Source organism: Tachyglossus aculeatus, chromosome 19, assembly GCF_015852505.1.
Source record: "Tachyglossus aculeatus isolate mTacAcu1 chromosome 19, mTacAcu1.pri, whole genome shotgun sequence".
In the NCBI taxonomy this organism is placed as follows: Eukaryota; Metazoa; Chordata; class Mammalia; order Monotremata; family Tachyglossidae; genus Tachyglossus; species Tachyglossus aculeatus.
Window position 1 is genome coordinate 30,369,094 of NC_052084.1, and position 132,185 is coordinate 30,501,278.

General features: G+C 41.4%; 2 protein-coding genes across 4 annotated transcripts; one reads left to right on the forward strand and one right to left on the reverse strand.

Annotated features, from left to right (window-relative positions):
* The first annotated feature begins 12,000 nt into the window (after window positions 1–12,000).
* Window positions 12,001–19,396, forward strand: PRSS35 (serine protease 35). The gene is made up of 2 exons (XM_038761264.1): window positions 12,001–12,031; window positions 17,189–19,396. The coding sequence occupies exon 2, from the start codon at window positions 17,204–17,206 to the stop codon at window positions 18,446–18,448; it is 1,245 nt and encodes a 414-aa protein (XP_038617192.1). The 5' UTR covers window positions 12,001–12,031; window positions 17,189–17,203; the 3' UTR covers window positions 18,449–19,396.
* Window positions 19,397–27,162: 7,766 nt separating this feature from the next.
* On the reverse strand, window positions 27,163–109,556 carry SNAP91 (synaptosome associated protein 91). Of its 3 annotated transcripts, none has more exons than XM_038760985.1 (30): window positions 109,435–109,555; window positions 107,924–108,093; window positions 85,682–85,824; window positions 84,066–84,141; window positions 81,953–82,055; window positions 79,949–80,042; window positions 78,315–78,426; window positions 76,475–76,581; window positions 74,265–74,306; window positions 72,082–72,152; window positions 71,280–71,285; window positions 67,053–67,080; window positions 64,155–64,264; window positions 63,116–63,222; window positions 59,265–59,279; window positions 58,940–59,110; window positions 53,683–53,790; window positions 52,777–53,040; window positions 52,434–52,511; window positions 52,206–52,277; window positions 51,279–51,362; window positions 48,414–48,497; window positions 42,181–42,315; window positions 40,452–40,601; window positions 37,664–37,694; window positions 36,153–36,264; window positions 33,019–33,102; window positions 32,820–32,927; window positions 30,332–30,434; window positions 27,163–27,250 (listed from the first exon to the last, which is right to left on the reverse strand). In XM_038760985.1, the coding sequence occupies exons 2-29, from the start codon at window positions 108,051–108,053 to the stop codon at window positions 30,342–30,344; spliced, it is 2,718 nt and encodes a 905-aa protein (XP_038616913.1). In that variant the 5' UTR covers window positions 108,054–108,093; window positions 109,435–109,555; the 3' UTR covers window positions 27,163–27,250; window positions 30,332–30,341. The 3 variants fall into 3 exon arrangements, with proteins under 3 accessions (XP_038616913.1, XP_038616914.1, XP_038616915.1); XM_038760986.1 differs by lacking the exon at window positions 109,435–109,555 and adding an exon at window positions 109,111–109,153; XM_038760987.1 differs by lacking the exon at window positions 71,280–71,285 and having other exon boundaries at window positions 109,435–109,556.
* Window positions 109,557–132,185: the final 22,629 nt, after the last annotated feature.

Consider the following 132,185-nt stretch of genomic DNA (forward strand, 5'->3'; position numbering starts at 1 on the left):
GCTCAGTGGAAAGAGCCCAGGCCTTGGAGTCAGAGGTTATGGGTTCAAATCCCAGTTCTGCCAATTGTCAGCTGTGTGACTTTGGGCAAGTCACTTCACTTCTCTGGGCCTCGGTTACCTCATCTGTAAAATGAGCCCCCCCCCCCCCCCCCCCCCCCCCCCCGTGGGACAACCTGATCACTTTGTAACCTCCCCAGCACATAGAACAGTGCTTTGCACATAGTAAGTGCTTAATAAGTGCCATTATTATTATTGTATTATAATAATTATAATCATAGTGGTATTTGTTAAGCACTTACAATGTGTCAAGCACCATTCTATGCGCAGGGGGTAGATACAAGATAATCAGTCTAAGAATCAATGGCAGAGTCCCTCTATGGGGTCATTAGTTATGGCCATTTTTAATCCAAAGGAAAACAAGTCTGAATATTCAAGAGCTGCTTTCTGCTGTCCTCTTATGGTTCCAGGAGCTTCACACAGCTCATTAGTATAGCCTTGCGGACAGTTCACCAGGGCAGAAACCAGAACATTGCCTAAGTTTACAGCCCTGCCACTGAGCTGTGTGGCTTTCAGCATGTCACCTAACCTCTCTGTCCCAGTTCCCTTGTCTGCTCAATCAGGAGCACAATACGGATCTGGCTTGCAGAGGCCTGCACTGCAGGCAAAAGACTTACGATGTAAAGCACTGTGAAAATTATGCCCTTCACAATTTGCTCTATTGCAGTACACTACAAGCTTGAGTGGCATAGAAGAGATCTGTAGATTACCCACAGAGGAGACTGAAAGTAAACTTTTCACTGAAACGGGATTGAAAATGTCCCTTCGAATGTTACATTCCCTCAGAAATGGAGTCAACCTCTCAAGGTTTTCTAACTTCTCATTTTATAATTCTTAGAAGTTAAATCAACTAACTTTTGTCTCCATCAGCAGAAGGGCCCAGATTACCACATGTTTCCAACTATTTTTTTTGGCCATGTAGTTTTCACTTGCACTGAGAAATGTTTTAACTCTTGGAAGGGTGACGTTAGTGGAAGCAAACCCTAATTAGTGGTATCTGCTCCCTTCCCACTGATTGACTGATTCCCATAAACACCACCTTGCCATCATCACTTTTCCTCAAAAAAAAAAAATGGTTTGGATTAAAATTTTCCATGCTTGACTTCTATCCATGAGTTGGGTTCTTAAATCTCATCCCATATTTCAGGAAATGTATTCTAAGCATTAAGGTAAAAATTAAACCTGCAAATTCTAAGAAATTGAAAATAGGCTTCTCTTGTGCATGCACTCCATACAATTTCACGATGGCTGAGGTTTAGGATATCATTTCTCTATCTATGAAACTCCACAAACATCGTTTGCTCTGAGACTGGGTTGCTGTTTGGTTTTAATTGGCCTCTGCCTAAAATGACCGTCCCTTGAAATGTTCCAAACTTTCACTAATGATAAAGCCAATATATAACAAATAGCTTGATAGACATACCTTTGTGAAGGAACAATTCCTCCAAGAGGACTAAACCCTCATTTTCCCTATTTCCTCTTCTCCCGCCTCCTTCTGTGTCATTCTTCAACTTGGATTTGTACCCTTTTTTCCCTCCTTCAACCCCACAGCACTTTCATCCATATCTGATATTTGTTTATATTAATATCTGTCTTCCCCTCTAGGCTGTAAGCTCGTGATGGGCAGGGAACATATCTACCTTCTGTTATATCATACTGTCCCAAGCGCATAGTACAATGTCCTGCTCACAGTAAGCGCTTAATAAATACCATTGATCGATACCTCAGACTGAAAGTCAAATTCCTGGAGAAGGTAGATATCTGGAAAAAGCTTGAAACTCTACGATAACCTCAAAGCAGTTCTTCCAGGGCAAAAAATCCATGGGCCTCTACTAATGCAATGAACAAATGGGTGTCGCCGAGATACTCAGTGAAAAGAGCACGGGCTTGGGAGTCAGAGGTCATGGGTTCAAATCCTAGCTCTGCCAGTTGTCAGCTGTGTGACTTTACGCAAGTCACTTAACTTCTCTGTGCCTCAGTTACCTCATCTGTAAAATGGGGATTAAGACTGTGAGCCCAACATGGGACAACCTGATCACCTTGTATCCTTCCCAGCACTTAGAACAGTGCTTTGCACATAGGAAGCACTTAAATGCCATTATTATTATTATTATTATTTGGTGCTTAGAACAGTGCTTTGCACATAGTAAATGCTTAATAAATACCATTATAAAAAAATCTATGCATTTGAGTCCTCACTCCCTAAACACTAAAACACTCACCTGTCTCTTTTCCACTCCCCTCACAGCACTTATCTACATATTTACACATTCAGCTGCTTCTCCGTACCCATAATTCTTTTTTTGTCTCTCTAGCTTAACAAATACCACAGTTATTATTATTAATTTGCACAGGTGGAAGTGACGAGCCAATTTAGGGGTTTTGAAAAGGGTGTAGCAAATTGGACAATTACCATCCTTAATGAGGAAGGGACCCATTCCAAGGTAGGCTGGCGGGGAGTGAGAAAAGAAAAACATTTGCTAGTGCCCCAAAGTGGGTTAAGTTGGCTGCCTGCCCAGGATGTGCTCCCTCCATGAGATCACAGAAAGGGGCTGAGGGAAAAGGGGTGGGAAACAGACCTCTCCTGCTCCATCGGGAGAAAAAGCATCAGTGGGAGATGCCAAGTGAGAGAACAAGCGATGGGCTGTAGCCTTGCCTTGGCAGTGCCCTTCACCTGGTTCTCAGCACAACTGCTCATTGTTCCTGGAAAGGCTTTCTTCTTGTCTTTAGAATGCACCTTTCTGTTTTTCCTTCTGGCTTTTTTGCCATCTTTGAATGGAGCTCACTGTGGGCAGGTAATGGGTCTGTTGATTGTTACATTCTCTCCAAGCACTTACTACGGTCCTTTGCCCACAAGTGCTCAATAAATACAATTGAATGAATAACTGAATGAGGGATGTTAGGTGATGAGGAGAACTCTATTCCTTTTGTGTGCATAAATTAACCAATGTCATGCCCAAATGCTTTGAAATCTACCAGGATGTAGCCCTTGGCTCCCTGATGAGTAGGCTTTTGAAATATATTCTTTTTAAATGCCACAAAGAGTAATAGTTTGTCAATATAATGATGCAGCACCCATAAATGCAGTCGCGGGCAAGAAGAGGGATTTCTGCTTCAAATATCAGCTGGAGATTAGCTATGGCCTTTTCTAGTGATCTGGTGAGGAGTGAGCACTCTCCCTGCCATGGCTGGCGTTCGATTCCTGGTCAGGGAAGTTTAATTTGTACATTCATCTCTTGTTTTTTTAGAGAAGCAGCGTGGTTCAGTGGAAAGAGCACGGGCTTGGGAGCCAGAGGTCATGGGTTCTAATCCCTGTTCTGCCACTTGTCAGCTGTGTGGCTTTGGGCAAGTTACTTTGCTTCTCTGTGCCTCAGTTACCTCATCTGTAAAATGGGGATAAAGACTGTGAGCCTGACGTGGGACAACCTGATTACTTTGTATCCACCCCAGTGCTTAGAACAGTGCTTTGCTCATAGTAAATGCTTAACAAATACAATCATTATTATAACTGTCAACATGCTACAGAAAGAGATAATTATTGACAACCTCAGCCTCACAATCTGATAGTTTTACCTCTGCCCCTCTAGGTTGCAAGTTCCCTAGAAATTCAAAGAAAAAAACCTTTGGCAGACAATCCCTTTGGGCACAGGAAGTTCAAAAGAGGCAGGCAGCATGGCCTAGTGGAAAGAGCACAGGCCTAGGAGTCAGAGGACCTGGGACCTAACCCTGGCTCTACCACTTGTCTCCTGTGTGTCCTTGGGCAAGTCACTTAACTTCTCTGTGCTTCAGTTACTTCATCTGTAAAGTGGGGATTAAAACTGTGAGTCTTATGTGGGCCAGGGACTATGTCCAATCTGATTATGTAGTATCTACCCTAGCACTTAGTACAGTGCCTGGCACTTAGTAGGCACTTAACCAATACCATTAAAAAAAGAGAGAGGATTGGGTGCACTTAGCTCCATTCCTGTAATAGAGTAATTTACTTTTTCAAGACCACCTTGCTAACTTTTTCCTAATTAGCAGCCATCGTTGCAGCTGGATACTTGAACAACACTTCTTGATAGGAAATATTGGAGATTAAATATTTTGTCAGAAAAGAGGTGTGGTTATGTGTGCCTATTGTCTTTGATCACCGTGTTACTGGGGTTTTGAAAGTTCTGTCAAGCATTCCAACCTAAGGTCCCCAGATGCACATTCTGTGGTGTAGAAAGTACCCCTGAGGGAAGAATAGGTGATTCTGAAGGAGGAAAGGTCAAATCTGGAAACTGTTTATCTTCAGCTCTTGAAGCTGGAAATTTTACTTGATGATAGTAATGATGATATCTACAAAGTGCCCATGTGCCAAGCATTGGGCTAAATGCTGGGGTAGATACAAGATAATCAGATTGGACAGAGTCCCTGTCCCACATGATGCTCACAGTCTAAGAGGAGGGGACTGCCACAAGGCTGTTAACAGATAAAGGGAGGGGCAGAAAGACAAGGTGGTAATGAGGGGAAGAGAGGAGGAAATAATAAGGGAAAGGAAGGAAGAAGTAGTGAAAAGAGGAAAACCCAGAAAAGAGATAGGAGAATACGTGGGGGAAGTGGGACAGATGGGGTGACACACTGAGGCACTCACCATTGCTGCCACATGCTGCAAACTTCTTCTTCCTCTTCTGCCACTGCCTGGACCCAGAAGATCTCAGTCCCAGGCTACAAATGATGAAACTACAACAGAATTGAAAGAGGGAGGTCAACAGGCAGAGTTGATCTTCGGTATCTAGATGGTTACAAGTGAGGAAATCAGATAGGAATGATAATAATTATGATAACACAATAGTTTTAGCAATGATATTTATTTAACCCCTATTGGATGGAATATACCATGTAAAGCACTTTGGGAAGAACAACAGAAGCACAAGACATTTGCCTGCCCACAAGGAGTTTCCAACCCCAGTGGAATTTTTTAAGCAGAGTTTAAAAACTTGGAGTACTTTACCCCCACTTTTTCATTCCCTCTGAGAGTAGCTCTGTGAAGTAGGAAGAGATCAGGTATCACAACACTCATTTTACATGTAGGGAAACAGATGCAGAGAGCACCTTAGGTCAAATGAGAGAGCAGGCCCTGATACAGTGTTCTGCAAGCAAGAGGGCGGCAATAAAAGCAGCATGGCCTAGTGGAAAGAACATGGGCCCAGGAGTCAGAGGACCTGAGTTCTAATCTCAGTTCTGCCAATTGCTGGCTGGGTGACCTTGGGCAAGCCATTTAATATCTCTGTGCCTCAGTTTCTTCACTGTAAAATGGGGATTCAATCCTCTTCCCTCCTACTTAGGACTATGAGTCCCATGTGGTACAGGGACTGTGTCCAACCAGATAAACTTGCATCTAACCCTGCACTTAGAACAGTGCTTAACACACAGTAAGTGCTAAACAAAAATAATAAAAAATAGATAAATACTGTTGTTGATGATAAAACCACTCACCTAAGCTACCATTGCCTTTGATTTGCAATTGAGTTGGGCCTGAACCCTAGACTTCCCGCTCTTTGACTACACTGAACTAGAGAACAGTAGACATTTAGACACTTTCCCCCACCAATCCAGTCCTTTCCCATTGTAGAGATTCCCTGGAACTTTGACACTATCACCAGCAATTTTTACTACTGAAAGGAGAAAACTTGCAGAATTTTCAGAATTCCCAAATCTGATTTTCTTCAGATACAACTGGGCCAGGTTTTTAATGTTTCAGTTTGGAGAGTCTAACCTCATTTGGGGGTGTACATTTAGTTCAATGTAGAATAATTAGGAAAGTTTCTGGTTCAGGATGGGCATTGCTTTATTTTTCAACTCCTACCATGTCAACACATCTATATGTTCATGTAAATGTTTTTTGGAGTAATTGCCCTTTGTCAATTATACAGATATTTGACCGCCTTAAAAAATTGACTATGAGAAAGAACAAAACTGTAAGGGAATGTGTTTGTTATACTGCTGTCGTACTCTCCCAAACACTTAGTACAGTACCCTGCATACAGTAAGTGCTCAATAAATACGACTGATTGATCCACGTGATTACCCACATCATAGGCACTGCCCTTCATCTGCTCCCTACAAATGGGATTGGCCAAACAGTTTTATTTGGCCCTACAAATCTAAGGCTAGAAATTAACTTTGTGAAAGGCAGCTTATCAGTTTGTAATGAGAATTCTATTTTGGGAAGCTGGTAAAATACCAGAAGGAGTCACTGATTTTCACAGTGGATTAAATTACTTCTGAAGGATAAAATTAGGACCCTTGGAAGCATTACATACCTAAATTTGCCACACTGAATCTAACAGTGAATATTCCATTGAATACTGACTTACATCACACACCCTCCTGTTTAAGGGGAATATTGGGAAACGGGTTAATGTCATGTTTACTCAACCAATCAATTCTCAACTATTCATTTTTGAGAACAGTTTCTGATTAACAAATTAAATTATAAAATGGATTCGAGGAAAGGGCCATTCTTTTAATAATACTGCATTCCCTCCCTCCTCCTCAAATGTAAAATGAATGTGGTGATTTATAATTTCATTATTTAAATGGTCAATTTCAAATGAAGCTTCACTCAGATGTTAAAAAAAAATCTAAAAGGAATAAAAACCAGGTACTGTTCATTACATTTAAAAGCACATAATTTTTTTTCCTAAAGTGACACAGGAAATGACACTTTAGTTTGACTTCTCATTCTTCCTAACCACTTTAAGTAATCATTTTACACCGCCAGAACTCTCAGTGCCTGATCCTGCTGTAAGGGTTTGCAGGACTTCTAGAATTGACTATGAGGAAAAAATGATTTAACCTTTGAACTGTGGAGGGTCAACAACACACAAATGACACTATACATAGATCAATAAATAATCAACCCATAGAGCCATCTTTTTCCCATCTTCTTAAAGGAAAAAATGATTTAACCTTTGAACTGTGGAGGGTCAACAACACACAAATGACACTATACATAGATCAATAAATAATCAACCCATAGAGCCATCTTTTTCCCATCTTCTTAAAGGAAAAAATGATTTAACCTTTGAACTGTGGAGGGTCAACAACACACAAATGACACTATACATAGATCAATAATCAACCCATGGAGCCATCTTTTTCCCATCTTCTTAAAAATTTAAATATAAAAATATTTATTTATTAAAATAAAAATATTCTTCTTAAAAGAATATTAAAATCTTCTTAAAATATTATTATGTTAATAATAATAGAACAATTCCAGAGCATGATTAGTGACAGATATTCTGCCCCAGTTTGAAAGGGGTCAGCAGACTAATAAGTGAACCAATAATGTTTATGTAGACCGTAAGCTCCTTGAGAACAGGGATCATGTCTATTACCTCTTATTCTCCCAAACGTCTAGTACAGTGCTTAGCACAGAGTAAGCATTCAATACTATTGATCACTTTGACTGGTGGGTCCCACGATTTTGAGCTAAGACATTAGTGTTCAAGTATACCCTATAAATAGAATGGGTTCTGGGGATTTAGAGCACATATCTCCTCTATAGAAACTGTGAGATTGTTGAATATCATCATTATTATCAACAGAATCATCATCATTCTCATCAGTAAAATGGCTGCCCTGGGACCAAGAAGCTCTTCTTCCCCTTTGGCAAGCATTTCCAGGAGGGGAGCACTTGAGGTTATTTTGCTGCTGTCTTCCCTCTGTCTCCTGACAAAAATTTGCACTCCTTGAATTCCATTATTCATCATGAAAGCTGGGAGGAGCTCCGCAAAGCTTGCCAACTGGGAAAGTAATTCTCCGGCCAAAATAACTGCCCACCCCTGCTCTGAAACCAGGCGTCCTTGGAATAAGTAACTGTTCTGGCTCTTGGGGACTGTGGGGGAAGACTAAACTCCTCAGAAAAGGCCCACTTTATCTCTAAGGAAATGGGAGAGAGAAGAAAAAAACACCGGAGGGGAGGAGCTTTGGATGAGACTTACCCATATGGAAAAATTCAGCTGTACAAACTTGTCATCCTCTTGTGGTGTGATTTTTGTCTGTTAAAGCCACTCGAACTCCAGATGATCATCGTCATCAATCGTATTTATTGAGCGCTTACTGTGTGCAGAGCACTGTACTAAGCGCTTGGGAAGTGCAAGTTGGCAACATATAGAGACAGTCCCTACCCAACAGTGGGCTCACGGGCTCTGAGCATTTTAAACCTATGCACAGTATAGACTGCTTAAATATTTAATCGCACTGGGTTTTTTGTTGGTGGTGGTGGTGGTGGGTTTTTTTAGCCGAAAACAAAGACCTCAATCCTTTCTACAGCCAGGAAAGAACTCAGTATTGGCTCAAGTAGGTGAGAGCGGGTCTGTGGCTTCCTTAGTATCTCTCAGATGCTTCCAGGTCTTTCCCATGAGCCAGACCTTAGGTTACACGGGGACCAGGTCAGGAAATGCCAGTGGCTCAGGGCAACACATCCTCACTCGTGGAAAAAAACCAGATCCAGGTGTGCCCTGCTGAGGGAAGACTACCACACCCTTCTTCTAAATGAAATGCAGCTGCAGCACCTGCTGATAACTTTCCTAGAAGCAGCGTGGCTCAGTGGAAAGACTAGGGGCTTTGGAGTCAGAGGTCATGGGTTCAAATCCCCTCTCCGCCAATTATCAGCTGTGTGACTTTGGGCAAGTCACTTAACTTCTCTGGGCCTCAGTTCCCTCCTCTGTAAAATGGGGATTAAGATTGTGAGCCCCACGTGGGACAACCTGATCGCCTTGTATTCCCCCCAGCGCTTAGAAAAGTGCTGTGCACATAATAAGTGCTTAATACCATCATCATTATTATTAATACCAGTGATAATAATAATAATGGTATTTGTTAAGTGCTTACTATGTGCCAAGCACTGGGGTAGATAGAAGGTAATTAGGTTGGACAGAGTCCATGTCCCTTACGGGGCTCACAATCTTGATCCCCATTTTACAGATGAGATAACTGAGGCACAGAGAATTTAAATGACTTGACCAAGGTAACACAGCAGACATATGGCAGAGGTGAGAATAGAACTGTATGCTCTCAAGGGTTTAGTACAGTACTTGGCAGACACTAAACGTTCAGTACAATTGATTGGTTGGACAACCCTACTTATGAACACCTTACTCACCCGCTTTGGGGAACAGGAAAGATGTCTGGGGGGAAGTGGCTACTACGCATCCACAATGCCCGGGACGGAGGCCTTCCCGGCAGCAGCGAAGCCCGATGGGAGAGAGTGAGGGCTGGCTGACATGTGTGTGAACAGGTCCTGAATATACTTTGGGGACCCCCCTCCCTGGGACAGCAGTGATGTTTAATAATAATAATAATAATATTTGTTAAGCACTCACTACAGGCCAAGCACTGTTCTAAGCACTGAGGTAGATACAAGGGAATCAGGTTGTCCCACGTGGGGTTTATAGTCTTAATCTCCATTTTCCAGATGAGGTAAGTGAGGCACAGAGAAGTGAAGTGATTTACCCAAGTTCACACAGCAGACAAATGGTTGAGTCAGAATTAGAACCCAGGTCCTCTGACTCACAAACCGTGGTCTTTCCACGCTGCTTCTCACACTGCTCAGGAGGTGGGCCGCAGCTCCATATGGCCGGGGTCTCCCAGGAAGGCTGAAGCCCCAGTTTTAATGCCAGGGTGGAGGGGAGCCAGAAAGACTTCCATCCCCAGCCTTTCCCCAGGCCCAACCGGTGGGGGGTGTCATAATAATAATGATTAATAATAATAATGGTATTTGTTAAGCACTTACTATGTGCCAAGTACTGTTCTAAGCGCTGGGGGAGATACAAGGTAATCAGGTTGTCCCACGTGGGGCTCACAGTCTTAATCCCCATTTTACAGATGTGGGAACTAAGGCCCAGAGAAGTGACTCACCCAAAGCCGGCAGAGCCGGGATTAGAATCCACGACCTCTGACTCCCAAATCCGGGCTCTTTCCACTGGATCACGCTGCTTCTCTTCGCCAGGCCTTTTCCCCCGAGGCCAATCGCGCAGGGACAAGTCGGTGGGGGGCGTTATAGAAGGTGAGAAGGCCTCTTCCCGAGGCCTTTTTCCCCAAGACCAACCGTGCACTGACAAGCCGGTGGGGGAGCGTTAATACAAGTTAGAAACCCCTTCCCTCTCCACGTGTTCTGGTTCCTCGTGCTTCCCACTTAAAGATGATCATTGCCTGCACGTGGGGGAGGGTCGTTCATTCATTCACTCATTCATTCATTCAATCGTATCTATTGAGTGCTTACTGTGTGCAGAGCACTGTATGAAACGCTTGGAAAGTACAATTCAGCGGTAGAGAGACAATCCCTGCCCACACCGGGTTTACAATCTAGTAGGGGGAAGACAGACTGAGCCCACCATGGAGAAGCAGCATGGCTCAGTGGAAGGAGCCCGGGCTTTGGAGTCAGAGGTCACTGGTTCAAATCCCGCTGTGTGACTTTGGGCAAGTCACTTAACTTCTCTGTGCCTCAGTTACCTCATCTGGAAAATGGGGATTAAGACTGTGAGCCCCCCATGGGACAAACTGCTCACCTTGTAACCTCCCCAGCATTTAGAACAGTGCTTTGCACATAGTAAGCACTTAATAAATGCCATTATTATTATCTTCCCCACTCCCTCCCTCCCTCTGCCCTTCATTCATTCATTCAATCGTATTTATTGAGTGCTTACTGTGTGCAGAGCACTGTACTAAGCACTTGGGAAGTACAAGTTAGCAACATATAGAGACAGTCCCTGCCCAACAGCAGGCTCTCCCCACAGTGCAGCACAGCACAGCACTTGTGTATATTTGTACATATTTATTACTCTATTTTGTTAATGATGTGTAGATAGCTATAATTCTATTTATTCTGATGGTATTGACGCCTGCCTACTTGTTTTGTTCTGTTGTCTGTTTCCCCCTTCTAGATTGGGAGCCCTTTGTTGGGTAGGGACCGCCTCTACCAGTTGCCAATTTGTACTTCCCAAGCGCTTAGAGCAGTGCTCTGCACACAGTAAACGCTCAATAAATACGATTGAATGAATGAATGAGTGGTGAGCGCTCAATAAATACGACTGAATGAACTACAATGGAATGAAGGGGGACAGGGAGAAGGAAGAGGAGAGGGCAGGTCTGTCTATTGTTGCAATGTCCTCTCCCAAGCGCTTAGTACAGTGCTCCGCACACGGTAAGCGCTCAATAAATACGACTGAATGAAATACAAAGGAATGAAGGGGGGCAGGGGAGAAGGAAGAGGAGAGGGCAGGTCTGTCTACTGTTGCAATGTCCTCACCCAAGCGCTTAGTACAGTGCTCCGCACACGGTAAGCGCTCAATAAATACGACTGAATGAAATACAATGGAATGAAGGGGGACAGGGGAGAAGGGAGAGGAGAGGGCAGGTCTGTCTACTGTTGCAATGTCCTCTCCCAAGCGCTTAGTACACGGTAAGCGCTCAATAAATACGACTGAATGAAATACAATGGAATGAAGGGGGACAGGGGAGAAGGAAGAGGAGAGGGCAGGTCTGTCTATTGTTGCAATGTCCTCTCCCAAGCGCTTAGTACACGGTAAGCGCTCAATAAATACGACTGAATGAAGGGGGGCAATGGGGAGGGGGGAGTGGGTGGGAACGGGTCTGTTTATGGTTGCATTGTCCTCTCCCCCGCGCTTAGCACAGTGCTCCTCACCCAGTAAGCGCCCAATAAGTACGGTTGAATGAATGACTGATGGCGGAGCTGATCTCCCCCCGCCCCTCTGCCCTCCCCCCCAACGGGCTCCTCCTTCCAGCCCTGCCCTCTCTCCGCCCCCTCCCCAGGGTCGCCCCCCAAGGCCACCAGCCCCAGCTCGCAGACGCCTCCAGGCTCCTCGGCCCGGCTGGTGGCCCCCCACCCCCGCCCCATGGCCCCGGCCTTCCCCAGGGGACCCCAGACCCCCAGCCTGCCCGGAGGGGTCGCTTAGGATCCCGGCCATCGCCGGAGCAGGTAAGGGGGGGCCCGGGACCCCGAGCTGGGAGGGGAGTGGGTGGGCTGGGGCAGGTCTTGGTGGGATTCCCCTGCAGGCTTTGAGTGGGGGGGCTAGGGCAGGTCCTGCTGGGATCCCCATGCAGGCTTTAAGGGAGTGAGTGGGCTCCATAGGTCCTGCTGGGGTCCCCCTGCAGACTTTAAGGGAGTGGGCTAAGGCAAGTTCTGGTGGGATCCCCCAGAAGACTTTAAGGGAGTGGGTGGGCTAGACGGGTCCTGCTGGGATCCCCCTGCAGACTTTAAGGGAGTGGGTGGGCTAAGGCAGGTCCTGGTGGGATCCCCCTGCAGACTTTAAGGGAGTGGGTGGGCTAAGGTAGGTCCTGGTGGGACCCCCCCTGCAGACTTTAAGGGAGTGGGTGGGCTAGACGGGTCCTGCTGGGATCACCCTGCAGACTTAAAGGGAGTGGGTGGGCTAGACGGGTCCTGCTGGGATCCCCCTGCAGACTTTAGGGGAGTGGGTGGGCTAAGGCAAGCTCTGGTGGGATCCCCCAGAAGACTTTAAGGGAGTGAGTGGGCTAGACAGGTCCTGGTGGGATTCCCCCTGCAGACTTAAAGGGAGTGGGTGGGCTAGACGGGTCCTGCTGGGATCCCCCTGCAGACTTTAAGGGAGTGGGTGGGCTAAGGCAGGTCCTGGTGGGATCCCCCTGCAGACTTTAAGGGAGTGGGTGGGCTAAGGCAGGTCCTGGTGGGACCCCCCTGCAGACTTTAAGGGAGTGGATGGGCTAGACAGGTCCTGGTGGGATTCCCCTTGCAGACTTTAAGGGAGTGAGTGGCTAGATAGGTCCTGGTGGGATGCCCTTGCAGACTTTAAGGGAGTAGTGGGCTAGACAGGTCCTGGTGGGATCCCCCTGCAGACTTTAAGGGAGTGGGTGGGCCTAGACGAGTCCTGGTGGGATCCCCCTGCAGACGCCCTTCTTTCTCTTCCACTTTAAGGGAGAGGGGTGAGGGAGGGTAGTGCGTGGGGAGAAAGAGAGGGACCCCACTGGATTTACTTTTCTTCAAGCAACCTGCGGGGCAGAGGGGCTTAAAGGGCTCTTTCCTTGCCCCTCTCCCTCCTCCTCTGAGATGCTTTATGGGGCGGGGGTGGGGGGGGGGGGGGGCTAAGAGGACTCAGTGTCCACCTAGAGCTTGGAGCACTGGTTTCCCTGTGGTTCACATAGACAGCCCCCCCAAAGCATCTTCCGAAAGAGCTGAGACCGGCTCGCCTCCATCCTCCAGTCTGGGGAGGATGGGGATGGCTGTCTGGGCTTATCCTCCTCTCCATCCTCTGCTTCCAGAGAAGCAGCATGGCTCAGTGCAAAGAGCCCGGGCTTTGGAGTCAGAGGTCATGGGTTCAATTTCCAGCTCTGCCAATTGTCAGCTGTGTGACTTTGGGCAAGTCACTTCACTTCTCTGTGCCTCAGTTCCCTCATCTGTAAAATGGGGATTGACCGTGAGTCCCCTGTGGGACAACCTGATCACCTTGTAACTTCCCCAGCGCTTAGAACAGTGCTTTGCACATAGTAAGCACTTACCATCCTCTGGCACAGATTTCAATCTTTGGTCGCTTAGTGCAAAAATCCTCTGTTTCTCAAGGTGCAAGCTTTGTTCTTGAAGCTAATCAAGCGTGAGGAAGAATGGGGTCCAAATGGGATGCTTAGTCTGGAAAGAAATGAGCAAGTGGCTTCAGGACTTTCTTTTAGGTTGAATCTCTCTGGCACACTGGATTAATAATAATAATAATAGTAATGATGGCATTTTTTAAGTGCTTACTATGTGCAAAGCACTGTTCTAAGAACTGGGGAGGTTACAAGGTGATCAGGTTGTCCCACGGGGGGCTCACAGTCTTAATCCCCATTTTATAGATGAGGTAACTGAGGCACAGAGAAGTTAAGTGACTTGTCCAAAGTCATACAGCTGACAATTGGTGGAGCTGGGATTTGAACCCCTGACCTCTGACTCCAAAGCCCGGGCTCTTTCCACTGAGCCACGCTGCTTCTCAGGATTCTGTTCGGGATTGAAGGGTCTGTGGTTTGCTAACTGGCTTGCTTAAACATTTTCTTCTGGGGGTCCAGGTCAGTAAAAGTGTAACATCAATAATCAGAGCATCAAATTCGTCCCTAGCTAGCATTCAAATTTGTCCCTAGGTAGCTAGAATAAAAAAAATTCTATTTTTATATAAACTGAATGAATCAATTACCTCCACTAACTCTGGCCTCGGTAGGCACAGCACGCCCATTGCATTCAAACCCAGAGAGAGATTGTGCCCCAGGGAGAAATTACTATATTAGAAAGTTTAAATTCCACCCTCTAAGTCTGAAACACTGATTACCAACAGCTGACCAAAAGAATACTGATTATAAAGAATTGAGACGGCTTTAGAGATTAGCATTCCTGAGAAAGCTGGAAAAGCAATAGAAAAAGGAAGTTTTAATGACTCATTTAGATGGGTGACTTTTCCATCCCTCACTGAGAGGATCAATGCAAAAGTTTAGCACCTATGACTTTGTTCTCGTCCTGAAGGTAAATTTGAAAATAATGGCAACAGGATTTTTGCATGAGTTCGAATCAGATACTCTACCACGTTTTTTGTAGCAAGAAAGGTGGTGTCCGTAAATGCAAAGTATTATTGTTGCAGTTCTATTTACAGTAATTGTGTGTGAAATGACATCCTATGAGAGTTTGGGTAGAAAGAGCTGTTGGCAAAAATCCAACTAATCTGCAGAAGTCAGTAAATTGTCCGTGGGCAGGGAATGTGTCTACTAACTGTTATACTGTACTCTCCCAAATGCTCAGTACAGTGTTGCATGCAGTAAGCACTCAATAAATACCACTGATTGCCAGTAATGAGCAGAAATCAATCAGTCACTGGTATTTGAGTGCTTACTGTGTGCAGAACATTGTACTAAGACTTGGGAAAATTCGACAGAGCTGGCAGACACATTCCCTGCCCACCAGGAACTTAAAATCTAGAGGGGGTGACAGATCTTTACAATAAATTACGGATATTGTACTTAGTGCTGTGGGGCTAAGGCTGGGGGGAATGTAAAGTGCTTAAAGGGTAGATCTTTCCCATTTTGTTTTATCATCAGGCTATGGATTCGTTGGAAAATAGTACAAACAGCATGAACAAGGCTGTAGGTCAGTCAGGACTGAAGGACATCGGCAAGCTTGGGCTACAGAAAACCACCTGCCAAAAATCATCTGTAGACAGAATCAGCATCCAGTTCAACAGGTTCTACATCTGTAGACCATAGGGTGGCTTTTAAAAATGTAATTAACCCACCTTGTGATAGTCCTGTAGTGGGAGATTAACCGGTTAACTATTGCTGCGCATAATCTGCCACGGGTCTGACAATGAATGACAATTCTCCACTGAATTTAAACACCGCCAAATGTTTCTCCAGTGGAAAAGAAATAGGGGATGGTTGATCCAGCCATGCCATCTAGTGGTCTCATAACATACGCTTGAGAGAAGCAGCGTGGCCTAGGGAAAACATCACGGGTTTGGGAGTCAGGGGTTGTAGGTTCTAATCCTGCCTCCGCCAGTTGTCAGCTGTGTGACTTTGAGCAGGTCACTTAACTTCTCTGTGCCTCAGTTACTTCATCTGTAAAAGGGGGATGAAGACTGTGAGCCCCACGTGGGACAACCTGATTGCCTTGTATCTACCCCAGCGCTTAGAATAATGCTTGGCACATAGTAAGTGCTTAACAAATACCATTATTATTATTATTATTATTATATGGTGTACCTCTGTCTGCAATCTGGAGGATTAGGAATTGAAGAACGGTTAACCAGCAGCACACGTATAGTGGAGGGTGGGAAACTGGTGTTGTTTCTTCCTGATGGTAAAGTAATGAGGGAATGTCAGAGAAGCCCTAGAAAAAGAAGGAAAGGTTTGGTAGTTCCCTTTCTCTTCTAAAGCGGTTTTCAGCAGCTTCCTACCCTGTTCAAATTCTCCCTCCTACCCCACGACCCCAAATTTATATTCCATCTTTCCCTTAACCCTGAGGTTAATACAAAAGAGGAGCACTGCTCTGAGAAGCAGGAGACATAGGTTCTAAATTCAGTGCTCTCAGAGCTGCCTATAATATTCTTCTTTCCTTAACACTCTTAAGAACAATAACAACAATAGTCTGGGAAGGCCTCTTGGAGGCCTCATCTCTCTCATCTTCCCACTCCCTTATGTGTCACTCTGACTTGCTCCCCTGGCTCTTCCCCATCCTTCAGCACTTATGTATATATCTGTAATTTTATTTGTATTGATGTCCGTTCCCCTCCCACCCCCGCCCCCTGCCAGACTGTGAGCTCGTTGTGGGCAGGGAATGTCACTAATTATTGTTGTATTATACTTTCCCAAATGCTTAGTAGCGCTTAATACAATTGTATGTATGAACGATAGTGGTATTTAAGTGCTAAATCTCAAGCATTGTACTAAGCTCTAGGGTAGATGCAAGTGAATCAGGTTGGACACAGTCACTGCTCACAGTGGGGCTCAGAGTCTAAGTAGGAGGGAAACAGGTATTTAGTCCCCATTTTACAGTTAAGGAATATGAAGCCCAGAGGAATTCTGTGATTTGTCCAAGTAGGCGAAAGGATTAGAACCTGACTCTGCCTCAGTTCCCACACTCTTCACTAGGTCAAACTTGCTTCTACATTGTTTTACACTGCTGTCTAGATTGTTTTACTCTTTTGTTTTTCCAATATTACTGTTCCCTGGGTCTGATCACCCCCTTTTAATTCATAAGCACTTGATTTCCTGTGGGAAACCATTTTTTTCTTCAGTTCTTTAGCTTCACACTCATTTTTATGGAACTAATTAAGGGTATTAAGCAGTTTTTTGAAGGTACATTGTAGAGGCTTAGTACAGTGCTCTGCACAGAGTAAGCACTCAATAAATACATTGAATGAATGAATGAGGCCCATACCAGACTGATGTGTACATTTCACTCTAACAACGTTAAAGAATACTCTCAGATTCTCTGACAAAAAGTCACTAGCACTGATGAAAGGTCCTTGGGATACTATTTACTGCTTACCTTCATGAGCTTTGGAGTGTCTAATAAGTTATTGTATGTCATTCGGGAAATGGACCTTTTCTCAGAAAATATTCTAAAACTGATTTCTTCTTCCTCAAGGGCAGGTTGCCGGTCATGGGGACCATGGAATACTTCCTGCTCTGGCTGATATTTACCATCCAGGCACTGACCTTAATCAGCGGAACAGAAACAGAGCGGGATTTTAACTGGCACGTACGGAAAGTACCCCAGATTGTGAGCGAGCGGACTTTTCATCTTCCGAGCCCCAAATTCGAGGCAGAGGCCAGGCTGGTGTTAAGCGGAGTGTGCGGGATTGAATGTCAAAAGGAACTGCCAAGGCCCAGCCTTTTGGAACTGGAGGAAGCCCTCTCCTTTGAAACGGTCTTCGAGAATGGCACCCGCACCTGGACCAGAGTGAACGTCCAGGGCCTGGCCCTGGCGTCGAACACCACTGGAAGAGAAGCACCCAGCAGGAGGAAGCGGCAAGTGTACGGCACAGACAGCAGGTTCAGCATCACCGACAAACGTTTCTTAAGCCACTTCCCTTTCAACACCGCTGTCAAGCTCTCCACGGGCTGCAGCGGCATTCTCATCTCCCCCAGCCACGTGCTGACCGCCGCTCACTGTGTTCACGACGGAAAGGATTACCTCCGAGGAGGCCGCAAACTGAGGGTGGGTGTGCTGAGGATGCGTTCTAAAGGTGCGGGGAGAGGGCGCGGGCGACCTGAGAGAAACAGGAGGGAAGCTCGCAGGAAGAGCCAGAGGCAAGGGACCAAAGAGGAGCGGAAGGGGAGGGCCAGAGGAGGAAGGGGGAAGAAAGACTCCAGACGAGGTCAGAGAGCGGCGGCCGGGAAACGGTCCTTCCAATGGACCAGGGTCAAGAGCACCCAAATTCCAAAAGGCTGGGTCAGAGAAGCAACCGGGGATGTGGTCTTGGATTACGACTACGCAGTCCTTGAACTGAAACGTCCCCACAAAAAGCAGTACATGGAACTGGGCATCAGCCCAACCGTCAAGAAGATGCCCGGAAGCCTGATCCATTTCTCGGGGTTTGACGACGACCGAGCCGAGCAACTGGTCTACCGGTTCTGCAGCGTGTCTGACGAGTCCAGCGATCTCTTCTACCAATATTGCGATGCCGCCCCAGGATCCGCCGGCTCTGGGATCTATCTGCGCCTGAAGGAGCCAGACCAGAGGAAGTGGAAGCGGAAGATCATCGCCGTTTACTCCGGCCACCAGTGGGTGGACGTCGGAGGCGTCCAGAAGGATTATAACGTAGCTGTGCGTATCACACCTCTGAAATATGCCCAGATTTGCCTCTGGATACACGGGAATGATGCTGACTGTACTTACGGCTGATGAGAACCTGAAACTAGAGCAGTGAGCACCTAGTCACAACACAGAATTTAAAGCAATTACTGGATTTTGCAACCTAGGCAGTACGCTGTCTTCCTACACTACCAAGAGCAACAGTTGCAATAGGTACTGAAAAGAAAAAAAATCACCTCCTCGGGTTAAACCTGAAAAATGATGTTACAAAGGGTTCTTATGGTGGGATTAGTCGAATTTTGTGATTCTTCTAAAAAAATGCTTAAATATATATAGCGGACTAGGCAGGCACTTCTACTTGTGTTTAAATTGGGGTAAATTGAATATGAAATGTTTATATCTTTTGCTTTTTTGACAAACTCTGAATCCTCAAACTTTTATTATTGTGTGATTTCTCAATAGACTTCTTCTCAGGGTTCTACTGTAATATTTAATGTACACACTGCACGTAAACAGTGCCACAGTGTCGCCAGAAGCCAGCAAATTGAGAGCCTGGCTGACTTGCAGAACAATTCAGTTTTCTTTCGGAGGTATACATATCCAGCTCAAATGCTAAATCTGCACCAGGCAACCCCAACACTAATTTGAAAGGTATTTGTAAAATCCATGTTTCTTAATGGCCTTAATCAAATCTGCCTCAACCAGTTGGTGACTTGTTACTAGAACTGTCACTGTTTAGAACCAAAGGATTGGAGTACAGTAGGCTGAGGTTGGTTGAAGAGGATCTTTCCCTTTGTGTTTACTTTGGAATTAAACTTGGAAGTATAGCTGCCACTTAAAATTACCTTGTGCTTGTCCACCTAGATGTGCTCTGGCAACATCTACTCTCCCCATCCTTCCAGAAGCTGGAATGGGGTCAGGGGAAGGGAAAACCTTTAATGGTTTATCAGTCAAGCTACTGTGCTAATATAATTGTTGCATTTATGTGCTTAGTATGGGCAAGCACTGGGGTAAATAGATACTAGATAATCAGGTCACACCCAGTCCCTGTCCCACTTGGGGCTCACAGTCTAAGTAGGAGGGAGAAAGGGTATTTAATCCCCATTTTACAGATGAGGGAATTGAGGCACAGAGATGTTATGTGACTGGCCCAAAGTTACACAGCAGGCAAGTGGCAGAGCCGGATTTGGAATCCAGGTTCTGTGAATCCTAGCCCCAGGCCCTTTCGCTTAGGGCACACTGTTTCTCTACCATGACTGTAGGTGCCAGGTTTGAGGAGAGACTTGGTAGGCCTCAAAACACCAGTCTTGATTATCTTATGTAAGTCATGTTGATGGAGGAATGCTCCACTAGAACATTTCTTTCTTCCCCTTATGCCTGGTTCCACGCAGACATAACCACTCGAGAGCTTTATAAATGTGTGCCTTCATAGCAACTAGATGACAATGGACCTAGCACACTGAAAATCACAAACTGCCCTTCACTGCTTTCTACAATATAGCCTCAAGAATAATGAAGAAGTAGTTCCCTTACTGGGAACAGGGATGAGGAGTAGCATTCATGCTATCAAACACACCTAGTTTGAGAAATAGAAGATGAGAAATGTTAAGGATGCATGTTTTCCTTGAGTATTATACTGAAGTAGATTTTGCTTGTGTATTAGTCAAACGCACCTTTGGCAGCAACAACTATAGAGAAGCCATAGGGCTCTGCTATGTACCAGCTGCTGTCTCTGCCAGGCTATAAATTCCATTCGTTACTATTATTATCAAGAAATAGGCATTTTTCTGATAATTCTTCTTCTAATGTTGCTACAGGCAATATATTTTTGGTGCTAAGGCCTGGGCAACTTTTGTAATTCCTCTTGGTAACACATTCCATTTTCTGAAAATGGAGCGTTCATCTAGTGGGTTACTATAATGAACCGGGTTCTGCTATCAATTCGGGACCTCTTCTACTCAGAGGAAGGCACTTTGAATCTTTCCACGTCACCTACTGAATGGTGCAGAAACAGAATGCATGGTATTAGGTTGAAACGATTTAGTAAATGGTTGTTTCTGAAGCACGTTTCTTTTAAGTGAGCTTACTTGTTGAATAATACTTTGTGTTCAAATTTTATTGATTAGTGTGGTGTTTTATCATTGGTGCTAAATTGAGTGTGACACTCAATGTAAAAAATGAAAAGATTCAGGGTATAATTTAATAATGTAATGATGAAAATGAATAGGTCAGGTTCACGGTTCTAGTTTAAATTGTTCAGTGTTCCAGTTACTGCAGTAATTTATGTACAATTGCTTAAGTGTGCATTATGAATTGGAAGAAAATGTAATTTTAAAGGTTTTTTGTTTTCTGCATTGCAAAATAAATCAGAAATGTTTAAGGAGTTCATTTAAATCCACAGTGCCACCTGATTTAAAAAATCTAATTTAACTCTTGATTTGCAGGGCTTTTGTTCTTGTCCCCTTTTTAGGCAAAATATGAACCTTTAAGGGGATGGCTTCCATACAAACCAACCTCAGCCCCTCAGTACTGCATTTTATTCAGCTGAAGGATTCTTACTCAAAATAAGAGTATCATTTCCCTCTCAGTGAAGTTTAATGCTGTTCTAACGACCAATTCGTGTCGTTTCCCCCTTTCTGTCAGGTCTCCAAAGCTGATTTCTCATTTCAAATACTGGACACATGCCACTTCCACTTGGCTTAATGATCTTCTGACAGATGAGTTTCACCCACCCAAGTGGCTGTGGGGGACCCGTGGCCTCAATGATGCTTCTACAGTTTTGGGGAGAAGTGGACAGGCAATATCAAGAGCAGCAGCAGAGACATGGGAGCAGAAGTGTGAGGGAAACCAGATTCCATATGTCTGGGTTTGCCTCCCTTTGAGGACCGGCTGAATATTTTTCCCGATGCTTAGTGAAGGAGGAAGAGCTTGAACCTGTAGGGAGAAGACCCAACTAGCCGTGTAGAGAACAGTCACTCCATGTGGTCTCAGCTGCTGTTGGCCACATTGACTCTTTTCTCTCATTTCATGGAATTCCCCATGCCAGACTGGATAAGATGCCTAATCCTGAATGGCCACGGTGGTTTCTGATTAAACATTTTTACCACCCTAAAACATCGCCCCACATTCGTTAGAAACAGCTTATGACACACGATGTATTGTCCATCTTTAAAGCTTTGAAAAGGGAGCAGGAAGCTCACCCAATCCGTTGAGAAGGTTACTGGCCAACTACATTTATTCACCACTATCCTGTGCAATCTTTTACGACAGGTGGTAGACAATAGGTCTGGTATAAATGTTAAATGAATGTAGTCCAACTCTGAAGAAGCGCTGTGGGTAATTTGAGTTAATTCCTATTTTGAAAACAACTCTACAATGAAGATTTAAAAACCTGGTTAGATAAAACATTAGAAGTATTGTTGGCGAGCAGGTGTTAACAGCATCCGCACAATACATGCTCAATAAATACGAATGAATGAATCCAAAGTTGTGTATAAACAATTGCTCATGACTTTTAGATTGAATTCTCCATTAGAGGACACCGTGCACCATAAAAGTTGACAGTCATTTATGCCATTTTAAACAAAACAAGAGATTTAACCATTTAACCCTTCATTTCGAACTCGGAGGGCATGCCAGATCTGCACTTCCTTCTACGTAAGAATGTAGGTTTACTTCATATCCCTAAAGTGCAGAACTTTAACTGAGGGAGCACTTTAAATTAGACAGGTGTGAGAGCTGGCTGCCATTGTTATTCCGTGGTGGAAGACCATTTACACAGAGCACCCATACAGGTTCCTCCTCACACCCCAGAGAGAGATTAGATTATTCACATTGCCATTATTCCACCAAGTAGAGCATCCAACACACACACACACACACTCTCTCTCTCTCTCTCTCTCTCTCTCTCTCTCTCTCTCTCTCTCTCTCTCTCTCCCCCCCCCCCTCCCCACCCTGTAGAGGAAGACCTAGGCCTTAAAATTTAAGGAAGACGGTCAGAAAGTGTACCCAGTGAAATAAATTGTGTCATCTGTCTGTCATCTAACTTGACTGGCATCACTGAGTTCCTGTTATCGTGGTGACAGTTTTCATGGCCTCTTTTATGGTTTTCTTTCCACCAGTTCCTTTCATCTAGTGGCCTATGTCTGTTAAAATTTAAAGCTCACTTTATTTCTTCTCTTTTGAGGATCTCGCTAGAGTAACCTTGTGATGAATTACCATCAGTGTTTCAACTTTAGATGCTCAATTATCTCCTAACAGTACAATCAAATCATATGCCCCAGGTGACTCCTTTATTTTCCTATACTAAGAAACCATGACCCATTCCACCCTAAACATCACTCATAATTTGGTGCTCAATTTATTTTTTTTTAGGAAGTACCTGGGAAGTTAAATTCTTTGCCCTCTTTCTCCCCTGCCCACCCCATAGGTTGCCTTAAAGTCTTATTCATGTTTGATAACAGATTCTACTAAGACAATTGCCTTTATTCTTTTCACCTCTCACCTTAAAGTCGAGCACTTCTACCTGTTGCCTTCCTTTCTGGGTATCTGAACATGTGTCAAAATCCTGTCACTACAAAGCCATTTCCTTTATTTTCCTGCCTGTCTGTTCAGAACAATCTGGATCTTTCTTCCCCATCCTTCTAGTTTAAGTGTTAATCCACTGTATGTCTGTTTTTCCCATTATACGGTAATTGCGATTCTAACCTAAGGCTTCTATTTCATCCCTGTTTGTTTTCCATGCTCCTGCCCTTCATTTATATTAAAAAAAAACCAGGGAGGTTTATCCCTTATGATTTCCTCATGTTTCTTACCTAGAATTTTCTAGTATGGTCTAGATTTCAGGTGTCCCTAAAGGGAGACCCTGGCATTAAACACACCCCCATAAAGCACAAGGAACAGGAAAAGGACAGACTCAAGATTGAAGAAACTTTGCACTGAGGCTCAACATTAATTTGCAAAGTCATAATGCTTCCTGTACAAGGAAAGTTATAATCACTGTTGTAAAAACCCCATCCTTCAAAGTGGTGGTATTTCACTGTTATTGCTTATGTTATCTTTTGACAAAGCCAGTGGTATTTTATTGTTTCTGTTCATTTTAAGAGAGGGGCATATAGCTTTTCATTTCTCTTTGTTTGCTAAGTGGAGTGAGACTTTAGGCAACGCTCTGAAATGCTATGTGGATCTAGATACAAAGTAGTATCAGTGGTTTTCAAAAGGATAATTATGTTCCATGTCAGAATTATTATCATTCTGTGGTTTTTGTTTTGCAACAGTTTAGAATTTTGCATAATTATCCCATCCTTTAACTGATCTTCCCTCTCAATACCTTGTGGTCACATTACTATAAAATTCAATAAGGCGACAAGCCACTCTGCAGCCGAAGTGCACTATCTCCCCAAGGAAACCACAGCTGCAGTCATTAAACGTGGTAACTGCATTAAACATCTTGATTGAGGGCGTGTTTTGCCATTTGTCATATTGTACTGAATCAGCAGCCACTCATTTTTCTCTGTCAAAAATACAGATGTTTGAAAAGCCGTCTGAAACTCGTGTCCCTAACTTAGACGTTACTTTCTTACACAGTCTGGACTAAAATATTACTCAACGGTAATATGACCTAATTTGTTTTTAGAGGTCATTTGTCACCTTTGGCCAAGTCGCATCAATTCCAGTATTGGAGAGATCTGCTGAGCCCACAACTTGAATCTAACTGGCCACTTCCCTAAAGACTTGGTACCCTGTTGAAGTGGCCAGGTGAATGAAGGAGAGGGCCTAGAGAACCCCTTGGGAAAGGAGGTGACAAGGCATTAGTTGCACTGTACAAGACAAATGGAGGATTTATTCTGCTTAAGGAATGTGACAAGGCCCTGTGCTTATATCTAACCCAGGGCTTAGTGCAGTGCATGGCCCATAGTAAGTGCCCAATGAATACCACAGTTATTATTTCTACAAGATAATCAGGTTGAGCACAGACCTCATCTCACATACAGCTCACGGTCTAAGTGGAAGGGAGAACGGAGATAGGGCTTGAAATCAGAGACAGTGCTCTGAAATCAGAGACAGGGCCCTGAGTGAGACAAACCCCCATTAACCACAGCCAGGACCTACCCGTGTAAGGGCAAACAATGTGGCATGGCCGGTTTTCACACATCCATCTCATCAGCCGGTTGTGCTCTGAAAATGGAGGACGACTCCAAGGATGGTAGGACGTTGCAGGCATGGGCTGTGCGAGGGCACCATATGGGTGGACATGTGAAAGTGGGGGGTGAAAGATTTTAGAGGTCAAAACTAATTCACCGGGCCACTCTACATTGTCATCCTAAAAAAGAGACCAGGAGAGAAAGTGCTGAGCTGTTGAAGTGCACACTGATTTAATACTATTTGTTGGGGCCAAATATTCAACAGGTGATGAGCACAATTAAATTGAACATTGGAAATTAATCACAGACAAAATTACATCGACTTACCATAAATCCATCTGTCTAATTTAATTCAAAATTAGCCTCAGAGGGAGAGGGAATTAACAGTATGATTCTAAGACATCGCAGGACACCACTCGGTTTAATTTTTACTTAACAGCCCTAGGAATATAAGGAAAGACAAAGTGATATACCGGGTATTTATGTCTGGGTTTTTAAAAATTGTATTAACACAATAATCTCATCTGAAAATGGCAGCCAGGAAGAGCGCTATAGCTTATTTGAAACAATTATTCTGAGTTTATATCATGAGAATTCATCATTTAATTGGTCTTTTATTTCATGCATGGCCACATAAATGTGAGGGAAGCCTTCAATAATGTGCTCCTTAAAAGGCCATTTAGATTTATCATCATAGGCAGGGAGCTAGTAAGCTCAAAAGCACATATAAAGTCATAAACAATTACCAAAAATATCAGTAAAAATATCAAGTACCTAAACTCACCATGTTTCTGGCCTCAGGCTTTACTTTGTTTCAATTTATAAAGAAAAAAAGAATTACTTTTTAAGAAGGTTATTTTATATATATAAGATCTCATCTACTAAGACCTATATCAAAATGTCACTCTAGCCTGTACTCTTGTACTCATTCAAATGTATTCTTAAAAAAGCAAGCCAGAAGCCATGGGTTACTTTGGTGGCTGGCATATAGAACTAGAAATGAGAACATGAACCACCCTGTCTGAAACTGGATCCATGTATGATCTAGTATCATAATGCAGTCTGCAGGCAGTAGAGGCATTCTCAAATTCTCCAGAAAGAGGCAGCCCTACAATATTTTGCTGTAGAAATTTCAAAGCTAAAGGGACTGTTTATAAGCTTATAAATATACACAGAATTTTGTTAAATCCATTATGTGGATCTACTTATTTTTCTATAACCGGTGCATTTTTCAAACCCAACGCAACAATCTAGTACATAATTCTCAATTTCAAAATTAAAAGACAAAGTGTCATGTTTGCATTTTCTTTGTTCAAGGTGTTTATTGCATCTCGGAGGGCATATACATGCACTGGGTTTTTAAACCGAAATACAAAGAAAAGCCATTTTGAAATTAGCTTTAGGTAATTTTCCCCCTTACAGTGTAAGTCATCCCCACAGTAAACTCAGATACAACCACTTTTAAATGGTACCATACATCGATTAAATAATTTGAAAGACTTAGGCCAACATCTTTCCAACCCAGTATGCTTTTACAAAGAGCTGCCAAGCCACTTGTAACACTGATCAACAGTGACCTCATTAATGCGTCAAAATCTTAAGCCAAGCCATCAGCACAAACAGGATGAGAACAAACTAAAAATTAAAGGAACACAGTACGTACAGTAAAGGGTGTGGGTTTTCAGGATTGGTATGAATTCTAATCACAATGGTACAAAAAAACCCCCAAAAAACAAACCCAAAACCCTACTCAGCTCAGATAAGGAATGGAGAAACACTAATCTACAATACATACACACACACACACACACACACACACACAGCACTAAATAAACTGATGTACATAAAAGCTAAAGTAAAAATGAAACTTTTGCAGAAATGCTTTGACTCCAAGTGAGTGATTTTGTCATAATCTGAAATCCCTTGTAAGATAGCACCACTCTGGTTGCTCATTTAACTAAATAAATAAAACAGACCCTTTACTTACTTTCAGTGCAATCAATAGGAATGGATAAATAAGCCAATTTAGATGCAAAAACCTGTTAAATATAATTAAAATACATATCTTAAAATAAAGGGTGACAAATACAATATCCTTCCAGACATGATTTTTCCATCTGGGTAAGGTAGTCTGAAAGAAGTATCATGGAAGGTTACCTTTATATTACTTTAAATAATATTTCTTAACATATATAGTGCCACAAAAATAAACATTTCCCACAATAATTGAAATTCCTGTGACTGGAAAAAATGTACTCCACACCAAAAAAGGTTTGTATATTAACAGCGTTTTCCTTACTATCTGGTTTCATCAGGCATAGGATTTGAAACAGATATCCAGAGGGAAACAGAACTCAGGGGGAAGATTTTTAGGGTTTGTCCAAAAGTTATATACATCAAACCTTCAAAAACACAGACACATCGCTCCAAATGGCTTCACCACACAATAGCTGCATATTCTGTCCTGTGAATTAGGTCCAGAAAAGCACTAAAGGCATCAGAAACATACATCCATTGTTTAAGTTGTAAAACACACAAATAACCCATATACACCAAAATTTAGAGAATAGGGATAATAGCTAAAGTAGTACACATTCCTAATGTTCACTTTCACAGCTGTGCTACACATTTTTGGGAAAGTATGAATAAGCATTGGGTTTGGTACTGGTGGCTCACTTTGAAACTCTGAGCATCAATCTTATACGTAGTCTCCAAACTCACTTTTTCTATCCAGTCACAAAAACTGCAGCTGTGGGGAAAAAAAATACCCAAGTTAGAATACCTATCTAGAATACAGATTGTCTGATTCTCTTCGAATCTGTGTCCTCAAAATTATTTCAAGGCTCCTGGAAGACCAAACTGCAATTAATGAAATTTCAGTCCCAGATGTTACAATTCAAGACACATATAACACATGCAATTCAAAACCTGGGCCCTGGCAAAACTGCTTTCCTTTCATGGGTTGAACATACAAACAATTTTGATACACTGTTTCAAATTTATAAGAATGGGCCAAAAGTTACTGACAAGTGATCCCAAAAGATAACTTGAAAACTTTCAAAACACCCGGTTATTTTACTTAACCCAACTCTATCTCATCTAAAACATGCAAAAACATTTTCAAGAGACTCCAGTTATTTATGGTTCACAATGCTTTGAACCATAAAAATTGTACGTTTAGCTTTAAAAAAGTGATTTAAAAAAGCAGGTTCTAAAGTCCATTTGATCTTTCCATTTAATTATATCCTGGATTGGGGTTACCAACTGGTGCGACAGTACAGGAGTGGGAAAAATTAATTTCCAGGACTTACTTTTCAGCATTACCCGCAAGACCGCTCTCCCGTTAAGGTAACCTCTTCAGAGGTTTATAACTCTAGGCTCCTTCGGTCTCCCATCCCACAAGTGATCTATGCAATTTTCCTGCCCTTAAAACTCAGCATGCCTCCGCCTTCCCCTCCCCAGTTCCTCTATATTCAATATCTATGCTTTTAACTGGTTCGTTTTAATGCGTAACCTGATGGAAGCCCATGGTGAACCTCACTGATGTTGCAATTGTCTTCTGGGGTTGCAAGGCCAAGGGGCTAGGGCTGGATCAGGGTCGGATGAGGTGAGAGTTTATTAGCAGCAGTGGAGGAGGCGGCGTGCAAAAATCCCTCCAGCGGCTCCCCTCTTTTACCTCCTTCACTTGCTCTTCAATCCAAGGCTAGCATCAGTGTGCACCCTCAGAGGGAGAGGTTGGTGGGGCAGCTTCCTAACTCTGTAACCATTTTCTACCCAGAATTTCTGAAGCATGCAATACCGAGATCCATTATGACATACTGGATACAGCACAGGCCTGGGAGTCGGAAGGTCGTGAGTTCTAATCCCAACTTCGCCACACGCCTACTGTGTGACACCGGGTAAGTCACTTCACTTCTCTGTGCCTCAGTTACCTCAACTGTAAAATGGGGACTGAGACTGTGAGCCCCAGGTGGGATAGGGCCTGTGTCCAACCCAATCTGTTTGCATCGACCCCAGTGCTTAGTAGGGTGCTTGGCAAATAGTAAGCGCTTAATATCACAATTATTATTATTAATCTCATTTCGCTAGGCTGTATGTTGGCATAAGCACTGAGGGCTGTGGGTGGCAGAGGGAATCACCCTAAGGAGGTGTGGATCATTTTTTTCCAACTTCAGGGCAGTCAGACATCTGAAGGTGGCCCTATTCCCATGCCACCACATCCCCTGGCTTTGTAGCTCCCAGAAGTTGGGGACGGTAAGCCGGAGGAGAGTGAGCGACAGGAATGTCCTGTGAGAATCCAGGAGCTCTGAAGCTATTACATAAAGTCAATTAAATCAATAGAGCAGGTGTGCGGGTTACCAGGGGACCAGAAAGCCTTGGGATCTGGGGAGGGTTAGGGCAGGGAGTGGGGTTACTTCCCTGACAAATCAGCAAAGTGGAAACCCAAGCAGCCTGACCTGGAGAAGTGACTTCTGCCAGGCTGATGTGGAATCTTCCCAGGAGCATTAGTGGTGAAAAAGGACATGAGTCATGATGAGGGAAGAAGGCTGAACAGGCCTTGAGAGCCATCACCAATTGGTGGCATGCTCTCTTACAGCATCACATCATGAAGAGGAAGCTAGTCAGTTTGGGAAGTTTTCCAGGGCTGGGGAGGGTCTGGGCTTGTGGATAGCTAATGCTGGGGGGCTATCATGTCATCATTAGAGGACCCCTTGGGGAGATACGAGAGGATCTAGAGCCATCAGAAAATGTGTTTGGGGTGGGGGGTTACAATTCTGTAGAACCATAGTGACCCAGGCCCCTCAGAACCATGGCCCAGATGCTAGGGTGGGAGGTCAGAAGTGACCACTCCTCTGGAGGTACTCAAGTTTGGAGGTTTTTCAGGCCACGGCCAAGTGCCTAATGGAACCCTAAACTGGCTCAGGACCAAGGGGTTAAGGCAGAGCCATACTTGACCGGGAATCACAAAGAGCAAACCGTCAAGCTGACTTTATTGGGTCACTCCAGGATGTAACCCTCTGATCTGGTCACATGCCCACCTCATTTCATCCACAGCAAAACAGAAAAAGGAAAGAAAGTGATGCATAGGGATTTAGCCCCCTCTACGGAACATAGAGTACCTTAGCATTGTTTACACAACACATTGATGACCTAGAAATAGGGCACACTTCAAATACAGAAGACAAATGACAGGTTTTTTTGTTTTAAACTGTTCTTTTTCTTGAACAAATAACTGCTACCACAATGGGGGCTAGTGGAAACCCAAAAACCTTGAAATTACTACCAATGGTTTTCAAATAAAGCTTTCTTCAGAGTAGGGGTCAATGGTGAGTCTTTTTCCTAAACTGATTTTTAAAATCAGATGCACCGTTAATGAAAGGATTAACGGAATGACAATTCAATCTACAATTCATGTAATAATATAATGATTAAGTGCTTACTATGTGCCAAGCACTGTTTTAAGCACTGGGGTAGATACAAGGTAACCAGGCTGGCCCACGTGGGACTCAAACTCTTAATTACTCTGTGCTTCAGTTACCTCATCTGTAAAATGGGGATTAAGTGATTTACCCAAAGTCACACAGCTGATAAGTGGTGGAGGTGGGATTAGAACCCACAACCTGTGACTCCCAAGCCTGTGCTCTTTCCACTAAGCCATGTTGCTTCTCATCTGCTAAACAAAAATGCTGCTAGTGGTCTTCCGTTACCAAATAAACTTTCAGCTACTACGCTTTTACTTCATTTCTAAACAGGTAGATAATAAAGTGGTAGGCATCTGTTGTAAACAAGCTCGTTACAAAGGTCAAACTCAATGTCAGGCTCAGAGTACCTTAAATTGTCTACAAGAAATCCTTGATGTTTAGATCCGCTAATGGGTCCTTTGTTGGAGGTTTCTTGGGACTCTGAGTGGCAGGTGTAGGGCTTGGAGAAAGCTAACAGAAGAAAGGCCAGCCAAGGAAAGCAGGAAAAGAAAAACAGGGACACACAAGTATTAGGCAGAACACATACTACAGCTAACAGACAAGCTAAAGATTAGATGCCTAGGTTTACAAAACAGTGCCATACTCAGTGAAAATGCTACATTACACCCTGGATCGGGACAGTATATTTTAGATGATGCTTGATTCCATTTCAAACATTATAATACTTTTGAGCTGAGGGAGAGTTTAGCAATGCCAACTTGCCTCATTGTGCAGATATTTCAATTCCTTCTGACTTAATACAACCCAGGGACATCCGATATGTAGCCTAAACCAATCTCACTAAAAAACCAATAAAAATTACGCTGAATTATTAGTAGAGTTAAGAAAGCATTTGACAATCACATGGTCATATTTATGGAAACAATATGAGAGGAAATAATTTTCAGGAAGGAGCTTAATTAGTTTTCAGGGACCAGTAAAATATTCTAGATCATATAAATCAGAGAATCAAAACAACACTAATGGTTGAGAAGGTCAGCTCTGAGGAGCAGTCCCCCTTGATTTCAACACCATGCCTCTCTCTATTTTATGATCTGGTAAGGATACCTATGCTTTTTCCTCATTCCTCGTAAAACCAAATTTTCATTTTCACTTACCTGTAGTTTAACATCTACATCTAATGTTAGTACATTAACATAGTATTTTTACGAATACAATATTAAGACACTGAATCATTTTAAATTAAATTCTGGAACAACCAGAGGGCCTCCTCTTCTATGACAAGGCTCTGTCAAACTCCTGTCACACACAAACATAACATGTCCCATCAAGACATGCCATAGTCAAAAGATGCTATTAAAGTTTATAAATGCAGTTTGAATCAAACATCATACTTTCTTCATCTTCTTTACTAGTCTCTCATCAAGTTGTAAACAACCAGGACATAATGTTAACAATATGCCAGAGTGACAGATGGCATTTGTGGAAGGGTAGCTTCAAACTCAAAAATATTCTGCCTTCTAGCCAGGGTTATCTAACTTCTACCGGCTGTAACTCTAACCAATCTAAATCCTGCCAAATGGAGAAAGATGAGTTTTGAGGAGCTTAAAAATTCATAACTGTCCAAATTCATAAGAGAATTTGGGGAATTCTCAATAATGTGCAAATCTAAAAAAAGGAAGAATTAACACCATGCCATTCACAGTCATATATTTATGTTCAGTGTTACATACATTGGGTGAGGGCGGGTGTTTCGGTGTAATCAAAGCTGTGGGAAGGGATATTTCTGGAAAATATGTCTATGGACCACCACTGCTCCCAGGTTTATCCTCTTGGGGAAGGATACAGTGATTTTGTGTGACACTAACGCTAGTGAATATTACATTACAATGATAATGCCGATGATGTTGATGATGATGATGATGATATATAGTCCTGATTTGAAAAAGCGAGGATGAACGCCCTCAAGGAGGTTCATTGACTTAATCTCATTCCCAAGCAAAGGGCAGTAGTGGCCAGGAAAAGTGTTGGAAATTTCCTGAAGGAAACAGTGATGCCTGGACCTCCCTCTTTGCCCTCGCTCACCCAGCTGCCCCTGGTTTCCAGCCAAGTCCTTCCACTTCTGGCAGGGGGTGGTCCACAGAGTAGGCTCTGAATGAGGCCGCTGTTTTATTCCAAGTCTTTTCCATGTTAACCACATTATGTGAGCCCTACTGAGAGCTCACCTCCTCCAAGAGGCCTTCCCAGACTGAGCCCCCCTTTTCCTCTCCTCTTTTCCATCCCCCCCACCCTACCTCCTTCCCCTCCCCACAGCACCTGTATATGTTTGTACAGATTTATTACTCTAACTTGTACATATTTACTATTCTATTTATTTTGTTAATTATGTGCATTTAGCTTTAATTCTATTTGTTCTGATGACTTGACACCTGCCCATATGTTTTGTTGTCTGTCTCCCCCTTCTAGACAGTGAGCCTGTTGTTGAGTAGGAACTATGTTGACAACTTGTACTTCCCAAGTGCTTAGTACAGTGCTCTGCACACAGTAGGTGCTCAATAAATATGATTGAATGAATATAATGATAATAATAGTAATGATGGCATTTATTAAGCACTTACTATGTGCAAAGCAATGTTCTAAGCACTGGGGAGGTTACAAGGTGATCAGGTTGTCCCCCAGGGGGCTCACAGTCTTAATCCCCATTTTACAGATGAGGTAACCGAGGCCCAGAGAAGTTAAGTGACTTGCCCAAAGTTACACAGCTGACAATTGGCAGAGCCGGGATTTGAACCCCTGACCTCCGACTCCAATGCCCGTGCTCTTTCCACTGAGCCACACTGCTTCCCCCTTACTGAATGTCCTTACTGTTTCAGTTTTAACTTAGGGAACACTTACTTGTGCACCTGGACCAGAGGCGGCTCCAAACGGTGGCCTCATCATGGGCTGTGCAAACATAACAGGCTGCTGGGGCATCAGGGGTACACCGGTGCCAGCGGCAGGAGGCTGAGGAATGATTACAAAAGTGGGGGAGGGTGGTCAGGGCCCTGAGCGCCATCACTGCAGTGGACTATTCGGTAAAGGAGAGTGCACTCACCATTCCAAATCCTGCTCCTGGCTGGGCTCCGGATGGTGCTCCAGTTCCTGGGGGAACTGAACTGGCTGGAGGTACAGTTCCTGGCTACAAACACACACACACAAATTCAAAATTTGAACCCCCTATTATGGAGTGTAAAAAATAAATCTTCCCACCCCGGATCAAAGATGTCCCATTTGCTCATCTAAACATCTTGCCTAACATGGCCCAAGGAGTTTGCGGTCCATCTGTGCACTTCATCTGTGATCATGTTGTAGCTTTCCCCCGCCTTTCTGCTCCTCACCTCTCCTTTTCTTTCCCACTACACAATTACTGAATGTCCAGAATTCTTTGGGAATGAATGCACTGTTCATCCCACACAACGAAGGGGATGGAGAAGATGCCGTGGTACTTCTCACCCCCGAAACTGTTTTTCTTAGCGGACTGTGGCTCTTGCACTTCTTATTGTGAAATGAAATCTGGAAAATGTACACATTCTCAGGAAGGAATGAGGAAGGAGCTATTTTGTTGTGCCTTGACCTTCCCAGCTGTGCACACAACCAGAGGGAGTGTTTGTCAGTAGTGGCATAATCATATACAAAGGGGAGTTACAAACTCTCAAACACAACCCCTGAGTCTGCAAGATTAATGATCAAAATATACTTGTAGTGCCAACTGAGTCTTTCCTGCAGAAGTACAACATAAAGACCGTTCCAACATTGATATCCTGCACAGATTGGGGCTAAGACACATCAACGACCCATAATGTAAATTCTCCTTTTCTCTTTCTCTGAAAGGGTCAGAGAAAAGGACTACTACATCCATAGTAAATACGACTGACAACAAAAATCTCTATTATTATTATATGCAATTTAGAAACACATGAATTTAAGCTTTTTCTTCTTTGAAATGAGCACTGGTTTTGCCCCACCCAGTCATTTAATGCTTTTTCTTCCATTCTTCTTCAGGGTTTGGGCCTTTTGGCTCTATTCCTTTACACCTGGAATACATGCTCCTCCCTAAACAACCAATCAACATCTGACTCCTACTCTAACTAACTTTATTTGTAAAGTGCTTCCTGGACCCCTTCTGTCATCTGATTTTGGGTAAGACAATAAAAATAATTTAAAAAAAACCCAAGCTCCCTATTATCATGTATTTGCCTCTTTAATGTTTGTTTCATTTCTCCTGTATTTTCATACTCATCTTTCTCTTTAACATGTTATTATTCCTGTACGCCTTTGAATTTAGACTGCAAACTCAAACTTCACATTCTAAATGACTTAGAAAAGAGTAGATAGCAAATATTTGGAATATTAGCAAAATTAGTGAACTAATCATCAAATTTTTAAAAGTACATGGGTTTTAGATTTACTTAATCCCCCCGACCTCACTTTGAATTCAGATTCTCCCACAGCATTGTTGGTCTTCAATAGTTAGCATTTAGAACAAACTCCAAGGTAAAAATTCACTTTATTCTCCGAGGGTCTTAGTCTATAAGCTAGAGGAAAAGAAAAACCCAAAATTTTACTTAAATATCTACTACAATATTTTCACTTGCCTTCCTAAAATGTCCATTATTTAAGAAGGACAAAGTCCACATCTGTCTGGGAAAATTATCAACACTAATGGTATTCTATCATGTCCATTATTCAATAATCTACTGTTTGGATGCAGTTTAAAATGATAGACACTTGGTTAATAACCTGGACTTTCATAGCTGAGAAAAATCTACTGGGGAACTGGAGGTTTCATTTAATCCAAATTGAAATGTGAAAATATATCAGGTTCCCTCAGCTATTGGTGAGGTCATAATAAATGCCATCTGACTAACAGCTCCCAAAACAACAATTGCTGACTGGCACCAATAGTTTTACCATTACAAGTTTAATGGAACCTTACTAGAAAGTGCTTTGCTAAATTGCCCAGTCTGGTATACAGCAAATCCCTCTTGTTCAGCCAGATTTTCTTTTCTACATTCCAGTCCAGGCTGCTATTCCTGACACTGTTCTGAGCTCAGGATGTGTATTCTGCCTAGAGACTCCTTTGGGCACAAAAACCTGCAGCCCAGACTTCAGGTTAATGTCCCTGCCTGGGCTAAACCTAAGACAAGTTTAGCATCCCTGGAGATTCTAAATTCAGCCCAGAGCAGTATTAAAACTGTGCCTTCCCCTCCATTCTGCCTTTTGCTGTGGGTAATTATTTTCTGGCCTTCATTTTGAAAAACAGTGGGTCCCCTGATCGTTTTTAGACCATTGAGAAAGGAAGTATGAGCTAGTTATTGTGTAGCCAGTGGCCACAGAGATCTTTGCTTCAAGCAGAGAATCCAGGAGAGGTTGAGGGAAAGATTTCATTCTTCTCAGCCCCAAAGAGAACAGAATTGAATTGTTTAATTATTTCTTAGTTTTCAGTTAATAGTTAGTCAATATTTATGAGCAGTTAGGCTATGAACCAGTTCATAAGCTCTCGATTCATCTAGCTTAAAAGCATAATCTTGTCACACTGTCAATCTTCATGAAAATTAATGACTAGGAGATCACATCGAAGTCCCATGTGTGTCTCTGACAGAGTGAAAGTGACAGAATTAATATATCAGTAGTTTTCCCCTGCAATTACACCGACTTCAGAACCTTCAATTAAAAGTAAGCTGTTGTTAGTATTTTCAGCCTACCTGAAAAAGCCTAGAGAAGAATTAGTAGAACTTTAAAATGAAAGTTCACTTACATAACAGTAAATTGCCCAACCTTTCTGGTAAAGAAAAAAAGGTTTCAATTATAACTTATTCAGATGGCAAAGCAGCCACATCAAAATAGTAATTACTGTCGGCAAGACTTTAGCTGAAGATATGCAAAGCTTTCCTAAACTATTAACTGTCCAGACAACATGAAAATACTTTGATATCTGATACTCCAAGAGAATACTTTGAGGACACCAATCCATTCCATTTCTTTCCTTCTTATATACAGAAAGTCAGTGAAATGAGGAAAATATTTGGATGTCTTGTCTTACGGAAGTTACTACGGACTGTCTGAAAACACCTTCAGGTTAAAGAAGCAAGAGAAACAGAGACAGTGTCAAAGCATTTTTCTTTTGTATATCTTTTGGGAAGTCCCAAACCTGAGCTACTTGAATGAAGGTGAGCCGTTACAACTTACCAATGTGCCACTGGAAGGCACACCAGTTGACCACGTTGCTGGTGCTACTTTGGGCTGCCAGTTGGCTCCACCTGTTAATTTCTTTTCTCCAGCATTCCACTGTAGATCACCCCTAAAATAAAAAAAGGGAGTCAAACATTAAAAACTTGCTTGAAAGGAAAAATTGAATCAGATAATGGGGGGAGCCCTGAATTGTATTTGAAATGACAAAGATCGATGCAAAAAGATTTACAAACGAAACAATTGGAATAATCGAAAGAACACTGAAGTAGATGTAGACAGGTGCTGAGGAGGGATATAAAGAAATAAATGCTAGAGAAGGGCAGTGGATTGGTATGATGTGGGTGTTTGGAATGAATCTTGGAAGGTTTGTTGGTGGAGATGGGATTTTCAAATGGCTTTTACACAGGTAGATGTATGGTCTGTTGGATTTGGGGTTGAAGGGAGTTTTAGGTCAGCATGCAACCTGGGATTAATTCCAGGAGGCATTCCCACTTAATTTCTGCCACCCCGATTTATATCACCCATAGTACTTCAAACATTTCATTTCATTCTTTCTTCCATATTTTTACAAGTTTTCCTACCATCTCATTCCTCTCATTCCTACCATCTCTGCCTGTCTCCCCAGTTAGATTGTACACTCCTCAAGAGCTGAGGCCATGCATTTTACATCCTTTAAACTCTCCCAATAACTTAGTCCTGTTCTAGGTATATAGGAGATGACCAGTCCATGCTATGGACAAACTCCCTACGGTGTGTGTGAAGATTTAGCAGAATGCAAAAAAAACCCACAAAAAAACCAGACCTTAGCGCTTACAAATTCCCTGTAGCAATGCAAATTTAACGTTTGATCAATTGGCCAAAGAATTCAAATGTGTGTACACATCTCCCACTGTTGTAAACACATTAAAACAGCAGCTAATTATTGCCCGACTTCAATATTCTGCAGGTTGTCCAGGGCTTAACCCAACCTGAAATTGATACTCTACTAAAAACAGTATGCATTTTCATTAAGGGTCATGAGCTCACTTAAAATTGAAATAGTCCATCCTGGGTAATTCCCTATTTCTCCATATATCTGAGTGGTATGGTATGTGAGTGCTTGTTTGTGAAGATGTTAGAGAAGCAGCATGGCTCAGTGGAAAGAGCCTGGGCTTGGGAATCAGAGGTCGTGGGTTCTAATCCCAGCTCTGCCACTTGTCAGCTGTGTGACTTTGGGCAAGTCACTTCACTTCTCTGGGCCTCAGTTCCCTCAACTGTAAAATGGGGATGAAGATGGTGAACCTCACATGGGACAACCTGATTACCTTGTATCTACCCTAGTGCTTAGAACAGTGCTTGGCACATAGTAAGCACTTAAATACCAACATTATTATCATTGTTTACCTTCCAATATGCAATAACTGTGTATTTTGACTCCTGTGTATTCCCCTTACCAAGAAAGAAATTAAAAACACACACCAATTTTAATTTAAAGTAAAATGACACAAAACACATCATCAAGTACTTACTTTTTGGTTGTGGTTCCAGAAATCCCAAGGTCTAGAAATGGAGAAAAATAGGCACTGATGAGAATGATTCTAGGCCTCAGGTATTAGGGTAATAAGGCACATATTAGTTTGACTGTACTTTCTCATTCACCTTGGACATTTGTAAATTTGGGGGTCTAATCTGGTGTTCCAGATGATTGTTGAAAATATCAGCTAATGGAATTAGAGATGAGAAGCAGAGGACAGAGACCAGTCCTCCTATATGGCCCATGTTGTTATGCTGGCCAAGAGGCCTACCTGATTGAGTCCCTGAGTGGGGGCAGGTGCCATGATGCTCTGAGCACCCAGGTGAGCTCAGTGAAGCCATTTGGCCTTTCCCACCTCCCTGCCAGAACCAAGGGCCAAGCTTGTGCCAGACTTGATATTCATCCAGCAGTCTGGGATGTGGAGAGAGGGTAGGTTAGCGGGGTTAGTTGGCTGAAGGGCTTAGAGAGGCCTGGGATCTCAGAGAGGGGCCCCATTGAGAAGCAGCGTGGCTCTGTGGAAAGATCACGGGCTTTGGAGGAGTCAGAGGTCACGGGTTCATATCCCCCCTCTGCCAATTGTCAGCTGTGTGACTTTGGGCAAGTCACTTAACTTCTCTGGGCCTCAGGTACCTCATCTGTAAAAATGGGGATTAAGGCTGTGAGCCCCCACGTGGGACAACCTGATCACCTTGTAACCTCCCCAGTGCTTAGAACAGTGCTTTGCACAGAGTAAGCACTTAATAAATGCCATTATTATTATTATTGGATCCCCCTGAGAACTTAAAGTAACCTCTCCTTTTCCCTCCCACCTGTTGGTAGGTCTAATCAGCTCCTCTTTACCCCCCACAATACTGCATTTTGTCTTCATTTAACAACTACCCTGTCAACCACCCTATACATCACACACAACCTTAGAATCACGGAACTGGAAGCCAGCTTGAATCCCCTCTTACCACACAGCAGCCCTGCTCCCATTAAGCATATTTTAACTTAATCATATGGTGACTGTTCATTTTTCCATGGTCTAGATGACAGCAAAATAGTTAGCTAAATACAGCATACAAATTGAGGGTCTGTTAATTGCCTTCAATTTTTTAAAAAATATATCAGTTTTAAAAAGCAGTAATACATTTCTTGGCCTAAACATGATTATTTTTCCTTTTAAGTTATCTTGTGAAGATCACTTGTTAAAAGAACAATTAGTGACATGTTATAAGGCATCAACACAAGTTTTTACATGTAAACATATTGGAAACTGTAAAACAAAGTAAAATCTTTGATTTGAGAGTGGGCAGGATAATGTGATATAATATAATGTAGTGTGATTTAATCCTTTTCATATGTTTCTCTTCTATTTCCTGCAATAAATTTGGGCATAAAGAAAGGGCATTTAGAACATCAAGTATTTATTCTGTTTAACATAAAGCCCAATTTTTGCTGAGCTACTAAAAAAAAACACCACTTCCCCACCACCCCCAACATTTTACAAAGTGTGTAAATTCAGTTCTGAGGGACTGCATTGGACAACTACAAAGCTACTCCAGTCACCGGATGAACTGAGCATTTTTAGGGCCTGCTGAAGCCGCCAAGGCCTCCACAAGATCTTCTCAATCACTGCACACCCTGGCACAGCTGGGCTGGGAAGGATGTATATAGCCGTAGATATCTGAGCACATTTTTTTTTTAAGGCAAGCTAGGAAAGAATGAACCCTGACTCAGAGAGAACGAACTCTGACCCAGAGAGAATTCTGGCTTTTCCTGTCCAATGTCCATCACTGCCTCAAAATGGCCCTGGTTAAAGATTTTGAAAATACACAATTCATCACTGTACTCTAGTTGGAAGACTTTGATCCAGGCAACCCGTCTAGACCGTAAATTCCCTGTGGGTGGGGAATGTGTCTACCAACTCTTATATTTCACTCTCCCAAAAATTTAGAACACACATCCTTGAAAATAGGGTAGGACAAAGCCCAGGGTGACAGCGTCCTCTTTAAATGATTGTAATTAATTGTGCAGTTTAGAAGTGGGCAGCAGGACCAGGGCTGGAAGGGGAGTCTGAATTCTCAGAGTTCCTACTGGTTGGCAAAGGAGCTGGGAGTAGGGAATTTGGTTGAGGGGAGGGGGTATGGGCTGGTGCTGAGATTTAAAAAAATTAAAAATTCCCATTTCACTTGCCTGGAATCAAATAAACTCTCATAAATCATGGATTTTACTTCAATTGCTACTATTCTTTATGCAGCAACATTTGCCGATCCTCAATGGTCAGGGGAGGAGGCAGTGTATATGTGTGTATGTGTTTTTTTCCTTAACCTACAGAATAATTTAGCTTAGCTTCACTATGGAAGAGCAATACTTAGGAAGGTACAAGGGATTTACATCTATTAGGTTCCAAGTCCATTTGTGTCCTAGTGAAATAATAATAATAATGGCATTTATTAAGCACTTACTATGTGCAAAGCACTGTTCTAAGCACTGGGGAGGTTACAAGGTGATCCGGTTGTCCCACGGGGGGCTCACAGTCTTTACCTCCATTTTACAAATGAGGGAACTGAGGCCCAGAGAAGTTAAGTGATTTGCCCAAAGTCACACAGCTGACAAGTGGCGGCGTTGGGATTTGAACCCATGACCTCTGACTCCAATGCCCGTGCTCTTTCCACTGAGCCACGCTACTTCTCCACACCAAGAAAATTAAGTCACGGTAAGGTAACTAAAGGTTGACGTAATTTTGAAAGAGGAAAACTGGGGATAATTTCCTTTTCAAACAGAGCAGTCGCACTACTTACTGCCTACTAAACTTGCAAGTGATGAATCCAGATCGCTTCCTAGTCCTTTGCTTGCTGCCATAATAGTACTCGGGGTCACAGCTGAAGCAGGTGCAGTTTGACCAGCAGGAGTCATGGTTGGCATAAGAAGATCCCCTAAGCCATCAAACACTGAAATTTAAATACACATGATTCAGAACAGTTGAAAACATTCACGGCACAGTGGGAATTCCCTTTTTGAGGAAGGATTATGGAAATTATTGCTCCAAGTACAAGTGTATTATTTATAATTGGCACTGAACTGAAGCCAAAATGAGCATGCATTCTAGTTCAGCAAATAATCACCAAACTGACTGCTAATCAAGTTAGAGGTCATTAATAAATTAAATTGAATGTATTCTTATTTGGTAAAATTGGTAAAATTCCAGTTGGTAAAAACAACTAACACATTATCTGGCACCCCAAAAAGTCAGAATTCCTATAAACTAAAAACTCCATATTATTTCTTTTGGACAAATATTTTGATAAATAAATGTAAGCCCAAAAAGTTTATTCTCACATTTCCCTTTACTAACCGTGGTAACAAGAAGCTGAAAGATGCTACCATTTAGTTAATTTCTATTCTATCCACACTTTCAAGTTTTTTTTTCATCTGATATCTATTTTTGCTTCCAGCAAAACTAGCATTAAATAAAATGAGAAACTAAGAGTTATCACTAAAAAAACCCAAAATCACCTGATTGCGGTCACTACACTTTCAATAATCTAGACTTATAGACTTCTAGACTGTGAGCCCATTGTTGGGTAGGGACCGTCTCCATACGTTGCCAACTTGTACTTCCCAAGCACTTAGTACAGTGCTCTGCACATAGTAAGTGCTCAATAAATACGATTGAATGAGTGAATGAATGAATAATTAAAAAAACCCGCAAAAATCCCCAAGATTCAAATTACCTATTGGTGTCATTTCCATACTCATGTGTTTATAGGCTATTAAACTACATTATTGTTCAATTCTACAAAGATCAATGTTTGAATCATCTACCATATGTACTATCATGCCATCACTTTATATCAACAGAAGCTAGAGCATTTGACTATGCACTGGCAACAGAAGCAACCAAACAGTAAGTAAGCAGATATAATTAGGGTGGGGTTTTTTGCTGTTATTTTTCTTTAAGCTTATTACCAAAAACTCACCAATTGTAAATTTGTAGTAAGGACCCAGCATGGGAAGAGAGGAGAATGGAAAAGAATACAAACAAAAATGACAGCAGTGATGACAGGTATAAGGCAGGCAAAGAATACTCTCTGAATCTTAACTTTTTCAAACTGGGAGCCATGCAAGCTTAAGAGAAGCTTCAGCAACAGCAGTGAGACCACACATTCAGATCCGGACGCCTCAACATGAGGCGTTTGTGTTCTCCTAAGTCATTTCTAAAAACGCATGCAAGTAAGCCCAGGCAAACAGATGGAGTGTGTGTCAAGTTAGATTTCTGCTGAAAATGAAAAACAGAGATATAGAAGAGGGAATGTGGATTATTCCTAAACCACTCAAACTCTAATGGTAGTATTTCCAGTACTTCTTTAATTTACATGTAAAGAGGGAGAGGTGTTTATTTTGGAATCTTAATTGAGCAAAAAACACCACACTCTTTCTTAACCATTTTAAGAAAAATAAACTAGATTCGCTTACATCAACAGTTCACGGATCAGGACTAATCAAAATACCCCACACAAATCTCCTCACCTGAAGGATCAAAGGAACTGCTGCCAGTAGTTGAAGGAGATGTTCCAAAAGCGGCTTCAAAATTGGGTTGCAACAGGTTGTTCTGAGCTGGGGTCACGGGTGATGGAGAAGGAGCAATGAAAGACCCTCCAAAGCCTTGAAAAAAGATAAGAGATTTATAGAAAAGATGAATGGAGTCGACCAAATTCAACTCAAATAGCATCATCATCATTATTGACTGAGAAGTTAGCAAGGCCATGAAAGCCAATCATTTTCAGTTTTTCACATCACCTGTTTAATATGGGTCTGGAATAATTATGCTCCAGGAAAGAGATCAGATAGACAACATGTAAGGGAGATTGCCTCTGATCAGAAGCCGAAGAGTAACTCCTTTTTGATCACAACACTTTGGGAAAGAGAAGCGAAATACTTTCACTTCATTTTAGAAGTCAATTCGGTCACATTTTACTTTCTTAGAAGCAAATAAATACATAAAAGTTGGGAAGTACTTCCTGGGAGCCAAATGGAAACTCTACCTAATGAGTCTAAAAGAAATTCATAGCGCCCATTCTTAAACTGAGACCATGCGCTTCATTGGTTAAATCACAGGCTTGAAGCCAGAAGACTTTGCGTAGTACCATGAAACACTGTGTGCCTCTTATTCATTCAATCAATCGCATTTATTGAGCATTTACTGTGTGCAGAGCACTGTACTAAGTGCTTGGGAAGTACAAATCGGCAACATATAGAGATGGTCCCTACCCAACAATGGGCTTACAGTCTAGAAGCTCATGTCATCTCAATCATATTTGAGCACTTACTGTGTGCAGAGCACTGTACTAAGCAATTGAGAGAGTACAATATAACAGTTCGTAGACATGTTCCCTGCACCATACCTAACTATACTACTGTGACAGGTCAATTAATTTTTATATGGAATTTCCTCCTCTGTGATATAGCTGATCAAGGTTTTGAGGAAAATAAACAGGAAGAGTTTAATACGGATATAAATTATAACAATTTCCCATTTCATGAGGAGAATGAAGCAGATGTTCAAATGCACTCGACTACTTTTACTCCCTAGAATATATTTCCTCAAATATATGATTTTTGGAGGATGGCCCATGCATGACAGACTACAATTTGAAATGAGTCTATTTGTTACTCTCCTCTCTCATGTTACCCTTTCATATCCTGTCATTTTTTTTTCCCTGCACCAAAATAAGGAGAAGTATAGCTGCTTTCCAAGAAGGGCTATATATTTTAGTTTGTTTCTTCTCTCATGTGCGACAGGGACCATGTCCAACCTAATTAAATTGTATCTACCCCAGGGCTTACAGCACTTTTCTGCTGCTCTGTCACTTGTCTGCTGTGTGACCTTGGGCAAGTCACTTCACTTCTCTGTGCCTCAGTTCCCTCATCTGTAAAATGGGGATTGAGACTATGAGCCCCCCCATGGGACAGGGATTGTGTCCAACCCAATTTGCTTGTACCCATCCCAGCACTTAGTAAAGTGCCTGCCACACAGTAAGTGCTTAAGTGCAATTTTTTTAAAAAAGAAAGCTTTCTTGGCAAGATTTGTCTGAAAAATATGAACAACGAGAGAGAGAAGGCAAAGCTGATGTGTACTTACCATGCCACAAACTCCCAAGTTTGACTGTGGTATGTGTAAGCTACCTTGGTAAGCACCTGTATATATGTATTTTTGTACATATTTATTACTCTATTTATTTTACTTGTACATATCTATTTTATTTATTTTGTTAATATGTTTTGTTGGGTTCTCTGTCTCCCCCTTCTAGAATGTGAACCCACTGTTGGGTAGGGACCGTCTCTATATGTTGCCAACTTGTACTTCCCAAGTGCTTAGTACCGTGCTCTGCACACAGTAAGCGCTCAATAAATATGATTGATTGATTGGTTGGTGAATACCCTTCCTAGCCCTGCTATAGGGCTAAAAGAACAGCTGCAGAGCATGAAGCAGTATGGCTAAATGTCCTGGGAGTCAGAGGGCCTGGGTTCTAATCCCTGCTCTTCCACTTGTCTGTTGTGTGATCTTGGGCAACTCCCTTAGCTTCTCTTTACCTCCTACTCCCATGAGCCTGTTTTTGGGTAGGGACTGTCTTTATATATTGACAATTTGTACTTCCCAGTAATAATAATAATAATGATGGTACTTGTTAAGCGCTTATTATGTGCAAAGCACTGTTCTAAGCACTGGGGGCATACAGGGTGATCAGGTTGTCCCACGTGGGGCTCACAGTCTTCATCCCTCATTTTACAGATGAGGGAACTGAGGCACAGAGAAGTTAAGTGACTTGCCCAAAGTCACAGAGCTGACAATTGGTGGTGCCGGGATTTGAACCCACGACCTCTGACTCCAAAGTATGTGCTCTTTGCACTGAGCCACGCTGCTTCTCTAGCGCTTAGTACAGTGCTCTGCACACAGTAGGCACTCAATAAATACGATTGAATGAATGAATGAATGACAGGGAGTGTGCCCAACCTGATTTAACTTGTTTATAACAGTGCTTGGCACATAGTAAGTGTTCAAAAAGTACTATTATTATTAGGGCTGATAGACCTTCAGGTGTCCTTCTAGGCTGGGCCTGAGATAGCTACCTCTTTTCCAGGGACCATCTTTGGGACAGTGTTCTGATTCCTGACTGATAAGCCCAACTGATTCTTTCAGAGGAGGTAGATATTGTTGACTATTGAGGTAGATATTGCTTCTCTAGCGCTTAGTACAGTGCTCTGCACACAGTAAGCGCTTAATAAATACGACTGATGACTAAATGCAATGGGCCACAACATTCATATAAGAGGCAATGACATGTTTTAGTGGCAAACCTAATCACCAGCCTTTTGGTCGCTGTCTGCTAAAAGACTATGCCCAGATGAACCTTTCAAGTGAGTGGTGCAATAAGAGATTTTCAAAGGTAAAAATTTCCATTAGTTTGGATCGCTGAATTGGACCAGATTCGATACAGAAAGAAATCATAAAACTAAACTCTCATGCCAGAGTTGACCTAAACTCTTATTCTAAAATGACTAATTTTGAAGAGAAGCATTGCCCAATAATCATAATAATAATAATGATAGCATTTATTAAGCACTAACTATGTTCAAAGCACTGTTCTAAGTGCTGGGGAGGTTACAAGGTGATCAGGTTGTCCTACGGGGGGCTCACAGTTTTAATCCCCATTTTACAGATGAAGTACTGAGGCACAGTGAAGTTAATTGACTTGCCCAAAGTCACACAGCTAGACAATTGGTGGAGCTGGGGTTTGAACCCATGACCTCTGACTCCAAAGCCCGGGCTCTTTCCACTGAGCCACACTGCCCAAGAGTTGTAGATCTGCCTCCTTTTCAATTACTGGAAAAATAAAAACTAGCAGAGTCTTGAGGAAAGGAGAAGAAAGAAGCAGTGTTGGTCTAGTGGAAAGAGCATGAAAATGGGAGTCAGAGGACTTGAGTTCAAATCCCAGCTCCACCACTTATTGGCTGTGTGATATTGGGCAAGTCATATAATTCTCTGTGCCTCAGTTACCTCATCTGTAAAATGGGGATTAAGACTGTGAGCCCCACAATGTACTTGGACTGTGTCCAACATAGTTTATACAGCACATGCCACCTTGTAAGCACTTAAAAAAAGTGAAATAAAATAAAAATTTACCAAATACAACCCACATTGATTTTCTAGGTTTTAAAAAAACACTGGAAAGGAGAAACTACATGCTTCAGGGCATGTTTATAGTAAAGTGGAAAAGCTACAGTAGGAGTCAGTTCGTTTCTGAACTACTGTAGTAGTTGTCAAAAAGCTTAATAATTTACTTGTACCACATTGTCTATTACCTATAATTACTACTGTGAACTTTAATTTCTTCTTAGGAGGAAACAGTTCACTCACTCACTAAATTTTAATGATATGGATGTGTCAAACACTGGTCTTTCTTTAATGAACCGTGCTCGTTCTTTTGAGTATTAATATTCCTGGAAGGATAAGGACCAGGTCTAATCAACACCTGTGTAGTCTTTCTTAGTGCTTACAGTACTCTGCACACAGTACTTGCTTAATAAATATTATTATTACTGGGCCCTGTTCCACCAGTGGCCTACTGGTGTCACAACCATTCTGGGCCTCAGTTTCCTCCACTGTAAAATGGAAATAAAACAGAGTGGGAGCCCTTTGTGGAACAAGAACCATATCCCATCTTGAAAACTTAAATTTATCCCAGCCCTTAATGATAATTATGGCATTTATTAAAAACTTGCTATCGTATAAACTGAATGAAGATCCATGAAGAGGAGCAGAATTCTAGGATTTTAGAGAGAAATCATTAAAACCCTGAAATGACAGTCAGAGCCTACAATTTGGAGTCTGACTGCTAACCTACAATTAAGAAAAGGTAATGAATAATGTAGCTTTGTTTTTCCCACTGAAGAATTTCTAGAACTTGAACTATGCAAAAGACTGTAGAAAGTTTGAATGTGCAAAGATGGACAATTTTTTTTATTATTTTGTCCATCTTCCAAAAAGCTTTTAAAATCATTAGGTAGAAAAAATTCTGTTTAGCCTCAAATTTGAATTGGCATTTCACGTATTTCTCATGGAAAGCCCATCCCCCAGCCAATCCATCTTCTACAGCTTCTCATCACTTAAAACAACAACAACAACAACAAAAAATCTGCCATCAGCAATATACTGGCTCCTCCCACATCACAAATTCCCGTGAATACTAAACAAAAAGGGACTAGAAAGGAGAGGCAGAGTGTATTTAATTCCTTTTCAGTCCCCTACTGTTTTGGTTTTTTTTAGGTCTTAGGAGTGTGTATAGTTCATGGCTGATTTAGACTGAACTATTCAACAAAAGGTCTGTAGTCTCCAAGCAACTACAGAAAGCTAAAAGCATGTGCTGAAAGGATATAATTTGATGTGATTGCGAGATGGGGTAAACAGAGCTGACATAAATTGAACTTAATGCGTATTGTAGCCACTCCTAGTTATGTGGTCTAATGGAGGGAAAGAGTAAAACAGCATACTATATACTAAATCCATAATGTCATTACAGGCAGAGATTTCAACCCTCTTCTTCACCCAAATTTACTGAGATATGATGGAACTGCAGAAATTACTGAGCTCAGTTTCTCTTCAACTCTCTTCTTGCCAAAACATGATGGTCAAAAGAAAAAGGTGAGAGGCAAAATGAATAAAGAGGAAGTTTCTTTGGCAATCAGAGCCATATTACAAAATGTGCTTTTATTATGTGAATACATCATGCACCAGGGCCTAGAGAGACAATTTCCATTTTCACCTAAACAACACCTAGGAGCTAATGTTCTGAATACATTACACTGATAGGCACTACATGTGCCTTCCTCTGGAGAGTAAATCCTCTTTCTCTTTTTCTCCTCTAAGAGGCCTTCCCTGATTAGTGAATGTACTGTCCCAAGCTCTTAGCACAGTGCTCTGCACACAGTAAGCACTCAACAAATAGCACTGATTGATTGGAGAGGCTTCCCCTCTTTCAAGTGACATCATTCAGGTGTTGACATTGCAATCTGACCATTCGTAGTCTCTGGCTTCTCAAATCTGTCCAGATCCCTAAGTGACCAAACCAGGAAAAGGATTCTTGGAGGAGGTGTGATTTCGGTGGGTCTTTCTGGTGATCTCAACTCCCTACTGCTCAGCTGGATCAAATCAAGACAGGGCAGTTAACATAGCAACAGGCACACTATCTCTCTAAAAGAAATATTCCACAACTGGTCTCAGGACAACCCAGATGGGACAACTACCTACATAGACAAATGAAGAAACCACCTCAATGGCAAGGAATGGTTTTCCCCAGTACCCTTCTATCATTTCATACCCGGAACATGTCCAAGGACTCTCTCCAAGTCCTTGATTCAACAAAATTACTGTACCAATAATAAAAGTTAACAGCATGACTGCACTATCTGCCATAAAAAAATCAGAAAAGTGCAAGGGAAAAGAAAGCATTCCAAGGGCTTCTAAGGGGACCCGGGAACACTCAGTGTTACTTAGGGTAAACTGCAATTTTTAAACAACTTAATTTGATAAAGTACAATGGAGAGTGATAAAACATCCGGGAGCACAATCACCGACAACTATTTCAAAACATTATGCCACACAAAGAAAGCACACCTTGTTCAAATAATTTCTGTACTGTAAACAACTTTTAAATACTTCAATGCCCACTGTGATATTTGATTTTATTTTTGTCATTAGTTACCAGCTAGCAGGTCTGCTGACGCTGAGGAACTAGAAGCAGCTTGGGGTGCTGGTTGAGGCTCAGGAGTGCTGCTTCCAAAAGCATCTAAGGGATTATCCATTGTGCGGCAAAAAGAAAAAGAAAAATGCAAGTTTAAACAGTAAATACATTAACCTATTACTGCTTTGTAAAGAAATGCAAAGTTACATGACTTGGAACAGTGTTGAGCCTTTGTGGTTACTTAACGAATAATAATTAAAGTTTATTATACTCAGACTCACTAACTTTTTTGTTGAGAAGTAGGACATTGGGATACCATCCTTAGATTCTGAAGCTGAAGTGTAGATTTAAAATTCTGGGATGTCAATAATAATAATAATAATGATATTAATGGTATTTGTGAAGAGCTTACTATGTGTCAGGCACCGTTGTAAGTGCTGGGGGAGATACGGGTAATCAGGTTATCCCACGTGGGGCTCACAGTCTTCATTCCCATTTTACAGATGAGGCAACTGAGGCACAGAGAAGTTAAGTGACCCGACCAAGGTCACACAGCTGACAAGTGGCAGAGCTGGGGTTAGAACCCACGACTTCTGACTCCCAAGCCCGGGCTCTTTCCATTGAGCCACGCGGCTTCCCAAGCCCCAGAATTACGTGGGGGGTTGGGGGTGAAAATTCAAGATATATTGAGCCCATTCCAGTCTGGATATGGAAAGCAGCTAATGTATTTGGTGCAAGACAGGCTGACTAGTTTAACCATGAAAGTCTGAAATTTTGGTTATTTATAGGGCTTTCTAAAAATGTCCAAGACCACAAAAATCCAGGAATATCTCTTTTAAACCACAATATTGAACAAGCCCAATTATATCAGTGATTTTATTCTCTGTAAATCTATGACTGTGAGTCTTCCATCAAGAAAAACAACTCAGATAAAGGCAGAGAGTTCCTAAGTTCAATATTTCCAGAGGGTACTTGGGTCAGGGTCATAGTGAAAACAAGAATAAGGAACAGGCTAAGGAAAATGGATAAATGAGGGATGGAAAGGGGAGGTAGTTTGGAGGAAAGCAACAGAAGAAATCATCCTTTTTTCTAGAAGACACATTCAAGTTTGGTTTTAGCTTCCACTTTGTCATAGGGATGGATATTATATTCCCAAGATGTTTTTTCTCAAAAGTTAAAGGGGGAATAAAGTATGGATCATTTCCACCTAGAATACTAATACACTGATTCTTAATAGTTTGGGCTGAAGTAAAAAGTGGCAGATCTAATCCTTCATCATATCAGGGCTCAAAAGGATAATCAACAGATTGCTTTGGGGTGTCACCAAAGCCTATGCAGTATTCAGAGGCATATATAATAATAGTAATAATAATAATAATGGCATTTATTAAGCGCTTATTATGTGCAAAGCACTGTTCTAAGCACTGGGGTGGTTACAAGGTGAACAGGTTGTCCCACGGGGGGCTCAGAGTCTTAATCCCCATGTTACAGATGAGGTAACTGAGGTACAGAGAAGTTAAGTGACTTGCCCAAAGTCACCCAGCTGACAACTGGTGGAGTCGGGATTAGAACCCATGACCTCTGATTCCAAAGCCTGTGCTCCTTCCACTGAGCCACACAAGCAGAAGTTCTCCTTATCAATCAGGAGTATTTACTGAGCACTTTCCGTGTGCAAAACACTGTACTAGATGCTTGGGAGAGTAGAATACAATACAGGTGAATGAGAAGGTACCCTCTCCAAGCTTGTTAAGATATCCTCCCCTTAATGGTCAGAATACTAGCTTGCTTAATGCATGGAGTTCTGGTGGTCCATTCCAAGGATGCTTTTGTAAGTTCTCCATGGCGGGAAGCCTGATATTTAACTCTGCAGTGGGCCCCTGACAGGAGGAAAGAGCCTTGCTGCAAGAGTATCTTCCCATGTTCTTGCTTTCCATGCCAGTGCCAGAACTGGAATCTTGGAAGGGTCAGAGGGGAATAGCACAGAATGGGAGGGGCAGGCAGCTTCCTTTCCTCAATCCTTCCAGCACAAATCAAAACCTTGACTGGCAGGCAGGCCATCAATCTTTTAGGTTTTCTGTCCCAGGCAGCTTCCTTTCCTCAATCCTTCCAGCACAGATCAAAACCTTGACTGGTAGGCAGGCCATCAATCTTTTAGGATTTCTGCCCCAGAGAACAGTGACTACTACAATACTTGGGAAGAACTGTGCACGGGATTGTGGCTTGTGGCCAAGTTCAATTTTCTTCCCAGAGAACCAGCAATCATATACAACATATTTATGCAGACGAAACAGTTACCAATACTCATTCCTAATAAGGATGTTATACAGCACTGGTAAAAGTCTCCAGAAATAATCATAGGACTGAAAGGAACCCTAGGGAGATCATTTATTCTGTGACTGCCTTCAGGAATGAACACAGCTACATTCAGGCAGCTGAGAGAAAAACATTAAGTGTGTTTGCCGCTTTTCTCAGAATGTTTTTACAGTACTGAAAAAAATCAGAATTATATAAATTATATATAGATCCTTTTTCTTTCTAGAAGGTTTAAAAAAGATGATAAAGGTAAGAGAGCAAATCACCGAGAAGAACACTACAAAGAAATTCAACTCCTTATACATAATACTGGGATATTATGGTAGGTTGAAATTTAGTCTTCAAAAAGAAAAAAATGAAAAAAGGATTAGGACATGACTAAGCTATTGATTGTAAATTATGATTAAAAGATAATGATGTAGAACTGATTGAAACCATAGATGTATTGTGAAACTAGTATCCATTTTGGAATGATGTGAAACTGATTTGAAAGAAGATGAAAATTTTAAATGAAAATCTCTAAAAACCAAAGATATGTTATTTGTTAAGAAATGAAGGAAAAGAAATACCCACCACCAAAAAGGTCAATCACACCTGAAGAGTCCACCTTAGCCGGAGAAGCAGTGGCTACAGGAGATGGAGCTGCAAATGCATCCACTGTAATAAAGCACAGAACAGACAACAGTTTCTATCACCAAGTGAGATGCATTATTTGGGGAACCACATTACACTCCAATGAATAGGACCAAAGGCAAAGCTCACTGCCCAAAAACACAGACAGGGATGCAATCTCGAGTATGCATTTGAAGTGACATATTTTGGTTGCCTATATATGACTTGCTTCACGTGAGCAAGTGTCACTTTGAATTCAAAGGTTTTGGTTCAGAATGTAATGAAAAGAAAAATCAAACAACATATAAAATTAAACTATCTGCATTAGGATTATTACCAATTAGCAAGGTTCTAATTTCAGTTAGAACTGAAATTCTACCTTCTCCCACTCTTCTGCCTTGCCCTTGAATTTGCACCCTTTTATCCACCCCTCCCCCAGCCCTACAGTACTTAAATACATATATGTAATATATTTATTTATATTTATGTCAGTCTCCTTCTCCAGACTGTAAGCTCTTTGTAATAATAATGGCATTTATTAAGCGCTTACTATGTGCAAAGTACTGTTCTAAGTGCTGTTCCAAGTTCTAATTCCCTGCTTTGTGGGCAGGGAATGTGTCTACCAACTCTGTTACACCGTATCCTCCCAAGTGCTTAGTACAGTATTCTGCACACAGTGAGCACTCAATAAATATAATGGATTCAGTTGGTGGTGCCAGAATCTTAGCAAATTTGAAGTCAAGCTTGCACTCCACTCCTCACGAGTTTCTAACAATTCATACCTAAATTCATGCCAAATATTTATAGATTCACACTCATTTCCTCACCTCCTCACCTCCACAGACACCCAGAAACGTATACTCGCCTCCCCAGCTAAGAAGAACTCACCAGACAAGAGATCAGCAGTGAGAGAACTCTCAGGCACAGGAGAAGCCCCTTGGGGTGGAGATGAGAAAGCATCTTCCAAAAGTGAAACAGACCAAAACCAAGATGAAGTAAGTACAGAAACCAAGGACAGAAAATCTAACAAACTTTTAATAGCACGAACAAAAGTGTAGAGTTTCAGCACAAAAGCATCCAAGAAGCTACAGTCAAAAAAAACCAAAATCTTTTTACCTGTACCAAATAGGTCTATGCTAGGAGTAGCATCTGCTTTGGGCAATGCAGCAGCATCAGGAGTGGACTCAAATAAATCTAAGACCAAGAAAATACATATATATTTACACTCAGTTAACAGCGAAGGGGGAGGGGGAAGAAACGCTATCCATTTCTGGTTTTCATTGTCCCGTTCGTGAATCCTGAGGTAAATTGGAAATGGTTTGGAAAGAACCATTCTAGCATACGTGCACTTCATGTATACTGCACATTACGCAGTATAGAACATACTCGCGTATGCTATACATTTCACAAACCAGCATTCAATCCACCGGAATCAAAGAGTTAGGAAAAAAAAAATTACCACCAAAGATATCTAGAGCAGGAGGAGCGGTGGTGGTTGTGGTGGTGGTGGTGGCGGATGTGGTGTCAGTAGTGGTAGTGGCAGTAGCAGCAGGAGTAGTAGCAGTGGCTGCTGCAGCAGCAGGCGGAGGAGTTGTTGCAAGAACCGGAGGGGCTGCACTAGTTGTAGGGCTAACTACAGGAGCACTGGTCTCAGGTGGCTTCATTGCAAAAAGATCCAGCTCAGGAGCGGCCTCTGCGCTACCTTCCGATGGGGCAAAGGGGTCTTGTGGAAAGGAAAATGAAAAATAGATAGAGAATCAGTAAGGAATGAACTGGAGGAAATAATCATAACGATGGGTTAACACACACCATACAAATAGAAACAAATGAAGCATTTGGGGGCTCTAGTCCAGCTAGCCCACTGATCCGGTTGAGGGATTATGGTATTTTTATAAGGGCGGTATGGGAGGAAGGAAATTTGTAAGAGGTCAAAAGTTGTTCTTTTCCAATCTTTAAGATGGCGAACTACCACTTAGTAAGACAGGGTGAGACAAACTTTTTCTTCAGAATCCTCAAACCCCGCCAATGAACTTGGGAATTTTTCAGTTTTAGCAAAAGATGCTGAAGTTTACACTCAGCACTGTAAAAGGAACTCTACAGCAGGAGAGAGGGAAAAAAACAGTAAGAAAGCATACTTGCCGCAACAAAACTTAATCATGAAAAATGGCCAATTTGGGGAAGTATGCTCTTTTCCATCTTAATGTTTCGATTGTTGAGGCTATGTACTCAGCTCTAATGCACATTTTGTATGTGCGGGAAATCAAGAATGACAATCGACTCTGGGCAAAATAAAAATCATGGCCACAACGGTCCGTAGGACTTCATACGAGAACACAGACAAGACTCGCTAGGACATAAAACCCACCATTTCCTGAACATGCATCTAGGGCTGCCGCTACAGGGGTTGGGGTGGCTGGTAGTGCTGCCCCTTCAGCTGCTGTAGGGGCTTCTCCAGGAGAAGCTGCAAAGGCATCTGGGGTGTAGTTTTTAAAATAAGAGACATTGAAAGAATAAAAAAAAAGAGAGAAGAAAATATAGTAAAAGAACTGAGTTAAAACTGCGGAAGAAGGCTCCCTTATACAATATGAATTTGCAAAACATTTAAAAGGGTTTTACAGCAATCATGCACAAAATAATTTCTCTGCACACTTGTGTTTGGGGTTTACATGCTAAATGATGTGCCTTTGCCAAGACAGAGCAAGATCCAGAGGTTAGTATGATTCTCATTGTATAAGGGTTTAGAGCAGCGTGCTTTATGTAACATCAGAAATTAACCATAACGGATGTAAAAAATAAAATACGGAAGTTAACGGATGTAAGTTAAGACGTTAAACTTTCAAGTTTAGTCAAACTTGCTCAGCCTCTCTAGATGGAACATGCACGTCTTTACAATTTTAATGTTAATACTAAAAGAGTTTGACAACTGAACACAGAAAACAGAGGCTCTGATTTTCTAATATTTCAGGGCACAGCAAAATGATAATGCCAATAACAATGTTAATAGAATTAACTATATTAAGCTAATTAACTGTAGATGGGTTTAGAATCAATGCTTCATTACTGTTAAAATACAGAAACTATACATTTGAGGTTTTTGAAAATATAAACTGAAGTGCATACTACACAAAATTTCTTCTCTGATTTTTATCTGCGTGACTAATGCAATTACTTTTAGCGCTTACAGGACTGAATATACTTGTGTGATAAGTTTTCATATTATTAGGGATGCAATACAAGCTAAACCACACAGAACATGTGGTTTATTTTCTAAATACTCTAGAAAGTTACTCAATTAAATGTATTTCTGACGACAATATAAGATCTACACATCAGGAAATACATTACCACCGAAGAGTGAGTGATTTCATCTTTATGCTATAGAAACTTGCTGAAACCTCTAAAATTACATGTGCTTCTTCTGGGTCTATTATAACAGTTTTGACAGAGCAAGAAAGTTCACTTGAGAGTTTATAATGTAACAAAGTGGTGCATGTATTTCTTCCCTAGTGCGACAGTATTCCTTTATAGATGACCACTTAAAATGTGACCAATAACATTAAGGTAGCATAGGAGCTAAATAAATGATCGGATGCAAATATCTTAACATTGGCAATTCTTACTTGAAATGTTTTCTTGAAAGAGAATTTTTCATTTTTTAGAATTGATGTCAAAGCAGAATTAAAGACCCCATGTACCAAAATATGAAAGCATGGTTACCAAATAGATTAGCTCTATCAATATACAGGGAAAACTGAATGCTTATTAAATGTCTACTGGTATCTATAAATTGCTTGAAACCCAAAGTGAATTGGTAGAAATTTTTCCAACTGAGAATGTTACCTATTAAAAAGGAATACTGTAATTGCAATACTTTTATTACATAGACACAGGAAAGCTTTACATGCAGAATTCAGTATAAGTTTCCAGTGGAAAAAAAAATCCAAGACTTTTTTTGTTCCACCTTCAAAAACAGGTAGACCAATTAAAAAATTGGACATGCTCAGGATTTCAGAAAAAACTTCCACAAGAATAATTCTAGTACACTATTTTTTAAAAAAAATAACAAGAACAACTGTAAATCAGAACACCAGAAAACAATTTCGCAATATTTACCTTATGGCTAACCTTAAAGAATTCAACATGTTGGAAAGTTGGGTAGCCACTGTTTACACTTAATTATGTAGCCAATGAAATCAATGACATTGAAAATTGAAAAGGCTTGGGGACATTTAAACAGGAAAAAAGGGTTGGTAGTTTGGGGAAAAGTTATGCAGAAGTGTACATATTTTTGTTTTTGCTGAAAACGTTTGGTACACAATTAATTTTCTCCAAATAAAAATTTTACTCTACTACCATAGCTTCCAAGTGATTAAGTCTGTTCTCAAATTAAGAACACTTTTGCTGATATTTTGATGGTGTGGACTGAAATGCTAACTCATCCTGCATTTTAATCAAGTTTTCAAAAACTTGATTGAAATTCAATTTGTTTAGGCTTAATAGTTAACCAACATTTATCAAGGTGCCTAGTAGCATACCGACAGCATGTTAAAATTAATTCATCTTCTCATTTGAGATTCTGCAGACTTCCAAACACACCATTATGCTTAAAATGAATGTACTTGGGCTAATATTTCCTATACTGCTCTTTATCTTAGTTCTACAAACTTTTTTTTTTTTAAGGACCAATCCTCATAAAACTTCCTTGTGCTTCTAATTCTCCACCAGCACATAATCCACAAAGGTCAACAGTGCAATCAGACACCATGCCAAAGTCCCCTCCTGCTAAATTAACCAAAGACCACTTCCTGGCCATATACCCTCTTCCCTCCTATTCAACAGGCTTTATTTTCCCCCTCCTCCAAAGCACTACTCCAGTTCGGAAGCAAAACTAGGGTTCAAGGGCCCAGGCTGAGGGACCCTTTAACCCCCTTCTCTCCCAATGGGGCTTCTTAGGACCCAGGGCCCTGGAATGGGCATCTCAACTATCTCATTCCAATATGAATAACCCGAAGCATTTCCAGAGGTCTCTAGGGATTCAGAGTCCAATGATGTGCATATTATAGATGAAACAGTGTAGCCTAGAGGATAGAATACAGGTCTGCGAGTCAGAAGGACCTGGGTTCTAATCCCCGCTCCGCCACAGGTATGCTGTGCGACCTTGGGTAAGTCACTTCACTCCTCTGCAGTTACCTCATCTATAAAATGGGGATTAAGACCATGAGCCCCATGTAGGACATGGACTATGTCCAAACTGACCTGCTTGTATCTACCCCAGTTCTCAGTTCAGTGCCTGGCACATAGTAAGTGCTTAACAAATACCATTAAAAAAAAACAGCAACAAATGTTGCTAGGAATGTCTTGACACAAATTAGTGTGATGAAAACTTGTTAAGACATCACACGTTCCACACCTCACGTGACAACTGGTCAACGCAAGTCGTGGAGTGAAGCAACAGCCTAAAATAGCTTCAAAAAGTGATGGTTAGGCCCAAACCCCAGGAGTCCGTATACCTTTAAGGCCCAGATCCTGATGGGGGAGATCCTGACCAGCTCATCAGATTCTGAGATTTTATAACCACAGCATGGTGTATCGTGTTAGCGCTGGGACCTGTTCTCTCAACACAAATTCACTGGCTGGGGCATCTGAAGAAAATGGAGCCTAAAAGTTGCTGCTCGGGGAACTAAAATGGGGCCATAGGCAAAGGAGACCAAGATGATGTTTTAGTGATCAATCAGTGGTATGTGTTGAGTGCTTATTGTGTGCAGGACTGTACTAAGCACTTGGGGGAGTGCAATACAGCAGTAAAACAGTCTCAGCCAATGAGGTAACACAGCTGAAAGATGTGAGAATTGCAGCAGACACACCCCTACAAAATACTTGCAATCAAGATTGGAGTAGGTTATTTTTGTTGCCTTTTTTTTCCCCCCAACTTTAAGGGAAGCTTCCTGAGGATAATGATCAAGGCAAAAGTGAAAACACAGGGAACAATAAATTGTATAATAAAACAAGCAATAGCCAATACAACAGTACAACTATCTGCACAACAGTGCAGTCAGAACCACTGGTCTGGCACTGACTTTTCAGCACCCAGCAGTGAAATTTACTGCCAATGGCACTTCCTTCAAATGCAAAAGGACAATTCTACACCTAGCTGAAGTTCATTTTCATGCATAATATTTATATGTAGCATCTACTATTGTTAGTAGCTGCTAGTTACTGCAAGGTCAGCTCACTCCTTTGCCCTGCCCTACAGGAAAGAAACTTTTTAATGAATTTGAATCAAAGTGAAAATACATATTGTAAGATTAATGTTTTCCCTAAAAATTATATTTTGTCTAAATGCATTATAAAGTGGAGTATAAGCTTTATGGGTTTTATTAAATGATCTTATAAATTTTCTCTATGCTGGAGCTAATCTGCTGTAAAGTTATACTAGCACCAGAGATGTGCAAAAAAAAAATAGAAAATGTCACAGGCTCCAAACACCTGAATTTCAGGAAAGAGCTCAACAAAAAATAGACACCTAGAAATATGACATTACAGGAAATAAGACCAGTCCTTTGGGTGATGGGGGCAAGAACAGATAATTTGAGGATATTGGTTAATCCTAGGGGGCATAACTGTAGAATAAGATCAGAGCATTCTGTGGATGCCTGTGTTCAATTTCATTTGAAGTCTTTTTTTTTTTCTCTCCAATATGTTAGAAATATCTTACTATGGTTACTATGTACCAGACACTGTATCAAGCTCTAGGGTAGACACAAGATCATCAGGTTGGCCAAAGTCCATGTCCCACATGGGGCTCACAGTCTTAATCCCCATTATTACAGATGAGGTAACAAACACAGAGAAGTGAAGTGATTTGCCCCAAGTCAAACAGCAGACAAGTGGTAGAGCCAGGATTAAAACCCAAGTCCATGCTCTATCCACTAGGCAACACTGCTTCTCCTGAGTCTTCACTGACCTAAAGGTTTTTGCAAAATCCTAAGGGCAAAAATAGCCCATCAGGCAGCCAGTTTCACAGGGCGTCCCATCAGGGGTCTTATGTTATGATTCCTAAGCTCCCCCATGCTCTTCCTTGGTATATTTTAAATCCAGGTCTAGGAAAAGAGTTAGGAACAGTCCTATGGAGTGGGGAGATTTTGGGGGTAGAGCGGCCAATTATATGATCCAAACTTAATTGGAGAACAATATGAAGAAAGTCATTGTATTCTCACAAAAAGTGAGGATGTACTGTGTTAGTAAATAACTGAATAGAATTTTCACTGGTCTGACATTCTTAAATGCAGTGATTCTGACCATCGAAAAACCCTCACAGACTGTTCATAGAATGGCTTTAGATCCTAATCAACATACCTTACCAGTGAAGGTTTTACAGAGCATGCCTGATGAAGGGACCTAATAGAATTACACCTTCACCTCTACAGGAAAGTCTTTTTCATTAAAGTGGCAGTAAATTACCTTTGTCCTTTTCAAATAATCAATGTTCAAAAATTCATGGGCGTTCAGACTAATGCTTGCTGTTATCTATGCCAAATCTCTAGATTCCCTGGATAGAAAAGGCTTTCGGAGAATTCTGAAAAGAAATGAGTGTTAAAGAGTGGTGATGCAGCCACACTAACCTCCGAAAAGGTCCACTTCAGCAGTGACAGCAGTGACAGTTGTGGTAGTTGAAGCTGAAGCTGCAGCAGTTGCAATTTCAGTAGTTGTAGCAGTAGGAGGACTAGGTTCTGGTGCAAATGGATCGGAAATCGGCGCCTCGGAGGTTACAATGGAAAGTGAAGCCAAAGTGTCTAAATCCCACCAGAGATGAAGATCAAGTGGCAGAGAGGAAGAGGAAGGGAAAAGAAATACACTAGACTCCAAGGAGTAAATAATACATCACTTCAAATAGTAGAGATACTAAACTCACATCTAGAATGAAACAGAAAATTCAACACTACTTACCCTCTCCCAAAAGGTCTAATATCCATTAAGTGGCAGCAGTATAAAAAAAAATCAAGAGTTAAAGCTGAAATACTCATTGTTACAAAGACTAAAGTTTTGTCAAAATCATTTCAGCTTCATGAGTTTTTCAGCAGAGTCATTCATTCGATCATATTTGAGTGCTTGACTGTGCATGAAGTAATAATTCTGACAAGACAGAGGAATCACATAGGATTACACAAATATATTCCGGTCATTCATGTTTACATTTTCAAATTGTAGAACCTTGGGCCACATCTCTGTTTGGTGCTTAGTACAGTGCTTTGCACACAGTAAGCATTCAATAAAAGCAATTGAATAAACCTGTTTTTCAAGAGATAAGGAATTACTTTCAATTATTTGGTTTGTTCATTATTTTATCGATCTCATTAAAAGCTAAATTACTTGAAGTATGTAGCTACCTATTTTTTGCCACTTATACTATTTCCATGATCTATCATTTAAATCGGCTTGGTAAGTAGTCATGTATGATGAAAACTGTAATTTAGAGCTTGCTATATACCCAGTAGAAAAATATGTATATTGGCTTAGTGGAAAGAGCACGGGCTCGGGAGTCAGAGAATGTGAGTTCTAATATCACCTCTGCCACTTGTCTGCTGTGTGACCTTGGGCAAGTCACTTAACTTTTCTGTGCCTCAGTTACCTCATCTGTAAAAATGGGGACTAAAAGTGTGAGCCCCACTTGGGACAACCTGATTACCCTGTATCCACCCCCACACTTAGAACAGAGCTTGGCAAACAGTAAGCATTTAAAAACCATAATAATTATTATTATTATATATAAATCACTTTTGGAGGCCTTTGAATATATACATGTATTCAAAAGGCTGCAGAAGTGATTTGATTATCAAATGCTCTGCACACAGTAAGCGCTCAATAAATACGATTGAATGAATGAAATGTTATTTTTTTACTTTATTGATGGATCTCTTTGCTAAGAGATATTGAATGCTAAGCAATAGTATCTGTGAGGAAATATTTTTTTGAGATGGGCAAATATAACAGGTTATGTCAAAATGTCATCCACCTGGCTATTCCACTCCACAACAGTTGACACTAAATTCATTCATTCAATTGTATTTATTGAGCCCTTACTGAGTGCAGAGCACTGTACTAAGCACTTACTATAAGCCAAGCATGATGCCATGTTAGACTTGGTATTCAAGAGACTTGTGAAAACCCTTCCATTCTATATCCCATAATGTTTGGCACATTACTCTAAGAGAACAAATCAATAGTATTTAGTTAGTCAATCGTATTCATAGAGTAGTAGCATGGCTCAGTGGAAAGAGCATGGGCTTGGGAGTCAGCCCAACAGAATAAAGAACATAAACTACTAAATATATCAAGTTACACTTTCTATTATACCACAATCTTTTAAATCTTGGGTATTTCTTCCACTCACATTTTAAGGAAAAATGGATGAGTGCAACAATATACTGATATGAAATAATATGGCTTTAAAGTGATCACAATTATACGTTACCTTGTTTTGAAACACACAAACAATATAACTGTCACAGAACACTTGATTGGAAAAAGGTCTTCCATTCATTAATATCCAACAAGCTAAATGTAACAATGATCAGTATCAAATATCTATTCAAAAGCTCAAAAGGGTGGTATTTCAGTTCAGATTCTTGCAAACACAGCAAAGTTATTCTCATTATGTCAGCCACTTATAGTACAATTGCACACAAATACAACTGATGTCATTCCCTAAAATTGTTGAATGCACCAAAGCAGAAAAGCCTGACATCTGAAGTATTTTATAACATGGAAAAAAATTAATCCCAAAGAAGGGATTGAAGTCCTAATCCTGAACTCCATTTTCCCCTATTTCTATTCTCCCTAAACTAATGCCATTTCTGCTCAAAAGAGAGCTGCTCAGCAATATCTTTGGAGAGGTTGTATCAAATCTTAGAACAAATGTAAATACCATGCTCTTTGCTATTTCATTTTAGATATCAAAAGATGATCAAATTAGTGAATTTCAGATCAAATTGGGAAAAACTAAAAGTCATTTGATAACCAGGGTAAGGAAACTGGGTAAAAATAACTTGATAATGGGGGTGGAACTCCAGGTTGACTAGTTTTTATAGAAATTAGAAGTTGTGGAGTATATATGCAAAAGTAACTTTTATTAAATATATTTTGGTTTTAATTGCTTTTTGAAACCAAACAGTATACAAACTTCCCAACAGGCTTTCAAGATGATAGCTACTGAACAATAGTGTTAATTCTATTGCTTACCAAACAATTATGGATAAGCATGTCTTAGGTTTTGTTTCCTTGAACATTTTTGGATGAATCACAGTTTAATTTTCAAAAATTGGTGAACCATTGACCTCTAATGTCATTTCCTAATCTGTCTATATGCTACTACATCCAGCACTTGGTACAGTGCTCGGCACGCAATAAGGGCTTAATAAAAACTATTATTACTATTACTAGCAGGATGGTTTTTTTGGCCCATGTTTACATGGCCAAATGCTTAGTCACCCACAGCCTGGATAATACATAATACCTTCTAGACAATTATTAACCTACAACATTTCAAGAATCCTTTAATAAAATCAATTGCCTTCGTTTCTTTTTGCTTTTTTAAAATAAATCCTTGGAGAAATGTTCTCCATTTACAATAAATTTTCATACTGTTGGCATTTTTGCTACTTCAAAATATTTACTACTGTTACAGATATTTTGATCGAACAGAGGAATGAAGCTGTGAAATTATCAAAAGGTGAGCATTAGGCCATTTAATTCTAATCTGCTTTATATTCGATAATGTTTTCATTAGAAATGCACACACTGCCCATGAATGCATCAATAAAACACACTTTTAAGTTGTTGCGTTTAAACACTTGCCACAAGAAAACTGAAGCTTCCCAAATGATGGTATGGGTCTTTACATTAGGGACAGTGTGTGGATAGAAGAAACTGATTGAATCTAGATTTTAAAAATGGGCAAGGCCCACAAAATCCAATACCTTTTAAAAATATTCATCCCACTATTCTATTGGTGGGCAAGGAAAGAACACACATGTTCTGGAGGGCTAAAGATAATGTTCTTTTGTACTAAATCTGCATTAGAGTGAGCCAAATCATAAATACCAGCTTGACAATAACGGGGAATTGTGCCACAGACACAAAATGACTGTTTTTGGAGTCATGCCTACAAACCACCTGCCCAAACCTACCCTATCTTGATTGAAAAGCACAACATCAAATACTGGTTGCAACCTAATTAGACATTATGACAGATTCAGAAGGAATCAAAAAAATTTTCAACCATCTGCTAAATTCATCTGAGAGGAAATACAGTCCTAGAACACTTGGAGTTTTCTTTGTGTTTTCTCACTTCCAGCCAATCAAATTGTTACCCTTCCAGTCAGAGTGTGAAACTCAGTGAAAATATTTGACAAAATCAGGGAGGGTTGCCTTCACAATACTAGGAAGATTACAAGAAACACTCAAATGTACACCATACCAAATTGTACTGTCAGCCACAAACAGAAAAACTTCTACAAGAGTCACTAAGAGCTGCCTCTATCTTATAGTCTTGTCTTTTAGATATGTACTCAGAGGAGATCTTAAAAACTCAAGGTTCCAGGGTGGTGAAAAGAGGAAATGAGTGTTAATCAAAGCACTTGTGACAATTCTGACTCTGGAGAAAGCCACCAGGAAATGAACTTTCTTTTCGCAAGAGCAAAAATGTGCAGGTTCAAAAGGAAAGCGAGAGCTCGTTCTAGCCAATTTAGAAAAATAAAAATGGCCAAGGGGTGGAAAATATTATTGTTGATTCCATTTACCTCCCCATGCAGTTGCTCCTCCAGAAGGCGCAGCTGCAGCCGCTGCCTGTCCTCCAGATGAAAAGTCCGGCTGAAGGTCAAGGAGATCACTGGATGGTTTAGAAGTACTGAAGGAAAACAAAAATACACCTTAAAATACATTTTTTTTTCCCATCTGGGGCTTTTACTTCATTTTCTAGAAGCATTCTAATGCCCATATTGATCAACTAAACACAGATTTTCTACTAAAATATTGAGTAAAGGTGTAGCTAGAAATAAATATATAGTTCTAAGTTGTATAATATATTCAATCCATCATTAAGCCTTACCTATTTTGCCCCAAATATCTCATCTGTCCTCAATTCTACCCCACCACAATTTTAGCCATGGCTGGGTTACCTCAATAAATGTCTATAGCAGATTCTGTGCCCCTACTTTCTTATTTCCCTATCCAATCTATCTAGATCATGCCTTCTAAACTAAACTTTGAATATTCATTCCTCTCCTTGGTGGTTCCCAATTGCCTTCTATAATCCATGTAAATTTCTGGCTGTGGGATTTAAGTTCCCCTTTTAAACTGGTCCTCCCTTCCCATCTCCCCTATTACTCCCCCACTTTTTGACCCTAATTGCTTTCATCTCTTGCTAGATCCCACTTCATATCCCTCAAATCCATTACTTTGATGCAGTAATAATACAATGCAGAATAGTTTTTAACTGACAGAAGAAAAGTAAGCTTTTATAACTGCCAACTGACTGTGAAAGAGAATTTTCAAGCATTTAAGGGCACAATCTTTTAAGCATTCTACGTAACAGGAACCAGAAGCTGGGAAGCTCCTCAGTTTCGGTACTCAATGCTTAATATTGACCTGATTTTTAGAAAATGGAAGATGGCCATAAGTAATCCAGTTCTGGAGAGGTGTACCACAGATAGGAGTTAGACATATCACTCATAATGCAAGTAGCTCTCTGGCTACCCAGTAGGTTTCAGGTTTCCATAAAGTTTCTATATCACTCAGGGAAATATGTGGAACCAAAAAAAACTACAAAGATGAACAAACCTGATGGGAGTTGCTGTAGATGAAGTTGCAAATAAATCAACTGGTGGGGAGGTATCAATAGTTTTGGCTGGGGTGGAACTAGGAGACGTAACTGTTGTAGCTGGAGAAGACTAAAAGTAAAGATGCACAATAAATTTATTTTAATACATAAAAGCAATGATAAATTGCAGGTGTTTAGACCTACTTTGTCCTTTACCATAAACAGAACTCACCAGTGAAGAAAAAATATTTAGACCACTTATTCCTTGAAATATGATTGGACAGTTTCAATCCATTGCAATAGAAGTTAAACATGAATATTAAAATGAACACCAGTAGTAATGATTTGTGTTTATACATGACCTAATGATCCAATGACTTGAAATGGTAAGTTAAAAATATTCTTCATGCCTGAATGCATTTCCACACGGAACAGTAACAAAAACAGTGGCCAAAACTTAAATTTGAAATTCCTGCAAGGCAACCAGTTCAAATAATTCCTGCCACTCTTCCCTTCCCTCCCTGCATCTACGCTACCTGAATCCTCATTGGATTCCTTTAGTGTCTAAAAATCCAACTTGCAAAATAATTCAGAGATGGCAAAGAATGACTCATAAGCATGATTCAAGTCACAGGCATGCATCTTGCAGATATCTTGTGCATATCCACTCACTAATCTGACACAATCAGCTGAAAAAGAATAACAAAGCCTGTAAACCCTTTTTTCTGGATTAGTTCATTCTGAGGCACATTAATAGGCAACGCACACGATCAGCACTTGAAGCCAAAGACATAGCCAAGTCCCTTCCCACTTTTCCTACAATTTCCCACATATCCAGATGCTAAATATTAACAGAAGTCTCAAAACACGCTAAAGGCACATTAATCCTCAACCTGATTTAAGAGCAGCTAAGAACAAACCAAAGATACAAAAAAAGACACCCATAAATAACACAAGGGAATTGGATCGCTATCCTACCTGGGTGGTCAAAAGAACACACACATGCTAAATGTAAAGCAGCTTTTCCAGAAAAAAGAACTACTCCAGAAAGATTCAGAAAAAATGATAACTGTGGGAGGCCTTCAAATTATATTGTATTTGTCTTGCAATTTTCAACACAGAGATTAACTGGGGCCTCTCAGTCTATAGCTCCCTCAGAAACCAATAAATCTAAATTAAGCAGATGTGCATGCCAGTTCTGGGGTATTCGGAAAGTGATGCCAAGCCAATAATCAGGTTGTTGCTCTGGAAATCTCTACTGAAGTCTCATCTCTTCATCTCACTTTGGCAAAGTCCAAGTGAAAAATCATTTGATATTTAAGGGCCTGGAAACTATTACCCCTAATCAAGTTAAGAGTGAAGTCCATTTTCTAGTACTGACTGCCCATCCAAAGCGATAAATTGCTCTTCAACCTGTATCAAAAGGTTCACGTGCCCTCCCATCATCATGAAAATTGTAAACTAGTTTTTGTTTGTGGGGAAGAACTTCAATACATATTACTATGTGACTGAGGCAGAAACAAAATAGGGATTTTGGTAAGCAGCATGGCCTAATTGATAGAGCACATGCCTGGGAGTTAGAAGACCTGAGTTCTAATTCAGGCTCTGCCACTTGTCAGCTGTGTTACCTTAAGCAACTCACTTCATTTCTCTATACCTCAGTTACCTCATCTATTAAATGTGGATTAAGACTAAGCCCCATGTGGAACACGGATTGTGTTCAATCTGATCAGCTTATATTCATTCATTTAATCGTATTTGAGCACTTACTGTGTGCACAGCACTGTACTAAGCGCTTGGGAAGTACAAGTTGGCAACATATAGAGATGGTCCCTACCCAACAATGGGCTCACACCCAGCACTTAATACAGTGCCTAGCACATAGGAAGTGCTTAACAAGTACCATAAAAAAAAATAAACAGGATTTGCAAAAATCCAAAAGGACAGTGAAGAAAATTGCCAAGGGAAAGTACACTTGTCAAGGGTCTAGTAGCTAAGGGCTTGAAACAGAAATTGCAGCTATTAAATAGAAAGGCTGGACAGAGAGGATAGTGGCATTTCAGCATGAACAATGTGTCAAATGGACCATTTTGAAAAATGTCCAGAAAGAAGCACACAACAGCTGCGACTTGGGAGCCCTTTAGGTTAGCAGTGCCTACACTGAGCAGAATGAGCCCATTCTTAGATAATAGTCATTGGGAAGAAAAAAACAAGTTTGACATGATTTGATGTCATCTGGCAAATATGGAGAAGAAGAATGGCCTAATGGAAAGAGCACAGGCCTGGGAATTAGGGGACTTGGGTTCTAATCCTGGCTCTGCCTCTTATCTGCTGGGTGACGTTGGTCAAGTCACCTCACTTCTCTGGGCTTCAGCTACCATATGGGGATTAAATCTTCCCTCCTACTTAGTCTGTGAGCCCTATGTGGAACAGGGTCTGAGTCCAACCTATCTTGTATCAAACCCAGTGCTTAGTACAGGGCTTGGCACATAGTAAGTACTTAATAATTACCATTAAATTGCATTCACAAAGTAAATCTCAGATTTTAACATAGCCATAGGACTTCAAATTGTCAAATGAAGATGAACCCTTAACCAAATATAATAATAATAATAATAGTAATAATAATTGTGGTATTTGTTAAGCGCTTACTTTGTGCCAGGAACCGTACTAAGCACTGGGGTGGATACAAGCAAATGGGGTTGGACAAAGTCCTTGTTCCATGTTGGGCTCATAGGCTCATTCCCCATTTTACAGATGAGGTAACTGAGACACAGAGAAGTAAAGTGACTTGCCCAAGGTCACGCAGAAGACAAATATGTATTTGGGGAAATAAACACATGCCTAAATTTCAGGGAAATTTGCATTATAAATTACTCTGAGCAAATCAAGTTGATATAGACAGCATTAAAACTTACCTTGCTCAATGGAGAAGGCGCACCAGACCTAAAAGTGAAGTAGAAAAAAATTAATCTGAAAGACCAATACATAGATGCAAGAAATATCCAAATGGGATTTAAAAGTAATTTTGCCATAATTTCACTTTATCTAAATGTTGTTTCTGAACATTAAAATTAACTGACTTTATTATATGTTTATGTGCCTAAACTTGTTTCAGATAAACACAATTCATTTAGAAATTCATCTATTTAGACCACTCCATTTCCTATCCAGAATTATTAGGTACGATAGTGTTCTCTTCCCACTGTTTGACATCTAATTTATTATTACTTCAACTATCTGCATCTGTAATTTTAAAATCATTGATAAATCAAATTTTACCGCAATGACCCATTTCTCACCCCATCCCCCCAGTCAAAGAAATGGAAGGAAAGCTTCTTGAGGGCAAGGATCATGATTACTACCAACTCTATTATGTCATACTTTTCCAAGTTCTTCATAGTAGAGCACTCAGTAAGGGCTTAATAAATACAAAGATGGGTTGATTGGCAGATACAAGAAAGCTGGGGTCTACATTGATCAGACCTGCCAAACCCCACTATCAGTGAGAGGTTCCCTCCACTCTAAAGAATGGCAAGCTAAAAAAGTGCTTTGGGAGGGCATGTGGAAGAAAGAGTGGCAACTCATGTAATCAAGAAAGTGCAAGACTGTATTCTCACTGAGCCCATGCTAAAAACTGGAAATGGAGGAGATTTGTATTTATTGAATCCATACTGTGTGCACAGCATAGTGCCAAGAGCTTAGGAAAGTACAACGGAAAAGTTCTCAAGAGTGGGGTACAGGCACTGATTATGTGAAAGCCCAGACCTGCCAGTGATGGAAAAGCAATTTAAAAATGACAAACAGGTCATCTTGTTATATCGTACTCTCTCAAGCACTTAGTACAGGGCTTTTCACAAAGTAAGCACTCAATAAATACCATTAATTGATCTTGCACCACCTCTAATACTGGGATTTTAGACACCAAGAGACTGAACTTTCCACCACTCAATTATAAATATGAGAAACAGCATCTAAACAAACACAGATCTATTATGTTTTCTAATTTTTAACATGATACTGAGACAAACGAGATCATACTTCCATAATAAATATCCATACAAAATACTCCATTCATTTAAAAGCTATGGTTAATTAGAATTTATGGAAAAAGTGAAAGCATCCTAGAAAAAACAAATTCACAGTATAGTAATTTACCTCAAAAGGTGAGGTGGGGTGATTTAATCACACTGAAACGATCTATATCTTCAGAAGCCTAAGTGGGAGTTAGTTCTAAAACTCTTGCTAAGTTTAGTTAAAAAATTACTCTATCCTTCTTCTCAAAATATGGAATGGGAAGGAGAAAAGTCATGAAATAAAAAAACCCCTAAAGCAAAAATCATCTGCCCTCCAGAGAAGATGAGGAGATCACTGTGAAGCCACTCAAGCACAAACACCTTCTGAGGAACAACCACAAAACGTGATTTATTGATCATCAAATGTGATCTATATCATCATATTGGCACTGACTGAAGTGCCAGAAATAATAAAAAAAAAAGATTGCTTATGAAGAAAAGACAGTTCAGTAATAAACATCACTGCCTTTTAAAGACTACTTTCTACTTCATACAAAAAGAACATTCCAAAGACTAAATAAATGTGACCAAATAAAAGAGTTACTCTGGCTTCAGTTTGTAAAAACACTTCCCCACTCCTGAAAGGTCAACTCATTCATAAATACAAGCAAATATTTCAGCTACAAATTATAGGCCTGCCAATCACCTATGGGAAAACCTGTGAAGAATGTCGACTAAAGCTGAATGAGTTCCTGATATTGCCTGGCAATGTGCAAAACAGTTGGATATCCATTTGCGTATATTTTAAAACCTATCTCAGTAAATATGAATTAAGTAGTAGTCATAGAGGGAGGTTAATTCATGTCAAGCTGTGCAGTAAGTACTAGAAAGGAGGTCTGATTTCTGGAGTATGGTTCTTGCTGAAACCTTCTCTAAAGGACAAATTATTCCTGCCAGGCTCAGCAATGAATTGAACTTTTGCTAAGAACAGGAAAATACTACAGTGAATGAAGACTAGGTAGGCTTGCTCTATAAGGTCATATGTTACAGAATTTGTGGGAATTATAGAACCTTCCCAAAAACTCCTAAAATTGAAGGATATCTTTTCAGTGAATATAGGGTAACTTCCTGGAGATTTTCATTCTGCTTAAATCAGAGCCTTCACTGAGGGGATTTTATAACAGCACGATGGTTAAAGTCAAGGGAACAGATTAGTTCCCCAAGGAAGCGAGTATAAAGTAAGAAGAGATGGGGACCCAGAATAGAATCAAGAGAGACATCCCATGTAAGAGATGGGAGGCAAAGGATCACAATCCTATATCTAGATTTTGAAACCAGTCCTTTGGTTACAAAATCTTCCTTCTCCCCCAAAAGTGAAAAACTTGAGAGTTAAATGATTCCAAAATCCATCAAAGCTTCTTAAGTCAATGTGCACAATTCTCCTAAGCTGTTCTAGGGTATGCAACAATACATCCCTTACAACTAGAGCAGGGGAGACATTTCCCTCTACCCCCTCCTATATTCCCTGCTCCAACTTGGTTCTTCACTCCAGTTGAGTATTGATCCCGCTCTGGAGAATAACTGTGTGCACATGAGAAATGCCACAGACTTTAAGGTTTTTGTTGAGCACTTACTATGTGCCAGGTACTGTACAAGCTAATCAGGTTGGCCGCAGTCCATGTCCCACATGGGGCTCTCAGTTTTAATCCTCGTTTTATAGATGAGGGAACTGAGACAGAGAGAAGTGAAGTGACACACAGCAAAGTCACACAGCAGACGTGGAGTCAAGATTAGATGTCTGAATCCTTCTGATGCCCAGGCCCCTTCTCTATCCACTAAACCATGTTTTTGGAAAGATCAGAAGTCTGGGAGCCGGAAGACCTGGGTTCTAGTCCAAGCTCTACTACTTTTTGTTATCCACAACACAAATTGTTTTGGAACCTTAATTGCAAAGAAAGTCTTTTGGGGGTGGGGGGGGGTATTTGTTATGCACTTACTACGTGTCATAAATACCAATAATTGATTTCCAGAGGTCCATTTATTTTTAATGGTATTTGCTAAGCATTTACTATGTGCCAGTCACTGTATCAAGCACTGGGGCAGATACAAGCTAATCAGGTTGGACACAGTCCCTGTCCCACACGGGACCCATTTTACAGATGAGGTAACTGAGGCACAGAGAAGTGAAGTGACTTGCCAAAGGTCACACAGCAGACAAGTGGCAGAGCCAGGATTAGAACCCACATCCTTCTGACTCCCATGCTTGTACTTTATCTACTAGGCCATGCTGTTTCTCAAATCTTCTACAGAAAAGTGAGTCTGTAGTATTACTGCCATTCTGAGCTTAATTGAAGGATATCTTCCACTGATCTCACAGAATCTGGCTGAATTTCTGCTGGGAAAATATATGCCAAGATTCACCCAAGACTGATACTTTTCAGAATGCCTATGAATCTAACAAGTTGGAATGATGAAACAGAATAAAGGAGCTCAAAGGGAACTTATTAAAAAAAGATCAACTACTTCATCCATCTGTTTCTGGAAGGACCATGCTGAAGCCACCCCAGACAGATAAGAAGCTACAATTTTAAAGGCTCCTGATGCTTTCTTATTCTACTTATTCTTATTCTACTAAATCATTCCAATGAAAAGATTCTCAGGTTATATGGGGAAACGTGTCTGTTATCTTGCTCAAATCTCTCAGCTTTTCTGATGGCCATTTTGCATATTTTATTTTATTTTGTGTACAGAGTACTTAACCTTATATTGGTGAAGAGTAGGAAAGCTTCTAGAGATACTCAGTAATGTCCAAGGAGCTGTCATGCCTTAAAAACTAAAAATACCTCCACTTCACCTGAAGCTTCCACGAAAAGTTTCTCCCTTACTAAAGAAGCTCTAAATATTTAATTTTCTTTCCAACTAAGAACTCATTAAGGTGTCCTCAAATTCTCATCTATTCATGAGGGAGAGATAAACCCACACGCTGTACAATTTGACAGCACCTAGGAAATACTACAAGCAACACTAAAAATGGGTAGAAATCTCATTTAAATGCTTAAAGCCCCATCACAACTGTATAATGTGTGCACACAGAGGCAATACAACCTAGAGGCACTATATAGGACTTACCCTTCACTTAAGTTTCCAGGCAAGCACAAATACACAGAAATAAAACAGTTAATTACTGAAATTAGTATACTCTGCCATGACATGAAAATGCTAACATTAAAAACAGCTAATCTGCCGAGGCCAAATTGTAATTCAGGGAATTATTCTTTACAGTTTCAAAGTAAAGAAATGGATGGAAAAAGTCCAGAAGAGGACTCCAAAACTCAGGAATACAAATCATTTAGTGCCATATAAAAGGAAGACAAGAATGTACATTTTAATAAAGGCTGGCTTCTCCCTGTAAACTATTACAAACATCCCTATTTATAACTCATCATCATCATGTACAGTTGTTTCTAGAGTAATTATGATTCAAAGATCATTTATCTAGCTTATTTTGTACTCCACAGAGAAATTGCACCATACTTTGTTCAAGACGTTAATGTCTGGGAGACATAGTGGGGCAGGGAAAGCATTTAATTTGATTAAGAATTAATTCAGTCCTTAGAACAAAAAGCAATAAATTCTTGGCAGGACGATTTTAGAGAAAAATGGGAAATAATTTGAAATGTGTTGTATAAACAGAGTCACACTTTCATAAGTCAGTTCAGAGAAACAATTACTATAATCTGAAAGCTACTCCTATGAAGAACCAGGCATTCTGCATAATATACATTTCTGATTGGATTCTAATGATTTTGCAATCCTTTGGGGAACAGAATTAATGCCAGCAGGCCGGTTTCAACCATCTACAGAATTTCTATACAAAAATACACTATAATGTTATCTAAAGTATGGTGGCAGAGCCACAAGTAATGCGTACTTGTTTCCAGTTTTCTTTCCTTCTAATGTATTTAGATGTTGTTCAAGGGTCTCCATAAGACTGCTGGGAGCCTATAAGAAAATTTAAAAAAATCTATATTCTTTACATTGAAAACCAAAAAGTATATTAAGCCTTCGTCACTAGTTTTTTTTTAGAACATACATTCAACGTTACCTCTGCCAACACCTCAGTGAAAAATAAGATAAGCATATCCATGCTGAAACCTGCAGCTGGAAATGCAAATTTATAGAAAAGTTACTTATTTTCTTTTGGCATAAATGTCAGGTGATAGGGTACGGAGTAAAAAGGTAGGCAAGAATTGTAGGCAAGTGAGCCAAAAAAATTAAGATGGCTGTTTTGCTCATGCCTATTCTATTTTAAAAGTCTGTATATGAACTTTTGGTCCATTTCTGTCTCAAGTGCAATTTGCAGGAAACTGACCTGAATAAATCTTTTACTTTCACTAAATTTTTAATTTCAAGATTGCCACATCAAGACAACCTAAAAAAAAAAAAAATCAGGCCTTTTCCTCAAAATAGACTAGTAAAATATTTTAGAATTGAACAGATTTTAAAAATAATTACTTAATTAAGGCATCTTCTTTTCCTTGGATTAGCAACTAATCTGAAAGCCTGCAACTTGGATCAGGTAGCTGAAGTGCACCTCAAGGTAACAAAACAGTTCAGCATGCCTGTGATGTTAAAGACATACAAGTGACTTTACTTATATAAAGGTGATAATCAGTACATTAAGTGGACCCACAAACCCAGTGAAGAAGAGGCTGCTCTTGAGAGGTGATAAGCAATGTATTATTATAGAAGGGTTACCAATTCATCAGTAGCATTCTCTTTGGGTGGAAAGCTTTCATTATCAATGATTTGCAGATCAATCAGAATTTCTGACATCAATTCCTAAAATGTTTTTCATATACAGAGAGACTTTAATTTCACTCCAGACAAACCCAACACAAAATCTATAGTTGGAACTTTCTCTTGTTTGGTTAATTGCAAACCTGGGTGTGAAGAATAAGCCACACATAATAATACATACCTTGCAGGTTGATTCTCATAACTAATTTGGTAATCAGCTGAAACGGCACTATCTTTTCCCTACTATTTCCTCCCACCTAGAGAATTCCTACAAGCCAGTGGCTTAGAAAATACCATTTTACCACATGCTCATAAACGAATGTCTTAAATGTGGTTACATGAAAGCAGAATTGTTATTTTATGGTGAGATTTTTATAAGCCTCAAAGTGTAGATGCTCAGGAGACAGGGGAGGAGAAAGAGAACCTAAAGAGTTGTGGGCAGGGGAAGGAGTTTATTAATTTTAAGGGTGAAATGGGGTAAGAAAATCTGTCTGTTGTTTAATGGTGCTAGACAGAACCCTTTCCACACAGTAGAAAAATCTGGCTCCCTCCTAAATGGGGAAATTTCCTCTCCTCTTTCTCTGTTGGGTGTCTAGGGCTATCGAACAGCATTGGCACTACACTGCCATAACTTTGACCCTAAACAGGTTTTGCCTATAAAATTCCTGCAAGAACTTCCCAATGTGCCACCCACACTCCAGTTGTACCCAGTAACCAAGTGGGAACATGACTGGCATTCATTCATTCAATCGTATTTATTGAGCGCTTACTGTGTGCAGAGCACTGTACTAAGCACTTGGATGAGAGGGGTAGTGGTATACAAAACCACTAGCACTACAATCTTACTACAATTAGTAAGAACCAATGTTGTTATCCCGCTAGTATTGTTATGAATTTAAACAGGAATATTCAGGTATTTTTAATAAAAGCATTCTTATAAATATTAATCAAGACTTTTTGATTCAAGTTGAAATAACAAATGTTAACTTCTACAACACTGTACACTTTTAGCTACTTTCATTGGACACTATTGTATTGGTGTCTTCATTATTCTTAGGACTAGGTTCAAATGTGCAGTGAAAATACTGTCAAGTTTTAATCACTTCCAGCTGAATCCATCAACTCAAGTGGAAAAACACAATAATAAATAAACTATAGCAGTTACTAGATGGTGGAAAAACGTGTTCTCTTGTCAGATCATACTCATTTCCCTTCACTAGCACACCTAATTCAGCTATGACCCAAAAGAAAGAAGCTGGCCCCATAGCAGCTTAATTAAAATTTAAATGACATTTTTCCATGTGAATGACCTACCTGTGTAAGATCAGGAATGTCCCCTTTATCAATACCAACTTGCTGTGGATTGAAAATAGAGATGCATTTAATGGGCAAGTTTTCATTTGTTTCATTAGCTACCAACTTGTCGAAACTGGAAAATAGAAACCCCATACTGTGCTGCTGTCTTGTTCAGGGATACAGGCGCCCAAAGGAGAATGATATCAAAGACCAAAGTTTCTTTATTGTGGAGTTGAATTTTTATTTTCCTCCTATTCTGAGGCCTGAATTAACTAAGCCTCCAATTACCACCACCCCCGCCCCCAAAAACAACAACAAAAAAGACCTCTCAATCATTTGTTCTCCAAATAGCTCAGACTCCACTATATCATGGACTAAGGCACTACTACAGATGATGATGGAGTGGAAAGTGACAGGTCTGGCAAAACAGATAAAAAGACAGAGGTGCTCTATGGTAAACTCCCTCGCCCTTCATACCCAATAGACGGTCTCTCTGCCCACCTTCAAAGCCTTATTTTTTTAAAAAAATCACATCTCCTTCAAGAGGCCTTCTCCGACTAAACCCTCATTTCCCCTATTCCCTCTCCCTTTTGCGTCACCCTTGCAATGGGATTTGTACCCTTTATTCCACTCTCAGCCCCACAGTACCTGTGTACGTATTTGTAATTTATTTTAATGTCTGTCTCCCCAACAGATTTGTAAGCTGCTAGTGCACAGGAAATTTGCCTATCAACTCTGTTATACTCTCCCAAGCACTTAGTACAGTGCTCTGTACACAATAAGTGCTCAATAAATGATTGGACAGAATTTAGTCTCACAGTTAAAGCAAAGGAAATTAGATATAGAGCTGGCTACCAATGGTGAAAGGTTTGGTGCTCTAGGTTTAGAAGTTACCTCCCTCCCTCTAAAGATTTTTGCCACCTGGGGGTTCCAGCTGGGGAAATTCCAGTTCTGGAGGTAGTTTCCAACAATATAAGCTCATTATGGTCAGGGAATGTGTCTGCTAATTCTGTTGTATTGTACTCCCAATCGCTTAGTACAGTACTCTGCACATAGTAAGTGCTCAACATATTGAATTAATATCAAAAGCAGGAAAGACAAGCATTGCCAGCTTTCCCCCAACAACCCTCCTTCCCCTCTCCCCTATTCTTCCCCTTTTTAACCAGTGAAAGTACACATTTCAATCTGCATCAGGATGGTACTAAACCATCAAATACAGATGAAGTGTGTCAGTAACTAATGCCAGCACATGAACATTCAGCTGAAATTGTTCAATTTTGCTGAATCCCTACACAAAATGCAAGCAGGCAATAAACAGTGTTTGAGGGCTTATTCAGTGTAGAACACTGTACTCAGGTCTTGGGATAAAGCTGCCCTTCCCCATTGACCCCAGTTGGCAAAAAAAGGAGCCATTTCACAATGTAAGTAGCGGACGAAGAGATAGAAAAAGCAGGCTAGAATTTTAGCAAGCTTTAGTTTGGCAGTGCATCACTAGCAAAGCCCAGAGAATTGTCACTGCATGTTACTCTCCAATTAGTACCCTGACTAAGCAAGCTGTCTAATCTTGCAAGTAATGTACACCTCAGAATGCCACGTTTAATCATGCACTGGGATAATGAACAAAGGACAACCGGTGGGATAAAGGCAAAGCACTTGGATTTAAGTGCAAGGGAATAATTAAGTGTTTGTCTCTTTAGTACATTCAGGTTCTATGAAGGGCATTTTCTAAGTTTCATAAGAAAGATAAAATGGGTAATGCATAGTAGATGATTATGCTTCGGGAGGGGAAGATGTAATCACTTTCCAAACCCAAAATTCAGCTTGCAGTAACTAGCATTAAGATCATAATAAAACCAAAACATTTCCAGTAGTCTTGATAATTTTAAGATTATGGCCACCATCAGTGATAAAAACAATGAGACCTTCTTTCTTTCTTTCTCCCAGTTGCCATTCTCACCCTAAGATATTATTTGCATTCTCTGTTAACGTGTATACAAAGAGAATGCACAGGAAAAACAGAGGAAGTGAATCCAAACTCCAAAACAAAGTCCACCTGCATTAATGGGAGAAATGTTACAGGGAAAGCTGACTTGTCTGTCATATCTTATCAGAACATTAGAAGGGCGCCCATCTCTCTCTCTCTCTATATATATACACATATATGTATATCCAGAGATATGCAACTAAAATAATTTTATATTGCTATTCCAAAGCTTAACATTACTTACTTCTGCCACTTTAAGGAATTCAGACACTCTGGTCATTCTAGTTAGAAATCGTTTGTAAATTTCTAGAGCATCTTTACACTGCCCCTTCTTCATTTCAAAAAACTTTTCTGAAATAGGTGAAAGATAAGCTTTTTGAGTTTCACAAAATATTAGATTCAATTTCATTCTAAGAGCATATGAAAAATAAGCAACCCCACCCCGGATAATGTTGATGGCCCATTTAGCTCAGTCTCCCAGGATCGGCACAAAAGGTGCTTGGAAAAATAATGCAATTATTGCCCTCCTCCAAACACACACTCATGATTATGGATGCACAATCTAACATTAACAACTCTTCCCTTTAAATAACTCATTATGGCCTACACAGTTTCAGTGGGATAATGAATTTCATTTATTTACCACCTGTTGTGGAGAGATGTGTTTCCATCAGTTTGCAACCCCCAACTTCAATGGGTACCCCTTAGCCCTGGTGGTGGTGTAAAATTTAATGAACAACCATTCTACACTTGTCCTATCCACATCCTTGACAGTTTGGGAAATTTTGAATCATATCTCCCCTGAGCATTTGTTTTTCGAGGCTAAAGTGACCTGATCTAGTCAGTCCACTCTTGTTTGCAAACTCTTCTATTTCCAGTTCATTGCCACTGCCATTTCTATGGCTTTAAACAGACAGGATCACAAGAAAGGTTATCTAGCAATGCTTGTTCTGAATCTTTGGAGAAATAGATTCCGGAATCTCCCCCGGGAAAAGTTGTCCATTTCTCATAATCCTCATAATCATCCAACATCTATTCAGTCAGCTTCCTTTTGTCCTGTCCTCAACAGGGTAGAGAACAATTGTTCCCAGGAAGAAAGGAACCTGAGAGGACATGTGAGACTTGCAGGGAAGGAGCAGTATGTGCAATTAATGTTTTACCTGAGGGAGAAGTAACAGACCTACGTGCTAAGACTTTTTTATGGTATTTAAGTGTTCACTATGGGCCAGGCACTGTACTGAGTGCTGGTGTAGATACAAGCTAATCAGGTTGGACACCGTCCATGTCCCACCTGGGGCTCACAGTATTAATCCCCATTTTACAGATGAGGAAACAGGCACAGAGAAGTTAAATGACTTGCCCTAGGTCAAACAGCAAACAAGAGGCCAAGCTGGAATTGGAAGCCAAGTCCTTCTGACTCCCAACCCCGTGCTCTGTCCACTAGGCCACGATGCCTCTTAAATGAGAAGCCTTCAAATGAGAGTTTAGAAACAAGTCTGATATAGCAAGTGCTCAGGCTGGCGAAATGGCAATCATTGAGCCATCAAGTTCCTTGTGGGAAGGGATCAGGTTTATCAACTCTATTGTACTCTCCCAAGTGCTTAGGACAGTGCTTGGCACACAGTAAGCACTCTAACACTACTGATGTATTACTATAAGCTTTTATTTACTATAACAAAGTCCTCATTATAGGTCATACTTATCTTCTGGTGACTGCTCATTAACAATGATACTAACATATTCAGGACTGTTCCAAATTGGAAACCCTGGATTGTTCAGGGGTTTGACTGGCCGAGGACCTTTCTATGATTTGTCTTTTGCTTTCTTAGATGACATCAGACTGCATTAAAACACTGACTCTGAATCGCATTTTCCTCTAAGTTAACCTAGAGCAAAAGGTCAGGTGACATCTTAACCCACACTACTGCAAAACTGTCACGCAGACCAGGCAGATAAGCATATGCCCCGCTACCTACTTGCTTAACTGTCCCTCGAAGGGATTCAAGATTTAGATTTTAACTATCAAGGCCATGGTTTATTAAACTACCATGTAGACAGGCAAACATTTTATTCATTTTACATACCTAGTAAATTTATAACTCCATCATTGTAGCAGGCAAAAAGCTTGATAAGATCTTTGAAAAGAAGCATAAATGCAGCATTTATGACACCATTTGTCAGTTCATTTGGGTGAACCTAGAGGAAAATACAATTCAAAGTCAGTGTTTTAATGCAGTGTAAGGCCATCTAAGAAAGCAAAAGGCAAATCATGTGATACTGCCAGGCTGTCCCAGACAGCTGAATACTAAAAATACCTAATGTCAAAGATTTCAATAGCCCTGGCCATTTTTCATCTTCATTTGAGTGCCTTTATTTTAAAGGAATGGAAGACAGCTTGTAAAATAGAACAGTGGTTGCTCCACTTCCTTAATAACAATAATAATGGTATTTATTAAGTGCTTACTATGTGCAAAGCACTGTTCTAAGTGCTGGGGAGGTTACAAGGTGATCAGGTTGTCCCACGGGGGCTCACAGTCAATCCCCATTTTACAGATGAGGTAACTGAGGCCCAGAGAAGTCAAGTGACTTGCCCAAAGTCACACAGCTGACAATCGGCAGAGCCGGAATTTGAACCCATGACCTCTGACTCCAAAGTCCGTGCTCTTTCCACTAAGCCACACTGCTTCTCAACTTCCTTATGTCTACCAACCCTGTTATACTGTACTCTTCCAAGCACTTAGTACAGTTCACTGCACACATTAAGAACTTAATAAACGCCACTGATGGATTATACTGTTGGTCCAGTGGCGACGGCATGGCTCTGGGCAACAGGAGACCTGTGTTGTAGTCCCGGCTTTGCAAGTGTGAAACTTACCTGCTGGGACTACGCTATCAGTGCAGAGCCCTGGGGACCAAAGGATAACCTAGAAGAAGTCAAAATCCTAAAATATTGAGGGCAGCAAAGATCCCGGTGGCTGAGCAACCAGCTGCTGGACTGAGGGGTAGGGCCCGGCCGTGGAATTATGCAGTGGTCATGGCTAAGAGGATCCTACACTTTCAAACACTCTATGTGCCCTCTTTGTCCACTTGCTTGTTGCCCTCTGTGCCCCCATGGGAATATGACTGGCGGAGACGAGACTCTCCCAGTCACGTGAAGGGCCTTGAGGAAAAACCACTAGTGCTTTAATCAATTCCTGAAGTTTCAGGGCCGAGGCTTGTCCACTGTCTGCTCGGAGATACCATCGTATCAGTGACATGCATTAAAGTAACATGCGCTCTTGGGTATGTTTGCCACGTACCAGAAACCAAGGGTGAAATAACCACAGTTAATGTTATTCTTCAAATTACTGCAAATACACTTTCAATACGGCACACTTTAAAAGGTTCCTCCTGTACAATTTCCTACATGAGGTGGCTTACATTAATTTCAAAATCCAAAACAATTCGACAGTCAAATTCCAAGTCATTGTGTGCAGGGCAAGAATTTTAACATTTCATCGGGTTCCCAGACTAATTCCGAAGCAAACTCTCGCAAAGAAATAAATGTTGAGAAGGCTTAACAAGTTGAGAGTCAAAATAAGCATTTAACTCAGTTTCACAATAATGGTATCCTAGCTTCCCACACTCAAATTCACAAATATTGTCCATAAGCATAAGTACAGATTTTAGGCACAGAAATAATCTTTAAACTGTATTATTTAAGATAGTTATTACATACATCAAACTCAAGCAGTGCATCTATCTGTCCCTGCAATATAGGCATACTCTTCAGCAGTTTTTCAGGAGCCATTGTCCTCATTACTCCATCAGCCCTACAATTAAAAAAAGCATCATGTTAGCAAGCAAAAGTAGCAAAATTGGCCCGGAGTAGGTTGCCTTACTCCTCAGGATCACCTTTCTCATTTCCCTACTTCTTCGAAGTTTGGTTTGGATGAGAATCAGTACAACCATTCAAAACAGGGGAAAGCTAAATCGCCAAAAGTTTAAATGATTAACCAGTCACCCTTGCTTAAGTTCAGTTGGAACCTTTTTTCTATTAGTTCAGTGCTAACGTGTCAAAAAGTAGTGCTACAATTTCCCCTTCTATTTATAAAGCCAAAGAAAAATTAGGGGCAATTTAACCCAGTGAAAGAATTGTGCGCAGGGAGTGTGTCCATTATATTGTTACACTGTACTCTCCCAAGCACTTAGTACAGTGCTCTGCACACAATAAGCCGTCAAGTATGACTGACTCACTGATCTGGAAGCATCACTGAAAACAGTTTAGGTAGACTTCAGTGTCTTATTCTTCTGCCAAAGAGATGCCAGAACTGTTGACTTCCCAGCCTGAATCTGGCTGGGAGCCTGAGGGAGAGAATAATATAAATGTACTTTATGAATCCAACTTGTCCAGATGTCTCTTCTCTGTCACTGGGAGTGTTTTCTAGCAAAAAGGTAGAACTTGTGCAACTGGAAACGAATTTGACAGTAGAAGAGAGTTCGTTGTCACGTATTTTTAATACAGCACAAAAAGCAGCAGTGTAAAGTAAGGAATCGGTGACACGAAGGGCTGGGAATGTCCAGGAGTGGAGACTCTAGCTTTGCTGGCCTCTCCCCAAGCTCCCTGCAAAGCCAGGAAGAGGCCTGGCGGTGGGAAGCTGGAGAAGCCTGGTTCTCCCCACCCCCAATCCTTCCACCACTCTTCCCTGAAGCTCTTCGGGTTCAGCTCTTGCCCCAAACCTCCTAGCACCTAATGCTAACCTTCTCACAGCATCTCGATCTCATCTGTCTCACCAATGACCTCTCGCCTACTTCCTGCTTCTGGCCTGAAATGCCCTCCCTCCTCATATCTGAAAGGATTACTCTCCCTCCCTTCAAAGCCTTATTGGCAGCACATCTCCCCCTTCTAGACTGTGAGCCCACTGTTGGGTAGGGACCATCTCTATATGTTGCCAACTTGTACTTCCCAAGCTCTTAGTACAGTGCTCTGCACACAGTAAGCGCTCAATAAATACAATTGAATGAATGAATCTCCTCCAAGAGACCTTCCCTAAGCCCTCCTTTCCTCTTCTCCCACTCCCTTCTGCCTCATCCTGATTTGCTCCCTTTATTTATTTCCCCTCCCAGCCCCACAGGACTTATACCCCAATCTAGAATTTATATTAATATCCGTCTGCCCCCTCTAGATTGTAAGCTCATTGTGGACAGGGCATGTGTCTGTTTATTGTTCTATTGTACTCTCCCAAGTGCTTAGTACAGTGCTCTGCACACAGTAAGCTCTCAAGTACAATTGACTGACTTCTACCACCCTACTCCAGAGGTATGCATAGGAGTTCCTGAGAGTCATTAATACCCTTGCTGCTGGGAACCAGCACGGCCTAGTGAAAAGAACATGGTCCCAAAGACCTGGGTTCTAATCCTGGCTCCACCACTTGTCTGCTGTGGGACCTTGGGTCACTAAAATTCTCTGGGCCTCCGTTACCTCATCTGTTAAATGGGGATTAAATCCTCCTCCCTCCTACTTAGACTATGGACCCCATGTGGGACAGAGACTGCATCCCAACTGATTGTCTTCTATCTACCGCAGTACTTAGAACAGCGCCTGGCATATAGTAAATGGTTAACAAGTACCATTAAAAAACCACATATATATTCCTTATTCCCTAAACTGATGAAAGTGACCAAAACTAAAAGATGCTTCACCTTTGAAAAGTTCAAATAAGTTAGAAAGTAAAACACATACCCCTTCTTTACTCTTGCAAAGTCAAATGCCATTTGCCTGTATGAGAAAGCCTTTTCATTTAGGTATCTACTGTAGCGCCTTATAAAGGTAGACATATCATAACCTGAAGATGACAAAAATCCAAATATTTAAAACATACCCTTGAAATGGAATTTGATTTAACAAAGTGTTTCCTTAAGTTTAAAACTTACATACCAATAGATAGGGTTGGCCTTATTAAATTACTATATTAAGGTTTCAGGAAAACCAAGTAAAATTTGGAAGAGATCCATCTTTAGTCCTCTAGACTGTGAGCTGGGAATGTTTCTACCATCTATTAAATTGTACTCTCCCAAGCATTTAGTACAGTGCTCTGCATACAGTTAAGTGTTCAATGAATACAATTGATTCATCTTCAGATTTGAACAATGAGACAGCAATGAACTGAAGAGGATGATTACACAAATCCATCATTAAAATATTACCAAGAATTATGGAACCTTGACTTAAGTTGTGAGCTCTCAGAGGACAAGGATCATGTACAATTCCCACCTGTATATTCTCTCCCAGCACTTAGTACAGTGCTCTGCACATAGTAAGCACTTAATACTATTAATTTTAGGGTTCTCCTCCCAACCCTTTTTTTTTCCTTCCAGGAAAGGTCTTACACGGCTTACTCAGGACAGGAAAGCAGCGAGTTTTAGCATCTGCCAGATCAGCCGTATTTATACACCCTGATAACGGACCGCTATCAGCTGCATCTTGGGAACCCTGGAGACACCATCACAATCTTTCACTTAAAGAAACTTTCATCTGCCATTTCTGATCAAGATCTCTCGAACATTCTTACTTGAAAACCGTTACAGGTTTGTGATTGAAATCATTGAGGCCACATTTCAAACGTCATAAGGAATTGAAAATAAATGTAAACTTTTTCTTCACTTGTATAAAATACCAAGAGGTGGGGAGGTGGGGGGGTAATGTACAAGGAGAGAGATTACCTTTCAATTATACAAGACTACCTTTGTTAGGTGAGCATCAGAAATGAGTCAATTCTTTTCACAAGCAGGCTGGACCCAGTTCCATGTGATGCCCCGGACCCGTCACCCAGGTAAGCCTTTTATTTACTTACTTTTTCTTACTCCTTCCCCGTCTACCTGCACACCCACTCTCCCTATAGAGCTTTTAAATCTCCATCTCCAGGATGGAGATGGTCTTTACATCTGGTCTTTTCTTCCTGATTATTACTGAGCTCTACAACTCTGGAAGTTCTCCTCACTACCTCTTGCAACTTGACTGCGGCCACCCTACATCTAGCCATCCTCAAACCAGGCTGGAAGGGGTGGCAAGGAGCCCAGGGGAACCATGAGAATGTGAAGTTTGGGTATGGAATTAAGAGGACGTGGTGATGTGCTAGTATGTGGGGCAAGAGTAGAAAGTGGAGCACAAAAAGTGTAAAGATAAAGATGTGACAGTCAGAAGGTGGGTGGGGAGAAAACAGGGTGAGTGAAGACAAATAAAAAGATTACCAGGAGAACAAGTGAGGGCATTACATAAAATTACATTCAGCATGCACATTAGAGAAATTAAAAATGCCTACCTTTCATAGGACTCCTTTATCTCCTGGGCACTTTAAATTCCAAGAGGTGATAAAATATACATCTTTTGTGGGCCACCCAAAGAACCATTATTAGCCAAAAAATGCTCCAGGGAGTCACCATTAAGAATCCTACCCTGCTAAGCTGACCTGACACAGATGCACTGTTTTGCAACTGTGAATGGCACTTAACTTTTCCATTTTGTTGTCTCTAAATATACTGAAAGATTCAGCTTTTCAAAACCCCAAATGAAAAACAAAACAAACAGGAAGACACCCTTTCAACAGAACTACTCTTCTTAGTGTGTCTAGGACCTTTTGAAAACAAAATGGCTGGACACTGTTCAAGAAATTTGTTCTTGAAATCACTTTTGAAGAATAAAGCACAATCTATTTGCCAGATGTGATGCACTCTTTACAATACTATTCTCATCAACTTAAACAACTTTATTATTACTCAGTACAGGGGTTCAGTTTTTAATGCTACCATATTCAATATACGGCTCAAGCAATATACTCGAATGTGATCAGTCTTACCGTGGGATCCACTTTTATCCAAAAAATTGCTGAGATTGAATAATGTGTTTCTAGATGCCAAATACTGAATAAATCTCTGAAAAAAGAATAAAACGTCAATTAAACATCAACTTGAGGTTAAATCACATCTGTGAACATATTCTCTCTAATGCTGGTGGAAATGTTATCACTGAAGTTCTAATTGAGGTTATTCTTGTGCATAAGGGACACCTGACTGATTCGCTTAAAAGAGCTAATTTGCACGATATTCACTGATTACATGCTTTTCACAACATTCTGATTCATTATTTCAATATACAATTAGAGGTTCAATTAATTCTAAATAAGATTAGCTGAACAGGTAATCTTACCTCTATTCACCTACATAATCATTTCACTTCTTTCCTGTGAACAATGTCATTTAAAAATACGTTTATACATGAAGAGTTTCAACCTTCCAACTTTCCAAATCCAAATATGTACAGACATATTAATCACCTGTTTCTCTTTATTTTGACTTCATCTCCTATTAAGAAATAAAGCCAAAACGAAGGAAACTATTTCAAGCTACACATACTTTCTCACCTTCCTACGCCCCCAAGGTGCTTCCATCTCCACAGCAATGACCACACTGCTCTAAGCATGGTAAGTACCCCCAAAATGGTCAGTTAAGTGTATATGGCTCAGATTATCATGCTGGTCCTCACAGGGAGCTTTTTTTCAGTTTTAGATTTCAGGCAGGCCTGTTGTATTTCAGCTCTAAGGGAATCATGCCAGCATCCAAAAATCCACCCCATGCAGGCAAGACTTTGTGAACACACATATACACCCTCTCCCATTAAAACTCCCTGTTCATTTACTCTGAGCATCTCTGTGATAACAGTGCTGATCCTGTCTCAAATGACTTTTGCTCCATTATTGTTCTACTTGTTGTGATCTTGCTTGGGCTATTTACATTCAAACAGAAACAACAATTCTCTGTTTCCCTATTCTCTGATAACAGGCTCCCTACTGACTTTGGTCTCTGCCCCCTGCATAGATCATTCACTGTTCATGCTTTCCAGGAAGGAACCTGGGGACACCACTGAGGTCAATGCAGGCAGGATAGGAAATCAGGCGAAAAGAAGCAGCTGGCAAAATTCTGACTAGGCTGTTTCCTCTAGGTCAAAACATCCCCTACCTGATTGAGTGAGATACCTTAAAAAAGGGAAAGGATAATTGCTGAGAAAGTTGTGAGAAGAGATAGATATCATTTAGAGGGGAAGGAAAAAAGAGAGAAGGCCCTGGGAAAGCAGAACAAGAGAAATCCTGGAGACAGAAAGTAGCAATGAAAAAGAACAACAGTTTCTAAAACAAAGGACAGGAAAGAAGGCAGAAAGGAAGACACATGATTTCTACTTTCTTATATGCAAATGAAAACTTGAGGAAAACTCTTCCAGGAAATATGAAGGGCAGCAAGAAAGAACCCTCATCCTTGACCCCACATTCCCTGAACAAGGTAAGCAGCCCACCTGAGAGGTAGAATTAAAAACTAACATTGCCACTAATTATTCCTTTCCTTCCCCTACCTGCCCCATATTACCAGAAAAATACATCAGCCCGGGCAAAAACCTAGACTTCTAAAATTACGATCTTACCTCATTGCCGTGGACCATTAGATGATGTGTTGTTACTAATGCTTTGAAAACCACCACCCAGCTACTGTTCGTTGCTCTTTCAAACAGTGTGTCAGCCATTTGAGGGATATTAACATTTGTCTCATTGGTGGCCTGGATCAAATCTATGAAAATGAAAACAAATGGTCAATGATGTTACAAACCTTTGATGATTAACAGATCTAAGTCCGCATTGTTTCAAAATTAAGTGCCTAATCAGAAATCTGGTGGACATGCTAATAGCACTATTTCTGGAAATGCTGAGGTGGGTCCAGTAGTACCTTTAAAAATGCTTACCTTTTCTACTTTGTGCATCCATGGCAAATATTCACTTCTTTTAGGGTATTTGTTACGCAATTACTATGTGCCAGGCACCATACTAAGTGCTGAGGTAATACAAGATAATCAGGTTGGTTACATTCCCTGACATGCACGGGGCTCACGGTCTCATCCCCATTTTACAGAGGAGGAAACTGAAGCACAGAGAAGGTAAGAGACTTGCCCCAAATCACACAGCAGACAAGTGGTGGAGCCAGGATTAGAACCCAAGTCATTCTGATTCCCAGGCCCATGCTCTAGCCATTGGGCCATGCTGCTTCTACTCCTTGAAGCTAAAGCTTTGGCTTTCCTGTAGGGAGTGGTGAGCACAATATATTCACCTCCAGGAAAGTACTTCCTCAAACACTTTGCGTAGTAAATCCGCAGTAGGAGTTCTTTGTGCACAGTCCTCTGTTTTGGAATGCTCTTCTGCATGGTTTTAAGTTTCAAAGAGCAAGGGCCAGGTCTCTCTAGTCTGCAAGGCCCTCATGGGCATGGAAAGCATTTGAGGTACTGTACTCTCTTAAGAGCTTAGTACAGTACTATCCACATGGTAAGCACACAATAATTGATTAATTGGTCTTTTACCTTGCTTGATGGAGTGGTCATCCCAGTGTCATGGCTGGGAAGGGGGTGGAGAGGAGGAAGGGCTTAAATTCTTGTGATAATAATGTCTGAAATATCTGAAGGCTTCATAACCCCCGAAAAAGCAGCGGGTTTGGTAAAGGCCAGGTTTCCAGCATGCTAATGTTGGATCTTGGGTGTCCACCAGCCTGCAGCTACTGGGGCATAAGCAAATGATTCTGGGAGTCCCCAAAAAGTGGCTCATGTCACACTTCCTTTCCAAGACCTTGCAACTAAACACAACTGATGGCAGCCCTCATCACTTCCTACTCCCAGCTAACCACTCACACAGGTATGTTCAGTCTCCAACCCCTTGCCCTTAATATCTCACTGCCCAACCGTCAACTCTGCCATGCTGCGCCGGTTGCCTGAAAAGCCTTCTCCCGACAGCTCCAATTTCTTTCCTTCCATCATTCATTCAATGTAGAATATTCCACCAAGTTTTTCCTTATTGATTGGAAGTGATGGTGCTTGTGTTTTGCTAGCTTCCAACTAAACAGACAACACATCAATCCTTAAACTATGATGTACAAAACAGTGTTGTAAGTTAACTGTGTGAATTTACAGTGCCTTTGCTTAACTCAATTCCATAGAGCTGAATTTCTTGACTCCTCAGTGTGAGCATGCATGCATATAAACCCACACAACTTGACATTCATTCAGTCATATTTATTGAGCGCTTACTGTGTGCAGAGCACTGCACTAAGCACTGGGAAGTACAAATCTATGGAAGGGAGGACAGGCAGAGCAAAGATAGTTAAAAAAAATCAACAGTTAGTTCAAAAATCTCCTTTTAAACATTAGTTACTTCATCCTCCACGAAACCAGAGTAGATCTCCATAACCACACTTTGAGCTAGTTATCACTTTCCCTGAGCTTCTTTTAAAGGAGGGCCAACCAGCAGAATTAGTATCAAAAGAAGCAGGAGGGTGGAGGCAACTCACACTAGTCAAGTGATGGTGAGATATCAGGAGATCTTCCTCTTTCCCCTGGGGTGGAGTGAGGGATCCTATGGCAGTCTTACCCTACTTGAAGCCAGAGTGACAAGCATATTTTTTCTTGTGTTGGTCAGGAGTAAGTCATAGGCAGGTAGCCTCAGATATATCCACCCAAAAAACAAAAACAAAAAAAATACAATGCCCAGGGCCTCCACCCAAATTTGGTTTGCATTTGACCCTGCCCTAGATATTACAAAACTCACCCATATTGCTAATAAAACTGGTCTAGGCACTGAAAGTGATATATATACACAAAGTCCAAATATAACACTCATCATGTGGGGGGGCTGCATCTTACAAGTGACTCCTTCTAGAAATGTATAACGTGTTCACACCAGACTACCACAATCATTGTTAGGAAGGTACTGGATGCCATTACTGGGTCAGATCTACAATCCATCCAGCCCAGGTCTTGGTCTCCAACGGTGCTTCCAGGACACTTGGAGGTCCAGGGTGATGGTTGCCCTCCCCAACTTCCCCTCTAGTGACAATACCTTGCATAATGTTTTTTAAAAATGATTTCCAAAGCTCTTGGCCATAACTCCTTAAAGACTGTTTATTTGTGCATCTATCCCAACCTCCCTTGATCATGTTGATATTTTCAGCCAACACAACTTCCTGTGGTAATGAATTCCACATGCTCACCACCTGCTGTGCAAAGAAGCTTTCTCTTTTATTTTCCACCTACTGCCAAACTTCAGTGGCTGCCCCCTCATCTCAGTGCTGTGAGGTGCAGTGAACAATAATTCCATAATTCCAATAAGTCCATACTTTTTATGATTTTCTAGACATCAATCAGGTTCCCTACTAGCCCTTATCATTCCAGATTAGAGACCTACTCTTTTCTATCTACCCTCCTACAGAAGCTTCCTTATCCCGCTGATTTCCTTGATTACTCCTCTAACACTATTTTTAAAAAAAGTCTTCCTAAAATGCAGGGAACAGAACATGCAGTAAGCCAAGAGCAAGAACATCAAGGTTTTTATGTTGTGGAATTATCTATGATTTTTATTTTCATCTTCCTCCTTGGTGATGCACAACATTTTGCTGGGCTTTTGGCCTGCGGACACTATTGGGCCAGGGAAAGATCATGTCTACACACTCTTTGTTGTACTCTCCCAAGTGCTTAGGAGAGTGACACTAAATAGTCAATAAATACCATTGATTGGTCCAGTAATCAGAAGTACCATTAGCCATCAAGGACTCCGAGGTTTCTTTTCTGCAACAAAACCTATAGTTCAGAGCCTAACACCACGTAATAGTAGTTTCGATTACTTTTCTCAGTGTTTCACCTGGTATTTGTGCACTCTGAAATTCACCTATCAGTCTTTTTTCTGGAATCTTGTCACTGTTTTCAAAACCTACACGTATTTTATCCAAATGCCTCAATCACATCTGCCACCTTATTAGCCAATTTGATTTAAATTTTTTTTTAAGTTAATATTTAAGTTTTCTGTAGAGAGTCCATTTTTACAGAGCAACAATAGGCTGCTGATCTAGAAAATGAAGTAAAAATTGCTGCTATAAGTCCACAAAAGCAAATAAGATATAACTGGGACTTTTTTTTACCTGACAAAAATAGATTCACAAACTCATTAACCAGACTAAGGGATAAGGCTGCAAAACAGAGACAATATGGAACAAATACATTAAGGATTAACTAATAATTCTATGAACCAGACACATATACCCAAACTCCTATGTGTCTTTCTTTTTCTGACATCCCTACCCAAAAATGGGTTACCCCGCAAAGTGTTCAGGCATTTAACCAATTGTATGTGGTGTAAGATGCACTTTTTCAGAGGGGTTTGTGCATGGGGGTATGTCTTTTTCGGGGGAGGGTGGGGAACAAGAAGAGCAACAGCATCTAATGCCTGCCTTGCCCATCCATCCCTTTTTAAAAAAATGATATTTGTTAAGCACTATGTGCCAGGCCCTGTGCTCATAGACACGAGCTTATCAGGTTGGACATAGTCCCATATGATATTCACAGTCCTAATCTTCATTTTACAGAGGAGGTAACTGAAGCACAGAGAAGTTAAAGGACTTGCCCAAGGTCAAAGACTAGACAAATGGCAGAGCCAAGACTGTCTAACCTGAGGACCTTCTGATTCCCAGGTCCGTGCTCTACCCACTACGCCACACTGCTCCATCTGGGCAGCACCCAAATACTTCACCAGAACCTAGGTGAGAGGACATTATTTCAAGAGTTCTTGGGGCCTGAAGATGCCAATATCAACTCAACTTTCTAGCAAAAAGCTACAAAACCATACTTCCAAAGTCCAAGACTTTTTAAAGGACATTTGTCAAGCTACACTTAAAACCTACCCAGGGAGAGACATCAACATGATTCTTATAATGGTGGCAGATAAATCCCACTAGACTCCAAGCTTGTTGTGGGCAGGGAATCTTCCAATATTGTACTCTCCCACAAGCTTAGTACAGTGCTCTGCACACAGTAAGCACTCAATATGATTCACTGTGCATTTAATAACTTGAGTTATTTCATCATCTAGTGTCTCACTTTTCTCCAAATTAAATTGAAAAGAAAAAAGGTAACAGGAAAGCTAAATCTGTATAATAAACTGGTCTTATTTGAAGTCTCAGTTGATTAACAAATGAAGTTAAGGCAGAGAGAATTTATTCTTTCCCTTCCTAAAACTAGAAAGTTGCTTCATTAAACTAGAGAAAATGTCTCATGGCATTGTTAACAATAATAATAGCAGAATACCAAGACCTTTACCAGAGGCACATTGCTTAGAACATGGAAATTGGTGAGTTTGGGAGTGATAGTGGACCAGTAAGGAGGGAGTAGGGGCATACATAATACAAGCTAGCCAACCATAATAATAATGGTTTTTTTGATATTATACTATGATACACTGTCCTAAGCATCAGGGTAAATTGAAGATCATCAGATCATACTCAGTCCCTGTTCCACATGACATTTACAGCCGAAGTAGGAAGAACAAGAATTAAACCCCCATTTTACAGATGAGGAAACCGACGGCCAGAGAAGTCCAGCAATTTGCCCAAGGCTACACAGCAGGCAAGTGGGCAAGCCGGAATGAAAATCCAGGACTTCTGACTCCCAGGTTTGTGCTCTTTCCACTAGGCCACAGTGCTTCTCACCATTTCTACTTCCATTCCCCTGTCATTACTTCCTGGGGAAAAACTGATCATGAAATCAATCTCAGAACAATAGGGCTGGAATACTCCCTATATGATCATCCTAGCCAATGGCTAAAGTGTTAAATATTTCATGAAGGTCAAATAGACATTTTGCTTATATTTGCCTCAATATTATAGGCCATAAATGTAGTACATCATTTCTAAAATTCTTCAACTAATAAACTGTGTGCCAGTACAGCTCATGAGAGTTTATTTCTGCAGTGTCTGCAGTTTAATAATGACTACAAATGAAATTCTGCCAGAAGAGACCAATAAATGGAGCCCAACCACGTAAGTGGAGCTTCCCTCTCACAGAGAATATAACTGCACTGAAAGCAATACCTGGACTTAAATGCAACCCACAGAAAAGATCAATCAATCAATCGTATTTATTGAGCGCTTACTATGTGCAGAGCACTGTACTAAGCGCTTAGCACTGTAAGATAGTAGATAGTAAGTTCCCAGTCAAAACAGTTACCGCACTGAAAATAATCCCTTCCACCTAGTGCACATGTAAAAAATGCCCTTTACTGCACTACTTCATCAATGGTATTAAGCATTTTCTGTGTGTAGGGCACTGCATCAAGTGCATGGGAGAGTATGATACCACAGAATTGGTAGACGCTTTCCCTGCCCACAATGTGCTATTTACAATGCCTGTCGCTGTTTTCAATTCTGCTCTTGCTATCTTGATCTTCCCAAAACCTTTGCTTGAAAAACCTTGTTGTGGGCAGGGAACCAGTCTACCAACTGTTTTACTGTATTCTCCCAAGTGCTCAGTACAGTATTCTGCCACAATACGCACTCAATAAATACAACTGATTGATTGACTGAAAAGTTTCGCCAATTCCTTATTTCACACATTCCAGTCTGGCCGGCGCCACTGTCTTCCAACAATTGAAAACTACGTGGCAACATTTCAAGTTGAACTCCACTGTGTGCTGCTTCTTCTCCCATGCTTCTTCAGCCTCCCTCAGTTCACAACATAGCAGCTATACCCTGGTAGGATCTGCTGGATTGGGTGGAGGGTGGCCCCAGGCCAGGGGTACAGCATGAATAAGGGGTCAGAGGTGGGAAAGTCAAGAGTGGGGAATAGTTAGGAGGTGAGCTTCAGTTAAAGGGGTGGAGGGGAGAGCAGGTGAAGAGAGGCCAAAGATAAGATGGAGAAGGCTCGAGCTTTGAAGCCAACAATAAGGCATTTTTGTTTGATTCAGTGGGAGATGGGCAGTCACTGAAGGATTCTGAGGAATGGAGAGAGATATTTCCAGGCAACATTGGGTTGGACATAGTCCCTGCCGCACGTGGGGCTCACAGTCTCAATCCCCATTTTACAGATGAGGTAACAGGCACAGAGAAGTAAAGTGACTTGCCCAAGGTCACACAGCAGCCAACTGGTGAAGCCGGGATTAGAACCCATGCAGTCTAGAGAATGTCTGACTCCTAAGCAGCAGGAATATATGCTTGCATCTGTATGGTGGAGTTTTTCCACTGTCATTTGTCTTGTGTGGGTATGATATCGACTGAACACCTGTTACCAGACCTGTGCTTACCAGACCTCTAAATTAACCAGATGTCAAGATTGACATTTCATTGATTGCCATTGCTACAGTACTTTGATGGATGCAGTGTGCTTTATAAAGTAATTCTTCCAATACTCAATCTACACCTGTACATTACGCCCTAGAGCACTTCTGATAGATGTCATGTGCTTTTTAAAGTTATTCTTCCAACACTCAATCTATACCTGCACATTATGTCCTAACATAGATGACCTAATTTTAAAGGACTTAGAAAGGCATGACAGAAAAGAGTGTAAAACAAGCAGAATTAAGACATCAGAGCTGGAAACAAGCTCACATTATCCCTGGATTAAGACCTGAAAGTAATTGCCTCTAAAATGCTCTAAGATTTTTAAGAGCTCTGTTTTCGTTTTTAAACTAAAACTATAGTGATATATAGCGTTAATGTGGTAATTTATTCTAATGTCTGCCCCCAAGACTATGAACTCATTGTGGGCTGAGATCAGGTCTACAAACTTTGTGTTGTGCTTTCCCAAGCACTTGGTACAGTGCTCTGCATCCAGGAAGCACTCAAATATCACTGATTGATTGATCTTGTGGAACTTGGAGTCAAGGCATAATATTCAATTACTGACTGTCAAAATACCATTTAAGAGAACATTACAACTGCTTCATCACCAAGAGAATCAAAAGGTACCCAAGAGCATAAAACTACATTTTGTAGGTTTTCCACAACTCTTTACTAGAGCTATTAATATTACTAGAGATAATAATGATAATAATAACAACTGTGGTATTGGTTAACTTCATACTATTCATTCAATCGTATTTATTGAGCGCTTACTGTGTGCAGAGCACTGTACTAAGCACTTGGGAAGTACAGGTTGGCAACATATAGAGACGGTCCCTACCCAACAGTGGGCTCACAGTCTAGAAGGGGGAGACAGAGAACAAAACATATTAACAAAATAAAATACATAGAATATGTGCAAGTAAAATAGAGTAATAAATATGCACAAACATATATACATATATACAGGTGACTAGGCACTGTTCTAAGTGCCAGGCATTGTTCTAAGTGCTGGGGTGGATACAAGGTACCTAGTTTGGACACAGTCCCTGTCCCACACTCTAAATCCTATTTTACATATGAGGGAACTGAGGCATAGAGAAGTTAAGTGACTTGACCAAGGTCACACAACAGACAAGTAGCAGAGCTGGGATTAGAACCTCAGTCCTTCTGACTCCTAGACCAGTGCTTTATTCACTAGGCCATACTGCTTCTCTAGGTCAGAGGCTCCCAATTCAGTCCACAATAAGGCCCACGGTCCTTCTCTGGTTCAATCTGACTAGCCCTAAACTGTGTAGTTCAGAGCCTGTTAATTCCTGAGATGGAAGTAAAACACCTGACGATCTGGAAAGGATAATCACATTTCCAGGATGAAGAAACATGTTTGGTTTAAAAAAAAAAAAAATCACAGCACTAAAGTTTTTTCCCCCCTTCTTTCTGCCCTCAGGAAACAAGAAGGATATGTTCCCCTTCCCCCAAACACTTGAAATTGGATTACTCTGGTTTATAGCTTAGCCAACACTAGACAAAGCGAACTAAATAAACAGTTCATTGTGTCACCTTTCTCATAAAAAAGTTTCAAATAAATTATTTACCCATCTCTGCAGGTAAAATGATATTTTTCAACCCTACAATCACTCTACTGCTCTCCACTGAGTTCCCTGCCTATCTCCTTTCCTCCTTCTCCAAGTGCCTCTAATGAATATCATCTGGTATAATTTTTCTCCTTTACCCAAACTGGCAAAGTACTCTTAAATCTAGTTCTATTCAAGATAGAAGATGTCCATTTAAATGTATATGCTCTCTAATCTATCATCCAGTTTTCTCTTCTGTAAAATGGGAACTGTGAGCCCTATGTGGGGCAAAAACTTCTCACTCTCGGCTTCAAGGCTGTCCATCACCTCGCCCCCTTCTACCTCACCTCCCTCCTCTCCTTCTACAGCCCAGCCCGCACCCTCCGCTCCTCTGCTGCTAATCTCCTCACTGTGCCTCGTTCTCGCCTGTCCCGCCGTCGACCCCCACCAGCCCACGTCCTCCCCCTGGCCTGGAATGCCCTCCCTCTGCACATCCACCAAGCTAGCTCTCTTCCTCCTTTCAAAGCCCTACTGAGAGCTCACCTCCTCCAGGAGGCCTTCCCAGACTGATCCCCCTTTTTCCTCTCCTCCTCCCCATCCCCCTCCGCCCTACATCCTTCCCCTCCCCAATGCACCTGTATATATGTTGGTACAGATTTATTACTGTATTTTACTTGTACATATTTACTATTCTATTTATTTTGTTAATGATGTGCATCTAGCTTTACTTCTATTTGTTCTGACGATTTTGACACCTGTCTACTTGTTTTGTTGTCCGTCTCCCCCTTCTAGACTTTGAGCCCATTGTTGGGTAGGGACTGGCTGTATATGTTGCCAACTTGTACTTCCCAAGCGCTTAGTACAGTGCTCTGCACACAGTAAGTTCTCAATAAATATGATTGAATGAATGAACCGTATCCATTCTGTGTCCATCCTGATTAGCTTGTATCTACCCCAGTGTTTGGAACAGTGATGACATATAGTAAGCGCTTAAATACTATCATCATTATTATCCAAACAAAAATGACTCTCCCACCATGATTCAAACGACTGTATTTGTGTACTCATTACCACTTGACTTCCATTGAACATACTGCGATTAAGAGCTTGTCACAGAAACTTGGAGTTTAAGCGAATTGATTCAACCTTTATTACATGTTCGTTAGCACTTGTCATGATTTTCAACTCATCTCCACAACAGAGTATTTTCCAGGGTTCTCTTTAAATGTCTAGCCTTAGTGGAATTCTTTAACTGCACCTTTGTAAATTTTATTCTCTAAGCATATGTTCAAGGATCTTATACATTTTGAAATTCCTTGTGAATACGAACTTGGTTGTGCTAGTAGCCAAACAATGACCGTGCTTTATTTCAGCTGAATATGCTTCTTGAAGAAGCTAAGCATCCCATCTTGTATTACAAAAGACATGATAAAGGTGGAAGCAGACAGACAGCTTGATTAGGGGAGGCAGAGTCTCATTTATGCCACTAGAAAACCAAAATTAGTACAGTCCATTTCAATTCTTACTGTTCAAGCTAGTGTTCCTGTTCTCAACCCAATGTCGAGAATATTTACTCAAATGGTAAAAATAAACAGTAGGATAAAGTGAAATGTAATTCCTTGGTATTTATTTTGACAAAGAATAGAATATCTCATATTGTTGCTTCACACAATATAATCAAATCACACTGAAAGGGTGAAGTGTAGAGGAAGAATAAGGCATTTCCAAGTCACAACAAGGAAATACCCCTGTTGTTGATTAACTGAACTATAGAAATCCTTAATCCCTACTAATCATATCACTTTGTCCCTGCCAGCTCAACTATTGGCAAGGATATGTGGGGAGTACAATGCAGCCAGCCAGCTTTTTAAAAACAAGTTTCATGCATGTCCTTTAGTGGAAGAAGCATCGCCTCATGGAAAGAGCATGGGCCTGGGTTTCAATCCCAGCTCCACCACTTGCCTGCTGTGTGACCTTAGGCAAGTCACTTCTCTGTGCCTCAGATCCCTCATCTGCAAAATGGGGATTCGATATCTGTCTTCCCTCCTGCATAGACTGTAAGCCCCACGTGGAACCTGATTTATCTTGTATTTACCCCAGCACTTAGTACAGTTTTTGGCACACAGTAAGTGTTCAGCAAATACTACAATTATTAATGTCCTTCTGAGGGTGTACTGCGTAATAATGCAGGTAACCGAAGACTTCAGATAGAAGGGACACTAAGGAGTAAAAACAAGTTCCAATTGTATCTAACACACAAACAAGAGGGAAGTTTTGCCAAAGTTATAATAAAATGAATCCTGCTGCTTGGTCAGAGTATCATATCCTAGCTCTGTCTGCCTACAGATGGTGGAAAACCTTTTCAAAAATAACTCTGCTCTAGTCAGTCAATCATATTTATTGAGTACAGAACACTGTACTAAGCACTTGGGAGAGTACAACATAACAGGCACGATCCCTGCCCACAATGAGCTCTGGTTCTCCTGGACTATACCTAGCATCTATCAACAGGAGACAGTGAAGGATCAAGGGAAGGATGAGTAAAGGGGTTATGATATAATTATGATATTCAATCAAAGCCTAAATCTATGTAGTGAGCTCTTCTGAAAAGAAAACCCACACCCACCACTGATAAAAATTCATCCTTCAGGTGAAACCCACTGTTTTAGGGTAAAGAGATCTGGGCTGATAACCTGGAGATTTGCAATACTGGCTGAATTCCATCCCCGAATAACTAAGAAAAGAGTCAACATTTACTCAGCAAGCGAATAACGTGGGGAAAAATGCACTACAGAAGGGTTTTGCTCGTAACATCCCAAATTGAGAAAGCCATTTTCTTTTCCATTTTAAATCTCTCCCTGAAGTTTAATTAGGTAACTTCACAAGGCCTCCACGGGGGCATGTCATTTACCCAGCTACAAAGAATGCCAGAAGGAAAGAGTAAAGCCTTTCCTGACAAGCTATGACAGTGTTACTATACAGACCAGTGTTTCCATGAAAAAGAAATAAGGAGAATGGCTTTTTACATCTCCTCCACTCTAGCAATACTAGCAAAATCTTCAAGTTCTTCTTTGAACTCATGAGGTTACTAGAAAAAAAAAATTAAATGCCAGACATAAAAATTATTTCACAGTACATTTCCATATAAGAAATGTAAAGTGAACTCCTTGCTGAATGCAATACTCTTTACCTTGTTTTGGGGGCACATTTGGAAAATTCGGCAAGGAAAGTATGTTCAAAGATCAGAATACCTAGATGAAGACTGAAAAACGTCAAGTGGCAAACAGCTTGGCTTAACGGAAAGCACACAGGCCTGAGAGTCGGAAGACCTGAGTTCTAATCCTGACTCTGGCACTTACCTGCTGTATGATCTTGACCAAGACACTTAAATTGTCTGTGACTCAGTTTCCTCATCTGTAAAAACAGCTATTAAATCCTACTCCCTCAGACTGCGAGCCCCATATGGGACAGGGATTGTGACTAGTCTGATTATTTTGTATTTACTGCAGTGCTTGGCATATAGTAAGCACTTAATACTATAAAAAATGAACCCCCCAAAACACCACCACTATAATAGGGGACTATCTTTTTATGCAGACAATGTGTAATAATAATAATAATAATGGCATTTGTTAAGCACTTACTATGTGCAAATCACAATGTGTATTGGATTGTCAGTTTCCAACCATGCTTACACCTATAGAAGTCACTATCATTATTGCAGTCTTCTAATATGAAGGACAACTTTACAAGACAGTCTGCCTCCATGACACTTTCTAACGTATTTGGATTTTTAAATAATTCATTTTAGATCATTTAATGAAAGCACCCGGAGAGGATTAGGCAAACACTTGATAACTGTATGCGAGTATTTGGTAGGCTGACAATTTCAAAGTGCTGCAATAGAGCTGTGATGCTTATGAGGGCAGACATCTTTTAATTCCTTCTGTGATTGTGTTTAAATCTGTTTCAGCCAAAATGGGTGATTTGGGAATGAGTCACAATTGAATTTGAGAGCTTCCTTTGTGTAGAACACTGTACTGAGTTCTTGGGAGAGTACAACAGAGTTGGCAGACACATTCCCTGTCCATTGGGAGCTTGCAGTCTAGAGAATTTACATGGAAAGAGCCCTCGTGCTCAGATGTGATAGAAAGTCCAATCTTAGCCTTGTTGTGTGCAGGGAATGTGTCTCAACTCTGTTGTCTCTCAAGCACTTAGTACAGTACTCTGCACACAGTAAGAGCTCACTAAATAGGACTGATTGAGCCATTTGAGTTCTGTCTTTCTCCTTTCTGCTGCCACTGCCTCTCAGCATTGCACTGGTCTTCAGCAACTCTAGGAGTAGGGGTGCTGGAAAGGTGAGACTCAAGAATCCTTTTTCTAGTTAAATCTAGTATGTTTTTTGAAAGAGGTGGTTAAAATTACCAACTAAGTTTGTATTATTATCTGAATTTGTTATTAAAGCATAGGCTTTACAAACTCAGCTAAGCAGACACATTAAAAAAAATTTAATCACATATATGCATAGATATAGATCCATATTTTAAAAATGTTACCTGTGGTGAGGTTTCATCCTTGTATAAGCTTGTGACTGAAAAGTCACATCCAATGGCCCCAAAAATTCCCTCAAAATCCCAGTTTGGATCACTTTACCATAGAAAAAAATTTGCAGGGAAATTGACTACAGGATAAGGATTACAAACTCAAAAAAAATCATAATCTGCTCTCCACAAATAATAATAATAATGGCATTTATTAAGTGCTTACTATGTGCAAAGCACTGTTCTAAGCACTGGGGGGATACAAGGTTATCAGGTTGTCCCACATGGGGCTCACAGTCTTCATCCCCATTTTACAGATGAAGTAATAGGCACAGAGAAGTTAAGTGACTTGCCCCAAGTCACACAGCTGACAAGTGGTGGAGGCAGGATTTGAAGCCATGACCTCTGACTTCAAAGCCTGGGCTCTTTCCACTGAGCCACACTACTTCTCTGATCGGTGAGGTCTGACTGATTGGTCAGTACAGTGCTCTGCACACAGTAAGTGCTCAATAAATACGACAATGAATGAATGGTCCAAAGGCAGGTAACCTCTTTATAAAAAGAGAAACATCAAAGTAAATACATATCCCCAGTGTTGTGAGTTAAATATACAGTAGATGCTAATTTGGAACCTATTAATTTGAAATTCTTGACAATTTGCAGATCAGAACTTCCTTCCTCTACTTAGCTCCTGTACTGCTCTGATGTTTTGATTTTAAGGATGAAACTTTTGACCTATCTTGTGGCTAATAAAGCCTCAGTTAGCCAGCAATTAGGAGATTATATGGAGAAATGTAGTTGAGAAGAGAGACTGAGGACATAATTCCTGACTACCTAGCTGCCAAATTTAAAGTGACTGGTAGATGTAAAAAAGGAGACAAACATCAGGAAAGAAAAGGTAGGCTCAGAACATCAAAGATACAAATGGCAGATACAGAGCCAAGCATCCATGATCCAATAATAATGGTGCATTAAAAGATATAGTAATTGAACTTTTCATTATTTTAGATTAACACTCCCCAAACATCCGCTTCTTCAAATTACGGAGGTTTTGCTGAAAAACCAAAAAAACCTTGCATGTGAAATTCTTCTCTGATAGGAACCAGCTAAGATTACCTAGTGAAATTTAGGAATAAAAATATTCACTATGTTTTGAGTATTAGGGTATAGTACAAAAAAAGACTACCTTATAATTTATCACGGAACATCCGAGTCCATTAAACCAATCCACAAACCGATCTTCTTTCTTGCTAATTCTTGCAGTTGTGATGTACTTTTCCAAAGTCTAGCAGTGCTCTGCACACAGTAAGTGCTCAATACCATTGACTGAATAGAAAATGATGGAAAAGAACACTTGTGGCAAAGGAGATTCCAGAAAAAGAAAGGTACAGTCTAGGCTTTTCATTTCTTGTGTTTACAAAATGATGAGGAAATTTTAAAACCTGTCTCTTGTAGCCTACAATCGGGAAATCAGCCTTAAATTCTGTTCCAGAGAATCACAAGCTGTAAGAATCTACTAGAAAGGTCATTTGCTCCATCCTCCTGCCTTGGAGATGGCCACATTTAAGTCATTAGCACCATATAGTCATCGTCCTAATTGTAAAGTTTTCCAGAAAGATTCAGAAATCCATTCTAGCATGATTACTTGACATAGAAGATTCCCTTTGCCTACATCTCTAATCATTTTAAGCCCATTTTCTTAAGCTTTGTAGATCTGGAAAACAAATAGTCATCATTCTCTGATGATGGCCCTTCATAAATGAAGATGTATTTGCGATGCCCTCATAAATTAGTAAGTATTTTTTTCAATGAGGAATTTTAAATGAGAAAGCAATTGTTTAATTATGTTGCCAGGGGATAACACTAACATAATATCAAATAATCACTGGCATTTCACTTATTAGTATAAGCCCTGAGTGATTTCCAAATGTTCAGGCCCATACATAAAATACTCAAATTGCTCATGTCATGTTCACCTATGTGATTCAAAAAAAAAATCTAGCTATTCCCTCAGAAGGTATTTTAAAAAATAGCTTTTACACCGCTAATAAAGTCTCTAACCAGGCCCTACATACTTCCAGCAGTCTGTAACTAATACATTGCCAGCTAGGCACTGTGTAACTGTTTAAAGAGGGCACTCTTGATGGAGAGATTTTTTTTATACAGTATATGTAAATAGGCCTGAAAAGATCTATGCCCATTCCACACTGTTATATCCCAAAAGACTGTGGGGTCAAAGTCACTGAACATTACTTTGTCACCCTTGGCAAGTGGACATTCCATGAGGAGGGGTGAGGATGGGTAGGGTTCCCCCTGGCAGGCCTTGTACATACATTTCTGGGCTGTCAGGGTAAAAATCTGATGGATTAGTGTAGCATGTGAACAAGAAACACCTGTCCTCTTGGGGAAAAATCAACAACTAGCCCACTGATGGACATCTACTCTTTTGTCCAACTTATTGGTAGAACACTAAAATGATTCATATCTGGTTAAGCCAGTTTGCTCCCTTCCTTCCCCTATGCTCTGGCCCCAAACTCAAAATAGTTGTGGATCCTTGGCATAGCTTGTAATCCCTAAATTTAAAAAAAAAAATCCATTTGGACAGTTGACTTTCCTCAGGACCCATTAACAAAATTAACACTTGGCAGGTTTATCAGAAGCGATCAATTCACTGATGACTATGTATCAGAGTCATGATTAAAAGCAAATATCGAGGAAAAAAAGAACCTGACCAGAACAGCTAACATTTTTGCTGTACAAAAAAAGGGGCAGGGAAAAATCAGAGCCAACAGAGGCAGCAACTAAGGCCAGCTTCAGGTGATAAACAAGGTAAGCAAATGTCCCAAGGTGTAGTACAGGAGGGGCAGAGGTTCAACATATGACAGTACCCATCTCAAGTTAAAAATCAGCATCTGTGTAAACATGGACATCAGAGGTGAACACGATGGTTCCTGAAGCAATGGGGGCAGGTCGGGCGTCAGCCAGAGAAACATTCTAGGTAGGAGGGGATATGTCAAGCAAGCTTTCTCGTGTCCCCATACCGAGTACTGCCTGCATGCGAAGCGAAACGTGATAATATTGAAGGGACTGGGAGAGGGCGGAAATTTTTTCCTTGCCTTGGGCAGCCAAATATCTGTAGCCAGGCCTGGCAGCAACACTATCAGTCATACTGAAGCCAATGTCGCCTCTCTCTACCATCTGCCAGGAGTGTGAAGCGGGCTAGGTGCTTTCCCTCACCTTCCATCAACTCTGAGCTCCATTTTGCCTCATTTTCTAAGGTATATCAATGTGACATTTATTTAGTGTTTACTGGGTGCACAGCACAGTACTAAATGCTTGGGAGAGGACAATATAATAGAGTTGGTAGCCACAGTGCCTTCCCACAAGATACTGGCCAGGAGCCAAACCAGGATTCAAAATCCCTGAGCAGCTAGTCAGGGAACCAAATAACTAAAATAACATTACATGTAGGAGGAAGTGGTTTTCCAGTGTTCAGGTTCATACATCCTAGCCAATAACTAAGACACCCTCCTCCTCCCCAAAAGCAGCAGTGATCTAGAAACACTCTTAATTAATAGCATCACAGAGCTGAAGGGACCTGAAGAGTTTTTCTGGTCTAGACCCTGGCACCCATTCCAAGGGAGAAAATTGTCTACTACTTTAAAAAAAAAAACATTTTATGGGATGGAGAGTCCCTATCGACCCACTATAACCTGCTTTAGTATTTACCCTTCCTGGCAGTCAAACAGCTTTTCTTTTCTACAAAGGAACTCTTTGCTGAAATGTAAAACCACTTCCTCCTGTCCTTTCTCTGTGCACATAGAAGAAAAACTGTGGTAGCATCTGCTTGAAAAAAAATCCTTCACTGACAAGACCATAATTAAGTCAGTCCTTCATCATTCCTTCTCCAGAACAAAAAACCTCAAATAAAGTTTTCTTAATTGGGCTCATTTCTCAGTTTTTAAAACACTTTTACCACTCTTCTCTGGGCTCACTACAGTTCCTTGACATCACCATCACTGGTATTTATTGAGTGTTTACTGTGCTGGAGAGCACTGTATTAAGTGCTTGGGAGAGCGTAATACCTTTTTAAAATGTGATGAGCCAAACCAAACATCACATTCTCTTAAGTATATGACTGGTGGTGAATATTGAGGAAAAAGTACTTGCTGACTTCTGCCCATCATACTCCTATGGGTGTGTTACATGTATAAATATATATAAATCCGTATCCTATAAATTATAACACTTCGTTGTTGATGACCTTTACGGATATTACTAAAGTACTCTGGGGCCAAGAGTGGGGTGAATATCAAGTGCTTAAAGGGCACAAATCCAAGTTCAAGGACAGTACAGAAGGGAGAGGGAGTAGGAGAAATGAGGTCTTAGTAAAGGCTCTTGGAGGAGAATTGTTTCAATACAGCTTTGATGGTTAGATTTGAAGAGAGAAAGAGTTGAAGGCCAGAGGCAGGACTTGTGTAGGGATCTGCGGTGAGATAGATGAGATCCAGGTACATTGAATAGGATGGCATTAGAGCAGCAAAGTGAGCCTGCTGGGTCATAGTAGGAAATCAGCAAGAGAAGATAGGAGGGGGCAAGATAATCGAGTGCTTTAAAACCAGTGGTAAGGAGTTTCAGGCTGAAAGAAGGAAAGGGTTTCTACTATCTCTCTTGTATTGTACTCTCCCAAGGGCTTAGTACAGTACACTGAACACTGTAAGCACTTAATATCATTGATTGATCTTAAAAAAAATCAAAAGTTAAAAGCATATAATAAAACATTCAATCAAAATTTATCGTATGCTTACTCTGTGCCAGAACACCCTAATATGCACTAGGGATAGTTCAACAGAGGTAGTGGATAGGATTCCTGCCCTCAAAAAAGTCTCAGTCTAAACAAGGTAGACAGACACTTTAATAAAATTGCATGTTGGAGGAAGAAACAGGTAATCAGGCTAATTCCTTGACACCTTTGCTGATAGGGGTCAAGGAATCAAATTTAAAAAAAATTATGTGGCTTAGTGGAAAAGAGCACGGGCTTGGGAGTCAGAAGTCATGGGTTCAAACCCTGGCTCCACCAATTGTCGGCTGTGTGACTTTGGGTAAGTCACTTCTCTGTGCCTCAGTTCCTTCATCTGTAAAATGGGGATTAAGACTATGAGCCCCACATGGGACAACCTGATCGCCTTGTAACCTCCCCAGCGCTTAGAACAGTGCTTTGCACATAGTAAGCCCTCAATAAATGCCATCATTATTATTATATTATTGCTGATAATTTGGAGGAATTTTTTTTAATTTACAAAAGGCGGTTTACAGTTAGGGAATAGGTCAACCATATTGTCTTACAATACCATGGCACTAGGCAAGATCAGCAATCACAGGCTCTTAGGTCTCTTAACCAAGGCATTAAGATCATGATGAGCTCTGGAGCAAACCCTATTCTGATACTGAATGCAAAATAAGATGGCAAAAGTTTCAGAAGGGAGGTTCAGTGGAGGCATTGTAATAGTATTAAGCACTTAGTATGTGCAGAGCATTGTACTAAGCACTGGTAAAGAAAGCCCAAGTAACAATAAAACAAGGCAATGTGGCCTTGTGGAAAGAGCACAGGCTTGGGAGTCAAAAGACCTGGGTTCCAATCCCAGCTCCACCACTTGTCCGTTGTGTGACCTTGAGAAAGGCACTTAACTTCTCTGGGCCTCAGTTCCCTCATCTGCAAAATGGAGATCCAATACCTGTTCTCCCTCCTACTTGGACTACGGTCCCCATGTGGGGCCTGATTATCTTTCAGTTGCCTCAATGCTTAGTACAGTGCTTGACAAACAGTAAGTTTTTAACAAATACCAAAATTATTAGACATAGTCCCTCTCCCTCAGGAAAACTCACAACCTAAAAATAAAGAGGGGGAGAGAAGACTGGAGACGGAGGTGAAAGGGAAGATGAACAAGGTAGCAGGGGAAGAAGTTAGAAATGGTTTCTTGAAGAATATAAGATTTTAGTAATACTTTGAGGGTGGGGAGATCAGTGGTCTGTTGGATACAAAGCTGAGGGCGAGTTTGGTAATACAAAGGAGATTACAATATAATGAGGGATGTAGGCGTAAAACTGAAACCCCTCAAATCTCATGCCACCTAAGGAAGCTACTCCAGCTGAACTAGAAATAATCCACACATCACTGTGTCACTCTAACATAAAACTGCTAAAAACAAGAATGCTATAGTGAATAGAAAAAGAAAAGTTGCTTCCCTTCAAGAAATTATTTTTCACTCAAAACGTCTCATTACCACCATCTAGTCCCAGATCAAGCTTCTGAGTGGTGTACCTAAATAAACCTGCTTAACAAAGAGCGGTTAATTTAATATGCAAAATCCCCCAAACATAAATTTCCCTGTGATAATTGAATGAAGATTTCAAAATTGTTTATCTTTCTGAACACCTCATTTCCACTCCTATCAAGGAAAAGTTTCTCAGTGCCAAAGAATCCCTCTTCTCAATTCACTATGATTCACTGCACTCTTACCTTGATGTATCAGTCGAAAAAGAGAAGTCACCAAATACCATCACCTCACCCAACCTTATCTGACCTTTTAGTGGGGCCGGATTAAGGCCAGGAGAAGCTGGGGTCAAAGATCACCTCCACTGTGGGCTCCTCAGAGTGTGTGCTCTCCATTAAATTCCACCACGTGCTTCCCTTCCTGGCACTGTTGGAGCTATTTTTAGCTGTGAATCATGGCCATGGAGGAGGTTAAGAGCAAGAGAGAAGCAGGCTTTGCTGTCAGGACTCTGAGGAGGGAACCCATCCCTCAGTGACTTCTTCTAGACTGCTGGACAAGAGAAGAATTTTGGCCTAATGGATAGAGCGTGGGCCTGGGAATCAGAAGGATCTGGGTTCTAATCCTGGCCCACCGCTCATCTGCCTTGTGACCTTGGGCAAGTCACTTAGGCACATGGGCACTTGGCTGCAATCTACTATACCCAGCAGCTTGTCCACATCTATCCCTAGGGAATTCTGGTACCTTGATTTTAGTCAAATTGTTCCATTTCAACCTTAGAAAACATAATCCCCAGACTCTTGATTTTCAAGACCATAAAACTTGCTGCAACTTCTTAAAACAATCAAATGTTCTACACCCTACTTGTTAAAACTCCTGAATTTTTTCCCCTACTCCCCATCCACCTTCTGTTTTTCCATCCAAAATTGATTTTGCAGTCTGAGGACAATATAAAATAATTTTGCAAATTTCAAGGATTTTTCCAACTTAAAGTTTACAATAATTAACCCATTTGATTAGTTGTTATTGGCTTTATAATTGGACATCTACCCAAACCTTTCTATAGTCAGGTGGGAATACCATTGAGGGATGATGCTTTATGAAAAAGGTAGAGCACTAATTTATTTACAAGAGATCATCTGTCAACAATCCAAAAATCCAAATATTCTTTCACCATGGTCATTGGATTTTGAACACTTTCTACTAAAACTAGAATTGTCTCAGGTCAAGCACCTTTACCTATTACAACCTCCTACTCTCCAACTTTCTATTCAGAAAATACTATAGAGACTCCTTTCCTCCTTTTGTAATTTCAAATAAAGCTCCTCCAGAAGAGAATTATTAGCCAATCGTATTTATTGAATGCTTACTATGTGCAGAGCACTGTACTAAGCACTTGGGAGAGTAGAATATAACAGAGTTGGATGACATGTTCCCTGTCTGCAATCATGACATTCAGAGCAAACAAAATGTATATGCAGTTGAGCCTTTTTCTCAAACATTTAATCCTCTTCCCCATCATTTCCCCAACCCAAAGCCACCAATCCTTCTACTATTTGAGGCATTTTGAGTTTATAGCCATCATGCTTCTTGAACATTGTGATTTAGATTCTTACACATCCTCTCTGAAATAATGCTATCTGAACAATAATCTTCAGAAATTCCATAGCATTTTGCAAATAGACTCAGTTATAATAAACAACTCGGGTTTTATGTTAAATATTTGTTGAGATTGTACACTCCAGCCTGAAAAGCAAGCTGCTTGCCCAACACTAATTTTGCTGCCAACATCCTCAATAACAGAAACCAATGGATTTCTAATTCCCAAATCTCTATTCAGGTGTGGACACCTGCTATAACAAATACTGCAATGTCAATTTGACTAACTTCATTCTGTACTTGGACTACAAGTAGATCCAACACAAGACATTTCAGAAAATGAAACCACGTGTTTTATCTTTCCTCCACTGCAGCAGGCACATTGCTTTCATATAAACTTGAGTCCAAGTTAGAGTAGGAACCCATCCTTTTTTTTAACGATGTGATTACATTTTTTCCCCTTTCAATTGAATATTTCCCAGCCCAGATTACTAAGACTGATTTGTACACTCCAGGAATTTAAAGTTCCCCAAGTTAGGACAATGCATTTTCCAGTGGCAATGATAAGTCAACCACAACTATGAAAATTAAGATTTCTGATTAAATACAATGTTTTAATCATTTAAATCTTTTTGACCCCAAAACATTATCCCAAACCCAGCCATTTTGACCCATAAGAAATAAATAATCAGCAGTCAATCATTCTTAATAGATCCTTAACTCTAGGTTCTACAAGGGAAGCAAAATAGAAATATATCCTGTTCTCCCCTGTAATTCTCTCATTCAATGAATTACTTCCGTTTTGTCACACCCATATATCGAAACGCGAAAAGAACAGAACCAGAGAAGCAGCGTGGCTCAGTGGAAAGAGCACGGCCTTTGGAATTAGAGGTCATGGGTTTGAATCCCAGCTCTGCCAATCGTCAGCTGTGTGACTTTGAGCAAGTCACTTAACTTCTCTGGGCCTCAGTTCCCTCATCTGTAAAATGGGGATTAAGATTGTGAGCCCCCTGTGGGACAAACTGATCACTTTGTAACCTCCCCAGAAGAGTGCTTTGCACACAGTAAGCACTTAATAAATGCCATTATTATTATTAACCTAGCGAAAGGCAGACAGGATTGGAAGCATAGCTTCACTTGAATCCACTGTTTATTTTGTGCTGTCCCAGAAGGCTGCAATTTGCCAAAGTCCCCTCTCCAGCCCATTACAGATTTTGGAAAAAATCTAATGTCCAAACCCAAGGATAAGGCAACCCAAGAGCCTTCGTGACAGCATTTTTGGACTCTCTGGAGCCTCAGATGAAGCTTACGCTATAATCCTCCGGGGGTGTGGAGGCTGAAGGTCAAGGGGAGGAAGAAACATGACTCAATGAGCTAATGAAAAGCCCTGAACCACGATGGCGGACTTCAAGATAATGACTTTACTCAGCTGAAGCGACCAAATGCTGCAGCATTATTGACACCCAACCGTGGCTCCCACTGTGTTGCGTGGCTTGGGCCCTGCACCTGCCCCGCTTATATAAAAAGAGATGCTCACAGTCCAGGTGCTTTTTCTTGGGCCCCATGACTTCGTGAGTGGTTGCTTTGCAGACGGCCCTGGCCACAGCTGAGCCCGTCACGCTGTACTGAGCGGCTGCGATGCGGTCGGTGAGCGTTTGACCCGACATCTTCTGCTAAGGGCTGCTGCTGCTACTGCCGCCTCCTCTTCTGCAAGGGGAGAAGGACAGGGGTGGTCCTCGTTTAGGCCGGGGACGTTGTCCTTTAGGGAGGTGGGTCTTTCCCCCCAATCCAGCACATGCATGCACACACACCTCAGCGCTTACAACAGTGCTTTGCACATAGTAAGCGCTTAATAAATGCTGTCATTATTATTACCTCCCACCCCTCTTTTACTCATACAGCCACACACACACACACACACACATTGCCTGCCCCTCTTCAGGACCTGCTCCCAGGGAACAGAGGGGCGATCCGGTGGTCCTCGCCCCCCAAAAGCCCCTTCCCATCCTGGGGACATCTAGAGCATTCCCCCCGCAGCAAGAAAAAAACCGTGTCTCCCCGCCACCTCCCGTGCTCAAACAACTCTCCACCTCCCAGCAATATTCCCCTGCAACCGGATCCCCCTGGACCCTAGCAACCGGATCCCCCTGGACCCTAGCAACCAGATCCCCCTGGACCCTAGCAACCAGATCCCCCTGGACCCTAGCAACGGGGCTCCCTAGCATCTCGGGGGGCTACTCCTTAGGCCTCCCCGGAGGCCTGCAACGGATACCTCGCCCAGGCCGTGCCCAAATCCTCTCCCTGCACCCCTCCAGCTGGAGACCATCATGGCACTGCACCACCCTGCGCCCTTGGCCACCCCAAGCCCCCAGCCCCCTCCATCCTCACTGCAGGGGTCCCTCCCGCCTAGGGGAAAGGGGAGGGTCTCCTGGGGGGGCTCCCACTGCCCCCCAAACCCAGCCCGCAGGGATGACAGCCAACAGGCCCCTCTGCCCCCCACCCCCAACTGCAGAAAGGTTCAGCCAAGCCCTCCAGGGGAGCAAGGCCCGGCCTCTCCCATCCGGATCACCCCCTTCCCTCCAGGACCAGCAGCAGGAGAGCTCGGAGACCCCCCACCCTCAACAAGGAAAGGAAGGTATTTTTACGCAGCCGTCCCGGGGGCGCAATGGGGGTAGAGGGGAGAGGGAGAATGGATGCAGAGGAGGGGTTGCTGCAAAGGCGGACCTGACTGTGGGTAGATGGGTCCTTCTCCTCCTCCTCCTCCTCCCCAGGAAAGCTTGCCACTGAGCCACACTGCGCTGCTCTGCTCCCAATGGAGGGAGAGAAGGAGGATGGATGGCTGGGAGAGGGTGGGATTGGGTAGGTGGGAGAGGATGGGAGGAGGAAGGTGGGAGGGGATGGCAGGTCCCTTCCAGCTGCAGCCCCTCCCCACCTTCCCTAAAGCAGGGACCACCCTGTCCAGAAAAAGGAGGGAGACTCTGGGTCCCTGGAGTGGGGGGTCTTCCAGCTTAATCCCCCTCCCCAGCCCCGGGGGCAGCTTGCACCAACCCGGCTCTGTCGCTGGCCGAGGAGCCCCAGCTGCCTCCCCCGACTTCAGGTTTGGTTTCTTCTAGGAGTCAGGTGACAGGAGCGGACAAACCTCTCCAAGCCCCCCGCCCGGCCTTGCCGCACTCTTAAAGGAGAAGATGCCCGCGCATTAGCAGCATTACCAGCCCCAGCCCGGTGGGCAGAAAGGGAGGGGGGGGGTGTGAAGCGTCGGAGGAGGAAAAAAAAGGCAAAAAGACCCTCCCTCCTTTCATCCCTCCCTCTTTTCATCCCTCCCCCACCTCCCCATACGCCTGCGCATCCCCCCTCCCATGGAGAACGCATCACTACTCCTCTGTCTGTGACCAATTGCGCACGCTTAGCAACACAAGAGCATCCTTCCATCGCCCTCCGGGTACCCCGTTATCCCAGGAGTGCATCCCCCCATCTCTCCCCTCTCCATCGCTCTCCGGGTACCCCGTTATCCCAGGAGTGCATCCCCCCTTCTCTCCCCTCTCCATCGCTCTCCGGGTACCCCATTATCCCAGGAGTGCATCCCCCCATCTCTCCCCTCTCCATCACCCTCCGGGTACCCTGTTATCCCAGGAGCATATCCCCCCATATCTCCCCTCTCCGTCATTCTTCAGGTACCCCATTATCCCGGGAGCACATCCCTTCATCTAACCTCTAATCTCCGGCCTGGCTCTGTCCTATCCAACGGATCCAGCACCCAGAAGGTGTTGCTTGGACAGATCTTTTCGATCCTTGTTCAATTGATCAATAGTAGTTGTTGAGTACTGTGTAAAGAGCACTGTACTAAGCGCTTGGGAGATATAGTTGGGAGACACATTCCCTGATCATTGGGCAAGGAGCTCTGGGAGTAATCCATCCACGCCTCCCACCCACACCAGTCGATCAAATTGATTAAGTGACTACTATGTGGGAAGCTCTGTAGTACACTCTGGGGAGAATACCAGTTGATTCAGGCATGGCCTCTGGCCCACAAAGGGCTCAAAATCAAAGGAGGAGCAAGAACTGTAAAAATGTCGCTGAGGTTTATCTTTGTTTTGGGTTTGGTTTTTTTTTTTTCATCTTAGTCTCCCTCCCCTCAGAGAGCCAGGTCTCACAACCCTCATAACACTGCTGATATTGGGAAGCAGCATGAACTACTGGAAAGAGCACAGACTTGTGAGTCAGAGGACCTGGCTTCTAATCCTGCTCTGCCAATTGCTTATTTCCAGTTCCCCCTCCTACTTAGTCTGCAGTCCCCATGTGGATCAGGGACTGTGTCCAACCTGATTAACTTGTATCTACCCCACTACTTAGAACAGTGCTTGACATATAGTAAGTGCTTAACAAACACCAGATTTATTATCATTACTATTGTTCAGTTCAGCAACCTCCCCTGCCCTTGCTGTTCAGATTAAAAATATATAGAACTCTGTATCTCTCACTGCTCAATTCCCTTGTCAGTGGTATTGAATATTAAAATAGGTTGCATAAATGGGGCATTTTGCATTGTCCTCTGGTGGGCTTGACAAATTGGAAAATATTCCTTTGCTGTTCCCAAAAATAATTTACAAAGATGATTAAAACAATCAAATTATTTGGTTGTAAAATATAAGAGTTAGGCACTCCTGACCAAATAATGATCTGGCAATCTAGTAAGAGAAAAGAACTGTTCTTAACGATGATAAGAATGAGAGATTGGATGCAGGTGAGGTGATGTTTGAAAAGTCAAACTTTAGGCAGTGCAGGTGTGGGAAGTTAAATAACAGTGATTGGCTTCTGCTCAGTTCAATTGCCTAACCATCAGCTCATCAATATCAGGCAACCAACACAGGTTTGTGCTTACTTCCTAAGGAAAAGATGTATTGGATGCATGCAAAACCCAAGCATTATCAAGTCTTCTTGATAGAGGCTATAAGCATGCTCTCTATACCCAAGAAGATATACAGATGATTATGAATATATGGATTGTCAACTCATCTGAATAAGATACAGACTATGTCTCAGCTTTCCTGCTGTGTGATTGGGGTACGTTGCCTTACTTCTCTGGGCCTTGAATTCCTTATCTATAAAATGGAGATTAAATACCTCCACCTTAGACTTTTGAACTCCATGTAGAATAGTAAATCAATCAATCAATCGTATTTATTGAGCGCTTACTGTGTGCAGAGCACTGTACTAAGCGCTTGGGAAGTACAAGTCGGCAACACATAGAGACAATCCCTACCCAACAGCGGGCTCACAGTCTAGAAGGGGGAGACAGAGAACAAAACCAAACATACTAACAAAATAAAATAAATAGAATAGATATGTACAAGTAAGATAAATAATTAAATAGAGTAATAAATATGTACAAACATATATACATATATACAGGTGCTGTGGGGAAGGGAAGGAGGTAAGATGGGATGGAGAGCGGGACGAGGGGGAGAGGAAGGAAGGGGCTCAGTCTGGGAAGGCCTCCTAAGGGTAAATGGGTCTGATCTGATTTTATATGATTCAACGCCAGCACTTAGTAGCGCTTATTATATAGTATGGACTTAAAAATACCACAATTATTATTGCTATTATTTCTAAATTCAACCAAGAATTTTAATCGGTGCCAACCAGTTAAAGTCTGACACTGAATCCTGCTTCCTCAGCAACCTTGGTCAAACAATCCAGGGTAAGCAAGGAGAGAAAAGCAAATTGAGAAAGGTGTTATATCCTTTTGGAGAGAGACTGGATATCATTAGTAGTTCTAACACTCTGATGATGTAGGGGCAAGAGGTCTATTACCCAAATGTAAGATTGTAAACTCCTTGAGGACAAGGATCATGTGTATTCATTATTCTACTCTCTTAAGTGCCTGGTACAGTGCTCCACACAAAGTAAGTGCTCAATAAATGCTTTTGATTGATTGATTGAAAGTTTGGCCTAGATGTTAGAGCTTTTGCAGGTAATGAGGGCTTTAACCAAAAAAAACACCTCCTGGAAGTTTCACATTTTCAAGACCTCAATATTTGGCTTAGGCCCTGGATCACTGGCTAAATCCTAATTGGCTTCTATCAGAAAAAAAATTCTCATTCTGGTATTCCTTTATTACCATAGACTTAATAAAGTTCTTTGGTGGAAAACAATGAAGAACTATCCAATTATTAGAATTCATGAAGGAAGTGCTAAGATGTAACTGTCCAGGAAATCTGTTTAGAAAAGATTTAAATCAAATGAAAGTCATAAAATGATGTCTGTTGAAGGCTGAATTTTAAAGCTTGAGAATGTTGTGATAGGTTTTGGACCAGATGCTTATTGGTAGAGCTTCTACCTTTAATTTGCTTTGTTTCAGTTTGCAAAAGAATAAAAATAAATACACTTAGAAAGAAGGACACTTTCTTCTCATAATGACTCTAGACAGTGAGCTCCTTGTAAGCAGGGAACATATCTACCAACTCTGTTGTACTCTTTCAAGCAGTTAGTACAGTGCTCGCGAGTGTGTTAGTGCTCTTAGTACTCTTTCCACTAAGCCACGCTGCTTGTATCCCAGTGCTTAGGATGGTGTTTGACGTGCAATAAGCAATTATTAAATACCATTATTGTTGTTGGTATAATCAGTAGGCCCTAGCCTTGACTTTGACTGTGGTCTAGCTTCTTCTCCTGTTCTTGGGAGAGATGGGATTGAGACTGTGGCAGTGGGAGAGAACATTGTCATTACAATCTTATTTTCCAGGAGCTGGGACCAAAACATAGGAATAGGGGCAGACACTGAGCTAAAGTACTTTTTTCCTCAACATTTCACATAGCTTCCCTTAGTTCAGTGCCCTGCATTGAGAAGGCTCTCAATAAATACCATTCCTACTACTACTACTACTACATGGCATAGTGGATAGAAAACAGGCCTGAGAGTCAGAGGGTCAAGGGTCCTGATCCCAGCTACTCCACTGCTCTGCTGTGTGGCTTTGAGTAAGTCACTTCACTTCTCTGTGCCTCAGTTACCTCATCTGTAAAATGGGTCCCATATGGGACATGGACTGTGTCCAACATGATCAGCTTGTATCCATCCCACTGCTAAGTACAGTGCCTGGCATGTAGTAAGTGCTTAACAAATACCGTCATTATTATTACTACAAAGAGTTCATAATCTAAAACAGTGTGTGGGATTTGAGGGGGAAGAAGGCAGGAACAGACAGCTGGCAGGATGGAGCAAGAGAGAAAGGAAGAATGTCACATGATCTAGTGGAAAGAGCACAGGCCTGGAAGTCAAAGGACCTGGGTTCTAGTCCTAACTCTGCCACTTTGCTGTGTAACAAGGCAAGTCACTTAACTTCTCTGTGCCTCCATTTTCTCAACTGTAAAATGGGGATTCATTACCTGTTCTCCCTCTTACTCAGACTGGGAGCCCCATGTGGAATAGAAACTGTGTCCAACCTGATTATCTTGTATCTTCACCAGCACTTACAACAGTGTTAGACACATAGTAAGCATTTAAATAATGGTAACCAATATTATGTCACAGAATGTGCTAGTGCATTGGAGAATGGGTGGGGTTAGTCAGGGAAAGCTTCTCAAAGGAGGTGGGCCTTTAGAAGGAGAGGAAAGATATGTGCCTTATACACTTGTTGAATAGTCGTTCAATGCTACACCTCCAGACAGGGCTCTGATTTCCAGGAAGAGCAGATTAGATATGGCCAGAGGAAGCATTTTATCCTTTTATAGCATCTGCCACCCACCAGCGTGACGAATCGAGCAAGGCATAAATAAGAAAAAGCAATCAGATAAAGGGTCTGTAGCAATGCCGAAACATTTCTAGAGCTATTTATCAAAATGTTGCTTCGCTATAGGTTGGAGATCACCGAGTCAGTCTGTGCTGATCTGATGTCACTGGAGAACATTATTCACTGACAGTTTGACTGGAATGTTATAAATTGTTGAACTTAATGGCTTCACTAGCTGGTGTACTAGAAATTCTCTTGTTTTTTTCAGCTACTACCAGTTAATAGTTTCGAGTTGGTTCCAGTGAACATCATTTATTAAAACATCTGAAAAATAAAAATCCATTTTCACCAATAAAAAATAAAAACTTTGAAGATCCTGTCCATTTCGCTCATTGGCTAATTACTCAAGTCATTTTCAATCTGTCAGAGGGTCAAGGCATCACAACAGATGTTGTAAGTGCTAATGGATTTAATTTTATGCAAGAAGGAACTAAGTCTGTGACTAGCATGGATAATGCAAGCTTTTCAGCCAGTACTAAAGGTGTTCTTGGAACACTTCCCTTTGTTCTATTAACTCAATTGGGAACAATTCAGGTGCAAAATATTCACTTGGGGATGCCCATGTTGAACTTCATTTTCATTTTCCTTCTGATGATTCAGAACTAACCCTCACCCTCCTGGGACACCAGGACACTGGCCTTGGAGTTCGAAGATGATACCGTTGACAGTGAAATCCTATCCAAGCGTTAGGATATAGTTGAAGAGGTTGACCTGTGAACCCCAATCCATTCCCCATATGGGCACATAAGATGACTCTTTGCCGTGGTGATGCATTTACCATCTGCAGCACCTGCTGATTTTTTTCAAACAGGACTTATTAAAAGCCTATCTCCTCCAAGAGGCTTTCCCCAACTACACCTTCACTACTCACATCCCCTTCTGCATTGCTCTTGCATTTGGATTTTCACCCTTTATTCGCTCTGCTCTCAGCCCCGCAGCACTTATGCATCTAGTTGTAATTTATATTAATGTAACTTATTTATTTATATTAATGTCTGTCTCCCCCTCTAGGCTGCAAACTTGTTATAGGTAGGGAACATTTCTGCTAAGTCTGTACTCTCCCAAGTGCTTAGTACAGTGTTCCACACATAGTAAGTACTCAGTAAATACCATTGATTGAGTGAGTACGTACTATGTGTAGAACTCTGTCCAAGGCAGTGGGAGAATACATTTGATTTCATAACCATGATCCTTGCTCTCAAGGAGCTTACAGTCCAGTGGAAGGGCAGGCACTAGATTATATTATAGTAGAAGCAGCAGTAGTTAGTAATAATAGTATTTACTGAACACTTGTGTACAAAGCACCATACTAAGCTCTTGGAAAGAACACGTCCTTGGGACAAAAACCTCAATAATAATAATGTAAATGATAATGAAAAATTTAAAAATCCTTTATACTTACAGTTTCATGCTAAATAGTAGGTCAGAAACCATTGGAAAACTTGTGCTTATTGCTTTGTGAATGCAAGGCTTCTGTAATAACCACTCACCCCTAATTTCTGTTTCAGTAAATTGGCTTTTGAAAAAATGATCTTGAGTTTTATTCCCATCCTGAAGGTTGAATAGGTCCATAACTGTATGTCATGCCTCTGGGCTGTTCCTTCAACATTCTTTCCTAGGATTTAGTGGATTTCATTTTACAGGAGTGAGATTTAATCAACCTGGACTTGGGTGAGAGTTTTTGGCAATCAGAATAGAGTACTTTTCCTCTCATATTTAATTACTGAGGATTAAGAAATCTGCCTTCTAAAATCAGGACCCCATTTTCAGGTCTCCATGTCCACAGGCAACCTAATACCTCCCTTAACTCTTTTCCAGATAATTTCACCCTACTCTATGACAGATTTTATCAATTGTGCTTACCATCTACATGCTGAGAGGATTGAAAAGGAGAGCCAACTGTCATCCTCCGTCAACTAAGAAACACAGGGTTCCCAAGTCCTTGGTGGTGACTCAACAGGGCCATGAGTAACTAACTTTTGATATTATTCCCAAGTGTTTAGAGAGGACTCTAATTATGTTTCTCTCCCACAGTAGATTGCCCAAAGCACAGTTTTAGACTGCGTATTCAATCAATCAATTGTATTTATTGAGTGCTTACTGTGTGCTCTGCACTGTTACTGATCCTCACTAGCTGAGAAGGCCTTGGAGAATTCAGAAGAAAGGATTTCCACTCTCTGACTCCCTAGATTCCCCATTGCCTCAAAGTTTCTTAGGAATTTTGGTCTTGTGGGAGATATAAATATTTCAGGAAGGCCACAACAATTTCTTTGCGTTTGTCAGTTCTGCGCTAAAACTATCTTTCAAACACAGATTTTTTTTGTTTGTTTTTTATGGTATTTGTTGGGCACTTACTATGTTCCATCATCATCATCATCATCATCAATCGTATTTATTGAGCGCTTACTATGTGCAGAGCACTGTACTAAACGCTTGGAAAGTACAAATTGGCAACATATAGAGACAGTCCCTACCCAACAGTGGGCTCATAGTCTAAAAGGGGGAGACAGAAAACAAAACCAAACATACTAACAAAATAAAATAAATAGAATAGATATGTACAAGTAAAATAAATAAATAGAGTAATAAATATGTACAAACATATATACATATATACAGGTGCTGTGGGGAAGGGAACGAGGTAAGATGGGGGGATCGAGGGGGAGAGGAAGGAAGGGGCACTAAGCACTAGGGTACATACAAGCTAATCAGGTTGGATGCAGTCCATGTCCCATATAAGGCTCACAGTCTTAATCCCCATGAGATAACTGAGGCACAGAGTAGTGAAGTGACTTTCCCAAGGTCCCACAGCAGACAAGTGGCAGAACTGGGATTAGAACCCAGGTCCTCCTACTCCCAGGCCCATTTTCTATCCACTAGGCCATGCTGCTTCTCATTATCATTGTCATTATCTAGATCCCTCCTTGTGGCCAATAAATCCTGGGGTGTCTTTGGACTTGAGGATACAGTGCTTGCATAGAGTTTGACAGTTTGATGTTGTCTCTTTGGCAATTACGGGAGGTAGTTTCCAGAGCTGACATCCAGGGGGTTCATGGAACATCATGGGATTGGCCACACCCTTTGGGCAATCGCTCACTCTGGGAAAAGATTCCTGCAGCCTACAAAATTCTCCTGGGTTTGGTGAAAGAGTCTCTCCTCACTTTTAGGAACCCCAGAAATTTGAGTTCATTCCTGATTAATTCCCAACCCTCAAGTCCTATCAACCTAACAATTCTCCTTAGTTATTAAATCGTGCCCAGCCTTAGCACTTAGGCACTTATGAACATTCAATTGTGCATTCAATTATTTATTCTGATTTCTTCTCCATGACCACTAGATTATGAGTTCTTTAAAGGCGGGGATCATGTCTACCAACTGTATTGTACTTTTCCAAATACTTAGCACAGTCCTTTGCACAGAGTAAGAACTCAATACTATTGAGCGATTGATTGATTGAATGACTGGAGTGAAGGATGAAGTCAGCCCAGTCAGAGATCTGGGATAAAGACAGACCTATGTGGTTGGAAGATGAAGAGATTCAGGTTGGCTAAAAGCGAGGTGGGCCAGTCTGGTAGGTGAAGACCATGGCACATTGACTGTTGATACAGAATAGTCAACCTCCAAATGACAGGACAGGGGACAGGCAGACAGGACAGCTCATGAACAGAAATCAGGCTTAACAATGTGGCCTAGTGGATAGAAGGACCTGGATTCTAATTCCGTTGCCGCTTGTCTGCTGTGTGACCTTCGGCAAGTCACTTCACTTCTCTGTAAAATGGGGATGTGTGACCCACATGTCGGGCATGGACTGTGTCCAATCTGATTAGACCCCAGTGTTGAGTAGAGTGCCTGGCATGTAATAAGCTCTTAACAAATAGTATTTAAATAAGAAAAAGGACCAGCCACAGGCACTTCTAGAGAAGAATGGACAAACCTCAATCATGAGAGTGTAGAGTCTAAATCTTGTGTGTCTATCATATTAGTGTTTGCCCAGCACCTCTAGTTCTCCCCTGATCCTGCCAGTGGTGTGCAAATAGGCAGGGTGTACACATTTTTTTAACCTATAAGTCTTTGAGTCTTAACTCAAAGTGAGTGGTCTATAAGCACTCAGTGTCCTAAGAGGAAAAATGCTATGTCAATAGTAGAATTATTATTCTATTGATTCAACATAAACCCCTCATAGACTTTCTTAAAATATCCTAGGCACCGAGGCATTTCTTTGAAATTTCAGTGATCTTTATTGCATCAACAAAGACTCTATTGGATTTGACAGTGTCGGTAGAAAACGAGTAGTGATGACTATTTTAGGCTACCTATCTCTCTGACAGGTACAGTAGATACACCATTAACACTTGCCCTCGTCGCCAGTATGTTGGAAGGAGACATTTCAAGTGACTTGGCTAGAAGTTGATTGATATGAGCCAAAGTTATATCTTAGCCATCCTAGGATATCGAAAGATAAAGTCTTTTTTTAAAAATTGGATTTAAATCAAATCATTCACAAAGGCCAAGAGAAAAAATAATTCAATTCGTCATGACCTCATATTTTAAGAAAGTCAGGAATGGGGCCGGGTCCTGATCCAAATGATGTCCTCCCCTTCTGTCAAAATCCCTCTAAAATTATAACTTTTCCAAGAAGCCTTTACTGACTCACTCCTCATTTCCACACCCTTTTCGGCCTTCCTTCTGTGTCACCAATGAACTTGGGTTTGTACCCCTTAAACAGTCTGATATTCACCCTACTCCCAGCCCCAAAGCACTTGTGTACATATCCTCTGCTGCTTCCTGTATCGGTAATTTATTTTAACATCAATCTCTCCAACTAGATGGTAAGATCCTGGAGGGCAGGGATCATGTCTCCCGACTTTGACTGTACTCTCCCAAGAACTTTGTGCAGTGCTTTGTACCCAGTTGCGTTCAGTAAATAGCGTTGATTGATTGACAGATTTCTAAAAAGTTGCCCCACCAAAAGTTCTTCCCTGATCAATCCCCACCTTGCTGTTTGTCATTCATGTGCTTATCCTATTGTTTGTTGGCCACCTTAGCAAAGCAAGCAAGTGTGAATGGCTCAGTTCGAGCCATCACCACTAATAATCTTCATAATGATGATGGCAATGATGAAATGTTTATTATGTGCCAAGCATTGGGCTAAGCGCTGTGGCATGTACAAGATAACCAGTAGAAATTGCCCTGTTCTGGCTTTGCCAGGGAAAGAGTTGTGAGGCCTAAGAGATATCCCAGCTAGGCTTGGCAGAATTTCTGGACAGTTGGCGAAAGTTGGGAGAGAAAAGAAAGGAAGACAGAGAAAATTTCTTTTCTCTTTCTTGGGCAGAGAGGAGTTGGTAGTGTTGGAAAGAGGCTTAGCGGTGGTTTGGTGGTGTGATTAGTGGTGATTTTCAGACTGAAAGGGAGAGAGAAGGAGATCATGGGTTCTAATCCCAACTCTGTAATTTACCTGCTGTGTGACCTTCGGCAAGTCACTTCTCTTCTCTGGGCTTCTGGGTATTGACTGAGCACTGATTATGAGTTCAGCATCATATTGGACATCTTTTCTTTGCAGAGCACTGTCCTGGGTGCCCACTATGTGCAGGAACCTGAACTGACACAATACTGGATGTCTACTGTTGGCAGAACCCTGTACTAGGTGACTATTGTGTGCAGGGCAATGAGTTGGATATCTACTAAGTGGAGATCACTGTTCTGGATCTGCCAGCCAAATTCCCCAGGCTTCTGTGCTCTCTCCTTTGTAATTCCTATCCAGCCTTCTCTGCTCAGCAGATGTCTTTAGCTACAAAAGAAGAAACACCAGATGAGCTCCTTAGCAGCCAGCAAACTTTTCATCTCTCCTCTCCTGGGTGCTTTCCTCCCTCCCACTTTCTCTCAATTGTCCCTGTACCAACATCAAACATTTAATTCTTCTTTTTGCAAATAGGTAGCCTTACACAGTGTATAAGTGGACAGCTAGTCCCAGGATACCTCTCAGTGCTGCTTCTTACTTGGCAGTCTTCATTCCATAAACCCCTTGGGTGGCAAGCCCAGCTGGGCACTTCATTTTCCTTCTCTGTCTCCTGAAGGATTCTGGGAGTATCCTCTTTTTTTTCCGAAACTACAGTCTCAGTGCCTGGATGCTTTTCCCTGGATTCCAGCCTCCCAGTTTCAGTGATAATCCAAAGTTGTTGTAAATTCAGAATATATAGAATTGATGCCTACGTCGACTGAGAGTCTCCTTAACTCGCCCACTAAGCTCATTCATGTTCTCACCAGAAGCAGCATGGCCTAGAGGAGAAAGCAAGGGCCTGAGAGAAGGACCTGGGTACTAATCCCGGCTCTGCCATTTGCCTGCTGGGTGACCTTGGGCAAATCACTTCACTTCTCTGTACCTCCATTACCTCATATAAAATAATAATAATAATAATAATAATAATAATGATGGCATTGTTAAGCGCTTACTATGTGCAAAGCACTGTTCTAAGCGCTGGAGAGGAAACACGGTGATCAGGTTGTCCCACGTGGGGCTCACAGTCTTAATCCGCATTTTACAGATGAGGGAACTGAGGCACAGAGAAGTTAAGTGATTTGCCCAAAGTCACACAGCTGACAATTGGCGGAGCCAGGATTTGAACCCATGACCGCTGACTCCAAAGCCCGTGCTCTTTCCACTGAGCCACCAGGCTTCTCATTTGTAAAATGGGCATTAGAAGTGTGAGGCCCATGTGGACCCGGGACAGTGTCCAGTCTGATTAATTTGAGAAGCAGCGTGGCTCAGTGGAAAGAGCACGGGCTTGGGAGTCAGAGGTCATGGGTTTGAATCCCGACTCCACCAATTGTCAGCTGTGTGACTTTGGGCAAGTCACTTGACTTCTCTGTGCCTCGGTTACCTCATCTGGAAAATGGGGATTAAGACTGTGAGCCCCACGTGGGACAACCTTATTAGCTTGTGTCCCCCCCCCCCCCCCCCAGCGCTTAGAACAGTGTTTGGCACATAGTAAGCGCTTATCAAATACCAGTATTATTATTATTATCATCATCATCATCATTATTATCCACCCCAGTGCTTAAAACAGTGTTTGGGAAATAGTGCTTTGCAACTACCTTTATTATTATTATTATTATTACCACCATTATCGTTCCAGGAAAACGGCATCTGGAGGTTGAAAATCGCAAATTGAGGCTTTAAAAGATGTTGGTCGAAATTCTGGGTTACCTAGTGCCCTCTTGTGTTTTACATCTAAACTCCAAAGGGGCTTGAGGATGAAAATGGCGAGAGGGAGATCGGAACTGTCGTATCCCCAGGATGGAAGGGAGTCTCAAAAATTCATCTGGACCGTTCTCCTGATCTAGGAAACCCAAATACAACCTATATTCATCGATTACAGCCACAAGGGACATGTCAAATGACATGTCTAGGCTGTAAGCTCTGCTGCGGGCAGGGAATGTGCCTGTTTATTGTTATTATAATAATAATAATGATGACATTACATATTATGTAATGAGTACACATTATGTACTCTCCCACATGCTTAGTAATAATAATAATGATGGTGATGGCATTTGTTAAGCGCTTACTATGTGCAAAGCACTGTTCTAAGCGCTGGGGGGATACAAGGTGATCAGCTTGTCCCACGTGGGGCTCACAGTCTTAATCCCCATTTTACGGATGAGGTAACTGAGACTCAGAGAAGTTAAGTGACTTGCCCAAGATCACACAGCACACATGTGGGGGAGCGGAATTAGGACCCATGACCTCTGACTCCCAAGCCCGTGCTCTTTCCACCAAGCCACGCTGCTTCTCTAGTACACAGTAAGTGCTCGGTAAATACGGTTGAATGAATGAATGACAAAGGACAGCATTGGTGAGGGTTGGAGGAAGGTGGACAAGGGGAGGCAGGTGGAGAGAACTGGAAATTGGTGAGAGATCTAGCAATGGGTTTTCCTGCTCTTTTAATCTCCCACCTCCTCCCCACCTTGGCCTTGCGAGCTCTCTCCAGAAGCTAACTGCTCTGTAGAAAGGAACTTCTGACAATCAGCCGATAGCCTTGTTGGTTTAACCTAACAGGTGAGAGGGATATGTGCAGGTGGAGGGAAGAACTCAATGAAATAATATTTGTAACAACTGCACAGCAGCCTACTAAAAACGTGTAAATGTTGATCCAGGGCCTGAGAGGTGTAAATTGAGACTGTGGTCCCCTGTCCACTGAAGCATGTGTTTGGTTTTTTTTTTTAACTGGTTAATCCTATCCCTATTGTATGTGCACAGCAATGAGTTGCAATTCATGTATGCAGATTACGCTTGATTCATGGACCCGAAACAGATTGGTCTAGTGGAAAGAACACAAGACTGGGAGCCAGGAGAACTGGTTTATAATCTTAGCTCTGCCACTTGTGTGACTGTGGGCAAGGTACTTAACTTTGCTGAGCCTCAGTTTCCCCATCTGTAAAATGGGGGTAAGGAACCTTTTTCTCTCTCCCTCAGACCATGAGGCAGGCAGAGTGGGCCCGAGGATGAAAGTGATTCTTCAGACGTGGCGACTGACTTCAGGCAGGTCCATTCCTGATGGACAGTGTCACGCGACCACACCCTCAGTATCGTCAGAAAGTCATGACATCGCTCAACCCTTGGGTATCAGACTCCCTTTTCCCTCAATCTAAGCACACTTGTTTCTGAAGGAATTTAGCACTGCACCTTTTTTTTAAAAAAAAAAAAAAGATTGGCCAGTGAATCTCAGTGAGCAAAGGGGAAGGTTAGATAAACGCTTGGGTCCCAGAGGAGCAGGGGGAGAGATGGGCAGCTGGAGTGGGATTGGAAATAATTTATGAAAACAGAGACAACATCCATAAAGCCTATTGTCCCTAGATGAAAAGTTCTAGATCAATGTCAAATAGTATTATTTGCATCCATTTGTTTTAGTAATAAAGATGAATTGTTCCCTGGCATGAAAACTACCTTCAAAACACTCAAAATCCTGTGAGAAATAAGGACATTGTAGTCTTTAAAGTCTCATCTTCCCAACTGGGAAAATATTTCTTTGAACTCTGGGCCTATTTGAATTTTGGAGGGCTAGTCTAAAAAGGCTGCTGAACATAAAAGCAATTGGAGATCACAGTTGAAGATCATAGCCGAAACTGGCACCATTCTCATTTATTCCCGACGTATTTTCCTTCCCTCTCCTTCTGCTAACTTCAGGGCATTCCTCCCAATCTATCAATCCATCGATGGGATTTATTGAGTACTTACTCTGCTCCAGAACACTGTACTGAACACATGCAAACTTACAGTGGAGTTAATAGGCATGCTACCTGTCCTCAAGGAGCTCACAGTCCAGCCGGGAAACTAAAATGAATCACAGCAAGGGGAAGCAACAGAGTATAAGGGTAAATATGTAACTTCTGTGATGGTGGGCAGGCATTTCATTCATTCATTTAATCACATTTATTGAGCGCTTACTGTGTGCAGAGCATTGTACTTAGCGCCTGGGAAGTACAAGTCGGCGTGTGAAGATGTGAGTGCCCAAGTGCTTAGCTAAGGAACCCCACTTTGGCTATGGGTTACAGTCATGCTTTTGGATTCATAAATTTGGCCACATCTTTGAAGTCCTAGTATACCAAGCACTGTAATGTGGAAATAATTTTGGTGACCCATTAATATTGTTAATGATACAATATAATCCCCTAAAGACATTTGCCCACCCCTTTAATTTTGAGACCCTTGGAATTAAGGGTATTTATTTTTGGAATATAGCCTTCCTCATTTAATTACTCTTCAATCATATTAATTGAATTTTAATGTAGAGTCAAAGGAGATTGCTCAGTTTGAAGTCAAGTCCATCCCTGATGACAGAGCAATTACTATCAATTCATCAATAGTTTGGATCCATCAAGTGATAACACTTACTCTGCCATCAGAGTATTTATTGAGCGCTTACTGTGTACAGAGCACTGAATTACATGCTTAAGAAAGTACAATCCAATCGAATTGGTAGACACCCCCATTCTGCAGATGAGGAAGCTGAGGCCCAGAGAAATGAAATGACTTGCTTAAAGTCACACAGCAGAGAAGTGGTGGAAACGGGATTAGACCCCAGGTCCTCCGTCTTTGGTTTTTGTGGTAGTTGTTAAGCACTTGCTATCAATCAATCAATCAATCGTATTTATTGAGTGCTTACTGTGTGCTGAGCACTGTACTAAGCGCTTGGGAAGTACAAGTTGGCAGTGTATAGAGACAGTCCCTACTCAACAGTGGGCTCACAGTCTAGAAGGGGGAGACAGAGAACAAAACCAAACATATTAACAAAATAAAATAAATAGAATAGATATGTACAAGTAAAATAAATAAATAGAGTAATAAATATGTACAAACATATATACATATATACAGGTGCTGTGGGGAAGGGAAGGAGGTAAGACGGGGGGATGAAGAGGGGGACGAGGGGAAGCTATGTGCTTCATAGTAAACTCTTGGGTAGATGCCAGTTAATCTGGTTAGATACAGTCCCTGTCCCACATAGAGCTAACAGAATAAATCCATTTTACAGATGAGGGAACTGAGGCACAGGAACTTAAGCAAAACGCCCAAGTGATTCCCAGGCTCTATCCTCTATCCACTAGGCCAGGCTGCTTCCCTTACATTAAAGTGGTTTCAGTAGAATAGATGGGTCCATTCTCTTTCACCATTATCACAGATGGAAATGAAACACATTAGACTCTCGGCGGCTGAGAGGAGAATTTGAACACAAATCTCTTATATGTTGTGACTGTAAATGCTAGGCAACAAGGCAGCAGTCATTTGTATTTTAATGGAATTTTATACTGATGAATGAGTGTCATTTTGAAAGTAGTTGGAAGGACATGTTCAGTCAATGAGTGCTCTTGGAAGCGCTGCAGGCATTACAGATTCTCATAATTGGGTTATGGCAGTAACTCCTGTCACTCAAGAGGGTAATAGGTCTGAATGAACCCCATTCTTATGGCTTTGTCTCAGGAAAACAGGGCGTAGAGTCTTTGCTGTAGCTGATTGATACATGCTGGTGTTTGTTGTTGTATTTTAAATGATATTTGTTAAGCCCTTACTTTGTGCCAGACACTGTACTAAGCATTGGGATAGATCCAAGTTAATCAGGTTGGACACAGTCCCTGTTTCACATGGGGCTCACAGACTTAATCCCCACTTTACAGAGGAGGTAACTAAGGCACAGAGAAGTGTAGTGACCTGCCCAAATCACCCAGCAGACATGTGGTGGAGCTGGGATTAGAACCCAGGTCCTTCTGACTCCTAGGCCCGGTCTCGTGCTGTTAGGGGGTTCTACTTAATAGCACTGACAACAAGTCAGGAAGACCAAAATGGCAACCCTATAATGACTGTTATTGAAACATAATTTTTCCTCTGAATGACTTCCAAGTGAACCCAACAGCCCGTGGCTCACATGTTTGGGGAACTGGATTCCATCTGATCCCAGTTTAGGGGAGCCCCCCCCCACCCCCAGCTCCTCACTCAGAGTCACGGGCCTGGGAGCTAGAAGGACCTGGGTTCTAATCCCGGCCTTACTATTTGTCTGCTGTGTGACCTTGGGTCTGTCACTTTACTTCTCTGTGCCTCAGTTACCTCATCTGTAAAGTGGGGATTAAGACTGTGAGCCCCAGTGTGAAGCAGGGACTCTGTCCAACCTGATTAGGTAAGTACAGTGTCCGGCACATAGGAAGCACTTAACAAATATGACCAAAACCCCCAAAATAATAAAAAACTATTTTCCTTGACCATCATAGTTCAAAATAAGGGATTCTCTAGGGCAAAGGCAATTTGAGAGACCTCAGTGGAATAGGATGCTTTCCCTTTGCTTTGTTCAGTTCCGCTTTCCATCAGCCCTTATGATTTACCCAGTCCTCAACCTTTATAATTTGTAAACTTCAATCAAGCCCTCTCTTAGTATTTGTCTTTCCAAACTGGAGTCCCTCTTGTAACACTCCAGTTTGGTTACGCTTCCTCGGTTCCTTTTCTGGATTTTGTGATTTTTATAAAGATAATGACATGTAGAAAAGCCTGGATGAGCCTTTAATGAGATCACCGAATCTGACAGACACTCACATCCAAGGAACAAGAGGAAAAAGAAAGCCAATTAGGCCAGTTGATGGCTAACAGAAGTAGCTTGAGTCTGAAAGACAATTTAATGAGTGGTATTTTAGTCTGAAATAAAAGCCAGTGAGTGAGGTCCAGGTGGAGGTGGATAAAAGATGATGATTATTCAGTTATCATGATACTACTTATCAGATCAGAACTGCACCTTGCTTTGTTTTGATTATTAATAAACTAAAGTGGTTAACATATTGTTTATCTGAAGGGAAATTGCACAGTGTCTTTTGTTTACCTGCTGGAAATTCATTTCTTTGTTAAAACAAAGGGAAAACATTTTTGCAGCTTACTCCCTGAGAAATAATTCTACCTTTTAAAAAATATGGCGGATTAGAAAGATATGGTGGGTTAAATAGTTGTGCATGCTCATGGAGGGGGAACCCAGCCTGTATCAAGAATTAAATGACCAAAAGTACAGGTGGATTTCACCACCAAAATGAATTTAGGATATCATGATCCTCAACTAGGTAAGTGTAGAACTCTAGGGGTCAATTTTCCCAGAAAAAATGAGGAAAAAACCGCCCTCCATTGCAAACTATATATGATCACATGTGGTGTCTGCTTTCTCACTTCCCACCAAATCTTCCTGTTTACTTTTAAGGAAGTGCTGATACAACCTGGACTACTGGGCTGCTTCCTCTGCTAGCCTATTTGGGGACCGCCTCTCCTATTGGTCACGTTAGCATATTTTGTAACTGAGAATGTAACTTTTTTAAAATCACAAAATAGCATTTCTGCAAGTTTCTCCGATGGTTGCTTCTCAACCTGATCCAGATCTCACCAACAATGCTAAGAAAGAGGCCCTCATTCTAGCAAACTAGCTTGCCTTTAGTTACTCAAGTATAATTTTTAAAAAAATGACTGATTTTTTTAACATGCATTTTTGACCATCAGAAACAGGAGATTGCCTTCTAAATTATACCCCGCTCACAGCCTCAATCCCCATTTTACAGATGAGGGAACTGAGGCACAGAGAAGTGAAGTGACTTGCTCAGGGTCACACAGCACACAAGTGGTGGAGGCGGGATTAGAACCCATGACCTTCTGACTCCCAAGCTTGTGATCTAACCACTATTTCGTGCTGCTTCTCCACACAGTCTTCTAGACTGTGAGCCCACTGTTGGGTAGGGACTGTCTCTATATGTTGCCAATTTGCACTTCCCAAGCGCTTAGTACAGTGCTCTGCACACAGTAAGCACTCAATAAATACGATTGATAGTAAACGCTTAGAGAAGCAGCATGGCTCAGTGGAAAGAGCCCAGGCTTGGAAGTCAGAGGTCATGGGTTCTAATCCCTGCTCCACCACTTGTCAGCTGTGTGACTTTGGGCAAGCCACTTAACATCTCTGGGCCTCAATTATCTCATCTATCAAATGGAGATGAAGACTGTAAGCCTCACGTGGGACAACCTGATAATCTCGTATCCACCCCAGTGCTTAGAACAATGTTTGGCACATAGTAAGCACTTAACAAATACCATTATTATTATTATTATTATTAACAAATACCATTATTATTATTATTATTCCTCCCACGGAGCATGGCTGAGAGCAACCTGGAGGATGTAGCTGTATGGTATTTTCCCAAGCGCTTAGTGCAGTGCTCCACACACCGTAGGCGCTCAATCAATAGGATTGAAGTGGTTGCCTGCCAACCTTCAAATCAAGCAAAAACTCCTCACTCTCGGCTTCAAGGCTCTCCATCCCCTCGCCCCCTCCTACCTCACCTCCCTTCTCTCCTTCTACACCCTGCGCTCCTCCCACTTCTAGGCTGTGAGCCCGTTGTTGGGGAGGGACCGTCTCTAGATGTTACCAACTTGTACTTCCCAAGCGCTTAGTACAGTGCTCTGCACACAGTAAGCTCTCAATAAATACAATTGAATGAATGATGAATAACCTCCTCACTGGGCCTCACTCTCGCCTGTCCCGCCGTCGACCCCCGGCCCACATCCTCCCCCTGTCCTGGAATAACCTCCCTCCTCACATCCGTCAAGCTAACTCTCTTTCTCCCTTCAAAGCCCTACTGAGAGCTCACCTCCTCCAGGAGGCCTTCCCAGACTAACCCCCCCCCTTTGTCCTTTCCTCCTCCTCCTCCTCCTCCCTACTGCTTCCCCTCCCCACCGCACTTGTGTATACTTGTACGTATTTATCACTCTTATTTGTACATATTTACTCTATTTTATTAATGATGTGTATGTAGCTATAATTCTATTTATTCTGATAGTATTGACACTTGTCTCTTTGTTTTGTTGTCTGTCTCCCCCCTCTAGACCGTTGTTGGGGAGGGATTGTCTCCAGTTGTTGCCGATTTGTACTTCGCAAACGCTTAGTCCAGAGCTCTGCACACAGTAAGCGTTCAACAAATACGATGGAATGAATAGCCCCTTTTTTCCCAGACTGAGCCCCCTTTTTCCTCTCATTCATTCATTCATTCATTCATTCATTCATTCAATCGTATTTATTGAGCGCTTACCGTGTGCAGAGCACTGTACTAAGCGCTTGGAAAGTGCAAATCGGCAACAGATAGAGGCGGTCCCTACCCAACAGCGGACTCACAGTCTACAAAGGGGAGACAGACAACAGAACAAAACATATTAACAAACTAAAATAGAATAATAAATATGTACAAGTAAAATCCTCTCCTCCTCCCCCCTCTGCCCTCCCTTCTTCCCCTCCCCACAGCACTTGTGTATATTTGTACATATTTATCACTCTATTTTATTTGTACATATTTATTTGATCAATGAGGTGTATGTAGCTATAATTCTATTTATTCTGATAGTATTGACACCTGTCTCTTGTCTGTCTCCCCCTTCTACACTGTGAGCCCGTTGTTGGTCTCTGTATGTTTCCGATTTGTACTTCGCAAGAGTGCTCTGCACACAGTAAGTGCTCAATAAATACGATGGAATGAATAGCCCCCTTTTTCCTCTCCTCCTCCCCATCCTCCCCCATCTACCCTACCTCCTTCCCCTCCCCACAGCCCTTATGTATATTTGTATATATTTATTACTCTATTATTTTACTTTTACATATTTACTACTCTATTTTATTAATGATGTGCATAGGGCTATAATTCTATTTATTCCGACGGTTTTGACACCTGTCAGCATGTTTTGTTTTGTTGTCTGTCTCCCCATTCTAGACAGTGGGGCCCACAGCCCTTGTGTATATTTGTAAATATTTATTACTCTATTTATTTTACTTTTACATATTTACTACTCTATTTTATTAATGATGTGCACGGGGCTATAATTCTATTTATTCTGACTGTTTTGACACCTGTCTGCATGTTTTGTTTTGTTGTCTGTCTCCCCATTCTAGACAGTGGGGCCCACAGCCCTTGTGTATATTTGTACATATTTATCAGTCTATTTATTTTACTTTTACATATTTACTACTCTATTTTATTAATGATGTGCATAGGGCTATAATTCTATTTATTCCGACGGTTTTGACACCAGTCTGCATGTTTTGTTTTGTTGTCTGTCTCCCCATTCTACACAGTGGGGCCCACAGCCCTTGTGTATATTTGTACATATTTATTAGTCTATTTATTTTACTTTTACATATTTACTACTCTATTTTATTAATGATGTGCACGGCGCTATAATTCTATTTATTCTGACGGTTTTGACACCTGTCTGCATGTTTTGTTTTGTTGTCTGTCTCCCCATTCTAGACAGTGGGGCCCACAGCCCTTGTGTATATTTGTATATATTTGTTACTCTATTTATTTTGCTTTTACATATTTACTACTCTATTTTATTAATGATGTGCACGGGGCTATAATTCTATTTATTCCGACGGTTTTGACACCTGTCAGCATGTTTTGTTTTGTTATCTGTCTCCCCATTCTAGACAGTGGGGCCCACAGCCCTTGTGTATATTTGTACATATTTATCAGTCTATTTATTTTACTTTTACATATTTACTACTCTATTTTATTAATGATGTGCATAGGGCTATAATTCTATTTATTCCGACGGTTTTGACACCAGTCTGCATGTTTTGTTTTGTTGTCTGTCTCCCCATTCTAGACAGTGGGGCCCACAGCCCTTGTGTATATTTGTAAATATTTATTAGTCTATTTATTTTACTTTTACATATTTACTACTCTATTTTATTAATGATGTGCATAGGGCTATAATTCTATTTATTCTGACGGTTTTGACACCTGTCTGCATGTTTTGTTTTGTTGCCTGTCTCCCCATTCTAGACAGTGGGGCCCACAGCCCTTGTGTATATTTGTACATATTTATTAGTCTATTTATTTTACTTTTACATATTTACTACTCTATTTTATTAATGATGTGCACGGGGCTATAATTCTATTTATTCCGACGGTTTTGACACCTGTCAGCATGTTTTGTTTTGTTGTCTGTCTCCCCATTCTACACAGTGGGGCCCACAGCCCTTGTGTCTATTTGTACGTATTTATTACTCTATTTTACTTTTAGAAGCAGCGTGGCTCAGTGGAAAAGCGCACGGGCTTTGGAGTCAGAGGTCATGGGTTCAAATCCCGGCTCCGCCAATTGTCAGCTGGGTGACTTTGGGCAAGTCACTTCACTTCTCTGGGCCTCAGTTACCTCGTCTGTAAAATGGGGGTGAAGACTGTGAGCCCTCCGTGGGACAACCTGATCACCTTGTAACCTCCCCAGCGCTTAGAACAGTGCTTTGCACATAGTAAGCGCTTAATAAATGCCATCATTATTATTATTATTTTACATATTTACTACTCTATTTTATTAATGATGTGCATAGGGCTATAATTCTATTTATTCTGACGGCTTTGACACCAGTCTGCGTGTTTTGTTTTGTTGTCTGTCTTCCCCCTTCTAGACAGTGGGGCCGTTGTTGGGTAGGGACCGTCTCTATCTGTTGCCGAGCGCTTAGTCCAGTGTTTTGCACACAGTAAGCGCTCAAACAAGACGAATGAATGAATGAATGACTTGATCAGCACCAGAGGCGTGAGCAGCTCCCGAGCGGTTTTGCCAACAAGTCGCTGTCTCAGGTCCCTGGTCCTGCTTTCCCAGAGGCTCATCATCAATCGTATTTATTGAGCGCTTACTATGTGCAGAGCACTGTACTAAGCGCTTGGGAAGTACAAATTGGCAACGTATAGAGACAGTCCCTACCCAACAGTGGGCTCACAGTCTAAAAGGGGGAGACAGAGAACAAAACCAAACATACTAACAAAATAAAATAAATAGAATAGATATGTACAAATAAATTAGAGTAAAAAAATATGTACAAACATATATACATATATACAGGTGCTGTGGGGAAGGGAGGGAGGTAAGATGGGGGGATGGAGAGGGGGGAAGAGGGGGAGAGGAAGGAAGAGGCTCAGTGGAAAGAGCCCGGGCTTTGGAGTCAAAGGTCATGGGTTCAAATCCTGACTCCACCAATTGTCAGCTGGGTGACTTTGGGCAAGTCACTTCACTTCTCTGGGGCCTCAGAAGGCCTTCCCAGACTGAGCCCCCTCCTTCCTCTCCCCCTCCTTCCCCTCCCCACAGCACCTGTATATATGTATGTATGTTTGTACGTATTTATTACTCTATTTTATTTGTACATATTTATTCTATTTATTTTATTTTGTTAATATGTTTTGTTCTCTGTCTCCCCCTTCTAGACTGTGAGCCCGCTGTTGGGTAGGGACCGTCCCTGTATGTTGCCAACTTGTACTTCCCAAGCGCGTACTACAGTGCTCTGCACACAGTAAGCGCTCAATAAATACGATTGAATGAATGAATGTGAGCCCACTGTTGGGGAGGGACCGTCCCTATATGTTGCCAACTTGTACTTCCCAAGCGCTTAGTACAGTGCTCTGCACACAGTAAGCGCTCAATAAATACGATTGAATGAATGAATGAATGTGAACGCACTGTTG

Bases quoted from the DNA above. Each gene is read 5' to 3' on its own strand.
- PRSS35 (XM_038761264.1), top strand. From the start codon at position 17,204: ATGGGGACCATGGAATACTTCCTGCTCTGGCTGATATTTACCATCCAG.
- SNAP91 (XM_038760985.1), bottom strand. From the start codon at position 108,053: ATGTCGGGTCAAACGCTCACCGACCGCATCGCAGCCGCTCAGTACAGC. The intron at 64,265-67,052 runs GTAAGTTTTAAT...CTTTACTTTTAG, and splicing joins CGCCTTCTCCATTGAGCAAG to TCTTCTCCAGCTACAACAGT. The intron at 30,435-32,819 runs GTAAGTGTTCCC...TTCTTCTGTTAG, and splicing joins CCTCTGGTCCAGGTGCACAA to CTTTCTCCAAGCCCTACACC.